This window comes from Garra rufa, chromosome 19 (genome assembly GCF_049309525.1).
Source record: "Garra rufa chromosome 19, GarRuf1.0, whole genome shotgun sequence".
Classification (NCBI taxonomy): Eukaryota; Metazoa; Chordata; class Actinopteri; order Cypriniformes; family Cyprinidae; genus Garra; species Garra rufa.
The window spans coordinates 20,142,256-20,286,434 of NC_133379.1; the positions used below are offsets into that span (position 1 = coordinate 20,142,256).

At 38.1% G+C, this 144,179-nt stretch overlaps 5 protein-coding genes and 2 non-coding genes across 10 annotated transcripts; 4 read left to right on the plus strand and 3 right to left on the minus strand.

The window, feature by feature from the left end:
• The first annotated feature begins 18,548 nt into the window (after positions 1-18,548).
• On the plus strand, positions 18,549-21,985 carry cd248b (CD248 molecule, endosialin b). The gene has a single exon (XM_073824590.1). The coding sequence runs from the start codon at positions 18,657-18,659 to the stop codon at positions 20,661-20,663; it is 2,007 nt and encodes a 668-aa protein (XP_073680691.1). The 5' UTR covers positions 18,549-18,656; the 3' UTR covers positions 20,664-21,985.
• Positions 21,986-22,580: 595 nt separating this feature from the next.
• Positions 22,581-22,662, minus strand: trnas-gcu (transfer RNA serine (anticodon GCU)). Its single transcript has one exon. It is a non-coding gene; the product is annotated as a tRNA-Ser (tRNA).
• Positions 22,663-23,659: 997 nt separating this feature from the next.
• On the plus strand, positions 23,660-27,042 carry LOC141292702 (deoxycytidine kinase 2). Its single transcript, XM_073824740.1, has 7 exons — positions 23,660-23,850; positions 24,434-24,549; positions 24,637-24,830; positions 24,910-25,057; positions 25,150-25,265; positions 25,586-25,685; positions 25,769-27,042. The coding sequence occupies exons 1-7, from the start codon at positions 23,757-23,759 to the stop codon at positions 25,793-25,795; spliced, it is 795 nt and encodes a 264-aa protein (XP_073680841.1). The 5' UTR covers positions 23,660-23,756; the 3' UTR covers positions 25,796-27,042.
• Positions 27,043-29,135: 2,093 nt separating this feature from the next.
• On the plus strand, positions 29,136-93,214 carry ankhd1 (ankyrin repeat and KH domain containing 1). Of its 4 annotated transcripts, none has more exons than XM_073825221.1 (34): positions 29,136-29,573; positions 57,253-57,406; positions 67,977-68,133; positions 68,421-68,583; positions 70,115-70,262; positions 70,412-70,645; positions 72,576-72,670; positions 72,758-72,995; positions 76,296-76,487; positions 76,573-76,682; positions 76,773-76,860; positions 77,142-77,269; positions 77,385-77,528; positions 77,677-77,779; positions 78,585-79,442; positions 81,235-81,368; positions 81,488-81,599; positions 81,688-81,833; positions 81,921-82,063; positions 82,161-82,374; positions 82,930-83,105; positions 83,200-83,362; positions 83,488-83,583; positions 84,527-84,643; positions 84,735-84,900; positions 85,980-86,475; positions 86,669-86,824; positions 87,839-87,988; positions 88,095-89,740; positions 91,490-91,654; positions 91,763-92,017; positions 92,121-92,296; positions 92,379-92,543; positions 92,628-93,214. In XM_073825221.1, the coding sequence occupies exons 1-34, from the start codon at positions 29,298-29,300 to the stop codon at positions 92,685-92,687; spliced, it is 7,824 nt and encodes a 2,607-aa protein (XP_073681322.1). In that variant the 5' UTR covers positions 29,136-29,297; the 3' UTR covers positions 92,688-93,214. The 4 variants fall into 4 exon arrangements, with proteins under 4 accessions (XP_073681322.1, XP_073681323.1, XP_073681324.1 ...); XM_073825222.1 differs by having other exon boundaries at positions 68,436-68,583; XM_073825223.1 differs by having other exon boundaries at positions 68,010-68,133.
• A 3,390-nt stretch (positions 93,215-96,604) lies between these two features.
• Positions 96,605-101,129, plus strand: eif4ebp3 (eukaryotic translation initiation factor 4E binding protein 3). The gene is made up of 3 exons (XM_073825225.1): positions 96,605-96,821; positions 98,693-98,845; positions 100,613-101,129. The coding sequence occupies exons 1-3, from the start codon at positions 96,701-96,703 to the stop codon at positions 100,642-100,644; spliced, it is 306 nt and encodes a 101-aa protein (XP_073681326.1). The 5' UTR covers positions 96,605-96,700; the 3' UTR covers positions 100,645-101,129.
• Positions 101,130-115,286: 14,157 nt separating this feature from the next.
• Positions 115,287-115,368, minus strand: trnas-gcu (transfer RNA serine (anticodon GCU)). The gene has a single exon. It is a non-coding gene; the product is annotated as a tRNA-Ser (tRNA).
• Positions 115,369-115,409: 41 nt separating this feature from the next.
• On the minus strand, positions 115,410-116,322 carry tmsb (thymosin, beta). The gene is made up of 3 exons (XM_073824981.1): positions 116,219-116,322; positions 115,852-115,960; positions 115,410-115,610 (listed from the first exon to the last, which is right to left on the minus strand). Exons 2-3 carry the CDS (start codon positions 115,949-115,951, stop codon positions 115,573-115,575), a joined length of 138 nt encoding a protein of 45 aa, XP_073681082.1. The 5' UTR covers positions 115,952-115,960; positions 116,219-116,322; the 3' UTR covers positions 115,410-115,572.
• Positions 116,323-144,179: the final 27,857 nt, after the last annotated feature.

Consider the following 144,179-nt stretch of genomic DNA (forward strand, 5'->3'; position numbering starts at 1 on the left):
GGTCGCACGTGCTTATGCTTTGGTTTCATTTTTATTTATTTATTTATTTTTGCTACAACATGGGATTAATCAATGCTCATTGCTGATAAATGGTTTGTCTATTATCATAATTTATAGTTTTATGGAAACGTAGTTAACATTCAACCCGTTCTTTTTCATTAGTATTGTTTGTGATTTTAATTTTGTGAACGGGATTTCCGCTATTGGAATGTCTTAGGAGGATGCTTTTCACTTTTACTATCGAATTCATGATCTTGGTTTTGCTAACATATATAGGCTACACCTATCAATTTTAAGATTAAAACTAATTTTTAAAAGATGGATTTGTTATTTTTAATTAAACAGCATAACAACAATAAAATAAAACCAGCTTATATCATTTATTAACAAAAACTAATAAGACGAGGCATGGACTCCATCACATGCTGTGTTATATGCCGACTAAACAATTTATTACTGAAACACTGAGCAATCAAATCAATTAATAAAAAATAAATAAAAGAAAGCCTCCAAAGCGTAATGTGAGGTAAACGGCAAAGATAACAGGGTTTTCAAAATGAAAAAAAAAAAAAAAAAAGTAAAACTAAACTGGCTTTCGACCTGCGTGTGTTTTTTTTTTTCCCCTGAAAACTGACTGGCTCTGAAACGCTCGCTGTATACGCCTTATTCAGCCCGCCGCCATTTTGAATCGAAAACGAGGCTGTGAGGGATAGCAGTCCAGCAGCGCCCACTGTGGCATATTGTTGCGTACCGGGATGTAGATTGTTTAGTCATAAAAATAAAGAGAAAATATCATTTCACTAATTTCCACAGGAGAAAGAACTTCAGAAAATGTGTATTATTAAAGTTCGACAGGACATAGGACCTAACTTTCAGGTAACAATATTGCATTTAAGAAAATGACTGTGGAAACTAGCCGGTTGGCTAATTGCTAATTTATAACGTGAGCATGTTTATCTTCCTTTAAAAGTTTACGCAGAGCTAAAATGTTATGTTTTACTACAACAACTAAACTAAATAACTACATTTTGTATAGATTACAAAGAACACAAGAGTGTGCTCCTAACATTTTACTCAGGATTGTTTTTCAAAAACACTGACTGGAATTAGGAAGCTTAAGGAGGGTTCAGCTCCGTCTGTGTTTACCTGAACTCAAAGACCTCACGAAAAGAAAACCTTGCGATCGTAAATGAAAAAGATATTATTTTTAAATGACGTTTTAAAAATTAACATGTTTAATAGTTTGTGTTAAGAGCCTGCAGTTAGATCGTAAGCCTCTTTCAGACAACATGTTAAGTCATACAAAAAACAGTGGGTAGAAAGTTTATTTTTATGCAAAGCGATCAAAAGATAACATTTAGTAATTAGTTTGCCGTGTAGAGTTTGGGGTCAACCCCTTTTAAAATCGCAAAATGATATTCAGAACATTATTTTTTGTTTCTGTTTTGCTTTAGACAAGGAAAACGTCATGTTTATCGTAATTTCATAATAAAGGCGGGGAGACGCTTATGACCTAGCTGCAGGCTCTTAACACAAACCATTAAGCATTTTAATCTATATAACATCATTTGAAAAACTCTGTATAAGCGTTTAAAGGAAGATAAACATGCTCACATTAGAAATTAGCAGTCTTTCCACAGTCATTTTCTTAAATAAATGCAATATTGTTACCTGAAAGTTAGGTTATATGTCCTGTCGAACAATCCACGTTTTCTGGAGCTCTTTGTCCTGTGGAAAAATGTGAAATGACGTATTATTTTACGGTTATACAATCTACATCCCGATACGCAACAATACGCCACAGTGGGCGCTGCTGGACTGCTATCCCTCACAGCCTCGTTTTCGATTCAAAATGGCGGCTGGCTGAATAAGGCGTATAGAGCAGACGCTTTGGAGCAGCACAGCATGCACTCACACAAATGCGACCACGGCAAATTTTAACTCACACATTCTAAAAAAATTGTTGCATATGTCCAGAGCCACTTCAAGTTTTTGTAAAATTAAAACCGAAACATCCAAAAGTCTATAAGGAAGATGAACTGATAGCGTCGCGTGTGGACCTAATGTGTGTCATTAATCGATCTATGTATAACATGTAAAATGGGAACATGAAAGGAATATTCTAAAAGCAACTCATGTAAACAGCTTAATCGATAGACCTGGAATGTCTATTAGGAGATCTGATCATCCTTTTTGGAATATACTTTAAACTGACAATTGTGCACTGACTTAAAGAGAAAGTTCACCCAAAAATGTAATTTCTGTCATTAATTACTCACCCTCATGTCGTTCCAAATTTGTAAGACCTTCATTCATCTTCGGAACACAAATTAAGATATTTTTGAGGAAATCTGAGAGCTTTCTTATCCTGAATAGACAGCAACAAAACCGACACATTTAAGGCCTAAAAAATGTTAGGACATTATTAAAATAGTCCATGTGACATCAGTGGTTCAACCTTAATTTTATTCAACTACAAGAAGACTTTTGTGCCCAAAGAAAACAAAAATACTTCAACACAGAAGAGAAGAAATTGTTGTCACATGAACTATTTCAACGACTGCCTGATCTCATGACATAAACGTATCTTTGGGAAATTTTTCACAAGATGCGAAATACGTACCAATAAGTACATATCACTGCAGTTTTCCAACAGAAATGAACACTAAAGGCGGTAAAACAGTGAGCACTTGTAATCATTTTCATAAACAGTTATGATTACAGCTCCATATGTTACGTTTTCCGGAAGTAACAAGCTTGCTCGGTAGCTCAGCCGGCATGGAATTAGACTATGAATCTTTGGGTATGAATCCTGTGAAAAACATGACTCGAGCTGAAAGATGAGAGATCGAAAAAAGCTAAAACGGCATTCTTGCAATGGCATTTTTTCGTCACATTCACTTTTGTTCATATTATTGGGTAGGTTTAGGTGTAGCGCAGATAGTAAATTATTTGGTTAATTTGAGTAAATGTGAACACTGCCATCTGAACTCTGGTGCGCACCAAACAAGCAGACCAAGACCAAAGATGGGTCTCGCTCTGCTTCCAAACGAATTCTGGTGCAGTGTGAATGAAATATGAAAGTAACACGGACCAAATACTTCTAAACTAATCAAAAACAGGAAGTAATGACAAGATGCGATGCTATGCAGCATAATATCACAAAGGGAACAAGCGGTGTATCCAAAACAAAATGAGCAGAGGGCAAACATGGAGCAATGAGGAGGTAAAGTGCCTTTTATGAGCTCTTTGTGAGTTCACCCGCCCTCACCGAGCTGAAACAGTCCGACTCCAATCGCCATTGTGTGACTCAGGTGCAGGGGAAGACAAGAATGTGAATGAGCGATTGATGTGTTCTGTTGTTGGATGTAATAGTGAACATAACAGTAGTCATTTACTCCCGACATCTGAGCTGCTGAAGATCCAGAGGATAACTTTACTTTCATTTTTAAAAGGAAAGCGCAGATCCCAATCTATACGTTTATGTTCGTGTGAATCGTTCCTGATGCAGCTTCACCCACAGCAGAATAAGTATAAGGATTTTGGATGCATCTTTGCAAATGGCCTTACTTAATAATGTGTTTGTAGGCAAGTTTCACGGCTAAACACGCTAAACGTGGCTAAACGCGGCTAAAGTAAACATTACGGCTCATAATCCCACAGCAAAAAGGGGCGGGGTGATCAGAGCTCATTTGCATTTAAAGGGACCATGCAATAAAATTAGTTGATATTTTGCAGAGCTGATTTTGACAAGGTAAAAAGGTGTTTTTTTACACTACTATTGAGAATTTTTAACCACAAGTATATTATAGACTTTCCATTAAGACCCTAAAGAATCATATGAACTTGTGTAAAATAGACATCCGATGACCCCTTTTATAAATTGAATTAAAACTATAATTTACACTCAGTATGTAATTACTGCATACTGTTTTAATGTACTACAATACTGAGGTGCAGATAATTGTGTCTATTTGCAATAGGTATTATAAATATCAGAAAATCCAGCTGTTTCAATAAATAGACTCTATAGCTATTTGCACTTAGTGTAAATAGAACCCATTGTTATTTGCACTTAGTGTAAATAGCATATCGTTAAGAAAATATGCTATTTTCACTTTGTGTAAATAGCCTCTATCGCTATTTACACTTAGTGCAAATAGCCGCTGACTAAAAATAAAATCACATACAAGCAACAATAAGCGCATTTAGTTTGGCAGACGGCATTAGGTGTTTTCGACTTAAAGTTGAACGCACCTTTTCCTTTGGTTTGGAGTGTTTGGTGAGTTCCGTCATGAAATATATATGTGACCCTGGACCACAAAACCAGTCTTAAGTCGCTGGGGTATATTTGTAGCAATAGCCAAAAATACATTGCATGGGTCAAAATGATTGATTTTTCTTTTATGCCAAAAATCATTAGGAAATTAAGTAAAGATCATGTCCCATGAAGATTTTTTGTAAAATTCCTACTGTAAATATATCAAAATGTAATTTTTGATTAGTAATTTGCATTGTTAAAAACCTAATTTGGACAACTTTAAAGGTGATTTTCTCAGTATTTTGATTTTTTTGCATCCTCAGATTCCAGATATTCAAATAGATGTATCTCGGCCAAATAGTGTCCTGTCCTAACAAACCATACATCAATGGAAAGCTTATTTATTGAGCTTTCATATGATGTATACATCTCAGTTTTGTAAAAATTAACCTTATGACTGGTTTTGTGGTCCAGGGTCACATATGTCATTCAACCCGACCAATCAGGTCAAAAATGCCAGTGTGAATGCTAAGCAGACCAGGACCAAATGAACCAAATGAACCGAACTACAAGTGAACACACCTTTAAAACATCACGGAGCATTAGAGTTGTCATGTACAAAACCAACATCACATAAAACATACCACACGTACGTTAATCTGTTTAGAAGGGGAAAAAAGAACACCCTTTTAGCGCAACCCAGTGGACATTTCACATCAAATATGTCACGAAGTGTACATGGCGGTACGTAATTCTCATATTGTGAAAAAGTTCAAACATACATTTTCGTCATGGGATTAGGTTGTTTAACAATGTCCTATATTTCTGGGCCTTGAACGTGTCAGTTGAGTTGCTGTCTATGTAGAGTCAGAAAGCTCTTGGAATTCATCAAAAATATCTTAAGTTGTGTTTCAAAAAAGATAAATGAAGGTCTTATGACTTTGGAACGACATGGGTAAGTAATCAATAACAACATTTACATTTTTGGTCGAACTATTCCTTTTAAAGTAGACTTTTAGGATCCGACGGCAATACAGTTTGATGTATGGTAAAAGCACAACTTGTTTTAGTGCGGTTCCTTGACTTCCCATTCCTTCAATGTACAAGCAAACAAACAAGTGGACCATAGGGTAATTTATTGTAATTTAAAAGGGAAACACTTTTCCTCTTCAAAGACAACAAGGGGAGTTTTTGGTGTAATCACAGGATGGCCACGATTTCCCGTCTGTGAGCAGCAGATGTTATTGTTTTTGCAACAAATTCACACAGATCTCGATCATTTCTGCCTCAGCAGCATTTTGTTGTTTTGTTCTATCAAAGAGCCAAAATAAATTTCCCTGTGGTAAATTAAAAGGCACAGTCTATGAGCTTGTCGTCTTCTTCCTGCTTTTCCATATCATGTTACGTTGAATTCCACAAAACCCGCAACATTCCATTCATAGCTTTACGTTGAATGTTTAACGCAGACCATACATTTAACGATAACTGTTTTGCAACAAAAATGTTGCTAAACTTTACCCAGTCATTTTTCTGCAAGCTTTGAAACATGGATAACTGGAACATATTAAATGTTCTCTAAGATGTGGCTTTGTCCTCAAACCATCCGCTCGACAATGTTAAACGGGCTGAATAAAACAACAAAGGAGTCTGTGCATCCTTTTGCCATTGTATCCTGCAGACATGTGACTATACTGTTGTTCTTTTGAAAGGCTGGAGAGTAATTCAAGATTAAGATGGTCTGAGCCCTTGCAAAAAAATCTGAAAAGAAACAGGCTAGCTCAACAAGATGGAAAAACTATAACAGTAATTGAGTCGCCTTTTCTCAAGGTGAAAAGTCCTTGGGAATACATTCTGCTGAATTCGTTTGCCACGTGGTCCTGAGTAATAGTTTCAGGATGTCTAATGAATGATGAGCGGCTGCTGCCTTCTGCCTCCCGCTCGGAGGCCCCGTAAGGTCGGCCTCGCTTGAGAGCCTTGCCGCTTTGAGTCAATAAACAAACGATGGAACCCATTAAATCCGTGTGCGCATACTGAATGAACTCAACACCTTGTTTTTTGTACGTTAAGTTCATTATCATTGGATAACACACACTGCCTCAAGGTAACGTGTGTCTTAGGTATGTGTGAGGTAAAGATGCTAAAGGCCATAACCAAGCAAATTTTATTTTCTTTTATCCATTTTTCATGGCCATCTGTTTACGATTGATGTATACAAGTGCTTTTCAAATGGTGGGTCGCGACTTTGGTGGGTCAGGCAGACTGTGAGAATGATGCATTCATGCCATTTTAGAAATATAAAAAAGTAAGTTCTCAAACGCAATTAACAACTTTGTTGCTGTGCATAATTTGTATTTTTCTTTTTCTTACATGACTCACCAAAAATGTGTTGTAGAATGAGGCAGTGTTGCTTGCTTTCATAAGATGTGTTTCTATTACAGATTTGCGCAAATTTTATAAATGTCATATTTTATGAATGTCAATTTAAAACTGTAGCAAAATGTGTTTCCATTAACCAAAGTTATGTGACTAAATGTATTTTTTTTCTCTTGTGATAAGTCCTGGAGATGGATGCTGGTATGTTTATGTATGTTGCAGCCACCGCATTATAGCCATTCATTTTAATCGTAGGAGATGTATGCATCTATCTTTACAGAAGCATCGTGGAGACCCGCTTCTGGGATGCTTCTGAAACTGAAACGAGCCGCGGCGCACCTGGTATAAACACAAGAGTGGCCACGATCAGCTCTGCAGACTTGTACAGTGTAAATAATGGGTTATCCAAGCTTTAATGGCAAGGAAAACCCCTTATTCAAGCATTGTGTAGTCAATGCTTGTGTAAGCGGCCACATATGAGGTGTTTTTTGAGGTTGAGAATAATCATGTGACTTTTACATACACAGGTGACCTGTAAATGTGAAAAAGCCATTTCCATTGCAGTTTTGCGATATATTCCTTTTTTCGAATTGCCTAAAAAACTGAAAAACTTTTTATTGTGATATATTGGAGTTTTTGTGAAATTGATGTGTTTTCATTAGCCGTATTTTCAACACCAGGTTTCTAGGCCAATTTCAATTCGCGCAATTTGAAGGGTAATGGAAACGCAGCTATAGACTCTGCAGCATGTAAAAACTGGTGTAATCCAGATCACTAATGGTGTGTGCACACCAAAAGTGAAGCAAGTATTCGCAACCAGTGTTGGGGAAAGTTACTTTTAAATGTAGTGCATTATAATATTGGTTTACTCCATAAAAAAGTAACTAATTACGTTTATGGAAAGCAACTTGTTATGTTACTTTTGTGTTACTTTCGCATTACTTATTTAAATCTGGGCAGGGCTTGCTTGTTTGTTTTTAATATAAAAAGTTCTATTTTTAGCAAATGTAAAAACCCTTTCACACCAAAAAGTGAAATGAATAAGCCTCAGGCTGAATGAAAAGTAAATTCACGTCTATACAGTAGAACGCAGGAGAAGTTCAACACACACAAAAATTAAAAAACAATGAAGCACAAATGTTAGTTTATCTAAAGTCATTTTTGCTTATTAGTATGGTTGATCTGGATCATCAAAAGTAAGCAGCAAAAACATTGGTTAATAAAATGCGATTAAATACATAACGGATATCTGTGTTATTTAACATATTAAATTATTGAAGTTTTGTGTCATATTCTGACTTCACATTTCACTGTTTTAATTCATTTTGATAAATACTAAGTCAGGTTGTTTTTGCAAATGAGATGAATTAATGCATGTTCACATTTAGTCTACACTGTAAAAAGTTTTACCAGTTTCAACTCAAAAACGTAAGTTCAGCTGCTCTAAAATTTTAAGTTAAATCAACTTAAAACTACTAGTCATTTCAACTCATGACAATAAAATTAGTTCAAATGACTTGTACTTTTAAGTTGATTTAACTTATGAGTTGAAATTACTTGTACTTTAAAGTTGATTTAACTTATGAGTTTAAATGACTTGTACTTTTAAGTTGATTTAACTTATGAGTTGAAATTACTTGTACTTTTAAGTTGATTTAACTTATGAGTTGAAATTACTTGTACTTTAAAGTTGATTTAACTTAAAATTTTAATGCAGCTGCTAAACTTTAGTTTTCTTACTAGTTACTTGACAAAGTAATCTGATTACATAACTCGCGTTACTTATAATGCGTTAATCCAATGCTGTATCGCTCTAGATTATTCTCGGGATATTTTTCTTGTCACTTGTGCGTAAATAAAAAACATTGTGTAATGCTCTCCTCTTGGCTAATCGGCTTTTTATCCTTTTGAACTTTTTCAACTTATGTGGAAGACACGATTGAGGTGTATATCATGCGTTTGCAGCAATCGTGTAACCCAATTTACGTCATTTGCTGAAAATGTATTTGTGTGAATAGTTAAATTAACTTTTGGTGTGCAAACAACATAACTCTTATGAATTGGTTATTTTATTGAATCATTCAAAAGGATTTGCAAACTTAAGAATTACCAGTTTAAATCCTTCAAAGGAATGCTTTACACTCTTGAGAGGGTGTTGTTGCAGTGATGCCATAGAAGAACCATTTTTGGTTCCCCAAAGAACCTTTCAGTGAACAGAAGAACCATTTTGAAGAACATTTTAAAAATCTAAAGAACCTTAGATCAGTGCATAGCTACATGGCTGTTATTACTTGCTGTGCTATTAAAAAATATTCTCTCTTTGTTTTGCACACACAGTCATGTCTTTGTTCATGCCCTCACTTTTAGCTTCCCATACACATTATGGAAATGTAGGCTAGTAATTATCCAATATAATACTATGACAAGTAAAATACATACAAAAAATATATTTTTCTTCAAAATTTGTTATAAAACATTTGTGGTGGGTCTTGAGATTTATTGTACCTCTCTGTGTGGTTCCTAGCATGAAAAAGAGTTCCTGCTGCTTAAACAGTAAAGTGTGCCGCTAACAACACCAAGGTCATGGGTTCGATTTCCAGGGAATGTGTGAACTAATAATATGGGAATGCAGTGTCACTTTGGATAAAAGCATCTGCCTGATGTAAAGAGTTAGGGTTATACTGTTTACAGTAGCAACAGGGGGTTCCAGATTGTTCTCATTAACCCTTACACTTCACTTGATGTCCTTTACTGCTCTCCCTGCATGGTCCAAGTATGTGTAGACAGATATATATGTTATTGCATAATAGGTGTGAGGGGAAAAAATAACAAGGGATTTTAGTAAAAGGCTGCTACTGAATACTAAGGGACTGTTTGATGGCAGTGAATCAAGAATTTTTCAACCAGTAGAGGATTCCAAAAGGAGTCTGCTTTAAGTCTTGCAGTAGCAGAAGTAACATGTGATTTCAACAATGTAACCAGACACTAAGCCTGCCAAGCATTCTTATCCCGAAGGGACCAGTGAGATACTTTAAGGACATTAAAGATCATAGACTACCAGCAGACACCAAACACTCAAGTTTTTCTTTAAATCTTGGCCTTTACAAACTATTTTTGGGCTGTCTAGACCGGTTTGTGATATTCAGAGCGACGTCTGCAATTTGATTCTTTTCAAGAAGCATCACCGCTGAAGACTCTACAACAAAGACCTCAGCCACAGCAGGGAAGAAAAGCTCTGAGGAATATGAAGGTTTCTCAATCTAAGCAAGCAAATCCACAGAGAGAATGAGCAGATGCTATCTAGATCAGGGCCAGCATATGCTACGTACATCAGTTAGAAGAGAAGCTGAGGTAATAAAGAAACTAGGAGAAGTCATTGCAGACTTTCATACCTGGCTTGAAGAGCAGAGTAAGATGGTTTTATAGATCAAAGCCTCCTACAGTCACAAACTACAAGTGAAAAACCAGAAAGGTGATGGAGGATGCCAGGATAAATGGCTAGTTTTTGTTTAAGCTAAGTCTACAGAATAAAAACTGAGAAAAGAGGATGGGAGAAGAAAAGCTAGTTGATGCAGTAGGAAAAAATGAGTAGCTTAGTAGTGAAAACAGATTTATTTGGTTTATTCTCCACAGTAGGTTGCATATGTGTGTTTTATCGTCATTTGATCAAAGAAGCAACTATGATTCATTTCGAACCAATAAAGGAAAAGTGTATACGTAGCGCTTCGAAGTTGGCTACAACCTTCGACTTGGAACAAGCAGCTGATGACAGAATGAAATATAGGCTCGGCCTGTGTACTGAATTAGAAAAAGAATTACATAAGAACCCGTAAGCTTCCAGTTTTTCCGAACCTCTCTCCACCAACAGACACGCGTTGTATATTCTTGCAAGCAATCCAAACGACTAATTTGAATCGACGGAAATACAGAAAGAGCAAATCCCAAACCACCCAAGAGTCACTGTAGCAATATTTTCCTTTTTATGTGCACTGTTGGAAATTAAACAAGCAAGAAGTCAGGGGCATGAACAGGTTAAAGGTCATCCAGGGTTAGAGAGGTGAGCAAAAAGTCCTGCTAAATCAAACCTATATTGCAGACATCTGCAGTGGCCTTCTGATCTCGCAACACAGGGTGTTGAGAAAATGGCAGATAGGATGTTAAAAGCAATGAGTAAACAGCGTTTCCCAGCATTCCTCATCAGGATATTCCCCTAGGGACCATCACTTAAGTGCATACATCGGGCAGGGTCCTTCATGCTCGGCTGGAGGCAAACATACAAACAACATCCTTTGTTAGTCATATAGAATTTGAAGCTTTGACACAGTGGGTTGTAGAGTTGTGCTTTCAATTATCATGTTGACTAAGTGGTAACTTTTTTGACAAAACCATTACAGTTTAGGGGCTATTTGCATCAGCTGCGCGTAAATTACCTTACAGCTTAGTCTCGTTTTGACAATAAAAGGGCGCCAACTTACACACTTTTAGATATTTAATTGTAAACATAAGTCTATTTATCCACCTAATTCTTCAACGCATAAGTAAGCCTATGGATGAGACTTCTGGTTCATTATACGCTACGAGAAGAATAACAATGTGCGGGACTGGTAAAACAGTTTGCACTACAAACCAGAGTGTTCATAATTAAGATAATACATTAAAATAACATGGTAAGAGACACCAATTTGCAATATTAAGCAGTAAAACACACTGTTTTGTACAGTTAAAAAGAACTGGATGTGGATGAGACCAGAAGCCAGGCCCATAAAATGTACAACTGGCCACGCCCATTTTTATGGGAAGAATAAAGTGGATAAACTAAATATTTATGGAAGCCTTTGTTAATAATAATTGTATTCTGGATGTATTTGTGTCATATAAATAACATTTTATTTTCTGACAATATTTCTGCTCTTTTTGACCGTTTGAAATGAAGATTTACCGACGGAGTGAGTCTAACTCTCTAGCAAGACTGTTTCGTGAATCTTTGCTCACACAAACCAACCAGTTCGCAAGAGTCATTTGTTTGCGAATCAGACATCACACTTCCTGTTGTGTTTGTTGGTGGATGCTTTAAGATGATATCTAACCGTTCCACATATGGACAAAGAAGATTCAGTCTGGAGTTTTACAAGGTCAGTAAAAATAGCAGAATGACTCATATCCTGTCATCTGGTAGATGCAGTGGTTCTGAAATGGTGGATGACTGTCAAATCTTGTTTACTTTCAACATTCAAATATAGACGTGAATAAAATAAATAAAATAGAGATTTATGAACAGTTGTCTTTCTCGTACGTGTGTGGCGCGCGCTATTCTTATGTAAACAAACAAGTGTCGCGTTCATACCAGTTTCACGAGATATTGCGTGACTACGACTTAAAATTTGAGTATTTTTGTCAAATGAGTTAGGTTCAATAATTTAGAAGTGATGCACACGAGTATATAAAATACCCTTAAAGGGATAGTTCACTCAAGAATGTTTATCTGCTTACCCCTAGGGCATCCAAGATGTAGGTGACTTTGTTTCTTAAGCAGAACACAAACAAAGATTTTTAACTCAAACCGTTGCAGTCTGTCAGTCATATAATGGCAGTGAATGGGCGCCAAACTTTTGAAAGTAAAAAGAACATGCACAGACAAATCCAAATTACACCCTGCGGCTCGTGAAGATACACTGATGTCCTAAGACAGGAAACGATCGTTTTTTGCGAGAAACTGAACAATATTTATATCATTATTTACCTTTGATACACAGCAATGTCCAACTGTCCTAAACGCGTGCTCAGCATCCGGTGCGTTACCTGTGTACACACTCTGGCGTAGTATACGCAAACGCTGGAAGGGAAAAAACGATCGCTGCAGACCCTCCACAATTTTACTAAGTTTAAGGGTGTGTTGATATCCAGCCGAAGAGCAAGCAACCATAACTTCAAGCGATCAGGGTCAGAAGTTGGGAATCGGTGAAAAATCAACAGTCCCGGATTAGTTCGCACAAGCAAACGGAATCTTTTATCTATAAATCGGTTTGAACAATCAGGATAAGCACAAGTAATTACCATTTTGAATAGCCACTTTACCCACAATCTCTGTGCACTGTGTAAACAATGAGTGTCGTATACACGTGACAGATCACTTCCGGAGTTTGTGTATGCTCACGCTCAGGACAGTTGGACATTGCTGTGTATCAAAAATGATATAAATACTGTAATAATAATAATAATGTAATCTTTTCTTTTTTAATGGTTGCAACAATCAGGACAAGCACAAGTAATTACCATTTTGAGTAGCCGTCATACCCACAATCTCCCTTGTGTACACAATGAGTGACGTATACACGCGACAGATCACTTCTGCGCGTGCATCTACGTATAATGCCAAAGCACATTGACGCATCACGCTCTGGCTGATGTGAACGCGCTCTGGACGGTAGGACATTGCGGTGGTATCAGAGGTAAAACATTGTTCAGTTTCTTGCACAGACCGATAACAGGCGTCTTAAGACCTCTTAAGACCTCAATGTATCATCACGAGCTGCAGGGTTTAATTTGGTTTTGTATTTTAATTTGGTTTTGTAATTTAATTTGTCTGTGTATTGTCTAGGTTTTTTGACTCTCAAAGCCATGGAGCCCATTGACTGCAATTATATGACTGACAGACTGCAACGGTTTGAGTTAAAAATCTTCGTTTGTGTTCTACTAAAGAAACAAAATCACATACATCTTGGATGCCCTGGGGGGTAAGCAGATAAACATCAAATTTTCATTTTTTGGTGAACTATCCCTTTCAGGGAATTTTATTAGCTTTTTGGAGCTTAACAGATACAAGCACATGTCATACTGGTTTGAAGAAACGTTGGAGTAATGACAGGATTTTTATTTTAGGTCATTTATAGAGTGTTTTCACGTTAGGTCATCAATCCAGAAGCTGGCCATTGTGGTGGCACTGAACGTAAACAATGCCGTTGAACCAAATTAAACTTGTGCATGGGCTTGGCGAAAAAATTAAGAAACTAAAGTAATTCACTATGCCAGGATAAGAAATGAAGGAAGGTCGTCAGGTCATCAGTCCGCGACAAAGTAGTCCGATTGTATGGATATTTACTACCTATTACAGGGTTCAACAATATTGACTGCCCTATGTGTGGATTGCTGAATGCCTGTGCAACTTCTACATTCACTGCACTGCATTCATGTTACAAAATGTCTTTTATTTTCAATTTATTAATTTATTTAGTCTGTTAAAGGCTGTTAAAAGAGGTGCTAAGATGCTAAGATTGGACATAATGAGGAGAAAATACTGTAGCAGGCAGATCAATCTCACTGTTCATGTTGCACAAAATATTGGAAGAAACTCCTAAATAATGAATTGGGGGAAGGAGTTTATATGAATGTATCTCTGAGGGGAACTTTCTGTTCTCAGAAAAGTTTACATGGCATTTTCTTTTCATCTAGCATCTGTATAATGCATTATAAACTTTAAGCAGTGGTAATAACTGTAACGCAGCTTTGTGTACACTGTACAGCAATAACCAAGGAAACACTATAGCTATAACTTTATTTTATCAAAATATTACATCCCTGCTTACTAATTCCTTCTCTATATGATTTAGCAGCTTCTAGTAGAACAACGTCTTCGGTAGTACATTAACCATGCAACCCATGCTGCTGTTTACATGTGAGTATCACCGCAATTGCCACGCATCCGGGTAACTGACCAAAAACCTGACGTAAGTGCAAAAAAAGTCAGAATTGTGAGTTTATATCACACAATTCTAACTTTATATCTTATAATTCTGAGAAAGTCAGAAAGTCAGAATTGCGAGATATAAACTTGCAACTGCGAGAAAAAAGTAAAAATTGCGAGATACAAACTCGCAATTGTGAGAAAAGTCAGAATTGCGTGTTTTAACTGACAGTACTGACTTTATTTCTCACAACGTTCATGAATATTTGTTTTTTGTTCTGTCAGAAAAAATATAAAGCTAAAAAAGTGTCTATCACCAAACTAATGTAAGAACAACCTTGTTAATGTTAATTGTGTTCCAAACATTTGGCCAAGAGGCTTATATTGATAAAAGGCATATAATGTTAAGATCAAGAGAGAAAACATAAAATGTGCAAAATAGCTTCTAATGAGGTTGCATCCTCTTGATAAAATCTCCAGTCTGCAGATCAAGGTCATGAACTGACCCTTCGTAACACTCACAAACATTAATTATTTGTTTAGAAATACTAGTTAGGGGAGAGGGCCAATCTGATATAAGTGTTTCCTTTGTGGACTGACCAAATAGCATAGCTAGTCTGTCTGAAAGCTGTGCACACAATGAAATGAATAGGCAGTTGAACTACTGAGGCTGTTATATCACTTTATTATGGGGCATATCGAAGATTACTATCATATTCTACAAACAAAACCTTAAGTACAAAAAGCTTCTGAATTGATTGTGATTGATTGTGTGAACTTCTGTGTGACCTTCAAGCAGTACAGATTTGACTGCTGAAAAGAAGTGGACTTGGCAATACAGTCAGTCTGTTTTACTGACACTCATTCCTCAAAGTGGTGGAAAAAATGGTTCAGCTGAAATTGTTTCTATGCGCTTGTCACAGAAAAGTTCCATGCTATGAAACACAAGAACAGTTGTGGTGCTTTAAGCGTCTAGTCTTTCTGATCTCTACTCAGAAAGCCTTATCTTGCACAAGCAAAGATGCAAATCTCAGCTATTATTTGTGGAATAGCAGGCAGATGTGTCCTCAGACAAAGAGTGTGTTTCAACATCTGGAGAATTGAGGAGAAAAAAAAAACAGCCTATGTAGATTAGTGTGTCTGAAGGGTTTTTGCAGAATTAATTTGTGGTTCTTTCTTTTGTCTCTTCCGTGTCAATATTTATGAGATTATTCTGTTATTTCATCCATATATTAAGGGGTATTTGGGAATTTTACTTTGGTTAAGTATGTTCGAGTTGGAAACTCCACACCAGGACAGACTTGTTTAAATTGGAATAGGTAAGTGAATTTTTTTGGGATGGATTTCAGAAAGGTTTATTATATGGTTTAGAGAAATAAATGTAAGAGTTTGTAAGGACAAAGAGCGAGTGGGGTTATTCCAAGTTGAGTACAGTAACTGAAACTGAGATTAGCTAAGGCTGTTGATGAACTGACTTCTCTGCTGAAGATCAGACATAATACCTGAAATTCATGTGCTCAAAAATAAAGAACATCTAGACAATCGGATATCTAAACTTCATGAAGGTCTGAATTCAAATTGGAGAACATTAGGTTGTGGTCTTGGACAAACACTTCTCCCCTGTCTTGAAGGGAGAGGCCTTGAACCTTGGTGGTTTAGTGGCTCCATGTAATTGAGAAGAAGGGTCTGACCACTGTGAGGAAACCTCTACATTTTCTCAAGTTTTTATAAACATCACCTTTAAACCTTGAATCAGTCCAACAGCAGTTAGAGCTCAGTTTGCATTTCTGCTTTTACTATATGTTTTTGTTCTATCTAGAAGAACAAAATTTTGATCTATTGAGAAGAAGAAGACCCCATGCACTATTATTTTATTCTTTCATGTTTTGTTGTGATTATGTCTGTGTCTTGAGATCCCAACTTTAATAGTTGAATTCTTTTGGTCTGTAGATAACAAAACCCATTTCTAAGCACTATTTATATTGCATGGCTATAGAATGTTTGACACGAATGGTGAGTGGCATGCAAGTCAAGCTGGCAAGAAAATTATGTTAAGTATTGATCAAGATAAGACAAAAAATAATGATGCATGGTTTCTTAAGGGGCTTTTGCACTGGAGGAACCTTTTCATAGTTCCTAAAACTATTGGCAGAAGTACTATTTGCACTGCAGGAACTAGGAACGGCTTTAGTTCTAGGAACTCTAGGAATCTAGAGTTTGGGGAATGAAATAGCTACTAAATTAGCTCCTTCTTCAGAGTAGGGTTTAAAACAGTTAGGAGCTTATAGAGTGTTTTCATGATGAGTCATCAATCAGCCATATTGGCGGCAGTGAACGTGACCAATGCCACTGAATTGAAGAAACTTACATATTTTGCTGATTATTGGTGCTGAAAATAATCAGTTGTTGTCAAGTTGTCTCCAACTGTCAAAAACATTTGGAGTACTATAGACTGCCAAACGCTACAACAAATCAAAGAGAAGAGTGCAAAAAACTGATGCCGTTTGTGAACAAAAGGCCTTTGTGGTCAGCCAAATTGAGCCAGGATTTCCAGGGCAAGAATCTTGAAAACATTTGTGTTTGTTCTTATCATTTCCGGTCAGGTAGGTGAAATATTAGGCTAATATCTTAATACTGCTCACTGCTCAGATGTATCTTTACCACTTATGACTTCTTTATGACTTAGCAGAACAACGTATTCAGTGCTACATTAACCGTGCAATCCATGCTGTTGTTTACATCTGAGTATTGCCAATATGGTCGCACATCGGGGTAACTGAGCAAATTGTGACAGAAGTGCAAACCCTCTATTGGCCAAATTTATACGAAACACCGGCTACCCGGCATGTTTGAAAAGCCATGTAAAAAATATTTACTCTATGAACATGGAAAACAGCGATAATAACGGCATTTAGCTACCTGTTTTCTGCAGCATTGTTTTTTCAGCTTCAATATGTAACACTGCAAGTTGTCATAGTAGATTTAGTCACATTTTCATGCTCTTTTAATCACAAAACCCGCGTCACACAACAAAAAACATTCTGATCATGTTGTCCTCCATTCACCAGTTGTTGACGTTTGTAAATGCCACACACAAAGACGTCACTGTTTGCAACCAGATAAATGGAACGATAGGAAAATTGTTTCTCTAGGAATCAAGCGCAAGTTGTCTTTTGGCGTTAAAACAGTACTGTCAGGATTTACTAAAGACACGCAGTGAATAATTAGTGCTGAAAAGGTGTGGACAAAGTTATTTTGGACCTGACCTTATTAAATATGCATTTGTGGGAGTTTCCCTTTCAGACGCAACATTTATGGGAGGAGAGTGAATTTGAGTAAGAGAATGAATCTAGCAATCATCCAAACGCAGGCAGTTATATGCGCTGCTCTTGGTAGATTGCGCTGGTCATTATGGAAATGATTTGGCTGTGTCTGTGTTCTTTAATGTGCACATTGTTGGTAAATCACAATCTGAATTTTCCCCTCCCACTGTGCTTTTATGAAATTGCTCTCTAACGCTAATTTGCCCTGTTTAGAACTATGTGGTGTGAAAGCCTCTATAGAGTTTGTTTTATTGCACTAAAATTCCATTTTCACATTTTTAAGTCAGTCAATAAAAGTCATATTATGCTAAAAAGACATTTTTTTAACATCTGTTATTAAACCATCTCCATGATCACCACATAAATAACTATCTTAGATGACAATATGACATACAAAACTTGAATATTCTCTATTGTTTTCTGTTGTGTAAAGGTGTGTAAAGGAATTTAAAAGCATCTATACAGTGATGAGACAGAGTAGGCTATGCAAATTTAAACCATTGCATCACTTCAAAACAAATTTTTAAAAAATCTGTAAAATTAATTTAAAGTGTAAAAGGAACTGTCTGAGCAGCTGTGCAAAAATGAACCATACAAGAATGGAAAAATGTGAAATCTGATCAGGATGACCCAGCATTAATTTTTCAGGTTGGATGGATGGATGAATTTGTGATAAAGTTTATTGTAGTGATTGGATGAGTGAGTAACGGATGGGGGGGCTGGGGGCGGACTTGTTGGCAGGGTCACAAACTATTTCCTTAAACAGACTTATGAAAACCATACGGCACAAGGGAAAACCACAGGCCGAATCTCCCCCCACCACTCAGCGCACTCATTACCCGCCCCCCTCTTCCAATAACAAACGTCTGTACCCTCCTTCTCTGTCTCTCTGCTGCAGACAGACTGCAGACAAAAGTCATCTCTTTGAGCAGAGAGACCAGAAATTTGAAAGAGCTCATAGGTAAATCTAAACATTCAATTAGCTCAGAAAAAAAAAACCCTGAAGACGGCAGAAATTATGGGAAACAGGACTGTTAGAAAATTCAGTGCTGCATATCCCTGTCTTTTTATTGGTCTTCTATATTTGTATTGGTCTAAGGGAGTCATAGGACAAAGCTTGCAGGAGCAGGACGGCGTGTGCAATGCTGAGGGATGCTACTCTATTCATCTCCAGCGCAAGACTTTCAGGGAGTCCTGGAGGAGCTGCAAGGAGAAAGGGGGGAACCTGGCTACCATTAAAGGACCAGAAGAAGCTTCCATGATCCATGACCTCCTATCGTCAGGGGACAGACGTGGCTCCCGGCCCAGAATCAGGCTGTGGATTGGCCTTCAGCGTCAGCCTCGGCAGTGCTCGGTCACGCGCCCTTTGAGGGGCTTTACCTGGATCACTGGGGATCAGGAAACGCAGTATACAAACTGGCAACGCGAGGACGTACCCAATGCTTGTGCTGCTCATCGTTGTGTGGTCATTACCTACAACACGGCTGACAAAAGTGGCAACGACAAGAACAACTTCAAATGGCTCGATGGATCTTGCGCAGTGGTCGTGGAAGGTTTCCTCTGCCGCTACACCTACCAAGGGATGTGCCCAGCTCTTCAAAAAGAAGGAGGGGGTCCTGCACTCTACACCACCCCATTTGAACTGGCAAGTACTATTCTTACTCACATCCCTTTCGGCTCTGTGGCAACTCTTCCTTGTCCCGACAAGGACAAGGAAGACCAGTCAGTCCTGTGCATGCTGAGAGAGGACGGAAGTGTCGGCTGGTCGAAGGATGCACCACTCTGCACTGACACTCCGACGGACTGGTGTGAACAGGACAATGGTGGCTGCGAGCACTACTGTGTGAACTCAGATACCCAGTACTTTTGTGAGTGCTCTGACAATTATGTTCTGGCAGAAGACGGAAAGACCTGCCAGCTCTTGGATCCCTGCCTCAGTGCCAACTGCGAGTTTGAGTGTGAGTCCACTCCTCAGGGACACCGCTGCAAGTGCCCTGAGGGGTACCTCCTGTCTGGTGATGGTCAGAGTTGTCTTGATATAGATGAGTGCTTGCAGAAACCTTGCCCGCAGGAATGCATCAATGCACCTGGTACTTTCGAGTGTAGGTGCAATGAGGGCTACCTTCCATCTGAATTTGGAGAATGCGTGGACGTAGATGAATGCATGGAAGGAAAATGCGTTCATATTTGTGATAACTTGCCTGGTTCCTACACTTGCCGCTGTCACGAGGGATTCTCTCCACTCGAAGAAGATCCGGAGCAATGCGAAGATATCGATGAGTGTAAAACTCCAGACACTTGCGATCAGCTGTGCAGAAATTACGAAGGTGGATTTGAGTGCTTTTGTGAGGAAGGTTATACGTTGCAGGAGGACAACTACTACTGTCGGCCAGTCGAAGAGGATGACCATTTGATGGTTGAATCAGCTGATGCAGCACTGAATGATCCCGCCTTGCCAGAACTGATGACAGATGCCAACCTTCTGGAGTCACCAAGCACAGAGTGGCATCCGACTTACCTGAGCTGGTTTACGGAGAAGACACAGGAAGGAGATGTGACCACACAGGAACCTGAGCATGCATCTTCTAATTCACTGGTGGATACTACAAATTCAGCTGATTCATATCAAGAGGATGCACATGAGGAGGAAATATCAGTAGCAGCTGGTGATACAGCAGATGTAAGGACATCAGGAGGCAAAGGACCCTCAGAGGCTTCAACATCTGTGCCGAAGACAAAATTGGATTTTGTCATGCTCACTCCTCCAACACTGCAAATACCAGAAGATAGGTTGGCATCAGGAACAGAACAGCGTCCAGGTGACAGGAAGAAACATGATAAAAGCTGGCTGCTTGTGGCATTGCTGGTACCACTATGTGTTTTTATTGTGGTCATGTTAGCATTAGGCATTGTTTATTGCACAAGTTGTGCTGTAGAGCCTCGGAGCAAAAGCGTCACAGACTGTTACCGCTGGACCACCACCTCCAAGCCTGAAAAATCAAGCACAGCAAAATCTCGAGCTTGAGTAATGTACAATTAACATGACTCTTTAAAAAAAAAAATCAGCAATGACCCTGGACTTCGTCAAGCTGTTTTGGTGTGATCACACTGATGTCACTTTGGTATTCTGAGAGTTCCTGTGGGATACAGGGGCAAAATAGTCCCTTGGTGCACCATTTAACATTCAGACATTCTTTTTAGACAATGGAGAGAACATCAAGAATTATTTTCTAATGGAAGCAGAACATTTTGTGGAAAGTGGGACATAGCAAACTTGATTTTAGCATGCATCCCTTTTTCATTTAATACAATGGATGAGAATTTCTATGAAGTCTACAAGTAGAAATAAAAAAATATATCTTAAATGTCAAAAGCTTAAATTTATTTGTTCAACTCACACAGTTTATGCTACAGCACCCCCAACAGTGAGGTATGTAACTACAACTGTTCACCTAGAGACTTCAGGCTGTTTTAATGATACACATTAGATATGAAACAGATCTAAGTGCACCAGTTTAACTAACACTTATTATTACTTTATTTTATTCAGGAAAAGTTTAACTAATGGTGACTACACTCTTAAAATTAAAGGTTCCATGAAGAACCTTGGACATCCGTGGAACCTTTCAAATGCAGAAAAGGTTCTTTATAGTGGAAAAATATTCTTTAGATTTTTAAAATGTTCTTCAAAATGGTTCTTTTAAGAACCGTGTACTGAAAGGTTCTTTGGGGAACCAAATGTCTCTTCTATGGCATCACTGCAAAAACACCCCTTTAGAGACTTTATTTTTAGGAGTGTGTAACATTGTGGCATTTGGATAAGACCTATATGAGATGCCCATGTTGCTTTTGTTTTAGTATTTTCACCATTATTTCCACCATTCCCCAGAAAAACAGATCAGTAATGGTCATGAGCTTACAGAAACAGTTCAGGCACAAAACACTTTTGGCTTCAGTGAAAGTAAATGAAAATAAATAAAATAATAAAAGTAAACCAACAAGATTTTCATTGTTATTATTATTCCATAATACTACATAACACATTAACAACCATTTGTTTCTGCAAGCAGTTTATGTTTTTCACTGCATCCCACTAAATAATAGTAATTTTCAAATAAATGTCACTTGCTGTCACCAATAAACTTTGATCAACGTTTTTTTTTTCAGCATTCCAGTTCAAATTCGCGTCTGCTTCGAGTGATACCAGTGAGGAGAATTACAGCTGGCTTAGCCATTTTGTGTTGTACTGGCACAGTCCCACCAGTAGTTGTCACTGTCTGATATTTGAGTTATTGTATATGTCTTTTAAAAACTAACGTGATTTTAATAAAAGCCGAACTTGCACTACGTTATAGTAGTTTATTCCTAATCACGTGTTTTTTCTCTGTGACCAGCGATTTATAGCCACGAAAGATTGTTTTTCACTTCACACTTTGAACTATTGTAAAAGTGCTATGAGCCATTTTGGAGTCTAGTAGATCAACAAAATCATGAAAAATTAAGTTTGTTTACTGCATTAAGGTCGTTGACGTCATATGTGGAGTATAATCATTATCATATAATGACTGACATGACCAGCTCAAATATTTGTCTGAATGTATTTAAAACATATGTTTTTAGCAGTTACACAACGCTTTTCTGTCTACGTGTGGTCTATGGCAAGCTGATCCATCAAGGACTTGTTTTAGGTTGAGTGGCAGCAAAGACATCAGGCATCCTTAAAACTTGTTTTAAAAGAAAAATAACAAACGAATATTGTAAACTAACTAAAATGACTCAGTTTGCATTTTAAAAACTGGACTTTTGTAGTAAATCACAACGAGTTAACAGTATTCAACATTTTTTTTTCTCATTTTCTTCTCTTTCTAAATGTAGCCGTAAAACTGAACTAAAGGTTCACGGTTCCTTTTAAACAATGAAAAAAACGGAAAAACATGTTTTCCGACGAGGATGGGATTCGAACCCACGCGTGCAGAGCACAATGGATTAGCAGTCCATCGCCTTAACCACTCGGCCACCTCGTCATATAAATAAAACTCTCTTACTCATATCTATAAAAACAAAGTGTTTAAGAAATATTAATCATTCCATTTAACGGAATGTAAGCAATAAACCCTTAACTTACTAAATAGTTGTTAAAACACCTTTATCTCCCTGACATTATGCTAAATCGGTATCACACAACTGTTAGTGCTACTGACTCAATTTACCTGACATATAGAGAGCAAGTATACAGCTTCATTTTGTACGTGATAGATAAAGACCTAACAGTACTTATCTCTTGTTTTACATGCACGAAAAATGTGCGGGAAAACACTTTTGCTTGATATTTGTGTTGCCGTAGTCACCTGCTGCCCTCTGCTGGTCAGCCAGACTAACATTACTGGCTACATTGATTTATATAATAGGCGCAGCACATTTATATAATAGTATATAGAGGTATATAATCGTGACAATTGCTAAATGGCTGTCGTTACTTGTTTTTATAAAGTTCTGTACGTAAATATGCATTTCTGACTACTCCTTAACTGTTTTTTTGCAAAGGTTTAACTTAACTTACAGTCTTATCGTGACACTTGTTTGCTCCCAGCAACTCAAAAAAGCTTCATCGTGTAACATTCTGTAATAATGTTTTTTTTTAACTTTTAGTCATGTGTAGCTGAATAATGTAATAGTAATGATATTAATAATTACTTTGTAGATTAGATTTACTTCGGTATAGTCCATCTAACTTACAGTTTAAATCTTTTCGTCCGCATCTACAACCACTTACCAGCTGAATCTTGGAGATTTACATAATTTAAAGGTCTGAAAGGTTAATGAATGTTGTCTTGCATCATGTTTACAAGATAAAAGAACGGAAACGTCTCAGAACAGACCCATAGTAAACTCAGCGCGCTGTAAGCGTCAACCAATGAAACAGAGGCTTTCGTGGGCTTGGCCAATCACACGATGAATTCACTGGAGCCCCTCCCCCCGACCATGTGAAGACTTGCCGCGAATTTCAACCAGTTCAAACTGTTTAGGCGCGCGCGGAAGCATTAAGCTGGTCTTACAGACTTTAAAAATTATATTTAATACAGTTGCTTGTTTATATATTTAAGTATTTTGTACAATAATGGCTACTCCTCCCAAGAGATTTTGTTCGAGCCCTGATGCGGACCTCAGTTTTGAAAAACGGGCATTGAAGATTTCAGTAGAGGGAAACATTGGTAAGTTGGATTCATTTTGGTTTAAAACTAAATAATATACAGAAAACAAAACGCACTTAATATATTACGTAAGTGTTGTTAACAGTTTAGTTTTTATGAACAGTCTATGAAAGTACTATGCTTGAAAGCTTTCTGGTATTGTTAAATACATTAGTGCTGTTGGCGCCAAATACTAGGTCTATTTTGTACAGCAGGCATCGATTATTCTTATGATTAGACTTAATTTTTTTTAAATAGTTCGTTTTCCTTCCATATTTTAATAATACAACTGTAAAAAATATTTTTAAACGTCCTGAAACGTTATTAACAACATTGGAACGGTTGACAAGTAAATTATGATGTTTTATGATTTAAAATACTATTAATAATAGTAATAATAAACATTTAGTACCATAATGATTGAATACAAAGTTTGACTGCTACAACATTTGGTTTAATTATGTCAGGTATTAATTTAAAGCCAAATTAATACCTGCCATAAACATCAAGGATAAGTTTTTATCTTTGATAATGATGCGGAACAAAACTTATGATTGTTTGTATTGATGTTTTGTATTTTAAAACATTTATATATGTGCAACAGCGGCAGGAAAGTCGACATTTGTGCGCATGTTGGAACGTGCGTCAGAAGAGTGGGAAGTCATACCAGAGCCCATTGGAAAATGGTGCAATGTACAAACCACAGAGAATGAGTATGAGGTACAGTTTGTCTGTATACAAGATATTTTATTAAGGAAGTGTCTTCAACTCAGATTTTTAATAACATCTCTCTTTCTATCTCTGTAGGAGCTCAGCACGTCCCAGAAGAGTGGAGGCAACCTTCTGCAGATGTTATACGACAAGCCCAGTCGCTGGTCATACACTTTCCAGAGCTACGCCTGCCTGAGTCGCGTCCGTTCACAGCTTCAGCCTCCTTCTTCCAAACTTCAGCAGGCAGAGCATCCAGTCCAGTTCTTGGAGCGCTCGGTCTACAGTGATCGGTACGTACAATAAACACATTGTCTGAATAATTTAGAAAATTTTGAAAAGGCATGAAACATTATGTTTTTGATTCTTCAGATATGTGTTTGCCTCCAACCTCTTTGAGTCTGGAGATCTAAATGAGACTGAGTGGGCCATCTATCAAGACTGGCATTCGTGGCTCCTCACTCAATTTGAGTCTCAGATTGAACTTGATGCCATGATCTATCTTCGTGCTGATCCTGAGGTACCACACAGCTCCTGCTTCATCTGTAGTAATATAAAAATGATGTAAATGTGACAATTGTATGATTTATTGATTAAACGCATGATTCACAGAGGTGTATGCAGCGTCTTCAGTTCAGAGGACGAGAGGAAGAACAAGGAATTCCTCTGGACTACCTGGAGAAGCTGCATTATAAGCATGAGTGTTGGCTGTACAACCAAACCACAAAGTTAGTGATCAACTTATTGGCCCGGTTTCACAGACAGGGTTTAGGTTAAGCCAGGATTAGGCCATTGTTCAATTAGGACATTTATGTAGTTTTTAGAAATATTCCTCAGGTAAAAACATTACTGTTGTGCATCTTGAGACAAAACAAAAAATCTGACATATTTTAAGATCAGTCAGTGCAAGTTTCTTTCAGCTGAAACAGCTCAGACTTACATTTTAGTCTAGGACTAGGCTTAAGCCTTGTCTGTGAAACCAGGGGTTAATGTATTAATACTTGTATTTAAGCTGTTTGAGTATCTAAATAAGTATGTTGTCAAACAGGTTGGATTTTGAATATCTTAAAGACCTTCCAATACTGGTCCTGGATGTTAATGAGGATTTTAAAAATGACAGAATTAAGCAAGAAGGTGTAATTGATAAGGTATGTATATATTATTCTGTGAGGAAATGGCATAATTAGGAGTTCTTTACATTGTAAATAATTTGTTCTTTTTTTCTTTTCAGGTAAAGGAGTTTTTGAGCACTCTGTAGCCTACAAATGGACACTGGTTTGTTTCAATCATTTAAACTGGTGTTTTATCACTAGTACTCTGGATTTATGCTTGTGGTTACATGGATGAATTGGTGGTTTTAGTTTTTTTTTTTTTAGCAGATTTTATTTTTAGTTTTTTGTACATATGTATTTTGGTTGTATATTAAAACATCATTTTTACAAAACATATTGTTTTAAACTCTGATGTGATGGACAAACAAGTCAAAAGTTTTTGAACTGTAAGATTTTTGATGCGTGTTTTTTTGTTAAGGAATTCTCTTCTGCTCACCAAGCCTGCATTTGTTTGCAAATACAGCAAAGCAGTAATATTGTGAAATATGTTTACTATTTTAAACAACTGCTTTCTATTCGGATGTAATTTATTCCTGTGATTAAAGCAACATTTTCAGCATAATTACTCCAGTCTTTAGTGTCACATGATCGTTCAGAAATCATTCTAATATGGTGAGTTGCTGTTCAAGAAACATTTATTATTATTATCAATATTTAAAACAGCTGAGTACATTTTTTTTTAAGGTTCTTTGATGAATAGAAAGATCCAAAGATCAGCATTTATCTGAAATAAAAAGCTTCTGTAACATACACTATACCTTTCAAAAGCTTGGAGTCTGTATATTTTTTTTAGGGGGAAAGAAATTATAGAAAGTAATATTTTAATTCAGCAAGGATGCTTTAAATTGATAAAAAGTGATGATAAAGACAGTTATGTTTATGTTAACTTTCTATTCATCAAAGAAACCTGAAAAAATTCAATTCTGCCATTTTTAACAAAACAACTGTAATAAATGATTTTTAAACAATCTTAGACTGATTTCTAAAGGACTGTATGACTAGAGTAATGATGGATAAATACACATACATGTATATGTGTATATATATACACAAATACAGCTTTAGAATCACAGAAATAAATTACATTTTAAAATATATTCAAATAGAAAACAGTATTTAACAATATTTCAGCTTTTGCTGTATTTTGGATCAAATAAACGCAAGTTTGGTGAGCAGAAGAGACTTCTTTAACAAAAATCTTATTGTTCAAAATCTGGTAGTGCATACAGTAACATACAGGATATTAATATTTATGTGCCGTTTATGTGTTAGATCTGACAACTATTCTGTAAGTGAAAAGTTGACAGTTACATGATTCCCACAGCCATGGGAAAGCTGGGAATTACAGTGTTTGCTAAATGAAATGAATAAAATCCTAAAAAATTAAAAACATTCATTTTGTTATTCTCTGCTCCTAAATATTTTATCTGTTAGAAATTGTTCTTTGTGAGTGCTTAGAATCTCTTACAAGCAACTGGAAATGTCATGTAAATGATTTGGTCAAATGTGTGGGAAGCAAATGTACTGAAAGATGTACAGTTTGAACAAAGAGAAAAACAAAATGGTTTCATAACCATTAATTTCTCCAGCTTTAGACTGAATTCTCTCCACTTTGCTTTATGACTAGTTGCCCAAACTCTTGCTCCTGTAATACAGGCTGTCAGAACACTGACTCACTCACCAATGAGAACCCGCTGGCTCATTCGATGTTTTTGAGTTCATCCTTGTAATTAAGCTTTCATGGTCAATGTAGGCAACCCATTTAAGACCAGTTTTCAGGTTAATTTTATTTATGTTAAGACTATTTTAACCTTTAAACCTTGGAATTGGCCATTTTAAACAAATGGCTTGAACACAGTTTAAATGTCAGCCGACAATGACACTGAAAAACAATAATGAAAAAAATAGAAATGCAATTGTACATGAATGCATATTCATTTTTAATACCATAATAATTGTATATACATATATGTTTATCTGAGAAATTTTGAAATGATCTGAAAGCTGAATACGCTTTCAATTGATGCATGGTTTGTTAGGATATGACAATATTTGGTATTGGAAATCTGGAATCTAAGGGTGCAAAATAATCAAAATATTAAGAAAATCGCCTTTAAAGTTGTCCAAATTAAGTTCTTAAGTTCTTCAATGCATATTACTAATAAGAAATTAAGTTTTGATATATTTACGGTAGGAAATATTTACAAAATATCTTCATGGAACACGATCTTTAATGATTTTTGGCCTAAAAGAAAGAAAAATGTATCATTTTGACCCATACAATGAATTTTTGGCTATTGCTACAAATACACATGTGCTACTTAAGACTGTTTTTTTTTGGTCCACCTGAACAAAATAACAAACTTTGGTAATGACTTTATAAATTCATAAAACCAATATTTGCAGTGCAAACAGGTGAAACAAACTTGCAATTTTAATAATATCACCTGAATAACCTTTCATATGTAAAAAGTAATTCAATTTTATTATTTACAATATTCAAATGTAACATTTATTGAAGTAGTACTTTAAATACCAAAGCTGAGCCTGAATGCTTTTTTGAGCTTTTAATTAACTTATGAGCATTGAATTTGGATATTAATGCAAAATAAAGTTTAAATAATCTTCCCTGTTAGTTTTTAGTTTCACCTGATGAACAGCTTTCAGTGAACTCTCACAATAGCATAAATGTTTTCAGTCATAAATAATTTTTATATGTAGCAAAATAACTTCTAAACCAGTATATAAAAGGGTAGGTATATTTATGCAGAAGAATATGAAAAAAGTATATCAAGTATATGCAAAATAACATTTTCCCGGAAAGGAGGTACAATATTGTCACTAGATACTCTGTATTTTGATCTCTACTCCACATATAGTTTGCACAATATTAGATACTCATCAAAATAAACTACAAGTCCCATAACTAAATCATTCACAGAAATCCGGGTATTGCTTCACCCAGGTCGGTCGCGCCCTCCTCTAAACTGACTGTTATTGACACAGTTGTCCTAACATGTTAAATAATAAGAGTTGCCTAATGTCGGACGCAGATATGACGGACTTTAACTATCAACACATGAGATGTTATATTCTTAAAAGAATAAGACAGGCTTTGACCGACTATTCTATGCATTTAGCATTGCATTAGAGTAAACATGACACATCCAAAATTCACACAACTTCCTAAATATGATTCTGACAACAAATTAACCTCCACTTTCTCGATAAAGACAAAAATAGGCGTATCGAGAGGGCGGGAATTTGTGACAAGCGTGCCCACGTCCAATCGTCTTTACTAAATGATGTTTCCTGGCGTTAAATCTTAAAGCCCTCTCGTAAACCAACCTTGACGTCGCGTGCTTTCGCTCGAGTAGCGTGCGTTGCGGCCAATCAGGTTCCAGTACTTAACTCTCGCGCCCAATAGCCTTCGCATATTTTGAACTGAGGCGGGACAATACACAAATGGTACGAAGTAGGCTAGGTTGTTAGAAAGTTAATGGCTTGGGGGAAAGAGATTCTCTTCTCGCTTCAGGAGAGTTTGAGGATTTTTCTGAAGTAAAACGTAATTATTTTATAACATTATAACCCCAAAGAAAGTGAAGAGACGACATTACCTTCACAAACAGACGTATTATTTAGGAAAGTATGCAGGATGCAGTAGCCGGGACGGCAATGCTGACGGACGGCTTCGAGGACGAGATTGACTCGGTGACTCCGCGTTCCCCTGCGCTAGGGATGGGGGTTGGAGCTACACCAGGAGCCGGACTCGGGGGCCTCGGGATCGGCGTCGGTGGCAAGAAAGTCCGCTTGTTCGGCGAGGCTGGCGGGCCCACCACAGACAGACTTGATTTCAAACTCACAGCGGCCGCGGTGCTATCGTCAGGCCCAGGATCCGGCAGCGACGAGGATGAGGTGTCTGAGGTGAGAGCGAGTCAGCCAGCAAGAAAGTGTGTGAGTGTGTGTTAGCTTACATGCTAACTCCAGCTAGCCTTAATAGGCTTCATTCCCAACCAAAACCCTGGAATTAATCACCTCATCTAAAGAGGCCGACGTATCACGTATCGTTCTTGGCAACATTTATACAACAACACTCTTGCGCGGAGCGCCGTCAGCAGCCATTTCAGCTGCGTTTCTCGCGACCCACGTTGCCAGTTGCGTTTCTAAATAGCTCAAATTCTGGCGAGTTAGCTTAGCTTAGCACGGGCTCAGAGACGTAGGCTGCGATTTGGGCCTAAAGAGAACATCAGGGGGCAACGCCGTCGTCTGCTAGTTAGCCATCCCGAAATCATTTTACCGCGTTCAGCCACTTGCCACCCCAGCTGACGCCCTTTAAAGTTAACTCGCCACTCGCTGCGTCTTCGTGACAGTCATTTTGAAGGATCTAGAAATGTCGCTAGCCGGGAGGCTAAGTGGATCTTGGTACGTAACTAAATATTAGCTGGAAATATTAGCTGTTTAGCAAAGCTTATCTGCGTGACGGTACCTCAACAGGCCCTTACACTGTGTTGGTAAACTTAAGCTCTGACTTGGATCTTGACATATGTGGCGTTTGTGAATGTAGATGAAAGACGTTACAACGTTTACATTAACCTGAGTGTCAGCACTAGCACCCAGGCTTAAGTAAATATATCCCCACTGCAGCTTCTGAAATTTCAGGGACGCAAATGTTAAAACAACATGCGTTAAGTTTAGTTTTTTTTCTTCCTCCGTGTCAGAGGAGCAATCATTTGCCATTATGATAATGAAGTGTGGCGCTGGGTTTCAGGGCGACTTGTCATTCGGGTTTGTCGTCATACATCAAGATGCACCTGTTGGGTCCTGTAGATGTTTAATTCTCGATCCCCAGAAGGAAGTTTTTCTAAAACTGCAGCTACTTATAGAATCAAGTGTACACTTCTGTTTTATCCAAGATTTTGCGTTTGTCAAACAGGATTTACCTTTGTTGACACATGACAGGCGTTTTCCAGACACGAAATGCATGATGAAAAATTAATGCACGTTTGTAGGGGTGGGTGATTTGACCAAAAGCAGTCATAAAATGAGTAATCTTGCTTCATGATAACGTTATATCACAATCTAGTTGTTTTTGTGTATAATAAGGTTACTGTGGATTATTAGTATTTTAGGTGGTATAAAATTATTCTTAATTCCAATTTTGATATCACAGCAGAAGCAATTGTGACCCTGGACCAAAAAAAAAATCTTTTTTATTTGGCTGAGATGCAACTCTTTGAAAATTTAGAATCTGAGGGTGCAAAAAAATCTACATATTGACAAAATCGTTTTTTTCCAGATGAAGTTCTTAGCAATGCATATTACTAATCAGAAAGCAAGTTTTGATCTATTTACGGTAGGACATTTACGAAATATTTTCTTTGAACATGATCTTTGCTTAATGTCCTAATGTTTTTTGTCATAAAAGAAAGGTTGATAATTTTGACCCATAAGTGTGTCTGCTAAAAATATACCCATTCTACTTAAGACTGGTTATGTGTCCAGGGTCACAAATATTAGCCTAACATAAGTAAAACATTCTCAAACTGAAAACAAGTAGTCTGTAATACTAAAAAAATTTATGAGCAATAGACAAATTGACAAATACAATAGATCAAAAAACACAAATGATTAAGTGTTTGATGTTAAAGTTGCTTTTTAGCATGCAGATACCAAATTAAGTTCCCTTTTTTAAATGCATGTTATTGTGAACAATTCGTCCATGCATAAGTTTTTTTATTTTATGTTTTGACCTCATAATGTTTAATTAAAATGTCATAACTAGATCTTCCAGTGAAAACTGCAGGCCTTTCTCTGGTAACACATGCAGGACTTTTCAAATCATTAAGTCCACTTAAACCCAGACCTTGCAAGATTTTGTTAATCTGCGTCAACTTTTAAACGCAGTGGCGACATTTCAAAGTATATTTAACAACGGATTCACAGAATCCAGTCCCATCCTACATCCTTTTTAATTTTTGATCAATTGAACTCAAACTTAGTCAAACCAAAATTCAGACGCCTTTCAAATTTCTCTCATTATTACAGTTTATTTGTTATAGTTTAAAAAAAAAAAAGGTTAAACTGTGTCAGAACAAATTCATCTTGATGATCACAAATGAATGAATCAAACTAAAATTTATTCAGACACCTTCAACATTTCTCATTTCAGTTTATTTGCTATAGATTAGAAAATGGCAATACAATATGACGAACTCAAGAGTTAAACTGTGTCAGAACAAATTCATCTTGACCACAAATGAGTCACAGTACAAAAATACATTCAGACACCTTTAAAATTTCTCACATTATCAGTTTATTTGATTTAGTTTAGAAAATGGTAATACAATATGATAAGTTAAACTGTGTCAGAACAAATTCATCCTCATTATTTCAGATAGCTTTGACAGAATGATTTAACAAAACATGGTCAGGTTAAAGTGTCAAGACAAATTTTTGGTCCCAAATTTTACTGGTAGTCCACTGTATAAAGAATTTTTGGGTTTAAGATGTCACAGTTCATTTTCTTCTTCATTTTGCTCTCCTCACTTACATTAATGAACTATAGTGTTCTGCACCAACTAGTATTAAAATAATAAACTGTAACTGGTACCTGAATAATCTTAGTTTGACTGTAAATTACAAAATGAATAATCTTAATTGTGACCTTAAATTTACAAGTCCTTCATGGCGACACATTATCTAAAAACTGTGATTTCTACCAAATTTCTGTGGGTTTGTTGTGTGCACCGGTATATCATTCACCTCTACATTTATGCTCCACTACCGAGCATGCAGTTTAGTTTTAAGAAAATATAATTTTGTTAATTGCAGATAAACCATAAGCCTTTTTTAAAGTAAATGACTGAAATCAAATTGAGTTCTCGGGGGCCGACATGCTTGCAAACATACGCTGTTGTATTTCAGAGCTGCATGTGATTCCCCCCCCCCCCCCTGTCTGGAGTACAGGGGTGTGTCTGTTGCCTTTTATAACTTGTAATGGGTGCCCCCCCTTGTGTTGTTGGTATTTGTTTGGAATTCAGGGGGAGGGGTATTAAAGTCGGTGGAGGTAGATGGAGATGATGACAGGCTCAGGTAGGACCTGCATTCCCACAAATTCCAGCATTCTGCATCGACTTCCTGTTAGGTCACCATGCGTCATGAGTCAGTCTGCCCTATGAACTTAAATTAGACTAAATGCGATTAGAAATGTAATTATGTTTATGAAAAACAAGTTTAGTCATTCAAGCAAGAGTATAGCTGAATCAGGATACTGGACGCTGGGTCATGTGATACGTTTTTACATCCATGAAATTACAGCGTGATTTAACGCATTTTTAGTTATATTTAAATTCTCTGCATTCTCTTTGCTTGTTTTAGTCGTGGATGGAATTCTGCAGTCATAAATTTGCATAGCCAGGTTCGGCTAATTTGTGTGTTGCTTTAAATTGTGACATTCTGGCTTGTTCTCCCAATATAGGGCTCTGTTGCAAGCTATATGCATGGTTCTGGAAATACTGGGAATGTCATGGAATTTCAAAAAGATTAGTCAGCTTCTTGGAAGCCTCTATATGTCTTACATGTACAGGGACAGAAGTGATATTCTGGGTTAATTCAGAGACTCTGTTAAATCAATATCAGTGTCAGACAAATGTCAGATGAAAAGAGCAGCATGCTTGTAGAAGACAATTGGCCTTTTCTGCCCTCATGTCAAAATGCTTTTTCTTATGAGAATGGAAAAAAACGCATTTGGCGTTAAAGTTTGTTACATCATTTACTAAATCTTTTCGTCCCAACGTCCTTTATACTGCAGAATTATTGCCTTATGTTAACTTGTAACATAAAAGGATATTTCTTGCATGCCTTTGGTGTGTATGGTGTTTTTCCATCACATATATTTAATGACCAACACACAGTTCACATGACTGTGGCCTATGACACAGCATGTGTTTCCTAATTAATTGCATATTGCTGTCTGGAGAGGGAGTCAACTACACAGTCGCTACATGTTAACTCCCTGTCTTTGGGGAAAACTGTAGATACAATCATAGCAACAAACTTCGCCTGAGGCTGGCCTATGTGGCCCAAAATATTATCATACGATATTTTGTATCATATTAATTTACCGTTAATATGGGAAAAGAATGCTTTCAATGTGTTTGTTAGACCTTGATAATGAATCGACGTGTAACTTGTTTGTTCACAATTAAACTCCACATAGAAAGATACCTTTTAATTTAGGGCTTCATGAAATCCATTTTATTTTTCCCTGAATGTTGTATTTTCCAGGTCTTTGAGTTTCAGTGTGTATTTAACCATTTTTCCTTAAATGAAGTAGTAAAAAACTTGTGAAGTGACTGTCGGAGCAACTCTAGAGATGAAGTTTATGGTCCTGATATATTGAGATGGCAGACACTGAAAAACACTGAGCTTTACATGTGTTTGAGTTTGTGTTGTAGATGGTACTGAACCACTCATTCACACAGACACAAAACATGCATAATTATTAGCGACACGCACTTATTGGCTGTTTTTGCAATGTATATTTGTCATAATTTCTTCAAGTTGAACTGTACTTTTAATTAAGCATGTTGTTCATCTTTGAGATTCAGTGTGTATTTAACAGTTTTTCTGCAAATGAAAAGGAGAAAAGCTTGTGAAGTGACTGTCAGAGTAGCTCTGGAGATGAAGTTTATGTTCTCATGTATTGAGACAGCAGACATTGAAAACACTGTGTGCAGTACGTGTGTTTGAGTTTGTGTAGTAGACAGAACTGTGCCACTTATTCACACAGACACACAGAACACATGGAATTATTAGCGCCATGCACTGACTGGCTGTTTTTGCATTTATTTGTGTTGCTAGTTGAATTTAAATCAAGTAAAAATGTCCAGAGCATGTCATCGATGTCAACAGCCTGTTGTCGCTTAGCCCTACCTGCCAACCCCTCTACCTCTTTAGTTTAGATCTTGTCTAGTGCAACATAGGTTCCCTGTGGCTGTTTAATCATAAGACTGCTTGTATATGGATTTTTTGTCTTATTTTGAGTGTATTTAAGTGCAAGGGTTAGTTTCTCCTGCTATAGGCAAATAAAATGATAAAAGGTTTAAATGCAAAGTATCAGTTAAATTGGTTATGTAAGTTTTTAAGTTTGAGGCTGTAGATGTTGTAACCATGTAACTTCTCTTTAGGACATAAGTATAAGCATCACATGTGTTCAGAGCTGGTTGTGTGCGTAATATCGTGATTAACTGGTATTTTGTGGTTTCGTCTACATATGCAGTTCTGTTTAATAATGATTCTTTATAAACTTCTTGAGTTGTTTCAGCCCTGCTGCATCGTTGTACATTACAGACTACCTGTATCAGCCCCAGCACCACTCACTATTGCCAGCTCTTTTGATGCATCACCCTCATGTTGTTCCAACCCTTTGACTTTGTCTTCTGTAGATCTCAAAATAATCGAATGGTGACCAGGGGCCATCAAGCTTCAAAAATTGCATAAACCTTAAAAACATTTAAAAGTACCATAACCGTAGTCCATGTGACTGACATGCTATATGTCCAGTCTTCGTATGATAACTGACTGAAATATCATCTCCGTCAGCTCAAAATATAAACTGGATTATATTTGAAGTCAAAAGTTTACATACACCTTGCAGAATCTGCAAAATGTTACATTTTTAGTAAAATAAGAGGGATCATACAAAGCGCATGTTATTAAGTACTGACCTGAATAAGTTATTTCACATAAGACATTTACATATAGTCCACATGTTATAAATAATAAAATATTAATAAAATGACCCTGTTCAAAAGTTTACATATGCTTGATTCTTAATACCGTGTTACTAGTGATGCTCCGATTGATCGGCCACCGATCATGATCGGCCGATATTGACTAAAAATAGCTTGATCGTCGATCAAGTGCCGATCAAAAAAGCCTATCACTTGACGTAAATTACTCGCTCGACTTTCACACGTGCACGCACGGCGCACAGGTAAACAACAGCAGAGCGGAGCTTACCAGTGCAACATGAGTTCTCCCGTTTGGAAGTTTTTCAAAGTGTCCGATAAAGACTTGTTGGCGATATGCTCAATTGTCATATCGTCCTATTGTCAGCCTGTCAGATCCTTATTCTTTTTGTAAGGGTAGTCTTGTTATTGGCATGTGACAGAGTACAGAGCGCTGACTGTAGACTACCGGAGAAGTTCAAGTTTTCTTTCGGTTTCATTCTCTGCTATCTTCAGTGAGTGGTGAATGTGCGTGCTTGAATGTAAATGAATGTATCTTTCTATACCCGTCATATTGCAATGTTACCGCTGTGTTTCTGATTGTTGTCATCAGTTCATGTTGTAGTTCAGTTCATATAGAATGAGGAGAAATGGTGTCCGTGTAATTCACCTGCGTATGTTTAGCGCCATTTTATCGCATCGCAATTCTAATTAACGCATATAGATGTTACTGAGGTGAATGTTTGTTTCCTATATACAGACGGATTGGTGAATGTTTGTTTCCTATATACAGACGGTTTCTGATATATCGTATTTAATTCAGCCTAAACCACATTTTACTTCCTTTATCCTAATGACTGTGCAATGCTGGATAATATAATCCTTACATCATCTTAAAAAGCAGCAACAAATAAGCAAAGAGCATTTATATTATCAAAGAACTTCATCACTAACTAGTGTAGCCTAGTCTACTGCGAGGTGCACTTTAAAAAACACTCCCGTTATAATCAGTTTATTTATCTATACTGTATGATGAATAAATCTCTTACCCATGCGGCGCGTTAAGGCGACATGGCCACTCTATGCATGTGTTTATATCGAGACAAGTTTCTGAAGCATTCTAGAACCGACTCTCTGCACTGCATCGCTAAAGTTAGGCGCCTTTTTGACGGATAATAATAATTATCGTCTTGCTATCATCAAAGGCATCAGCAACTGGCGATATCTCTAACTATCGTCGATACACGATACTATTGTCTATCGGCACAACCCTAACTTGGTGGTTCTTCAAGATCTTGACTGTAGCCTATTTCTACAGTTTTTTTTTTTTTTTTCAACAGTTAATTTAGAGTTAGTTTCATTTCTACAAATGGTGCAAACTCTGCTAGATTATAGATAAAAGATTCCCATTCCCCTGCCATTCTGTGATCGGCAGTGATCGGCAGATCATGATCTTGGTGATTGGTAATCTGTGATCGGCCCCAAAAATGCTGATCGGAGCATCTCTAGTTGTTACCTGAATGATCCACAGCTGTGTGTGTTTTGTTGTTGTTTAGTGTGAGTTGTTCATGAGTCCCTTGTTTGTCCTGAACGGTTAAACTGCCTGCTGTTCTTCAGGAAAATCCTTCAGGTCCCACAAATTTTTTATTTTTATTTATTTTTTTAAATTTTGTTTTACATTTTTGTTAGGGCTGCTCGATTTTGGCAAAAATCATAATCACGATTATTTTGGTCAATATTGTAATCACGATTATTTAAACGATTATGACAGGCTCCAAAACTTTACATAGTGATTAATTTAAAGATAGCAATACAGCGAGAAAAAGATACAAATAAAAAAACAGTGCTTTAAAAATACTGAATACTTTTATGCAAGTCTAACAATACTACAGAAATTGAATTTGAATGTAAAATAAAACAATGTCTTCACTCTAATAGTTAAACATGCTTTGTTTCTTATTAAAACTAAAACGTCCTTCATTCAAGAGCAGTGAGTGATGTTTCTCGTATAAAACGTATTTTTACATTTTATTCATATTAGGCACAGAGACGCCAAAAGGAATATTATGTGTTGCCGCTTTAACCACACGGACCCATTATACTGTTACGCACTGATTTTCATTTTCAACTGTTTGTTCATTTAAGACATAACTGACAAGAGTTTACATGAATAATCACCAAGCCCCTCATTTTGAAATATTTTTGCGTGTATTTGACCGTTTAGGTGCGCACCTTGAGCTAAAAGATAACTTTCATGTCCGTGTTCCGCTCTGTCTCTGAGCGCATTAACAAAGGACAGCGCAAGTTTTCTTACGTGCTATTAAAAACACAACATCAAAGAAACATTAATAAATCAAGCACGTCCCATTTTATGAAAGCCACCTTACATGATTTAGCTGATTTGCATGTGAAATTTGGCTTTTATGGAGGAGCGAAAGTGCACCACTGGTAAAAGGGCAGAATGGGGCGCAATAATCGTTTAATCTCGATTACTGCATTTTCATGGTCGTTTGAAGCAGAAATCGAAACCAAATTTCGATTAATTGCACAGCCCTAATTTTTGTGTATTTGAACCCTTTCTGACATTGACTATATGATATTGAGATGCATCTTTTCACGCTAAGGACAAATGAGGGACTCAAATGCATATTTTACAGAAGGTTCAAATGCTCGGTAATGCTTCAGAAAGAAACACAATGCAATAAGAGCTATTAATTCGCAGATCAGGGCAAATTTAACTTAGGTTGTCTTCTAAGAAACATGTAAGTATTCTTTGTAGCTTCTGAAGGGCACTACTAAATGAAAACTATTGATATTTAGACAAAATAAGAAAAATGTACATCTTTATTCTATTCAAAAGTTTACAAATTACAAAATCACAAATGACAAAAACAAACACTTTATAAAATTTTAAAATACCATAGCAGTAGTACCTGTGACCAGGGACCGAAATTAAGTTTTTGACACACCGGCCAAGTTGGCCGGTGGATTAAAAAAATCAACCAGCCAAGCTTATTTTTTACCTGCCAAAATTCTGAACGATTTAACACAGATATATCCAAAGCATGTTATTCTGTATATTATGTGTGCTCCGGACAGAGAGGAGTGACAATTAAGAAAAACAACTTTTTGGTCATTTTAGGTTTTTTATTATAACTTGGAAATGTTTTTAACGAACTATCTGATCTAGTCAGACTACTTGTTTTCTTTGTCCATGAAATCTGGCCTCCTGCTTCTGACGCAGTCTTTGTGCCACAGCAGGGTTCAACGCTAAGGAATTTTTCTACTGGCCTGATTGGGCCAGTGGTTCAGATTTTTACTGGCCCCACCAAAAAGAAAAAAAAAAGTTAATATTTATTAGAGATGCACCGATCGATCGGCATCCGATCGCAATCGACCGATAGGGGCACTATCGGTTTTGAACGGAGTTCTCAAAATAGATCAGAGCAGGCCGATCAGATGACGTTTACAACAACAAACAGCCACCAGAGCATGCATTCCCACTTCTCAGACTAGGGTCTCCTAATGGGCGTGGCTGTCTCTACAACGCATTAACACTGAAGATGACGTCGCCGGTATGGGTTTTTTACAACGTGTCCGAGAAGGACAACAAATTTGCCGTTTGCAAGGTGTATGCAAAGGAGATACCCCGAGGAGGAGTGCTACAAAAGAATTAACACAACGAACATGATACAACATTTGAAAGTTTCTCACCTTAAGGAGTATACCGAGTTTACAAATTCAGCTTCTAATAAGGCAGAGAAAGAAAAAGAGCGTGCATGTATATGTACAGGGTGCGATTTGCCGGGTGGATTTCCTCCCCTCTGGTCTATGCATCCCTGCCTCTGCTGAATTATTTTTATCCATGGTGGGGATAAAACGTCCCGCGAAGCCGCTCCTATGTCCCGATCTAAATCAAATGATTCGCCATACGCGCTTTGAAGTTTAACGTTCTGAATCAAATGATTCGCGATCCGATTGAAGCGCTTCGAAACAGTGAATCTTTTTGCGACGCAGTGGTTTACTGATTCGGAGTTTCCAAAAAGCTCCATTGATACTTTGTTCACCTTCTCTATAAAATGTATTCGTTGTTTGAAATTAAATCATTACCATTAATAGGCCTAACTTACAATGTTTTTATTAAATTGTGATCACATAATACTTGCGTCGTATTAAAAACATTTCATGACCTGACACTCATTATCTGGTTCTTGCCTAAAAAGACGGGTATATAATGCGCGTTGTTAACAGATTACACTTAACAGTTTGGTCAACCTCTCCCTATGGAGAGAGAAAAAAAAGTTTTCAAAAGCATCCCCCCATTTAGGACTTACACAACGGGTACAAAGCAGCGATCGTATTTATCTCTGCCATGGTTGATCGCGCCTTCTTGTTATTCGCGCTAGTGCCGGGAAAAACTACAGCGAGTGACGCGATGCGTATATTCGCTTGGCTTTCGGTGTGAACGCACCACTAGACTGTATTTGCACACGGCAAATGTAAACTTTAGTGACAAGGCAGCACTGGCCCGATCGGGGGAGCATCACAGAGATCCGCGAGACTGATACTGATTAACATTATTGGTGAAAAGATTTACTCGCCATGTGGCGGATGGCGCTTTAAATTTAACTCGCCAGAAAGAGAATTTGCTCGCATTTGGCGAGTGGCGAGTGTTAATTTCGGACCCTGCCTGTGACTCATGTGCTATATTTCCACTCTTCATATGATACCTGACTGAAATTTTCGTAATATCTTCTCATTCAGCTTTCAAATATCAACTGTGGATTTATATTCAGGTGTATAGTCATATTTAAATATATGCCTATTTATATTTCCCACTGCATGATCAGTTATGAGACTCAAAAGAACTGGTCTGTTCTTTGATGTTCAACTTTTTGATGTGCTGTATTTATATGAAGATTATTAGTGAATAACTGCATGATTTTATTAATCCTAAGGCCCAAAGCTTCTGATTATACAACACACGTCTTATAGTCTACTTCATGATTTTAATCCTTTTGTATTTGGGGCTTGTCAGCGACTGGTCATCATTCATTTTAATTATGTGGGAAAAAAAGTTCAAAATTCTTCCAAACAGTTTTTGAAACAACATGGTTCATTAAAAATTGACCAAATTTTGAGGGTGAACTTTTTCACTTTTAATAGACCAATACAAACTATTTATCATGTTCGGTGTTTATCTGAACTGTATGTCCATACTTAATGTTATACTTTAGCTTTTCACCCCTATATGTGACCTAAAAACACAAGCAAATATGCTGTTTGTGTGTGAACTTACTGACCCTGGTCATATGTACTGCAGTACATGAGCTGTGTAATTGCAAAACTTGCTGTTTTGGACTTTACACACTATGTTATTGTTGCCAGATCATCTGTGTGCATGGCTAAAGTTTCACCTCCAGAACGCTGCAAAGTATAGACCGCTATCATTTTTGTGTTTTCCCGGCAGGAGATGTTGCATAAAAGCACTGTTTTTTTTTTTAAGGACATAGGAATTTGAGCCAGCATAGTTGATTTCACCAAGTCATCCTATTGATTTGATGTACGTTTAGGGTTACCAGCTCTGCCACCAGACATGTCGTTGTATGTAATAAAAAAATTGTCCCTCCTCCTCCCTCACTTCTTGCCTCTTGCTAGAAGTGTAGCGCTTGCAGTCTGTGTCTCAGCGCAGAGATGAGGTAATGAGAGTCACTTGTTTGGACGTAGCCTCTCGTCTCGCCCTCGCTTCTCTCTTTCGCTCTCTCTCTCTCTCTCGCTCGCTCACTCACACACACCCTGAGACAGATTCTTCCCAGAGACCGGAGCACAACAATTCCAGCCACACCAGAGCTTTGCACATTCAAATGCTCCTGTATGCTTTTAATTACTCTTACTGCAGATGGGCTCTGCTTGACCACGCCCGGCCTCGCTGCTTTACTCACCCTGCTTTTTGGGTCAGCTCTTTTTGGCAGCCCTTCATATTTATCTCTTCTGAATTTGTTTGACCCCTCCCAGTTTCTCTGTCTTGTAACTTAAGTACGCGGAGAGGGTAATCCCTTGACATAATTATAAGAACAACCAGAATAGTGTGTTTTGCTGTGTTTCTGGTGCTGGCCTCCTAGTTTTTGGCAGGAATTGAGGTCTCATAAATTGTATAGATTTTGTATAAATTGAGAACCGGTTCTTTCCAGTTTTTTTTTTTTTTCTTTCTTTTCCACAAATGTGTCTCATGCGTGCGTTCTTCTGCCGATGTGGGTGGAATATGATACTAAAGTGTGCAGAAAAGCTATTACTTCTTGAGCACTTTCATCATACCGTATACATATGTAAAAGTTTGATTTAACTTATAGATATTGTGCCAGAAATATATTACTATTGTTTAGTAGAATGTACATACTACTGCTACTACTAAAATGATTAAAACTTATTTTTTAAAGGCGCCATAGAATGGTCAACTGTGTTTACCTTGGCATAGTTGAATAATAACAGTTCAGTACATGAACATGACATACCATGAGTCTCAAACACTATCGTTTCCTCCTCCTTATATAAATCTGGTGTTTGCAATTGACCACTGAAAAATAGGTCAATTCCAACATAACACCGACTGTTACGCAACAGCCCCGGGATCCTTAAGTTATGCCCCCAACATTTGCATCGCCCAATCATCTGTAACGTCAGTGCATCAGTAAAATAAGGCAAGCCACTGAAGGGACATTGCAGTACAAAAGATTTCACTTACCACATAAACAGATTGATGACTGCGCTGATGATGGTGAATGATGGAGAAATAATTGCGTTGATGGCGAATGATTTACAAATCCCAAAAACTACATATTAAAAGCGGCTAGAGCTCCTAATTAAATATATATTTTTATCGATGTGCCAGCTATAGAGATGAGCAGCTCTGTGAAACAGCCAATCAGAGCAGAGCTCATTAATATTCATGAAGCTTCCAAATAAGGCAATAACAGAGCATTTAATTCTAGGGACAAATCATAGGGTTGTAAATGGAGCTGTAAAACCGTTTCTGGAGATTTTTTGCCCTTTCCTATGCCATATACCTTCTATGTAGATATCAGAGAAAAATGTAAAATATTGTATAAATGCATTCTATGGCAACTTTAAGGAATACTCACACAGCATGTTTTATGCTTTCATTTGATTAACCAAAAAAAAAAAATTTAAATGCACAACACAGAATTTCTGAGGGGAAAAAAACATTTCAAATAGCTATTTTAAGAATAAATTTAAATACATTTAAGTTGTGTTATGCATTCAAACAATTAGACATGCTAAAAACAAAGAATTTGGTTACAATAAAACATATGGTGAGAAAAAAATGAATAGGGCCCTAAACTTGTCATTTTTGTTATACTTTTATGAATTGAAATGAAATTTATATAAGTTCCATGATTTTAATTAATCACACATGCTTTTTGATTATTTTATTTAGCCATTAAAAAAAAGTGTAAAGAAAAATTAAAACAAAAATGAAATCCAGAAAAATTGTACTGGTTTCATAGGGCCCTATTATATGCATTTAGAAAAACAGCATATATTTAAATAACAGTACTTTCTTTATGGTCACAAAATAAATAAATGATTTAACGGTTAGTTCACCCAAAAATGAAAATTCTGTCTTTAATTACTCACCCCCATGTCGTTTCAAACCCGTAAGGCCTTCATTCATCATCACAACACAAATTGAGATATGTTTAATGATATCCGTGAGCGTTTTGACCCTGCATACACAGCAATGCATCTGACACATTCAAGACCTAGAAAGATAGTAAAGTAAGGGCATCATTAAAATCGTGACAACCATAATTTTTTGAAGCTATAAGAGTGCTTTTTGTGCCCAAAGAAAACACACATAACTTTATTTAACAATTCTTCTCTCCGTCAGTCTTCATGATCATACCAGGATGTTCTACGTCAGAACGCCAGCTCCTGCATCAGCAGCACCACACGCATGCATCGTTATACTCTCGTGAATGCGTTCAGAGACTTGACATGGAAGAGAAGAAATTGTTGAATAAAGTCATTGTTTTCTTTGAGTGCAAAAAGTATTCTCATAGCTGCATAAATTTACGGTTGAACCAATGTCACATGGAATATTTGAGCAATCTCCTTACCATCTTGCTAGGCCTTGAATGTGTCAGTTGTGTTGCTGTCTATGCAGGGTCAGAAAGCTCTTGAATTTCATCAAAAATATCTTCATTTGTGTAATAAAGGTAGACAAAGGTCTTACTGGCTTGAGGGTGAGTAATTAATGACAGAACTTTCACTTTTGGGTGAACTATCACTTTAATTTCTTAAAAAAAACACACAATAAATTAGTTTTTTTGCCAAGTATTATATATATAATTTTTCTTATTCTAACAGTTTTGTTTAAAGTGTACAGGAGTGCAGTTCCTCCTGCGGTGTGTAGGTGTGTTTTGGTAGTCTACAACTTTATCAACAGTTTGTACTGGCAATAGCAAACACATTTTAGCTTAACAGAATTTGATTTGAAAGAGTCATGTATACCATATGCCTCCTACTGTTTAAATGTAGCAAATGCTTACAACTGGATTATTTCAGTGTTTTTGTCTATTTGCATTTAAATATTAAAGTATCCTTTTAGACACATCAGGCATTGTTTGAGCACCCTCAGATGTCACTCTGGCTTTGAAGGGTTCTGTAGTTTACCACAGGAACAAATAAAAAATCATACAAGGTTACTCTGAGCTGTTTATATATATATATGCATGCATGCATGCATGCATACACGTGTGCGTGTGTATGTATTAGGGGTGTGCAAAGCAGCCGGTATTTGTATTTGTTGAGGGGGGAGAAGTATTTGTATTCGAGTAAAATTCAAAATAGGCATAAAAATAATGAGTGACGCTAGAAAACGCCAAGCGCTCTGCAGCTTGCACTCTCTTGGCGTCTGCCGTTGCTAAGCAACCGGCGCTCTCCATGAAGACAAGGAAGTTTTAGCAAAGGATAAATGGATTTCCAAAACTAAAAATTGCTTGAAGTAGCTCTGCTACTAAAAACTGTTATCCCTGTAACAGCTATGATCGGCTGTTTCTCCATCTTGGCTAAGCTTTTAATGTTTTTCGTGAAAGGAAGAAGCTGTTTCGTTGGATCCTGTCACATGACCCGCGGTGCACTCGCAGAACACTGAAAAGTTGACATGTCTTTATCTGGATGCGGCGCGTCGCGACCATTATGAGCGTGCATACCGTGCGTCTACATTTGAAATAACGAACTTGAGCGTGCAAAAGATGCTACATGTGAACGGCCCCTAATGTAATAATCTTATGATCAAACTCCGCTTCCCGAAAGTTATAAACTGCCTCCGGAACCCAGTTTAGGTACAAAAATCTATTCAACAAAAATAGTGATGCAGTGAGTGAAGTCTTTTTTTCTCTGTTGCTGTGTGTAGCAGCCTGTGTCAGTCACCTCTTTTACCCCATCCCCCGACTCCTGAATGTCACTCACTCATGCGGGCATACACTGACTGCGGTCTCATGAGGAAACGCAGCTTTTTGATATAAAGTTTTACTTGTTCCCGAATACAAATATTTTAAGTATGTGTTCGAAATAAGTATTTGTAAAAAACACGCTATTTGTGCCTATATATATATATATATATTCTGAAATGAATGAGAATGATGTATGAAAGTTTCACATCGAAGCAAAAGACATAAGGAAATTGTATAATATGGAGTATTTATTGATCCCTCTTATCACATCAGTGTTTAAATTATTAATATTAGCGCAGTGAACTTTATCTAGCCTCATATGAACAATGGCCAAAGTTCATGCAGCATGATATGAGCTCTACATGGACCTCAATGCAGACAAATAAGATAAAAAAAGATAAATTCTAAAAAACTATTTAGCACATAAAAGTATTATGACAACTTGTATTAAAGTTTGGGCTCATTAAGATTTGTTTTATTTATTTTTATTAACAAATTTAAACTTGTATTCAGCAAGGATGCATTAAAATGATTCAAATGTGACAGAAAGTGAAGTGACAAAGTGAAGTCTTTATAGTTTTTTTATAATTGATTAATCTTGCAAATAAATGCTGTTCTTTTGAACTTTAAAATGTAAAGAATTCTAAAAAAAAAAATCATGGTTTGCACAAAAATATTAAGCAACATTTTTTTTTACATTTCTTGATCACCAAATCAGCATGATTTTTGAAAGGTAATCTGCTTCAGTTTGTAATGATATTTCAATATTACTATCCCTGCTGTTTTTTTGTTAAATAAATGCAGGTATGTGGCTAGATTTACCTAACATAGTCATAAATCCTATAAAAACGCCGATGGGAGTGGAGTGATTATTTCAGTAATGACTAACACAATCTATCAAGCGAATTAGTGTAGGGTCGCAAACAAGCACAGATGATAAACCTGGAATGATTCATTAAAATGTTCTCCTCCCAAAAATGTTGCATCTACAATGTATATGCAATAAAGTCAGAAGCTAAAATTTCTGTCTACACCTTTTCATTTGTAATTCTTTGATGCTTGTCTTGTAAATCCTGACAGTATTTTTTTTTAACATCAAAAGAGGGTTTGCGCTGACGCAAGATGTTCATTAAATCTGTCTCTTAATGAGCTCAGTAAAGAGACTTCTTTCTACCTACCCAAAAACTTTTGAACGTCTATGTGTAGATGATCTCGGTCTGTGACCGTCATGGGATCTGAGTTCAATTTAGCTGAGTTGGACCTGGCTGAACTTTTGGTGTCCCTCATATTACCAGTATAAGATTTAAAGGTTCACTGCTAAGAGATGCTTTGACACAAGTCTGTAGTTGACTCTTTCTTACTGGTGGTTAGGGATGGGTACCGAAACCCGGTACTTTATCGGTCCCGGTGCCAAATTATAAAAGACCGAAGTATCGATAAGCTCTGACGTTAACGGTTCTGCTGTCGGTACTGGAGAAATCATCCGTCTCCTCAGGTATGAATGCTATGTTAAAATAAGGACATAAATATCACATAAGGTCTCTCTAAATCAGTAGTATAATGTTAATAATTTAATAAACGCACATTCCGATACATATAGGCTAAATATTTAGAATATTTTTTATGCAGTAGCCTAAATAAATATTAAACATTAAAAATGCCTTTACAAATAGATAAATAATGATAAACTATGCTAAGAAATTATAGAGCAGAGCTTACCTAAAAATTAATTTGTAGTTAAATCATTGTATGTTCATTTACAAGAAAATTGTTTATTTGTTTTATAATCATTGGTTTTGTTTGTGTAACAGATATAGATAATTATTTTACATTAAAAAAAATAAAGTGTTATTTCTGTTCTCAATTTGTTTCAGTTTTTTAATTAAAAACACAACAAAGAGTACCGATAAGAGTACCGTTAGAGTACCGAATTGATAAGTGGTATCGATAGAAGTAGTAATACAGTTACCTTAACGATGCCCATCCCTACTGGTGGTAAAATCTTGTAGCATAGTAATCTAGTAATCGCAAATAACTGGAACAGCTGAAAATTCAGTATACCTGTGCTTTCAGAAAACGCTTCTCATGGTTTTGGAGATCATCATGCTGGTCTAGTCTTCCCAGGCTGTTAGCCATGCTAACAAGCAGCCCAGTTCCGCCCAATAGCCCACAGTGCTGGACGCCCTGCCTTGTGGGTGTTAAAGAAGGTGTGTGGAGGTCAAGGGCACAGGGAGAGGGAGAGGAGGAGGGGGAACCAGCTGATCAGCTCATCTTAATGCTTACAGTAATTCCTCAAAGGCTCAGGGCCTAAATAGCATGCAGCTCTTTCTCCCAGCTGTGTTTGAGAGGGGGGTGGGCCTAATGGCTGATGTGAACTTTGCGACTAGTGTCCTCATTTGTGTTAATTACCTGTTCATGTTCAAGGGGGACACACCATGTGCTGCTGTTCTTATTGTTATACTGGCTTATGTAATATACACTGGAAAGTTTAACTCTTTAGATCACCCAAAAATAAAAATGATGTTATTAATAACTCACCCTCATGTCGTTCCAAACCTTCGTTCATTTTCAGAACACAAATTAAGATGTTCTTGATGAAATCCGAGAGCTTTCTATCCCTGCATAGACATCAGCACAACTGACACGTTCAAGGCCCAAAAAGCCAGTAAGGACATCATAACAATAGTCCATGTGACATCAGTTCAACTGTAATTTTATGAAGCTACGAGAATATTATTTGTGCAACTTTATTCAACAATTGTACTTACAGGTGTGAGTCTCAATGTCCTGTTAACACAGCAACTTACAGTGGCGTCTTGAATACTGTCTGTATGAACGTGGGAGTCTGCCCTGTACTCCTTACCAGTAATCATAGTGACAGTGGCCAAAGTAATATAAAAGATGGCGACACTGATATCACTTTGACACAATGACATGCATTTCATTTGGTTATATAGTGTGATTAAGTGTGTTCAGGCTCAGGCTCAGCATCGTGATGTCGATGGGCGATGACATCGTCTATCGACCCAACCCTAGTAAGAACTTTTTAATGGACAAGTGTTTAAGGAATCCCATGTTGAACTTGTCAAGTTTAGAGAAGCAGTCCTCTGTAAAATGATGAGCAGAATCATTCAGAATCGACTCATTCTTTTGAGAGACGGTATCTTTGCACTTTTTTGATAAACAACTTTGCAGACTGTTTTGAAGGATAGCTACGTTACAAACTGCAAAAAGATATTTTAAGAAAACCAATATGACCTGCTCTTTAAACCAAAGCTGAGCTGTCTCATACTCTCTTACTCACAAGCGCTTGTCAATGTGAGCGTCTGTTGATGTTGCAGTCTCCGCTATTTAGTAGTTGTTGGTCGGTCTCTTGTTTCATTTTCAACTGTGAAACAATTGCCTGGGACAGTGTTTCCACCTTGTGAAACAACTGATTACTGCAAAATAACTCGTATGCTATCTCTCACGTACGCGTAAAAACTGAAGTATACTTTGGGTATTTTTAAGTTTTTGCATCAAAACTGAAGTTTGTAACTTTTTTTTGTGTGTGAGCTCTGCAGTCAGTCCAGCCTCAGTGACGTGCCACATCAAACCACACATGCAGAAAGCGGGCACTGTTTACACTGGACACATTATTTTCTTCAAAGACAGCTGGAAACAGCAAAAGAATGAAATGTGATGTTTGAGGTCTTGAAACATGCAATTCAAAGCTGAACTACTTTTAACTTGACCCATCATTTGAAAAAAAATAAAAAATCCAGCTTAACAGGACTCTAAGCTTTTCTTTTCAGGAGCACCTTCTAATCAATAATCAAAAATTTGCCTTTCCATTATGAGGTGATATTTGACTCCCTTGAAGTGATTTACAGGGGAATTTAGTTTTTACCTTTGTGATGGCATTTTTGGCAAGATTTTTAAAATGTCTAATTAAAACAACAGAATAAGAAAAAGTAGAACAAGAAAAAGTTACCAATCGAATGAAATGAATATTAACAAAATTAATTTGTACTACAGAGTAGGGCTGGGCAATTTGGCTTAGAATCAAAATCTCGATTAATTGAACATTTTAACCCGATTACGATTAATGAACGATTATTTTATTTATTAATAAAATTATATTTAATTATATTTATATAATATTTATTTTTTTTGCCCTCATAGTTCACTGACAAGTTTTGTACAGTAAATATGTTCACATATTACAAGCGAGAGATTTTTGGATGAAGGGTGCATTACTTGATTTTAAAATAATTGAAGGAAACACACTATCTACGATCTATGATTATTAATTGAACATCAGTGTTGAACAACTGAAATTAAAGCAAGCATTGCTTAAAACGAAAAGTCACATTTTTCTTAAATTAGTGAAAATAAATAACTTGCACTATTGGAAACAAAATAAATAATTTTCAATGTTTTTCATATTAAAAGTAGAAAATAAGCAGTATCTCCTCTAAATAAAATTACCCTTGTATATCCTGTAAATACTTTTTTCTGTATAAATACTGTTTAAGCTCTCCATCGACATGTCGGCGGAATAACGGAACGGTGTTTTTTAAAGGGAAAGTAATTGAAATAATCTTCCTGGAAAAATTTTAACGATTATAGGTTCTGAATGTCGATTTCGATTATTTTTCGATTAATCGACCAGCCCTACTACAGAGATGGCACAGAGGAACACAAAAGTGGCTTGTAGGTGTATTTTCATATTTAATAAGGCTCAGAGGTGGCGTGAGTGCAATCGAAATCCTAAATTCATGTTGAGATTAATGTTTTAAGTGATTAATATTTCTGTATTAAAAATTAAGTTATATAAATTAAAGCTGCAAGCAGCGATGAAAGGGCCCTCGCACCCGGGCTCACCGCCGACTGGTGGCTTTAGGAAAACAGCTAACGGTGGGCAGTATGCTTTTAAAACAGTAAATATAGAAGAAATATGTCAAAGTCATTTAAATGTGCCAAACTTCCTTCTGCCAGCTGGTGGCGCTATGCCTATAACTGATTATTGGCATGTAGATGTGTTCAGGCCAGCACTTTTATCAAACATATGAAGTTTGGTGCAGATTGATTTTGGTATGTTTGAGTTAGTGAAAGATGTGATATATCCTGCTGCCAACAGGTGGTGCTATGATAATATCTGAATATTGGCCTTTAGGTGTCTTCAGGCCAGGACTCTTATAGGGCTGCAACTAACGATTATTTTAATAATCGATTAATCTGTCGATTATTTTTTCGATTAATCGATGAATCGGATTAAAAAAACAAGGGATTTACAACCCTTTATTCAAAAACAGAACTAAAATCTTTAGAAAGTGCACGAACATGTTGCTCCTTGAACTGTTATAATAATAATAATAATAATAATAATAATAATAATAATAATAAAAATGGACTAACACAAAAAACATACACATGTATGCTTTACATCTGCCAAATATATAGACTAAATAAACTAAAATTACTATCCGTCAAGACAGCGGCTTGCTGTGGTGTACATGCTGCATTTCCCATTAAGAAGCCTCTCAAATTAAATTCCTCAGTGCGCATTAAAAAAGTCATGTGACTTTGCACGCTGGAACGGGATAACTTGACTAACTTTCTGCTACATTCATTCTGCCATGGCGGTGTTTAGTGTCCTGCCATCAGCAGCGACCAGCTGGAAGAGTTCCGCATTCAAATGCACGCAAAACTGGCCTCAAAGCCCCAGCAAAAGTAATTACCATGAATGTGTCAAGGCAAAAATTAAGAAAATATTCGAATTACTTATTAATAAACTAGTATTTTCTGATTCAGTGTTGCAAAGATGAAATTGACGATCCTGCCATCTGCTCATTAATGCCTAATGCATCTTTATGGATTAGCTAATGAAAGAGTTTTGTTTTCGATTTTAATTATTTCGTTTTATAGTAAAATAATAATTTAAAGCTTTCTATAGATATTGTGTTTGTGAGGCAATTACCTGGGTTTCGGTTAATTATTGTGAAGCGCTCCTGGTTAAACCAAAGATATCAAGCGTATTCTGTTTGTTTTCTTTAAGAGCACATTTTGTTGATACTGTTAGTGCACACAAACTAAGGTAGACCCTTTACAGTTCCGGCCCGGGTGGTAAATTACTCTTACCTTTATGAGCAAAAAGCGCGCTTCTCTCCGCACAAACTTTGGATTTATATTGATTGAATGAATGATTAAACTAATATTGTGATATGTTTTAAGTTTTTTATATCAATGGATTTTAATTTAAATCGCGATGAATTAAGCAGGCTTTTGATCTGTCTGCTGCTGTTTGCTAGGTATAACTTTAAAAAACAAAAACTTGAATTTAACAAACAAAAAGTGTTCCAAATATATCTCTAAATTAACTTTATAAACTAAAGGAACAAAAATAAATGTAATCACTTTGCTATTAAAATCAGCAGCTGTGTAATGAGGAAGAGAAAGAGGAAAAAAAGACAGTCGGACTGGAAATTCAGTCGGCCAAAAATTGATGAGCTGTCGGACATTTTTACAAGGAATGTTTGTTTAATAACCTATATAATATTCTTAGGCTACTTTCTTAATTAAATATATTATTTCTTTGATTTATTTTAGCGTTTTTAGGCTGCTTGTTAGCTGACTGAAGTGTAGGCTATATATAAAAAAACAACGTGCCACCGTCACAGCCCTATTCAAAACTGAGACGATTTCACCTCAGCAGAGCTCCTCTTTCACCTTACGGTTGTGGTATGTTTTCGACACATTATACAGACAGACAGTGTTACAAAAACTATAGAAGTAGTTTTCTCCATCTCCACTATCCAACGACCCGTACACCAGCTGTTTTGCGATCGAGCATTGGCTGCTGTGAAAGTACGCTAGCCAAAGTAGGCTTAAATATCAAACATGTTTGATATAAATCGGGGCAGCATAGGCCTATATATATAATGTAGAAACGGTGCTTTATGCTCAAATGTTCCAGTTTTGCGCATAAGTTAAATTCGCATTTTTGGATGGAAACACAGCTTATGAGGTGCCGAACTCTGCTGGCATCAGTGCGGGAGAGAGACCGAATGTGTCCACTCCGCTCTGCGCTCAATTTTTTTTAAATATATATAATAACAACCAAATGTCTCTGCGTCGCGCGACACAACGAATCGATTATGAAATTCGTTGCCAACGCTTTTAGTAATCGATTTTTATCGATTTTATCGATTCGTTGTTGCAGCCCTAGACTCTTACAATCCTGTGAAGTTTGAGGCAGATCGGACATTTAATGGCTGAGTTATAACAATGGGAAATTAAATCAATATTCCTTTATAAATGCACATTCATTCATAAACGAAACAACACTGTGTTTGAATGGAGATGTGCAGCGGCTCAGTTGTGACTTGTTTCACGAAACGCGAAATAGAAAAAAATCAGGCAATAGTGGTATAGTCAAGACTTAAGTCACTTAGTATTAACTTTTGGTTTATATAACTGTTGTATTAAATCAATCTCATTTACAAACTCCCTTAACCCTTGAGCGACCATATGGACATTTTTGTCCATTTCAGTTTTGTTTTTTGTTATAAGGGTGCCTGTTTTAATGCCAACTGCATAAATATTGGCTCAGGTGTGTATTTTTATTGAAATTGTAATATTTCACCCTCATTTCCTTCAAAAAATAAATTTTAGCCTCCGTACAAAAAATACTCACACTCAGGACCTTAAGGACAAAAATGTCCACATTGAAACCCATTAAAGCTGCAATTTTTTAACCCAGGGCCATTTGACTATAAAATGATGCAATATTTGCTAATAGGCATTTATTCTATTAGCAAGGCTTCAAATTAGAGATGCACAATTAATCGTTTAAAGATCGCGATCTCGATTCGACCCCCTTCACGATCTTAATCCAGCATTTATACGATTCAGCCAATTATATTTTATTTATATTTTACAAAACTTTTGCTAGCCTAATTACTGCACAGACTGCTGTGAGCTGATGCAGTGACAGGTTCGCCGTTCTCTCCAACATTACATAACCATTTAAACTTCATCTTCAGCGCACATTCTGTCAGATGCAATTCATTGCACCTCTGTCTCAATATACTGTACAACGCGGCATTCATTCACATCAAATGATAACTCAGCGGCAGAGATCCACTCACAGCGGCGTAATTTCCACTGGGGACACGCTTTTCAAAATCCCGTTGGTGTCCACCCACTTTCAAATGGTTGTGTTAAAGTAATTTCTGTACTTAAATGCACGCTCAGCACCGCCGAGAGTTTCGCGGGATCGTTAAAACGAAACCAAAAGTAAAACCCGGACACACTTTCAAAAGCAATTTTAATACCCTGCATTTAGAGAGCGACTCCCCAATGCGCCCAAATTAAGCTACATAAAATATCTAGGCTTTTATTAGTATGTGGGCTATAATAAGTTGTGTAGATAGCTCTGTATCATGCTTGGAATTCGGTCTCTATTAGCACTTTGAATATTGAAAGAGTAGTACTTTGATCGTGCCAGATTTATGGACCAGCAGAGCAATGGAACCATATATGAGCATGACGATCCATTAACCCCTTAACTGTTACTCCCATTTTTGAACAGAGATGTGAAAATGAAGAATTGAATCTTAAATCTTTATAACATTTAGTAATATGATTTTGATGTACATTTTCCATGTTAATTCAATGTCTGATTTTAAAATGGCATTCCAAAGGATGAATTTTGAAATTAAGTTTTCATCTGATATATCATTTCTTATTATTTCTAATGTGTAATATTGAAAAAAAGGCAACAAGAAAGTCTGTTTGTGAAAAAGGTCAGAACTCCTGTTATGAAGAAGATTTTTGAGGTGCACTCTTGTCATAAATTATTTTCCTACATAATTTGTAACACAAAAATGTCAAATCTATTTAGGAGACTTAGACCTTTCCAACGATATATAGTTTGTCATGATTAGATTAGGATTTATTTGTAAAATGGTGAAGTAAACTTGGGCATCCCACAGAGTGGACAGAGACGGCCATAAATGTTGATAGGCTAGTGTTTCTAGCTAAGAATCATTAAATCGCTTTACTCTGACATAATACCTTTGTATGTTTCTTTTTTAATGTTTAATTTTTTTTGTTTACGTTATTACATTATTTTTCATTAGATTTCTTTAAATTTAAAGCAAAGTTTATTTTGTCTTATTTCACTGCTATTTTACTGTTGTTTGATAACCTAATGTTCAGGGGTAAATCTTTAAAATAAAAAAGTTCTCCAGAATCGTGATCTTTATTCTGAGCAAAAAAAAAATCGTGATTCTCATTTTATTCAGAATCGTGCAGCTCTACTTCAAATTTAAAAATTTTACCTTTTTTTACTAGATTGTGCCATTTTTTCAAATTTGGCATATGAAAGAAATACTCGCTTTTTTATGTTTTCTGCTTATGCATATTATAGTCTATTATAGAGTCAATTGCAAAAATAATGCAGCTATAATTGTGTGGGTATGTTGGTAAGGATGTCAGAGTGTGGTTTGCATTAGGGCTGCAACGATTCGTCGACGTTGTCGACAAAAATCGATAATAGAAATAGTCGACAATGAATTTCATTGTCGATGTTGTCGCCAGACAACCGAGTGAGGCATCTTTCTGCCGAGAGTCGCACATACGCAGCTTCTATGCTGAGCGATAACATACAGAAATGGCGGCGTCCAACGCAGCAGCTGCGCGTACCAAAACACGCCCGTTTCACACATACTCCGTCTGCAGTGCGTTTTTTTTTTTCCACACCCATGTTAACGGATTAGAACGTTCACAATGTACGGACTGCAAACGCGTTCTGTGTGAAAGCAAAACGAGTCTGTGCTTCTTCTGCACCGCATACGTAACGCACACGGACTGTAGACGCACTGCAGACTGAGTATGTATGAAACAGGAGTAAAGTTTGGGAGCATTTTAGCCTGCTACGGCGAATTAAAATATTACCTGCATGGTTTGTAAAGCAGTCCTTGCGCATCACGGCAGCACCTCTGTGATGCACGAACATTTAAAGCGAAAGCACGTCGGACAGTTGAATGAAAGGGAGTTTGGCTGGCCTCGGTAAGATTTAAATAACATGGAAGCCAATACGTTTTGTTTTGGATATACATTTTTGTTTACTGTTTTATTGCTGCTGATGGTTTACAGGAAGAAAATGTTTACTTGATTTTAATTTATTTTTTCTTATAAAACAAATGTGCCTGTCCATTAAAAAAATTATAGAGTTTCTTAATTTATGCATTTATGTCTGTACTGACCGAGCACTGTGCCTAATTGGTTTTAGACAGGGCATTTTTATTTACTTTTAGTATGAATTGGCCTATCAGCAGCAAAATATGCATTTTTTATTGAAGTACCCCCTTCTTTCTTGTGTTTACTATAATTTTCCACATAATTAAAGCAATCTCATGCTAAATTTGAGAAAAATTGAATAATTATCCGATTAGTCGACTAATCGTTTCAATAGTCGGTGACTAGTCGACTATTAAAATAGTCGTTAGTTGCAGCCCTAGTTTGCATGTGTTTTTAATGGGTGTAATTAGTTTGAAAGAAATGATATTGTACTGGCAATCAAAAATCTCACTCCATGTATACGAGTCTCACCCTTGGCAGGGTCATAGGGCCATGTCAAAATTATGAATAAGGTCAAAGAAGGTTAATGAGCTTTGAGGATTTTTCTTTTTCACCCAAACACACATTTTAATCCTTGATTGCACTTTTTCATTTGTTATTGTTTTTGTACAGAGATAAAAGGTGTGCTTGAATTTGATGTAGAAGCTCAGAAGCCCCTAAACACATTGTTTTTGTTTTCATCTAAAAAAAATGCTGATTGTTTAGTCGGGTAGATTTTGTACAAAGTTTGAGTGTTTGCACAGCCAAACAGGTGTTCGCAAAGCCTATACATATTTGGTGCTTGAGGGCTTGATCATTTTATTGCTTGCAAGATGAAGAGACGTTACTCAGCAGAGGAAGCTCTGGAGCCAGTGTTGCCCACTGACAGTGAGCATTATGTAAAGAAACCAGCTTTTAAAGCATTACAATTCTGAAAATGAATAAATGTTTGGTAATTATGAATAGAAGAGATGCTGATAAAAAAAACAACAGTCAGTGAAAGTAGAAAAAAATATTAATATATAACATTTCTATGACAGTTTTTTGACATGGCCTTTTTTGTCCATTATGGGCGTAAGTGTTAGTTTAAAAAAAAAAAATCTGACACTACATAAAAAATATAAATGCCTCAAAATGAATGTTGTTGTTCTTCACTGACACACCCAAGAAGCTAATAAGCAAAGAAAAAAAATCTGCTTATTTAGTATATGGAAATTAACTACTATTTTTCATTTTTTCATAAAAAAACACTTGTGGCATTATGTAAACAAACCAGCATTTAAAGGGTTAAAATTCTGAAAATTAATGAATGTTTGGTATCTATGGATAGAACAGATGCTGGTTAAAAAATTGACATCAGTGAAAGTGGAAAAAAAAATATTAATGATATTTTTATGGCAGTTTTTGGACATTTTGCACCTATCTGTAACTTTTTTTTTTTTGAACACACGAGGGTTAAAAATCATTAAAAATCTGTTATTTAGTTCATCGCAATCTCACAAAGTTCCATTATAATCAACAAAGCTCTCAACACCGCACAATTAATCTATTATACACACTCTCTAAATTTTGTTTATCAAAGGATTCATGAGATATGTCCGTGATACATTACTCAACGCTGCAAAAACACGTAGAAACCTTTGAAGCTCCCCTTAGCGCAAACACAAATGCTGATTGGGGCAGTTGCACATTGTGCTCCTAAATATTTTTCCATAGTCGCACGCAGTAGTTTTGCATACACCGAAATTAAAAATATCACATGCAGTACAATAACACATCTATCTTGGACAGATGTCTATTTAGTGCTTGGTTGTTTACTTAGAATTTGAGCCTCCGTTTGAAGTCTTTTCTCAGCAAATGTTGACTATGCCAATTAATCAGATTTAAATGCATATGATGTCGTTCATTCAACTGGTTTTTGTTTCAGTAAGAATATGACTGCACTTTGTATCCACTGGTCAGTGCAGGATCATTGTGAGGCTCTTGTGTCAGCACTTCCTGATGTATGGTGTTGTCACACACTGGCGTCGCTGTGTTCACTGGAGCAAACCATATTAATTTTTCACAAGTCAGGCCGTAGTCTGCAGATCCTAACAGACATAAGTATATCCCAGTTTGTTTAAGATAAACTCGTCTGTCTTTTAAAACCCTATTGCAGTCTCCAGACTTATTGAAGTTGCGATTAAGTTCTTTTTAATATAGAAAAAAATGCAAGGCCACTTCCCTTGCTGTTTTTCTTGTTTGTAAATAACATGAGCACAGTTGCTGACATTGTCTTTTTTCATGCAGGTGGAATCATTCATACTAGACCAGGAGGATCTGGATAACCCTGTACTAAAGACAGCTTCAGAGCTGCTCCTATCCAGCGCAGCAGACGGAACCGACCTCAGAACAGTAGACCCAGAAACACAGGCCCGGCTCGAGGCATTACTAGAAGCAGCAGGTACATCCTCCGGCCGACCCTGATGTGATCGCATTAAGCCTAATGATTTATCCTGTCTCTGCATGCATGTGCTCACAACTTCTGTTTATGTTTATTCAGTGTCTCCACAGTGCTGAGCATGAGTTGTGCTTTTGGTTTTTGTTTTAGGCTTTAGAGCAAACCGCTACAGAAATCCTTGAGTTGCTTGTTGGAGTTTGTTGCCACATAATCCCCTCAGAATCATAAATATTTATAATTTTTCTAAAAGAAGCTGTTTATGCTCAAGGCTGCATTTATTTGTTCAAAAAACAGAAATGCTCTGAAATCTTACAATTTAAAATAAGTTTTCTGCTTTAATTTAACTTTATATATGTTAAAATGTAATTTATTGATGGCAAAGCCGTTATTATTCCAGGGTTAAGTGTCACATGATTCTTCAGAAATCATTGTATTTTGCTGTTTGATTTTTTTTATTTTTTATTTTTTTGTAAAAGTTTGAATCTTGCAATTCAATTTTTTTAGAATTGTGAGTTACAAAGTACAATTTTGAGGGTTAAAATGAGATTAGGGTTTGGAATCGAAAATCGATTCTGATTCTGGAATCGGATACTTAAGCTAAAGAATCGGATACTCGTTATAAAATTAAAATTTCGATTCCTCGTTTCGATTCCTGGGTGCATTTTTTTTTTTTTTTTCATCTAGTGATCTGCCAGGACCTTGCGTGGTAATGTAAACACCTGTAGACAAGATGGATCGCGGTAAGCGTTTAAAAGTGTGTCTACGCTTTGTAAAAACCGAAGACAAATCTACCGCTGCACGCAAACTTTATCTTAGAGACCTGCAAGGGACGGATTTTAGTCCTGCGCCCGCCCGCTCCAGAAGGAATATGTTATTTCGTCCCGCAAAAGCCCACATAAAAGTCACTTATACCCCCGCGGGAAGACAGGTATCTACTTCATCTCTTGGCTGCATGAAACAAACCCTCCCAGTAATGTAAATGCAAAGATGACCAGAATAATAGTAACGAACTTGCGCGCGCCTAATGTATTCATTCTTGTATATCGGAGTCGTACATTAGGCACACATAGTACGTTGTTGATTCACAAACTATTCATTCTTTCGGGACTCTGATCCAAAGTATTTTTGCGTGAAATTTCAAAATATTTGCATAGTTTTCAAAATGAATGTCCTGTGAGGTTTTTTATAATGAATGCTCACCCATAGAGGTGGATCTTGTAAGGGTCAGTGGTGTTTATGCTAGGGGTGTAAATATTAATCGATTCGTATCGATTAGGGATGTTAACCGATGACCGTTTGACCGGTGGTTGACCGTATCAACGTTAACCGGTCAAAGTTGTCGGTAGTCGGTTAAAAAAAAAAAAAGTGCCGGTGCGTCTTTTACGCATTCTGAAGGTGCCTGTTTTATCCATTGGTTTTATCATGTTGCAGTCTATTAGGCCAGGGATTCCCAAACTTTTCAGCTCACGACCCCCAAAATAACCGTGCCAGTGACTCGTGACCCCCACTATCCTCGGAAGTGTTTAAAATATACAAACTTTGCGCGCAACGGCGCACATGGGCCAATAGGCCTATCCAAACATCTGCATGTCAACACAAAAGAACACAACGGTCTAACAACTAGGGCTGGTCCGAATACCATTTTTTGAGCTTCGAAGCTTCGGTGGGAGGGGCTGAACATATTCTTCTCTCTAATAAAGGCAGGAATCTCTGTATGTCTTTCTGTTTGCATTTTTATTATGTCGAGAACAGTTCATCCAAACGATTTTTGCTGCGGACCCGAGGGAGTGCAGTGTTGCATTTTGGTGCAATATGGACACACCACACGTTCAGAATTAATAAATTGTAATAGAACATTGCTGGATGCGACGCGCCTCACGCAGGCAGAGCTTATACGCTTCATGAACGGACACCGCGCTAGTGATACAAAACACACAGGTCTGTTAAGTGCAATACTTTTAATAAGGTAGCCTAAAAAATTTTAACAAACAAATCACTCCCAAATCAGAAATTAGCGCAGTAATTACTGGCACCGTGAAGGGTAGGCTATTTAAATAAAAGAAGAACGAAAAAAATGGTGCGGTGTTTATATATAAATAAATTATTCATATCTAAATTATTTATAAATAAATATATATATATACACATTATATATAACGTTTGTGTATATAAGCCTATATAAAATACACAGCCTATGTATATTATGTTGAAACCCAAAATAAATGAGGCCCAAACATTATTAACAAACGTGCGTGTTTATTTGACCACTTCCGTCAGTGAACAATCAGCCTACAAAACGCTAAAATAAATCAAATAAATAATACATTTAAATATGAATCTAGCCTAAATAAGAATGTTAAATCGGCTATTTAAGAAACATTCGTTGCAAACATTACTAAAACCTTGCCCGGACCTTCTCCGACAGCTCATCAGAATTACTGGCCCGAGTCCGACTGGAACCGGTCTGTTTTCTCTTTCTCTTCCCCACTGCACAGCTGCTGTTTTTAATAGCAAAGTGATTACATTTATTTTCGTTTATTTAGGTTATAAAGTTAATTTAGACATATATTTGGAACACTTTTTATTCGTTAAATTTAAGTTTTTGTTTTTTAAAGTAACGACCAAGTCATCACGATTTCAATTAAAACCCTTAGATATAAGCACGCTTTGCAGAACATGGAAGCGCCAGCCAGCGCTATGTGAAACTTCATTTTTGCTCATAAAGGTAAGACTAATATATCATCCGAAACTGTAAAAAAAAAATAATTTAAATAATTCAAATCGAAAACAAAACTCTTCCAATAGCTATAGGCCTAATGCATATGCATTTAGGTATTAAAGCCGCGTCAATGAGCAAATGGCATCAGGATCGACAACTTCATCTTTGTGTCAAATACTAGTTTTTTAATAAATAATTCAAATATATCCCTACTTTTTCCCCGACACATTCATGGAAATTATTTTTGCTGGGGCTTTGCGGTCAGCTTTAGCCTATGCGTGCATTTAAAGCAGAGGCGCAGTTGTCATTACAACAGTCACAGCCCTAGTTTTGCTTAAACCATTTAAGTGGGCCCGACTGTACTTTATAGTGTCTCTCAAATATTACTCAATTTCTCTCTCTCTCTCTCTTTTTTTTTTTTTTTTTTTTTTTTTTTTTTGCTGTTTCTGTGTTAGTGGCGCAGCAGTCTGATCTTCTTCATTCATATTTAAGCGCAAATGAGAACCGTTTTGCGGGGGATGCAAGGTGTATGGGAAAAAAACCGAATATTGAATCTTAAAATTTAAAATCGAATGCCAACCCACCGAACGAATATTCGATTTGAATATTCTGGTCCAGTCCTACTAAACCAATTTTTTAAATAGTAATTTACTCGTTTGTTTAATTTCAACAAAAATAATATCCTAGGGGATTTTTAAAAAGTGACGTGAGTGGCTGTGTGTGTGTGTGTGTGTGTGTGTGTGTGTGTGCGGGAGGCAGAGCGGCAGAGAGATGCGACAGAGTTGCGAAATTGCAGGCGCGGCTCGAAATGGCTGTTATTTCAAATAGCGTACCATATTTTAAACTAATCGGTTAACCGGTTTCAACCGGCTAATGAGGCTCGGTGGTCGGTCAAGAAATTTTTTAGTTTTCGCCATCCCTAGTATCGATGCATCGATTATGCAGCCGCCGATTCAATGCATCGATTCGTCCGCAAGAGTATCGATTAATGTGTTTATTTTGCCGCCTGTTTGTACACTTGTCTATTTTTAGAATCCATTCCGACCTTTCTTTTACTGTCTATGGCTCCGACGTAAGCGTACTACCTACTCCTAAGCTGCGGGTGGCGCTAAACTCATTGTCTTCTACTTCTCACGCGTTATTTTCGTTTCACAGTCCATCTATGATGTTGTTCATGTTCACACACCTCACGTTGTTGTCTGACTTTCAAGAGCGATGATTTTGAACTGATTTTGTGGAGTAGTATTCTATTTGCAGTTCATCTACTGCAAAGGATGTGTGACCATTACCTCTTAAGATGCAAATTGTATTTTCAAAATGTAACCAATTTTGTATAAATTAAACTTTTTAAAACAGTGAATAGGCTAATTGGCCATAGTAGACCTGCACTATAAGCATTAGCCTTTTTTTTTTTTTTTTTTTTCTTATTACAATTTATCTGATTGCACTTTGTAGATGCAGTAACTTATATTTGCTGTTCTATTTGCAGTGCATTGAGCACAACTGCTTTAGTGTAACATACACATTATGTGAATAGAATACTGTTTCTGTATTCTCAATAAAAGGCAAATTATTTACTATTTTTGTTGATTTATTTGAAACTTAATAGATATCATGTAAAAATATCTAGTATTGAATCGAATCGGATCGAATCGCATCGTATCACAGGGAATTCTGAAGTATCGGAAATAATCGAATCGTTGGCTTAAGAAATCGGTATCGTATCGAATCGTCTTGAAGGCTCCGATTTACACCCCTAGTTGCAAGCTAGCACTGAAAATAAACATGTTTGATATATTAATGTTTGACTTTTGTGTTTGTTGTTTTTTTATTTTTACTAAATTGGAATCGAAAAGAATCGGAATCGATAAGTGGAATCTGAATTGAAATCGATAAAATTCAAACGATACCCAACCCTAAAGGAGATATGTTCTCACAATTGTGTTTTTGTTTCTCAGAATTGTGACTTAATTTCTCACAATTGTGAGTTTAAAAAGTCACAATTACATTTAGTTTTTATTAAAGTTATTATTTATTAAATGAGCTTTCAAAGAAAACATAAGGCCCTATTTTTTATTATTATTATACATTTTTATTTTTTTTAGAATTGTGAGAAATAATTTTTGCAATTGCATAATATAAACATCAGGAAAAAAAGTCATAATTTGTGTATCACATCTGAGATATAAACTTTCAAATTAGTCCAAATTTGAGGATTAAAAAGGGGTTTAAAAAGTCACAATTACCTTTTATTTTTTTAAATAAATTGTGTAAACTGGCTTCCATAGAAAACAGGGCCATATGAAATCCATTTTATTTATTTAATTGTGAGATATAAACTTGCAGTTGTGAGTTATGAAGTCCAATTTTGAGGGTATGTTTTCAGAATTACAACTTCATTTCTCACAATTGTGAATTTAAGAAGTTACAGTTACCTTTAATGTTTAATAAATGGTGTTTTTTTTTTTTTTTTTTTTTTTTTTTTTTTTTATCTTTCCTAAATTTCATTTAAATTTTTTCCAAATTCCTTTTTTCTGTTTAAATTTTTCTGGATTCTGTTTTTTTTCATTATTCATTAGAATTTTTCTAGACTAATATTAAACAGCTATTTATTAAAGGTTTAACGAAAATTAAATTTAAGGCCCTATGAAATGTTTTATTTTTTTCTCAAATTCAGTTTTATTTTTACCAAATTCTGTTTTCCACTAATTTTCTGGATTCTTTAAATGTGAATAGTCAAAAGCCTCTCTCATTAATACATTTTTATTTAATATATATTTTTCTTATTTTATTTTTCTTTTTTACTGCAATACTGTCTATTTACATTTTTTTCCTCCTAAATAAATTCTGGCAAATATTCCTTTAAAAATAAGCAGTAGTAGTTGTAGTACTATAATTACATTAAGTAATTCTTCTGTCACGATTTCTTCAAGTTAAACCAAACTTTTATTTTAATGGGTTGCTGTGAAGATCTTTAGGTTTCTGTTTGTATATGAGGAGAGTTTTACTAAAAAAGCAGTAAAATGCTCATGAAGTGACTAGTCCATATCATGTGTTGATTTAAGTGGACTGACCTACTTTTGATGTATCCATTCAAAATTTGGTAATTTCTGTAACTTTCCACGTTATACGTAAATTCCGTTTTTATGACTGGATTCCGTACTCTTTTTCCACATCGTTAGTTAATTTTTCCACACAGTCCTTTTCTAACATACATTTCGTTACTGTCACGTCTAATCAATTTAATGTGTTCTTGCTAAATTAAAGAAAATGTTCCTAACATTAAACATTTTGAATGAAGTATACATGTATAAATAGTAATATGTGACCCTGGACCACAAAACCAGTCGTAAGGTTAAATTTTACAAAACGGAGATAAATAAGCTCAATAAATAAGCTTTCTATTGATGTGTGGTTTGTTAGGATAGGACAATATCTGGCCGAGATACATCTATTTGAAAATCTGGAATCTGAGGATGCAAAAAAATCTAAATATTGAGAAAATCACCTTTAAAGTTCTCCAAATTAAGTTCTTAATGCATATTACTAATCAAATTAAATTTTGAAATATTTATAGTAGGAATTTTACAAAAAAATCTTCTTGGAACATGATCTTTACTTAATTTCCTAATGATTTTTGGCATAAAAGAAAAATCAATAATTTTGACCCATACAATGTATTTTTGGCTATTGCTACAAATATACCCCAGCGACTTAAGACTGGTTTTGTGGTCCAGGGTCACATATAATCATTTTTAAAAGAGAGCATTGAGATGAATACCCAATTAATTGAAGAAATAATTAATTTTTAAAATATCTGCAAGTTGTAGCCCTAACAAAAAAGCAGTCCTACAGAGTGAAGTGTTAATCTGTTTCTCTTACATGTGACATTTATTATGAACAGAAACAAAGTGCTGTATCTGGGTCTTTCGGCTAAAGGGTTCACGATTACTGCTTGTGCTGCTCAATCGGTGGTAGATCTATATATATATAGATCTACCACCGATTGAGCAGCACAAGCAGTTCAAGTTCACACGCAGAAATATCTGTATACAGAGAGTTAGCGCTTAATATAGCCCTGCAAATCCTTAAAACCTGTTTATTTTTACATGCTTTACATCCTGTGGCGTTTCTAGCCCTTATGGCCCAGCGTGAGCTTTCGTTGCATACGAGTGCTGACATGTTAATGATCAACAGCAATGCATAAAGGGTCCTGCGAGGGCTAAGGGTCAGTGTCACACTGTTTGTGTGCAGAGCATTTCATAATTTGTTTTATAAACTGGTGGCTGGCACCACGTTTTGCCATGTTCTGTTGACCTAGTCTGCGCGTTATGCCATTGTGTGTGCTTGTTCGGGATGAGTTGGTTTGGGTGAGGCCCAGCATGTTAGGCCTGATTCTCTACACCGGCCTGCCCTGCCCCATGAGCGGATAGTTATCTCGCAGAGGAACCAAAGGGGAGATTAGTGGCAACAATGGATTTCCATACAGCAGCAGCAGCCTCACTCATGACTCAGCACTGGCCTTTAGTACACTTGTGTACTGCCTGTATGTGTGTCTTCATCTGTGTCCGTGAGCATCTCTATTGCGCTTTCCATCTGTGCAGAGTTTGTGGACGTATGTCTGTCTTTGTGTCTGTATGCTGTCGTATTATGCGCTTCACGCACTTGATTGTGCGTTCATTATGCTGTTCATAAGTTATCTACTGTTTACACACGCTTTGACGTGTTTTCATTCCACCTGCACCGCACTATTGTGACTGAACACCTCCGTGCCACGTGGTTTACCTGCTACCACGAGCATTATCTGCCTTGCGTCATCCTAAGCTTTCATAGGAAAGCAAATACTGCTCTTCCTGGTTGAGGTTAGGAGCAGATTTTTAATTATCACTTGAATTACCACTGAACAGTTTACCTCGAGGCCATTTGCTTTAAGATTGCGGGACTGTCTGTGTTCAAATTCTGCAGTCTTCATGAAAATCCAAGGTGGAATTGAAAACACAACCTGCAAATCAAATTTGAGGTTTGGGAATGGTGCATAGCACACAAACATTTTAAAGACATAAGCGGCCCTTGTTTGAGGGAGATTAGAGGTCGACCGGTTTATGCTGAAAATAGCTTTTGAAACCATCAGCAAAAAATAAGACGCATTATTTTGTTTTATACAAACACTCTATGGTAGTTAATAAAAACAGCTATGTCTAGAACTGTTATCTATTTTTCTATTCTTTAAAGCATTTTAAGTGAGCATGCTAAAACCAATACAGCAAATGTGCGCATATGTGGACAAATTCTCACTTGCAAAAAAAAAATTGCAATGTTGATGTACATACTGTTTCAACGGTTTGGGCTCTGTAAGATTTTATATTGTGCATAAAAAAAAAAACATTAAACATTAATATTGTGAAATGTTTTTATAATTTAAATGAAACTCTTTTCTATTTCATTGTTTTAAAATAGTTTATTCCTGTGATGGCAAAGCTGAATTTTCAGCATCCATTACTACACTATTCAGTGTCACATGATCCTTCAGAAATTGTTCTTATGTTTAAAGAGAGAGTTCACCCAAAAATGAAAATTGCCCCCTGATTTACTCTCCTTCAAGCCATCCTAGGTGTATGACTTTCTTCTTTCAGACAAATACAATTGGAGTTACATTAAAAAAAAAAATTCCTGGCTCCTCCAAGCTTTATAATGGCAGTGAATGGCTGTTGAGATTTTGAAGCAAAATAAAGTGCATCCGTCCATCAAAAAAAGTACTCCACATGGCTCCGAGAGGTTAATAAAGGCCTCCTGAAGTGAATCAATGCATTTTTGTAAGAAAAATATTGATATTTATACTTTATAAACCGCAATTTCTAGCTTTCGCTAACTTTCATACACACATGAAAGTGGCATTCCAGCGGATTACGTAGGATGTAGGCCTAGTGTAAGCTCTGGTGAGAATATGCTAGTCTTGTGAGAACCAAGTTTTGTTCACAGCCTCCTGTTGGCTTATATCAAACTCCTCTGACATTTTGCCTACGTCCTTCATCCGCTAGAACAGCACTTTCTCGTAAATATGCGTACGACAGTTAGCAGAAGCTAGAGATTACAGTTTGTAAAGTTTTAAATATGGATTTTTTTATTTTTTCACAAATGCATAGGTTCGCTTCAGGAAGCCCTTATTTAAGAAGTTGTTCATTTCTAGAGCACAGATTTACAGATAATTTACTCACCCCCTTGTCATCCAAGATGGTTCATGTCTTTCTTTCTTTAGTCAAAGAAATTGTGAGGCAAACATTTCAGGATTTTTCTCCATATAGTGGACTTCAATGGTGGCCACGAATTTGAACTTCCAAAATGCTGTTTAAATGCAGTGATCGTCCTACATCGCTGTAGATGTACCGACCCAGCGTTTGCAAAGAAAGTCAAATGCCCTTTACAAAAAAAAGATAAAACTGTGATGTAGGACTGTTTTGAAGTTGGAGGAGAAAATGAGATGGGAGTTTTTCGACATAACCCATCTGTCATGAACTGTAATACACAGAGTTTACACAAAGCTGGACAAGATGAGAGTTTTGAGGTTAAAATGTATATAAATTGTAAATCTTTTAGAAATTAACCAATCGTTATGCTAGATAATGCCCTTCTGCCTCACCTGGGATCGCTTAGAGCCCTTCGAAGCTGCATTTAAACTGCCTTTTGGAAGTTCAAACTCACAGGCACCATTAGAAGTCCACTATATGGAGAAAATTCATGATTTTTCCCCTAAAAAAAAAAAACAATTTCTTTACGACTGAAGAAAGAAAGACAAGAACATATTGAATGACAAGGGTGAGTAAATTTTTTAAATTCTTGTTCTGGAAGTGAACTTCTCCTTTAACCCCCCAGAGCCAAGTGGAGTACTTTTTATGATGGTGGATGCACTTTATAGGACTTCTATTAGAATATTCAATATTACCACCCATTCACTGCCGTTATAAAGCTTGAAAGAGCCACGACATTTTTAATACAACTCTGAAAAGTCATATACTCCTAGGATGGCTTGAGGGTGGGTAAATCATGGGGTAGTTTTGATTTTTGGATTAACTATCCCTTTAAAAAAAATGCTACTTATCAATGTTAAAAAGCAGCTGTGCTGCTTAACATTTCGTGTGGAAACTGATACAATTTTTACAGAATCTGTGAAAAAATCTTACTGACCCCGAAAGGTTTTGAATGGTATTGTATTTTTTCATGAGGTATTTGCCATAACCCTGCCCTAGTTTATATAAACTTGCTGGTCTCCTCCTGTTTTCTCACAGCTCTCTGACACGCAGACTATTGATACAAGACCACACTTACTCACACAGACACTTTTATGCAATCTTTCCTGCTCTGACAGGCACATGTGAGCCTACTTAAACCACCCAAGTCTAATTTTATTGGGAATTTGCAAAGTTACTTTTATAACAAATTATAATTGGAAAATCATGTTTTGCGCACGTTTCCATGTTATAGGGATTTTTTGCATTCTTGGACTTCTGTAGCCTACACGTTTATAAAAAAAAAAAAATTACCCACCTTAGTTATTAGAATAATGATTAAGTGCAATATCGGTCAACCTCTAGTAGCAATTGTCATTTAATAAGCCTTTTTTCCTTCATTGATCACATCAGCATAATTTCTTTAAGCGTTTATAGTGTGTTATGCCATTCTGAAACTCTATAGGAGCTTTGAAATTTTAAGTTAAAACATTACTAAAACTGCATGGTGTGAAATGGCTAACTAGCCGTTGTATTTCCTGTGTGTGAGTGTGTTGGGCCTGTACTAACCATGGATGCATTTGTTCTTGCTGGATGGCGTGTGGTGCTGGTGTGGGGCTGGATGCTACAGGCATTGGTAAACTCTCCACTGCCGATGGCAAAGCCTTTGCAGATCCAGAGGTGTTACGCCGTTTGACGTCGTCTGTGAGTTGCGCTCTGGACGAAGCTGCCGCCGCCCTCACCCGCATGAGGGCTGAAAACACACTCAACGCCAGCCAGGCCGACAAGTAGGCATCTTTTCTCACACACACAGACACACGTGATTTCACCTCTTGTGTCCACACATCATGATGCAACATTCATGTTCAACCAGCAAGAATTACTTCATTGTTAAGGCTTATAGCTAAGCACTATTAAATGTGTTTTTATGATCACTGAATGTTTAAAGCACACTTGACATTTTGAAACCTTTGTAATTAGACAAGCAGCTGTGTAAGTCTTCTTGCTCCTGCACGAGCCTTCAGTTAGAGTAGTTAGCTTAGCTTCGCCTGCACAGTCGCAGTAATTGTAGTAGTCTGGTTATTTTTAGCCGTAGCCTGGCTGAGGCCTGCTCGGACGGCGACGTGAATGCAGTGCGGAAGCTGCTAGACGAGGGACGCAGCGTCAACGAACACACAGAGGAGGGCGAGAGCCTGCTGTGTCTGGCCTGCTCAGCTGGATACTATGAGCTCGCACAGGTACTGTGTACAGACTCAAACACACTTCTAATCCTGAAGCTGATGACCATGACAACTCTGTCACATGTATAAATAATAAATAAAAGTAAATTAAATAATTGAAGTTTAAATAAATAATTGAGATAAGAAGGTTATGCGTGTAATTTCTGCACCTAAAGCAGCACTTAACTGAATTAGGGGGGGGGGGGAATGAAATGCATTTGGAACTATTTTCTTTGTGCCTTTCTCATATAAAAAGTAGAAATTTACAGATGTGTGATTGTTTATATCATTGCAAAATGTAAATGTGACCCTGGGCCACAAAATCAGTCAAGTGGCGTTGATATATTTGTAGCAGTAGCCAAAAATACTTTTTATTGGTTTAAAATGATCTATTTTTCTTTTATGCCAAAAATCATTAGGATATTAAGTAAAGATCATGTTCCATTGAGATATTTTGTCAATTTCCTGCCACAGATATATCAAAACGTAATTTTTGATTGGTAATATGCATTGATGAGAATGCCATTTGGACAAATTTTTTGGGATTTTTGCACCCTCAGATTGCAGATTTTCAAATAGTTGTATCTCAGCCAAATATAGTTCTATCTTAACAAGTCATACAGCAATTGAAAGCTTATTTATTAATTTATTCAGATTATTTATACATCTTAATAAAAAAAAAAAGGCCATTATGATTGGTTGTGGTCCTGGGTCACATATGGTTAAAAGTGCTATACAAAAATGACTTGACTAGTATGTTATCAAGTGACTACTATATTATCACCTAGTACAGTTTCATGTTTAAAGAGATAGTTAATTACTCACCCTCATGTCATTCCAAACCCGTAAGACCTTTGTTTATCTTCGGAACACAAATTAAGATTATTTTTGATCAAATCTGAGCTTTCCGTCCCTGCGTAAGCAGCAACTCAACTTGTATATTCAATAACATCAGTGGTTCAACCTTAATTTTAGAAGCTAAGAGAATACTTGTGGCCAAGAAAACAAAAATAACGACTTTATTCAACAATTTCTTCTCTTCTGTGCGTCTTCTACGCATTTGTCATGGTACTCTAGTGAACACATGTCGAAGACTCACAGGGAAGTGAAGAAATTGTTAGATAAAATTAATATTTTTGTTTTCTTTGCACACAAAAAGTAACCCAAAAAGGCTTTGTTTCATCAAAAATATCTTAACTTGTTAATCGAAGATGAACAATGGTTTTACAGGTTTGGAACGACATGAGGGTGAATAATTAATGACAGAATTTCTCATTTTTGGGTGAACTACCTCTTTAAGTAAGGTCATACAGATTGAAAAGACACTTGTTTGTCGATTTGTGTAAGGATCTAACTTCTTGATTCAACATCAGTATCTAAAGTATACTTAATTCCAGACCGATTCTCCCATTTTAATTGCTGTTGCTTATGGTGCTGCTAGTGGTGAAGAAATTACATGCTTTACCTTTAATTTTCAGTTTTAGTATACGCATGCACCATGGTTGTTTGGAAAAAAAAACATCTGTTGATATAATTTAACTGGTTGTAGGTCTTGCTGGCCATGCATGCTAACGTGGAGGACCGAGGGATCAAAGGAGACATCACGCCACTCATGGCTGCCGCAAGCGGTGGTTACGTCGACATCGTCAAACTGCTCCTAGTGCACGGAGCTGACGTTAACGCACAGTCCTCGACAGGTACAACACCATTTTATTGTAATAAATAAAATGAAAACAACATCTTGAAATGAAAGTGACCTTAAATGGACCAAAAAGACTAAAGTACATTTTCACTCTTTTGCTTGGAAACACACCTTGCTCATCCATTGTCTTTCTCTTTCTTGCAGGTAACACAGCCTTGACGTATGCGTGTGCAGGAGGCTTCCTGGATGTAGTAAAGGTCTTGCTAAAAGAGGGTGCTAACATTGAAGATCACAACGAGAACGGTCACACTCCGCTGATGGAGGCTGCCAGTGCAGGCCACGTGGAGGTCGCTCGTGTGCTCCTGGAGTACGGCGCTGGAATCAACACACACTCCAATGAGTTTAAGGAGAGCGCGCTCACACTCGCCTGCTATAAAGGTGTGTCCCGTTATCAAAGTACCATATTCCGTTCATCACGTAAATTGAATATTCTGATTATAACCAGATTAAGATAAATTCAGATTACTTGAAATCGATTAAGATGGTAGGCATATGGCTGTTTTAATTTGAATATTGGGTCTTGTAAAAAGCTTTTTCGAAATATCCACTGTAACTGAATATTCATGAATATTCCAATAGCTTTAGAGCATGTTATTAAAGGAACACTCCACTTTTTTTGGAAATAGGCTCATTCTCCAACTCGAGTTAATAAGTTGAGTTTTACCGTTTTGAAATCCATTCAGCCGTTCTCCTGTTCTGGCGATATCACTTTTAGCGTAGCTTAGCATAGATCATTGAATCCTATTAGACCAATAGCATCGCGTTCAAAAATAACCAAAGAGTTTCGATATTTGTCCTATTTAAAACTTGACTCTTCTGTAGTTATATCGTGTACTAAGACCGGCGGAAAATGTAAAGAAGCAATTTTCTAGGCCGATAAGATTAGGAACTACACTCCCATTCTGGTGTAATAGTCAAGGAAGTTTGCTACGCAGCAGGTGCAGAAATATCACGCAGCGCCTAAAATTAGTTCCCAGCTAGGTAACTTCCAACGAGGAACGCTCCCTGTGCATGCAGTTGGTCACGTTGTGCTGCCTGATATTACTGCGCCTACTTCGGCCATGTTACGGCAGCAAACTTACTTGACTATTACGCCGGAATGGGAGTGTAGTTCCTAATCTTATCGGCCTAGAAAATCGCATCTTTACGTTTTCCGCCGGTCTTAGTACACAATATAACTACAGAAGAGTCAAGTTTTAAATAGGACAAATATTGAAACTCGTTGGTCATTTTTGAACTCGATATTATTGGTCTAATAGGATTCAATGATCTATGCTAAAAGTGATATCGCCAGAACAGAACGGTAAAATTCAACTTATTAACTCGGGGGAGCTGGAGAATTAGCGTATTTCCAAAAAAGTGCAGTGTTCCTTTAATGTCCTTTCATGTTAAAGGAGAAGTCCGGTGTGATATTGACCTAAAGTGTATTGAATCATGATACCGAGTGTGAACTTACCCTTCATATCTCATCTCGGTTTGTGTCCTGCAGTCCGAAATCTGGGGTCAGTTAGCCGACGCTAACAACAGGTTGTCAATGAGAGTGAATAGGGCATCGGAGTAGCCATGTAAATAAATCACTGTTTTATGCCATTTATGAGGTACAAAGTAGCTCCACACTTCATTGGTAGACTTCCAAGGGCCCTGACATTTAAAACGAGACATTGAGAACTCAGAAAAAGCACCGGTAGTTTATTTACAAGAAGATTTATACAGACAGTACCTGGAAGAAATTTCCCGGCCGCCGCCATCTTGAATTTAGTCACGATAAGTCGAGTGTCGAGCAGGAAGGAAACTACAACCTGATAAGTCACTCGACTTATCGTGACTAAATTCAAGATGGCGGCGGCCGGTGATTTTACTAAGGGGAATGTCTGTATAAATCTTCTTGTAAATAAGCTACCGGTGCTTTTTCTGAGTTCTCAATGTCTCGTTTTAAATGTCAAGGCCCTTGGAAGTCTACCAATGAAGTGTGGAGCTGCTTTGTGCCTCGTAAATGGCATAAAACAGTGATTTATTTACATGGCTACTCCGATGCCCTATTCACTCTCATTGACAACCTGTTGTTAGCGTCGGCTAACTGACCCCAGATTTCGGACTGCAGGACACAAACCGAGATGAGATATGAAGGGTAAGTTCACACTCGGTATCATGATTCAACACACTTTAGGTCAATATCACACCGGACTTCTCATTTAAATACCTAACTGAAATATAGACTTTGGTCATTGAAACTCTATGCTCAGCTGTATATTATAAAATCAGTTTTTGCAATTAATCAGGATGATATTAACTATATCCTGTTCTTTAGGGCACTTGGACATGGTCAGGTTTCTCTTAGAAGCAGGAGCCGACCAGGAGCACAAGACAGATGAGATGCACACTGCACTCATGGAGGCCTGCATGGTAATGCTATCTCTTATCTACAAAGTAGGTACTTCCTCTGTTTGTGGCAGTCTTTTGAGACATTAATCTTGTGGTTGTTTTGTGTAGGATGGGCATGTGGAGGTGGCACGGCTGCTATTGGATAGCGGGGCGCAGGTAAACATGCCTGCTGACTCATTTGAGTCGCCTCTGACGCTGGCTGCCTGCGGGGGGCACGTGGAACTGGCGGCGCTTCTGATCGAGAGGGGGGCCAACCTGGAGGAGGTGAACGATGAGGGCTACACTCCACTGATGGAGGCAGCTCGTGAGGGGCATGAAGAGATGGTAGCACTGCTCCTGGCACAAGGTACTGGGGTCACCTCAGTTTTGTAGACTTCACCCATAGGACTCATGTACACCTGGTTTTAAAGGGATAGTACAACTATGCCCATAAAATGACAATTCTGTCTTTAATTACTTGCCCTCATGTCGTTCCAAACCTGTAAGACCTTTGTTCATCTTTGGAACACAAACTAAGATATTTTTGAAGAAATCCGAGAGCTTTCTGACCCTGCATAGACAGCAATGCAACTGACACATTCAAGGCCTAGAAGGTTAGTAAGGACCTTGTTAAAATAGTCCATGTGGCATCTGTGGTTCAACAGTAATGATGTAAAGCAACAAGAATACTTTTTGTGCGCAAAGAAAACTAAAATATCTTAAAGGAATAACGGAATTTATTCTACACTTACGTCAATCTAGATCAACATTCATCACAAGTGGGACCGGAGTGGGAGTCACTTCAAAGATTTTACATACCCAAAGTTATCAAGACCGTTACAAACACAACACACAGGGCAAACTGAAATGTTCTGAAGTGTGGTTACATTTCTAGGGCCATATGGTTTCTGCGAAAACGTGGACTGGATTGCAGAGTCCATTCATAAAAACATAATTTAGCGGGGATAGCGACGGAATTCGTAAATTTTTAGATGTATCAAAAGTAGGTCTGTCACTTAATTCGAATCGCAATATGGACTAGTGTGAATATTAAAACGCAAAAATACAGGTTAAATATGTATCCTGTGTGTTCTGCTTGCCTCTGTATGTAAGAATTGTTTTCTACACAAATACTGAAGCGCACGTGGAGCTTGCTGTGATTTTTCGGCCTCCGCTTCTCATTATTTGACGATGTGAACACAAACTTAATCTCTCGAGCTGCTGTGAGAGTCACTTCATGAGAATTTTATCGTTTAATTTGAGAAAACTAGCATCATATACTGTATACAGACAAACTTTACAGCAACATGTAACAGAAATATATTAGTCTTGTATTGCTTTTGTACAGTATAATGTCTTTATTCCATTTTCTGTCAAATTTAAATAAAACAATCAATATTACAACCAGATTAACCACTTAATTGTAGAAACAAAATACAATTAATATTGAAACGTTTTAAAGGAATATTCACACAATTTATCTTCCATGTAGTGTTGGGCGATATGCTCAATTTTCATATCGCCCTATCGTCAGCCTGAGAGATCGCCGATACACGATACTATCGTGCTAATTTAATTAATTATCTATGGACTAAATTCCTTATTCGTTTTGTAAAGGTAGACGTTCTTTTGGCATATGATTAAGTTGTGCGTGTACAGAGCTCTCACTGTAGATCTGCCGGAGTTGTTCAAGTTACTTTCGGTTTCATTCTCTGCAATCGTCAGTGAGTGAGTTGTAAATGTGCGTGCCAGAATGTAAATGAATGAATCTTTCTTTACCCGTCATATTGCTATAATGTTACCGCTGTATGTCTGACCGTTATCATGAGGGTGATGTTGTAGTTCAGTTCATATTGAATGCGGAGAAGTGATGCGCGTGTAATTCGCGTGCGTATGTTTAGCGCCATCTGATCGCATCGTAATTCTAATTAACGCCTATAGACGTTACTGAGATGAATGTTTATGTTTACTATATACAGACTGATTATGATACATCGTAATTAATTCATCCTGAACCAGGTTTTACTACCTCTGTTATCCTAATGACTGCAATGCAAATATAATATAACACTCCCTTTAGAATCAGTGAATCTACCACCGTACTGTATGATGAAAATCTCCCATTCTCACTGCACGAGGTGCGTTAAGGCGCTGTGGCCTCTATGCGTGTGTTTATACCGCGGCAAGTTTCTGAAGCATCCTAGAACAGACTCTCTGTGCTGCATTGCTAAAGTTAAGTTCTTTGTTGATGGATAATAATAATAATCGTCTAACTATCGTCAAAGGCATCAGCAACAGGCGATATCTCTGACTATCGTCGATACACGATACTATCGTCTATCGGCACAACCCTACTTCCATGTATTAATTTTAACAGTTAACCCATGTTTGTTTGCAAAAAAAAATTTTTTATTTAAAATAAATGTTTAATGCCTTTATTTGATTATCAGAAAAATTAAAACAAGAATTTCTGGAAGGAAAAAAAAGAAAGAAAAGGATTGTAGGGCCTTATGAATCAAATTGTTGAAATTAAGTTTTGGACTTAACTTATAAATGTTTTTATTACACAGAGAGTAAAGTACCGAAACAAGGTTTTGTTGGGTTCAGGTTGCCTGCACATAATTTAACTAGCTTCTGTACTGGATCGCACAAAAAATAAATGCATAATTGCTTACTTTATTTCCTCTGTGTTTACTTTTGTATGACAGTGTGCTGCGCAAGTGTTGCCAAGTCCACAGTTTTCCCGTGGAATTGGGCTGCTTTTTCCACTGTTGACCTCACTAACATGATATTAAGCTCCCGGAATGTGATTGGGCTGGTTTTAGACTAGTTTTTAGAAGAAATTGGGCAGACTTTATTGTGAAAACCTGGCAACCCTGTTCGTATTGTTCTTTTGCACATGCGGGTCAATTCAAAACCATGATCTGTTCACTGGAAATCTGATATTGCCCACATTTTTAAATAAATATGTGAAATGGGCAAAAATCTGAATTTAGCACTAAGCCTTAGTGTATATTCTGGTTCAGATAAGTAAGGCTGGGCCCAAAACTGCAATTCTTCCTCTCTTGTTTAAATCTTCAGACATGTTTAAAAAGACTGTTTTATATAAAGTGTGTGTCTTCCTTATATACATGTGTGCTTATAAACATGGCACAGCACATCTGGGTCCTGTCAGAATGCTGACACCTGTGTCAGCAGCACTAGAAATGGTTAAATAAAGTCGTTATTTTGTTTTCTTTGCACACAGAAGCTATTCTTGTAGCTTAATAAAATGACGATTGAATGTCACATGGACTATTTTAACAATGTCCTTACTACCTTTTGGGCCTTCAGTGTGTCAGTTGCGTTGCTGTCTATGCAGGGTCAGAAAGTTCTCGGATTTCCTCAAATATCTTAATTTGTGTTAGGAAGATGAATGAAGGTCTTACTGGTTTGGAACAAAATAAGAGTGAGTTATTAATGGCAGAATTTAAATTTTTGGGAGAACTTCTTTAATACCAGGTTGTAAACAGGACCTGAGTCAGTAATGCAAAACCACAATCTATTTAGATGAGAGAGAATGAATTAAATGTTTTTATCACTGCAAGCTTTGTATTTCTGCTTTCAAACTGTCTTCAACATGTAAGTTCATTTCAACTGAATGATTGTTTTTATTGGTTGTTTTTAGGTGCAAATATTAACGCTCAGACAGAGGAGACGCAGGAGACGGCGTTGACTCTGGCATGTTGCGGAGGCTTCCTAGAGGTGGCTGATTTCCTCATCAAAGCTGGTGCGGACATCGAGTTGGGTTGCTCCACTCCACTCATGGAGGCTGCACAGGAGGGGCATCTGGAGCTGGTCAAATACTTATTGGCTGCTGGTGAGGCCTTATGCTGGATGTAGTCCTTGAAAATTTTCTTTCTTGAAACTACAGCATGTTCACACACTACTCTCTATCTTTTCAGGGGCTAACGTTCACGCCACAACAGCCACGGGTGACACAGCTCTGACATACGCCTGTGAGAACGGACACACAGATGTGGCCGACGTGCTGCTGCAAACAGGGGCTGACCTGGTTTGTGGATATCCTTGTTTAAGATTTATCGTAGTTTTATTTCTTTGTGTTTTAAACATTTAAGGCCTTACTGGTGTCTTTGTTTTACAGGAACATGAATCAGAAGGGGGCAGGACTCCACTGATGAAAGCAGCCAGAGCAGGACACCTGTGTACTGTGCAGTTTCTCATCAGCAAAGGCAAGTTATTATATCCAAAAAAAACATGAAATCAACAATAAATGCTAATAAGACCACTTAATTAGGTCTTTGCCATCAGCATTGTGAACGTTTATCAGCGACGACACTTTGCAGTAGAAAAAAAAAAACATTTGAAGCACTATAGAGAATAATTAGTACTATTAATTACTGTTTCTACATTTGCATCAAATGATGAGGAACAACTATGAATTACATTTTGTTTGTTTCTGCCCTATTTGTTGTTTTGAATGTGAAATTAATTTTTACATTTATGTCTGAAGGTGCTAATGTGAATAGAGCCACAGCCAACAATGATCACACAGTGGTTTCTCTGGCTTGTGCGGGGGGCCACTTGGCTGTGGTGGAGCTGCTGTTGGCCCATGGTGCTGACCCCACCCACAGACTGAAGGTGAGGGTTTCAGCCTCCCTGAGAATTACACTCTCCAGATGCTAGCGGGTGTTATGTGGTCACACAAACTCTGGTCGGTCCTCTGTGCTAATTAGAATTTCTCTTCTGCTCACAGGATGGCTCCACGATGCTGATTGAAGCTGCTAAAGGTGGTCACACTAATGTGGTGTCCTACTTGCTAGACTACCCAAACAACATTCTGTCAGTCCCTGCCCCAGACCTGTCCCAGCTCACGCCCCCCTCTCATGACACTTCTCAGGTGAGCGAAAACGTACACAGTCTCACAACCTAATGCTTTGAAATATGAAAATATCAATTTTTGGAGAACCAAGTGTATGTAACATGAATAGTTTATATAATTCTTTGTGCTTTTATTTAATTCAGTGTTTATTTTGTTTGACATACAGGCCCCTCGAGTCCCATTCCAAGCCCTGGCTATGGTGGTGCCCCCCCAGGAGCCAGACAGAGTGCCCTCCACCATCCCCACACCCCCACCCGTTACAAGCAAAGGTTAGTTTGTCTAGTAAAGTTACTCAAATCTGCTAGATGTGTTTCTTAAGATAACTATAGCCTTGTTAAGATTTTTGTACATATCCTACGAGAATCCAGTTATATTTAGCAATTCCTGAAATCACAATTCTGAAAATATGTTTTAGTCTGACTGCTCTGATTGGGTTTCAAATCGGATACATAAATCAGATTTGGACTGACAGTGTGAACATAGCATTTATGAATTGATATTGGATCATCAATTCTCTGCTTTAATTTTGCAAATGAAGAGTTCACTTAGGCTTCCCAACCTGACATTTACATACCATTTCTGTGATCGTATCACAATAAAATCATGCTTGGCCACATTAAAAGCCAACTTGCTCGATGCATTCTAAATGCATTGTGATAGGATAATAGCATTTAAAGATGGATAGACAGATTTTGAATATTTAATGTAGGTATAAATTACATTCATATAGGTAAGTAATATGCGTACTTATTTAGGCTGCAAATTATCATATGCATCACTGAGTCATTGCAGTGATTGTGTTGCTGTTTTTTCTGTTTATTCTGTTCTTACAATATAAAAAAGTCCCCCAAAAATACAGACACTGCACTCACACTTGAGACGCATTGGAACGAAGGTGTAATTGCAGTCTAGCTAAAATATCCAGGAAAAAATCTGAAATTCTATCCGCCCTACTTTGATAATTAAAATACCTTGGGCAGCAGAGAAACATTCAGTTGTTTGTGAATGACTAGACACTGTTGATGAGTTGTGTTGGGTTCTTGGGTTTGAGCATGTGTTTGGTTTTTCTTTTAGGTGCGTCCAAGCAGAGGCTGAGCTCTCTTCAGAGCAACTCCGTGGCCTCGGGTGGCCTAGACACCGACCTGCTGCCGCCCTTCCACCCGTACCAGCCTCTGGAATGCATCGTTGAGGAGACGGAGGGCAAGCTGAACGAGCTGGGCCAGCGCATCAGTGCCATTGAGAAGGCTCAGCTGCAGTCGCTCGAGCTCATCCAGGGTGAGCCGCTCACCAAAGACAAGATCGAGGAGCTGAAGAAGAGTCGCGAGGAGCAGGTGCAGAAGAAGAAGAAGATCTTGAAGGAGCTGCAGAAGGTGGAGCGGCAGTTGCAGCTGAAAACGCAGCAGCAGTTCACCAAAGAATACATGGAGACCAAGGGGCTCAAGGAGGAGCTGGGCCAGGCGGCAGGGGTGGAGACGCCCGGCACCCCCCTGCCCCTGCAGGCCACACAGCTGGGCTCTGACAACGAATGCGAGGTTAATCGCAAAGAGGAGGACCACAGGCCCACCGATGAGGAGGATGAAGATGAGGAGGAGGATGAAGACAACTTCGACTGTGCCAAGCTGCCACAGGTGGACACCATTCTGTCCAGAGAGGCAACGCAGCCGCCGCCACCTCCGCCTCCTCAGAACCAGGTCCTCCAGACGCCTCCTCTGCAGACCAGCTTCGTTCCCATCCAGCCTCTCGCCCCGCAGCAGTCCACGGACTTCAGTAACGCAGAGTACCCGGGTAGCAGCAGCCCAGACCTGCAGAGAGTTTTGCTGGGCCAGCAGCTGACGGGGTTGGGGCCAGGGCTTCTCGCACAGGCACCCGACGGACTCATGGTCGCCACGCCTGCACAGACGCTCACTGATACGCTTGATGACATCATGGCGGGTGAGCTCACTGCAACTGCGGTCATCATTGTTTCCATTCAGGATGTCAACCAATGATAAGAAATGGAATAGCTGCATTACCATTAGCAATTAGATCATTCTTTTGGCTTTTAGCACACAATATACTAATATGTATGTCTGATTAACAATGCTAGCCTGCTCTCAGAATTTGTATATACCTGCACATTTAAACAAATATACAGTCTTTCTCTTCTGATGAAAAATAGTGATGACTTGATCTTGCACAAATGGGTGTGTATACCCATGTGTATAAATACACAGCCAATCAAACGCTTTCTAGAATAGGAATATCCTCCCCTTTTTATCATTTGCTTAAGCAGAAATAAGTACTAAAATTACAAAAAAATAAGAATAGAGTAGTGCTGTTAAATCGATTAATCGTGGTTAACTGCATCCCAAATAAAAGTTTGTGTTTGCATAATATGCTTTTATTTTGGATGGGATTACTCTATTTGACAGCACTCAATTTTAGTTTTAGTAATTTTAGTACTTAGATGTAGAAAAGTGCTGTCAAATCGATTAATCAGGATTATTTGCATCCAAAATAAAAGTTAGTATTTACGATTAATTGATTTGGACAGTACTATATTTTTATTTCAAATTTTAGTTAGTAATTTTAGTACTTGGAGGTAAAGTATTGCTGTCAAATCGATTAATCACATCCAAAATAAGGAGTTTGTTTACGTAATGTGTGTATACATATAAATATACTATTACATGCACACATAATGTTAATAAAACGTTTATTTTGTATGTGATTTAATTGCAATTAATAGATTTGACAGCATTACTTTTTTCTTATTTCAATTTTAGTTATAGTAATTTTAGTACTTGGATGTAGAGTAATGCTGTCAAATCGATTAATCACATCCAAAATAAAGGTTTTTTACAAGTGTGTATACATATAAATATACACAGTACACATGTATATTATATAAATGCAAACCTTTATTTCAGAGGCGTTTAATCATGATTAATCAATTTGACAGCACTACTCTATTCTTATTTCTATACTTATTTTTAGTAATTTTAGTACTTAGATGTAGAGTAGTGCTGTCAAATCAATTAATCGCATCCAAAATAAAAGTTTGTGTTATGCACAGTACATGTTATGTGACCACAGACTTTTATTTTGAATGAGATTAATCGATTTGACAGCACCACTCTATTTTTATTTTTATTTGTTTTAGTCATTTTAGTACTTCGATATAGAGTATTGCTGCCAAACCGAATAATTGCGATAAATCACATCCAAAATAAAAGTTTGTTTACACGTAATGTGTGCATACATATAAATATACACAGCACACACATATATTATGTAAACACAAATTTGTATTCATGATGCAATTAGTCGCGATTAATCAATTTGACAGCACTATTCTTAAATTTTAGTTTTAGTAATTTTAGTACTTAGTTGTAGAGTATTGCTGTCAAATAAATTAATCGCATCTAGAATAAAAGTTTGTTTACATAATGCGTGCATACATTTTAATATACACAGTACACCCACATATATATATATTGTGTAAAAACAAACCTTTATTTTGGATGCGATTAAGCACGATTAATAACATTTAATCGATTTGACAGCACTAAAATAAAGCGAAATAAAATATTTTAAAAACGAATAAAAAAGACCAACATACAAAATTGCTAAATTTAAAATAAAAAAACTAAAAATAAAAAAATAAAAGCTAATTCAAAATATGAATAAATACTATTACAGTAAGTAATATTAAAATAACTCTGGTCTGACTCTTTCTTCACAGCTGTGAACAGCAGAGTGCCTGGGGTAAACACTACAACTTCGCCCTCCCCTCAGCCCTCCGCACAGACGCCCATCAACACAGTCTCCCCACCCTCCATGCTCCCTCTGTACCCCTCAGTGGACATTGACGCACATGTAAGGCCATCTTCTCAGCATGCAGCAAAACGACTGCTGTAGAATAAATGTATGCATAAGATTTACCATATTTGTTTTTAAGCAAATTATTTAACTATCTTCAACTATCTTCCCCACAGACTGAGAGCAATCATGATACGGCGCTGACTCTGGCCTGCGCAGGTGGCCATGAAGAGCTTGTCTCAGTGCTCATTGCACGTGGGGCCAACATCGAGCACCGGGACAAGAAGGGTAAGAGGCTCCTTCATTTGTCCCTTGAACTCGTATCTATATAGTAAATTTACAGAGATGTTAACTGTTGTTCTGTGTCTGCGCACAGGGTTCACTCCCCTAATCCTAGCTGCCACTGCGGGCCATGTGGGTGTGGTGGAGATCCTACTGGACAAGGGAGGGGACATTGAAGCTCAGTCTGAGAGGACCAAAGACACCCCTCTGTCCCTCGCCTGCTCAGGTGGCAGACAAGAGGTACCGTAACAGTTTTAAATCTTCAGCAGAACTCTCCAAAATGCCCCAAAGACTTGGTAGTACATGACTTTATCTGTATCTTTACAGGTGGTGGAGCTGTTGTTGCTCCGTGGGGCTAATAAGGAGCACCGTAACGTTTCTGACTACACCCCACTCAGCCTAGCGGCCTCAGGGGGCTACGTCAACATCATCAAGATCCTTCTGAATGCTGGTGCTGAAATCAACTCTAGGTCAGAACATCTGCTCCCATTGATTTGATCAAATGTCTTAAGACCCATATTAACACGCTATTCATTTTAACACTCTAAACTTTTATTTTTCTTTCAGAACTGGCAGTAAGCTGGGCATTTCTCCACTCATGTTGGCAGCCATGAATGGCCACGTGCCTGCGGTGAAGCTGCTGTTAGACATGGGCTCAGACATCAATGCACAGATCGAGACCAATCGTAACACAGCACTGACCTTGGCCTGCTTCCAAGGGCGAGCAGAGGTTGTCAGCTTGCTTCTGGACCGGAAGGCCAACGTGGAACACCGCGCCAAGGTCTGTGATCACCTTTCCATGTGGTGTTACTTGGGCAGTGTGGTCCTTGTGTATAGTTCACTCTAGAATTAAAATGTCCTTATTTACTCACCCCCGTGCCATCCAAGATGTGCATGTCTTTCTGTTTTCACTTAAAAAAGAAATCAAGGTTTTTGAGGAAAACATTTTTGGATTTTTCTCCATATAGTGGAATTCAATGGGAACCAATGGTTTGAAGGTCCAAATTGCAGTTTTAATGCAGGTAAGAAGGGCTCTACACGATCCCAGCCGTGGAATAAGGGTCTTATCTAGTGAAACAATCTGTCATAATTCTGTGCTGCAAGAAAATAAAAAATCGTGTAGAGCCCTATGAAGCTCCATTGAACCTGCAATTTGGACCTTCAAACCATTGATCCCCATTGAAGTCCACTATATGGAGCAAAAACCTGGAATGTTTTCCTCTGAAACCTTGATTTCTTTTCAACTGAAGAAAGAAAGACATGAACCTCCATGTCATCCATATGTTCATTACCTTAATATGAAACTATATGTTAATGGGACCTTTCTTTCCACTAGACTGGCCTTACCCCTCTCATGGAGGCTGCGTCTGGTGGTTATGCTGAAGTGGGTCGTGTGCTGTTGGATAAAGGGGCAGATGTCAATGCCCCTCCAGTTCCCTCTTCTCGTGACACTGCCCTCACCATTGCTGCAGACAAGGGTCACTACAAATTCTGCGAGCTTCTCATCAGCAGGTGCATCTTTGTTACACTGGTAGTCTATAGTACTAGTTGGTCTTCTTTCCAGAATGTAGCATCTCATGCTGTTGTTTCTGCTCTGTTGATGTAGAGGGGCTCACATTGACGTGCGAAATAAGAAGGGGAACACCCCTTTGTGGCTTGCTGCTAACGGTGGCCACTTTGATGTGGTGCAGCTGTTGGTGCAGGCTGGAGCCGATGTGGACGCAGCAGACAACCGCAAAATAACCCCCCTCATGGCAGCGTTCCGCAAGGTGAGCGATTTGTCATGCTGTCCATAGGATTGATGAGCATCTTGGTTTAAGATTAAATGTCACTGGTGCTGCCCTTTTGTAGAAAAATAATGGATGACGATAATCTGATATATATTCTTTTTCAGGGCCATGTAAAAGTGGTGCAGTACCTGGTGAAGGAAGTCAACCAGTTCCCATCTGACATCGAGTGCATGAGATATATCGCAACTATTGCAGATAAGGTATAAAAGGCCAAAACACAGTCTTAGTTGAAGTTAAAAGTTTACACACATCTTGCAGATTTTGCATAATGTAATTATTTTGCCAAAATAAGAGGGATCATACAAAATGCATGTTGTTTTTTTTATTTAGTACTGACCTGAATAAGATATTTCACATAAAATATGTTTACAAGTCCACAAGAGAAAGTAATAGTTGAATTAATAAAAAATTACCATGTTCAAAAGTTAACATACACTTGATTCGTAACACTGTGTTACCTGAATGATCCACAGCTGTTTTTATTTTAGTGATAGTTTATCATCAGTCCCTTGTTTGTCCTGAAAAGTTGAACTTTGCCTGCTGTTCTTCAAAAAAATCTATCAGGTCCCACACATTCTTTTGGTTTTTCAGCATTTTTGTGTATTTGAACCCTTTCCAACATGACATTATGATTTTGAGATCCATCTTTTTACACTGAGAACAACTGAGGGACTCACTGATGCTTCTGAAGGAAAAATGATTGCATTAAGAGCCGGGGGCTCTGTAAACTTTTGAATGGAATAAGGATGTGTAAAAAAAAAAAAAAAATTTAGCCTAAATATCATCAAATTTTTTCATTTAGTACTGCCCTTCAGAAGCAACAGAAAATACATACTTGAGTTTCCCCAAAAGACAAAACAAGTTAAATTTACCCTGATTTTCGAATTCAAGAAGCCAACTATTATTTTCTCTTGTGGACTATATGTAAACATCTCTTATGTGAAATATCTTATTTAGGTCAGTACTAAATAAAAAAAATACCATGCATTTTGTATGATCTCTATTATTTTTGGTAAAATAATTAACATTTTGCAGGTTTTGCAAGGTGAATGTTAACGTTTGACTTCAACTGTATCTGTAGAGGACTATTTACATGATTTGATAAGTCTTTAATTCTTAAATGTTCACATTGTCACTCTGTAGGAGCTGCTGAAAAAGTGTCATCAGTGCATGGAGACCATTGTCAAAGCCAAAGATCAGCAGGCGGCTGAGGCAAACAAGAACGCCAGCATTCTACTTAAGGAACTTGATCTGGAGAAGGTTTGTATCTTGTGATCTTTGACCAGTTAGCCTAACTATTGAGCTATCTAAAGGATTTTTATATAAGTTCTTCTCAAATTCTATCATATAGTCTCGTGAAGAAAGCAAGAAGCAGGCTCTGGCTGCGAAGCGAGAGAAGAGAAAGGAGAAGCGCAAGAAAAAGAAGGAAGAGCAGAAGAGGAAGCTGGAGGAAGAAGAGGCTAAAGTCAAAGAGGTGTTCTGTGAGATGCAGGATCAGAAGGAGGACTCTACCGAAGGTGAGAAGCACCTTGTCTGTTTATACCCAGTTATAGAAAATGCAGCTTCAGCTGCAGTTATTTTTCTTTTTTTAATGAAAGAAATTGCTTTTTGTAGTGATGCACTGAAATCTCAACAATAAAATATTCAGCCAAAATGTGTTTAGGAACTGAAATCATTGACCAAATTGGTGAGGGTTAATTAGCACTTCTCCAATGATACATTTGGACTGTGACAGCATCTATTTCATGTCTACAACGTGGTGTTAACATGTCAACTGCATGAATACTAGGACTGACTCGACAATATTGATTTCTCGATTTTAATCAATCTTCATTTTGATGAGATTCATTATTTTTTATCTGAATGCTATTTTCTTTTAACTGATTTGTTACTTTTGATATGGAACACAATTGACAAAATATTAAAAGTCAGACTCTCTTGAAAATTCAAACAAATGTCATTCTGGCACTCTTTAATATGGCATGACGGATCGCTTTAGCAACCTCAGTTCAAGCGTACCACAGAAAAAGGCCTATGAAACAGCTTGTGAATGCGCAACGTTACATTTACCTCAGAAATCCTTCATACATTAAATGTCCATAGCTTGTTAGTTCGCTAGAAAAAAAAATTCTAGAGAGGAACATTTTGCTAAATATATCTGCTATATTACATTTATCATTATATTTTTTTAATGAAAAAGTTTAAATTACAGACAAATTGGAGTAGAAACAATTATATCATTAATAAGTTGATGGAAAAACTGCCTTATGTTCAGTTTTAATATTTATAAACAGTTATTTAATTGAGTATTTTGGTTTATTTATTTTTTTATTTTTGGCTAAATGTGACATTCCAGAACAGTTGCATCTCAGCCAAATATTGTCCTATCCTAACAAATTATACATCAATGGAAAGCTTTTTATTCAGCTTTCAGATTATGTATAAATTTCAAATTTCAAAAAACTGACCCTTATGACTGGTTTTGTGGTCCAGGGTCACAAATGAACTTTTTTTTTTTTTTTTTAATCTCTTTCTGTAAATGATCTCTGTTCTGGTGCCTGATGCATCATTAACCTTTTGTCTTTTTTTCTTGCAGAAGTGGAGGTTCCCATTGAGCCCCCAAGTGCTACCACCACCACAACCATCGGTATCTCCGCCACCTCCACGACCTTCACTAACACGTTCGGCAAAAAGCGCGCCAATGTGGCCACCACACCAAGCACCAATCGCAAAAACAAAAAGAACAAGACCAAGGATTCACCTAGCGAGCCGATAATCCTTCAGGACCCACAGGTGGCGCTGGCACAGCAGAAAGCTGACAAAAATAAGATCCATGGAGAACCTCGAGGGGGTGGGGCACCGGGTGGCACCAGCGACTCGAATCTAGACAGCACCGACTGCAACAGTGAGAGCAGCAACGGCAGTAAGAGTCAGGAGCTCCCCGACCTGCCTTCATCGTCGTCCTCTTCTGCCCCTTCGATCCTTGCAGGCACTAACCAGCCACATGTCGCAAGTGAGAAGAGACAGGGGCTATCGCTGCCGGGCTCTCGTGAGGATAAGGTCACGGTGTCCATCTCCAAACCACAGCAGAAGTAAGAGTTAATGTACTCCTGCTTGCTGCTACTGCATTGTTAATTCAAGATGGAAGTTACCTGAGCATTTGACAGATCTTACCCACTAGTTTATTTTCTTGAACCTTAGTAGTTTTCCTTGTGATTTGACAAGATACTGCAAAAATTGTTTGTAGGAAGATGATTAAACCTTTTCTATTTACGTTGTTAACAGATCTCATGAGATCAACAGTGACTTGACCCCCTGTTCCCTGCCCCCCTCGTTCAAGACCATTTCACTGCCAGTCACCTCGCCCAACAGTAAGATGAATCTCACTAGCCCAAAGAGAGGCCAGAAGAGAGAAGAGGGGTGGAAAGAGGTGGTTCGGAGGTGAGGGGCACTTTTTTAATGTTAAAATCTAAAAATAACAGGATAAAAAAAAAAACTAAATTATTAAAACACTAGTATTTTCACCAGCTAAAAATAGTTTTAAGTCAGTCATTTCTATCTCTTGCTGTAGTGTTTCAGTAGAAAGTATCAGTTTACATTTCCAAACATTCATTTTGCCATTAATTGTAATAATCCAGTGAGATTTTTGTTTGCACAAGGAGTCTGACAACATCCAGTCTGTCTAGAATGACATGAAGAAACAGAACTGTTTCTAAAACAGACTAAATCCAGAAGAACTGTGGCAACGTCTCCAAGATGCTTCAAGAAACCTACTTGCAAAGCTACAATACTGTTAAACGTTTTAGGCACTTGTGTAAAGATGCTGTAAAATGAGGATGCAGTCAAAATACGGTCATAAATAGATTTTCTTTATGAATTAACTTCTATTAACTAAATTGAATCAACATTTGGTGTGACCATCCTTTGTTTAAAGCAGCTTTTGCACTAGGTGCACTTGCGCATGGTTTTTCAGGTCTCTTGAAGCATCTTGGAGACATTGCCACAGTTCTTCTGGATGTAGTCTGTCTCAGTTTGTTCTATTTATTCTTGTCATTCCAGAAAAACTGGATGATTATGAGATCAGATCTCTGTATGGAGCACTGGCTGTTGTCAGACAGTAAATATTGGCTAAATTAATGTTTGTTGATATTTCCAACTGACACACTACAGTAAAAGATATCAGTAAAGATAAAAGCAATATCTTAGAAATGAGAGAGAAATGACTTAAAAACATTTTTAGCTGTTGAAAATACTAGTTTCCTAATATATTTGGCCAGCACTGTACAGTGAAGCAAGGATGTAAACCATAACTAGGGATCTGAACATCTTAGAAATTTATGGATAAGCTCTTTAGACTTAGCAACGTGCTTAAAACCTCAGTAACAGAATTGAAAGATCCTGTTAAACACTGGAGTATTGTGTCACATGAGTTTCGCTTTGTCATTTCTCCCTTAGATCCAAGAAGCTCTCTGTCCCTGCCTCTGTGGTATCTCGGATTATGGGTAGAGGTGGCTGCAACATTACGGCCATCCAAGACGTTACAGGTGCACACATCGACGTGGACAAACAAAAGGACAAGAATGGAGAGAGAATGATTACAATCAGGTAAAAAATTAGGCAGAACCTTTTTTTTTTTTTTTTTTTTTTTTTAGGATGCTAGCAGTTTTCCTTGCTGGAATTTCTTGCATATGTTTGCTTTCTCTGTTTGCAGAGGTGGCACTGAGTCGACACGGCATGCAGTCCAGCTGATCAACGCGCTGATCCAGGACCCAGCCAAAGAGCTAGAGGACCTGATCCCTCGTAACCACATCCGGCCGCCTGGCGCCAACACCAAAATCAGCTCCACCTACACAACCTCCACTGGGGCCACAAGCACTACCGCAGCCAGTTCAAAAGGCCTGCCATCTGTAGTGCCCTCCTCCACTGTGTCCTTCCAGTCCTCCACTAACTTCACAGCTCAGCAGGCTGGCAAGTTGGGAAAAAGTATGGCACCGGGCGTCAGGCCTCCCTTCGTTTCTTTGCCACCGCTTGCTTACGCTCATCCTCAGCTGGCCCTTCTCGCAGCCCAGACTATGAACCAGATCCGCCACCCTCGGTTACCCATGGCGCAGTTTGGTGGCACTTTCTCATCCTCTCCCAACACTTGGGGTCCTTTCCCTGTTCGTCCTGTGAGCCCTGGCAGCGCTAACAGCTCACCCAAACACAGCGGTAATTCTCTGCCACGTCCCGCCAGCTCTGCTCTGGTCCACACTGAGCATCCCGCTGCTCCCATGTCCAGCACCTCGACTCCTTCTGCCTCCACCACTTCTCCCACCAGTACCGCACCTGCAAGCACCCCTACGCCTTCCTCTGTCAGGAAGCAGCTTTTCTCGACAGAGCCCAAGTCTGGGGCAGGAGTTACTGTGGCCTCTACCGGCAACAGCGCTCCCTCTGCGCAAGTCGCACCGTCTCCCATCAGCTGCGCTCCCACGACCCCTACAACTCCTCCACCTCCATCCGCGCCCATTGCTCCACCTCCACAGCATCCCCCTCCCTCCAAGCCAGAGCCGGCCGGTCTTAGCACCCCTGCTAAAGAGAAGCCCGTCGCAGAGCTCGCCGCAACTCCCGCAGGAGCTCCATCTGATGGGCCCAGCCCCTCTGCCCCCTTGCACTTCCCCTCGTCTCCCTCTGCCCCCTCGATGCTGCCTGTACAGCCCGAGAGCCGGCAACCACTTCCGTCACACTTTCCCTCCAGCACAGAACCCTCATCACAGCCAGGCTCATCTCACCCCATCACACGCCTGCCCCCTCCGACCTCCAGCAGCACAGTCACTAATACCAGCAGCGCCTTACCTCATTACGCCGCCCCCAACGCCCCCGGTGTGTCCCCACGCATGCAGCCACCGACACCCTACTACCCCATGGCTCCAGGGGCTCTTCCGGAGCAGCAGTCTGTGTTTGTACCTCCGGGAGCCTCACAGGAAAGCCTCAAACAACAGCAACAGCCTCCACCTCAGCCCAATCTGGCTCCGGCAGGCATGCCCCCACCCTCTCATCCAATGTCCTCCACCATGGGCATGATAAACGGCTCTCAAATGCACCTGCACAGTGGAAAGGCGCAACTGCCCCCCAACTTTGGCCCTGCGGCTATCTTTAATCACTTTAGCAGCATCTTCGACAGCAACCAGGTGGGGAACAACCAGGTTTGGGGTGCCTGCCATCTACCTGCACGTACCCCTCCGGAGCAGACCTACAGCGCTCCGCCTAACGCCTACATAAGTGGAATGGGGCAGATCGATAGTGTCATACCTCCTCCCGACGGCTCAAAAGCTCCTGGATATCGCTGTTCCTCACAGCGAATTGTCTCCAGTCCTATTGGTAAGTGCTGTTTTTCCATCAAGGGCCTCCATTCTTGCTCCTGAAGGGCCATCTTCCTTTAGAGTTTTGCATCATCCTGCTTTAAAGGAGTAGTTTACTTCCAGAACAAAAATTTACAGATGTCATCCAAGATGTTCATGTTTTTCTTTTTTCAGTCATAAAGAAATCGTTTTTTGAGGAAAACATTTCATGAATACTCTCCATATAGTGGACTTCTATGGTGTCAGCAGGTTTGAACTTACAAAATGCAGTTTCATTGCAGCTTCAAAGGGCTCTAAACAACCCCAGCCGAGGAATAAGAGTCTTATCTAGCGAAATGATCTGTCATTTTCTAAAAAAAACCTCAAAAGCTGGTCTTTTCTAGCTGTGCGTGCACTCTGCTTGTGCATGGCAAAGCTAGACAAGACGAGCATTTGAGGTTTAAAAGTATATACATTTTTTATTTATTTCTTTTTTTAAGAAATTGACAGATCGTTTCACTAGGTGAGACCCTTATTCCTTGATTGGGGTCATGTAGAGCCCTTTGAAGCTGCATTGAAACGGCATTTTGGAAGTTCAAACTCGCGGGCACCATAGAAGTCGACTATATGGGGATAAATCCTAAAGTGTTTTCCTCCAAAAACATGACTGAAGAAATGTCTTTATGACTGAAGAAAGAAATACATTAACATCTTGGATGACAATGGGGTGGGTACATCATCTGTAAATTTTAGCTCTGGAAATGAACTACTCCTTTAACACACTTGTCTTGAAATTTCTCATGCCGAAGACATATGAACAAACCTGGCACTTCAGGAGCAGGTTTAGGATTAGTCCACTTCCAAATAAAAATTTCCTGATAATTTACTCACCCCCATTTTCATTCAAGATGATCTTGTCTTTCTGTCTTAAGTCACAAAGAAATCAAAAAAAAAATTGAGGAAAACATTCCAGGATTTTTCTCCATATAGTGGACTTCAATGGTGCTTAATGGATTGAAGGTTAAAAATGCAGTTTCAATACAGCTTCAAAGGGATCTACATGATCCCAGCCGAGGAATTGAACCAGAGTACACATGCACATCACAGAGTTAGCACAAAACAAGCATTTGAGGTTAAAAAGTATATATTTTTTTATACAATAACTGATCGTTATGCTAGATAAGACCTTTATTCCACAGCTGGGATTGTGTAGAGCCCTTTGAAGCTGTATTTTTAACCTTCAGTCTTGAGCACCATTGAAGTCCACTATAGACGTTTTCCTGAACACGGAAGTAAGTCCGACTCTTAACTGAAAGAATGCTTTGCATTTCCGGTCTGCATTGTTTCTAGTCAAATTAGGGTATATTCCGAGCTAATAAACTAATGTCGCAATGACCGTCATTTGTCAGTGCCTCACTTTAATGAGTGTGTAGATGACACGAAGCAGCGGACGTTAGCTACATTAAAAACAGATGGACGCTGTTTGAATGGGTTCCTATGGAAACCGGAACAGAAAAGCATTCAATCTGACATTAGAATTCGTAATGGCGGCGCTCATCGTTTACTCAGGAAAAAGGTCTATATGGAGAAAAATCCTGGAATGTTTTCCTCAAAAACGTCATTTCTTTGCGACTGAAGAAAGAAAGACATTAACTTTGAACGACATGGAGGAAGTTTTCAGGAAATGTTTATTCTGTAGGTGGACTAATCCTTTAAATACCATGCACTATTGCTGATGTCCTTGCTTCTTTGTTTTGTGATTGGGGTTAATCCTTTTATCTTCACTCAGGTATACACCCCATGGACAACTCTATGTCCTCGTCCGCTGCGCTCCCCAGCTTTACCACAAGCATATCTGCCAGCCCTGTGTTCCTACCAGGTCCTGCTCCAGTGGGCACACCCTCCTTCAGCCGCCAGCACTTCTCTCCCCATCCCTGGAGTGCCTCCACCTCTTGTACGTGCATAAACAAGTCTTTGTGAGACAGATGGACCATGGAACACATTACGTTTTCGAAGACCATATTGCTTGTGTTCTTTCTGACGGTTTCTTCCTTGATTTCAGGCGAGTCTCCAGTGCCCTCTGTGTCTTCCGGGGCATCCTCACCTCTTTGCACGTCTACGGTGACTCCCGCTCTGATCCAGGCAAAACCAAGTAGCTCCAACCAGCAGGACCGCAAAGTGCCCCCTCCAATTGGAACAGAGCGCCTGGCCCGCATCCGGCAAACTGGCTCTGTCAACCACACCATGCTGCCCACCAGCTACACCCCACCGGTTGGACAAGGTGGCATCTGGTCTTTTGGAGTGGGCAGTGCCTCCGGTGAGTCCCAGTTATTTGCATATGCAGTGACCAGTAACACATTGCACTAAATGTAAAGGGTTGCGTTTAGAAGTTATTAAATATCGGTCTTTGGTCTTCACAGAGACAATGTCAGGCTGGTCTCAGCCCCTAATGGGAGGGCCAGTGATGCACCAGCAGATGCAGGAGCAGTCGGCCTTCTCTCAGCACCAGGCTATGGAACGAGATGATACTGGGATTGTGGCTCCTTCTAACACTTTCCACCAACCTCTCCCCACCAACTTCATGGATTTTCCAAAGGTACGTACTGTACAGTGACACCTTGTTGGTGGTTCAAAATGAAGAATTCTACTCACAAATGTTTGTTTTGTGGACTGTACAGGGGCTGCCGATGTCAATGTACGGTGGCGCGATGATCCCTCCTCACCCACAGATGGCAGAGGGTCCTGGAGGCCCTGTATACAATGGTCTTCACGCTTCTGACCCTGCCTGGAATCCCATCCTAAAGGTTGTTCCCAACACTGCTGAGAATTCAGACCCACAGCAGGTAATTGCTCTTAGTAGACGCCAACTGAAAGTTGGCACCTTTTGCTATCTAACTCTGTTTAACTCTTTAAATTCGTTGTTGCAGGTGTGGCCAGGCACTTGGGCCCCGCATGTGGGAAACGTGCATCTGAATCATGTCAACTAAACAGTGAGCGAGAGAGGCCTAGGAGCAGTAACAAGAAACACGTTAAAAAGAACAAGATAATTACCTAATTACTGAGACGTGGTATTAACCTAGATGTGTCCCCCAAAAAATGTTAAACATGTTCTGAAATTTGAGAGATGGACACCCTTGATGTGCCTAACTAAAAAGAGAGAATCCAGTGTGGGATTTAACGTGTTTACCACTGTCTATGAACAAATCGATTGCCTGTTCAACAGGATACATTCTGAGTAGTATAGCCATTTTGACATTTAAGCCCCACGTAAAAGTGTTCTTGGTCGGCAGGGCTCAATAGGACAGTGCGCTATTTATACTTGGCCAAGACCTAGATGATTGCGTAAAGAATGAAATCAGACCTTTTAGAGTGGTAAATACCTGTATAATTGTTTACATACTGAAAAAGGGTTAAAAATGAGAGTAAATTTCATGTCGTATAGTGGCTCTACTTTATGTAGCCTGTATTAATGTGAAATATTTACCTTAATATTCAATAAAAAGTTGGAAATGTATCTTGTGTGTGTTTTATTTTGATCAGTTCATTTTTTTTAAGTGGGTAACGACTCACAATCCAAGTTTTCTGTTAGAAGTATGACTAATCTGTCTGCAATTATATAAGGTAAAGCAAAGAAACTAGTACTTGATGTTAACTTCAAAGAAAGACAAATATTCTAGGGTGTAACTTTTCACTTTTTAAAATGCCTGTGTTCTGAAAATCTGGTGACCTACCAGGAATTTAAATTGATATCTTAGGACAAACTGTTGGAGTATAGAAATCATCATAATATACTGCAAATATGAGGAGGCATATGTAGATTTGGATACGTCATCCTGAGAGGTAATTTTTTTTTTTTTTTTTTTTTTGTGCAGCACGAGGTGTTTTCATATCTTATCGTAGAGTTCATATCATGTGCCCAACTGAATCACTCTGAAAACCTTGTGCTTTTCGAAGAGTTTACATTCCATGAAATGGCTCTAAACACTTGCTCCCTATAGAGGGCCTCAGCACTATGTGTCTATGGCAAGTAGCTTTAACATTTAATCTGTAAACCCATACTAGTATCGATTTTCATGATATTAGTACTTGTAATTAAATGGAAAAGATGGCAGTATCTAAAAAAACAAGTGCTTAATCATTAGATACGGGTACTTATTAGATACTAGTACTTATTTGTTAGGTACTAGTACGTATTTTCAGATACTAATACTTTTACATTAGATACTGGTACTTACTATTAGACATTAGTACTTATTTGTTAGATACTAGTATCTATTAAATGGATACCAGTTCCTATTCATTAGATACAAGTAATTATTATCAGATACCATTCATTTTAAATTAAATACTGGTACTTATTAGATAATCGTTGTTAAATACTAGTACCTATTAAATGGATACCAGTACTTGTTCATTAGATACTAGCACTTATTTCAACTGTGACTAGTACTTATTCCATTCGTACTAGTAACAAATTACATTTTTTTTTTTTTTTGCCATTGACTTCTTTGGGGATCTGTCATTGAGATATCAGCTATATATTTAGACTAGTATATATTTAAATTGTGACTTGTACAACATTTTGTAATATACTAGCATTTATTCATTACATACTAGTACTTATTTTTTAGATACTAGTACTTAATCATTAGATACTCATGCTTATTTGATAATCCTACCTAATATAAACTAGTTATTACATGCTAGTATTTATTCAATAGATACTAGTACATATTTATTAGATGCTAGTACTTGGAAACAAAGAAAAGGGTTACTAGAAACATTTTTATTTTAATTCTACTAGTAACGTTTTTAATTGAACTCTAACTACAATGCATTATTATATTGTGTTACTCCCTAAAAAACTAATTAGGTTACCTGGTTACTTTTTATGGGAAGTAATGCACGTTAACATTTACTGTAATTTTTAGATAAGAGCAGGGCTTGCTTGTTTGTTTTTAATATATAAAGTTCGATTTTTAGCAAATGTAAAAGCCCCTTCACACCAAAAAGTAAAATGAATTGGCCTCAGACTGAAGGAAATGTAAATTCACATGTGTATAGTAGAATGTAGAAGTTGTTTCAACATTCTTAAGCAATAAAAAAACAAAACAAAGAAGCACAAATGTTAGTTTATCTAAAGTAATTTTTGCTTATCAGTATGGAATAACTGGATCATCAAAGGTCAGCAGCAAAGACATTGGTTAATAAAATGGGATTACATAAAAGTTAAGTGTTAACATGTTTAATCATATTTTTAGGTTCGCATCACATTCAAAGTTTGCATTTATTTTGATGAATACTGAATCTCTTTTTTCAAGGTGAATTAATGCATGTTCACATTTAGTCTAGAACTGCAGTAACATGTTTACACAGCACACAATGCCTCTGTACTTCCGATTTCTCTCAACATGGGGAGAGGAGACTTAATAAATGGGAAAACAAAGTAACTGTCATTACTTACCTGAAAAACTATCTCCGATATTTTCTTGTAAATGAAAAAGTAATACTTTACTAGTTAAGGTTACTTGAAAAAATACTGCTTTATATAAGACACTAGTACCTAAAGAATAAGCATTAGTAGCTAAAGAATAAGTACTAGTGCTTAACTAAAAAATAACGCTGCATTCCAGGCAGGTTTTTGAGCTAGTAAATCACGACTTTAAATCACAACTCACGACTTTGTAGCGTTCCAGGCAAGTCACCCCAAACCGCCTGAGTGTATGTATTATTATTACATTGTTTGCAATGTTATATTGTCCTAAAGTTTATTTTTTCCACTGTACCACTTGCATAAACACCACACCCTTAGGTGCTGACATATTGGTTTCGCGGGCTATATCACGTCAGAACTCGGAACTGGGAGTACATCGATTTTATGCCGCATTCCAGGCAGGTTTTTGAGCTCGTAAATCACAGCTTCAAACCACGACTCACGACTTTGTAGCGTTCCAGGCAAGTCACGCCAAACTGTCCAAGCACATTTATTGTTTTTTATATTATTAATAATTTGATTGCAATGTTATATTGCCCTAAACTCAATTTTTCCACCGTGTGCCATTTGCATAAACACCGCACCCCTAGAGGCTGATATTGTTGTTTTGCGGGCTATATGTTACTTCAGAACTCGGAACTGGGAGTACATCGATCTAGTACGAGTTCCAGGGTGGGAATTCACGTTTGACTGCCTTTCCGGTGCACTTTCACGGGTAGAAGGTTGGAAAAACACGGCTAACGGGTTGCCTGGAATGCGGCATTATGCTGCCTTCATGTGCTATTGTAATTATGGTAAATACCAAAATCCGACATCAAAATTGCACATGAACACCCACTCACGTTGTAATTTCCACTGGAAAGCTCGAATTTTTTTATGCCGAGCTGCCGAGATGGGATAAACTTTGACCTTTCAACATTGCGGACAGCAACGAAATACTGAATGGTAAGCATTGCATGATGTTAAAAGTTCTCTGCTGTTTAGTTGGTTAGTTAATTGGTTAGTTAGTAGCCCCCAAAATGCTGGGGCATAAAGAATTTTAATAATGCCGCTATTCAAACGTAGTGTTGTCTTTAAAAATACCGTTAAGAGAAGATGCTAGATCATCGTGGCTTGCCTCCAGTAGGGTGCTGTGCGGTACAGTGTTCTGAAGGAGGCAATTAGTACCGAGTTGGGAAGTCATGGGTTTGACTGCTGTTCGGGTGCACTTTCAGGGGTAGAAGGTTGGAAAAACACGAGTAACGGGTTGCCTGGAAGGTAAGTACTAGCAGCTTGAAAATAGAGACTAGTACGGGTTATAGATGAAATGTTAAAACGGCTTGCCATACCGCGTCAGTGGTGGAATCGTCTTTCCGATTGGCCAGCTTTCAACATTTGCGGCACGTGAGAAATCTCCACCCTCAAGCTTTTCAACATGTGGAGCGCACAGACTCGCAGCACTACAGCAGATCGGCCAAAACCTTAGCGTGTCTTCATCCAACTCTCGAGCTTAGATTCAAGTTCATCATGTCTACCAGCTGCGAAACTTCGTCGACCTGCCCAATTCCAAGCCGCTCCAAGTGGTCTCCACTCCCTGACATCTACAGCCAAACTCCTGGAGGAACTGTGTTTTCAACAACTCCCGGTGGTAAGATGACCTAACGTTAGTGTAGGATTTATTTTGGAACTAGTGCTTTTGTATTGTGTGCGAGTTTCTCCACATGGTCCTCGAGCGCACTGTTTTTGTATGACGTGAGCTGATCTTTGGCACTGAGCAGTCAGTCAGAACGCAATAAGATGTTTACAAGCGGCGCGTTGCCTTTTAAACAATTCCGTGATTTATTGTCGGTGGCAGTTGGATTTAAAGGTGTGCTTGTTTTTAATCATGCTTACATTTGGCCTTGTGAACTTGTACAAAATTAATTTAAACCACCTTTACATTTTGTGTAGTCTGCTAATGAAGTCCGAAAGTGAACGCACGTTAAATTTGATGTTCCTTCTAAAAGCGTTTACGTTTTAGTGTCATTTTCACAACATCTCACATTATGTATGGTAAGACTAATTAAATACGCATAGCAAATGCATTCAAATATTTTCACTTTCATCTTTTCACACTGTTAAATTAGAAACACACCTACAGTTTAAGTCAAAAGTTTACATACACTGCAGAATCTACTAAATTTTATTTAGTACTGACCTGAATTAATTGTTCATGAGTCCCTTGTTTGTCCTGAATAGTTAAACTGCCTGCTGTTCTTCAGAAAAATCCTTTAGGTCCCACAAATTCTTTGGTTTTTCAGCATTTTTGTGTATTTGAACCCTTTCCAACAAGGACTGTATGATTTTGAGATCCACCATTTGTTCTTGACACTGAGGACAACTGAGGGACTCATATGCAGCTATTACATACAGAAGGATCAAAATGGATCTAAACAGAAGTATTAAATGGAAAAAAAAGGCAAAATAAGAAAAATGTACACATCCTTCCGTTCAAAAGTTTTCACCCCTGGCTCTTAATGCGTTGTGTTTTCTTCTGAAGCATCGGTAAGTGTTTGAACCTTCTGTAATGGTTGCATTTAAGTCCCTCAGTTGTCCTCCGTGTCAAAAGCACAAAAGGTTGATCTCAAAATCATACAGTCATGGTTGAAAAAGGTTCAAATACACAGAAATGCTGAAAAGCCAAAGAATCTGTGGGACGTGAAGGACTTTCCAGAAGGCAGTTTAACTGTTCAGGACAAACAAGGGACATTTTTATAAATTCAACTATTATTTTCTTTTGTGGACTTTATGTAAACGTCTTTTATGTGAGATGTCTTAGTCAGTACTAAATAAAAAAAACATGCAATTTGTATGATTCCTCTTATTTTGGTAAAATAATTAACATTTTGCAGATTCTGCAGGTCAGGGTGTTTGTAAACTTTTGTCTCGCCTCCATTGTGTCAATGTTGATCATGTGGTTATTAACGGTCACAAGACATCTAACTTCAGTTTTTGAAACCATGCCAGCGGTTGTTGTATCAAGCAACCTTTAGTTGCAGCACATTTATCCACAAAAACTGATCCTGCTTTGAAATTATCTCACATGTACATGCATTTGAATGAATATTGAATTATAAAGAGTCACATCTAAGAACTCATTTTGTAAACTTGCTTATTTAAATTCACCTCAGTCACTCCAATCAAACCTACACTGGGTCTTTATGCAGTAATGGGTCATGTTGCTCAATTTTCTTACATCTTGGGTTACTACAGGACATCTACACAGGGGGAACCTTGTTTTTATGAATGTTTTTGGCTGCATGCGTTTAGAAAGCACCCTAGTCAGCTCTATTCGCCCTGTTTCCATGACTCCAACATGACTTAAACTACACTACATGCTTTCACTTGGGTGACAACATGTTTTTCTGTATTCTTACACAGAGAAGGAAGAAAGTTCCTTGAAGCGAAAAATGCTGTGAACTTGTGCCAACTTTTTGTGAGGCTGAACCTCTTAAACTAATATTGATATTTTCCCTGCAGGAACTCGGATCATCTATGATCGAAAGTTTCTCTTGGAATGTCGAAACTCGCCCATCGCACGCACCCCACCCTGCTGCCTCCCGCACATACCAGGGGTCACCAGACCCTCGCTGCAAGCAGCAGAGCAGGAGGATGACAGCAAAGATCTCACTGGTATGTGACAGCTCGTATCATTTCCATCTTTATTTTGCTGTTCTGTATTAAAGAATCCCATCTGACATCTCTCACGTGTCCCATAATGTATACCGTTTTCAATTTCCAAATCAACAGACTCAAGCAAAAGCTGAAGAACAGGTTTAGGCTTGTTCATAATTGATTGTGTCCTTTCTGTCTGCTGAAAGTTGGCAAATAGACTATTTAATGGAATACAGCATGTGAGAGAAAGTCTTGCATGACTGTCAATAGCAAATAAAAGTGGTTGAGAGAATCTCTTTTTGAAAAACAGTACTCTTTGATTTCACCATGAATTTTATTTTTATTTTAGTATTTAAATTATTAGGTTATTTTATATTATTATTATTATTATTATTATTATTAATAATAATTATATTTGTTTTATTTTATTTTTTATAAAACATAATGAATTAGTAATTTACTTGGTCCTCTCTATAATAGCATAACTTTTTTTTGGGTTGCACCATATGACTTTTTTTGTGTTTTAATAAACATTCATTAAACATTATGGCAAACTACTAACATTTAATTAGTTTTATTGTTAAATTTAATTATTAATCATTGTGATATCAGGACAGGTGTATCACCATTTTTTGTTTTTTTTTACTTTATTACCCCTTTTAAAAAAAAGCATAAAAACATGTTACTCAGAAGTTAAAAACATACTTGTCATAGAAGAGTTGTATTCAAGTATATATATATAAGTATTAAAATACAATTAAAGTGTTTCTAAGTGGAGAATTTATGCTGATACACTACCAGTCAAAAGGTTTTGAACAGTAAGATTTTTCATGTTTTTTTTTTTTAAGTATCTTCTGCTCACCAAGCCTGCATTTATCTGATCCAAAGTACAGCAAAAACAGTAACATTTTGTATTTGTTTTCTGTTTCAATATATTTTAAAATGTAATTAATTCCTGTGATTTCAATGCTGAATTTTTAGCATCTTTACTCCAGTCACATGATCCTTCAGAAATCATTCTAATATTCTGGTTTGCTGCTCAAAAAACTATTATTATTATTATTATTTTGTTGAAAACGGGTAGATCTTTTTCAGTTTTTTTATCAATAAAAAGTTCAGATGAACAGCATTTGTCTGAAATAGAAATCTTTTGTAACATGATTAATGTCTTTATCATAATTTTTGATCAATTTAAAGCATCCTTGCTAAATATGTTCTTCTAAACTTTTTGTTCATCAAAAAAAATCATGTTTTTTTTTTTTTTTTGAGCAGCAAATCAGAATATTAGAATGATTTCTGGAGGATCATGTGACTGAAGTAATGATACTGAAAAGCTAGCTTTGATCACAGGAATAAATTTGATTTTAAAATAGAAGCAGGATTGGTGAGCAAAAGAGACTTGCTTAAAAAACATAAAAAAATCTTACTGTTCAAACTTTTGACTGGTAGTGTAGTTATACTGAGTGATTAAAAAGTAAAGTTAACTGCTCTAGGCTGCCACCTCTGTGTATTTTCTCTTTTTTTGCCTCCATTCTAAGCACAAGGTCACATTTTGGTGTGACTGAAGTCACTTCATGAGAAAAGCAAACAAAAATGCATCTGACCTACTCACTGTTGGCAAGTCTGATTTCCTTATCAGGGGAATATCCACGTGTGAAAAGAGTGACGCTGTTCAAAGATTTTTTTTTTTTTTTTTTTGTATTTTTTGTTTTTGGAAGCGATCACAGTGACACAACACTTTAAACCCTCTAACCCCTCTGTCTCTCTTTTTTTTTTTCTCCGCAGTTGATGACAACCAGTTTGTGCTGGATATGTGATGGATGTCTGCAGCTTGTGAAAAAAAAAAAATAATGGACTGACTCAGCCTGTTCTACCAGTGCTCACGATCTGAAGGGATGACCACACCAATGGTGGATTCCTTCATTTTTGCCTCCATGCTTTACTTTTACTTTACCTAAATAATGAAATGCTCAGAGCGAGTGTTTCTGTTGTGGGGAGGAGCGTTTTGAGTTTGGTGGATGTTATGGTCAAAATGCAGCTTCTGCTGTTTGATTCGGTGCCTTCAGTACTTTTCTTTATTTACGACCATTCTGAAGGCGACTGTATGTAATCTACGTTTTTACTATCTGGGGATAGTTCAAATGGAGCTATTTCAGTTTTGTAAGGGGACTATGACCCTATAAAGGGCATTTAAGTCATACATGCCAGAAATAAACAGTTGGGATGATGATTTGTGTACTGTTTGCTGTTCGTTCTCTGGATTTAATATGACATTTTGAAATAAAACTAAATCAAAACAGTATATATTTTTTTGACTCGTCTCTTCTTCAAAGGCATAGTTCACCTACAAATAAAAAAATCTGTCGTTATTACACACTCTCATGTCAAACCCGTAAGACGTCATTCATCTTGGAACACAGATTAAGATATTTTTGATGAAATCCAAGAGCTTTCTGACCCTGCGTGGACAGCAACACAACTGACAAGTTCAAGGCCCAGAAAGGTAGTAAGGACATCGATAAAATAGTCCATGTGACATCAGTGGTTCAACCATAATTTAATGAAGCTACGAGAATAGTTTTTGTGTGCTAAGAAAACAAAAATAACAACTTTATTTAGTGATTAATTGTTTCTGCCACATACCAGCACGCTATTTATGTTTTCTTGGCACACAAAAAGTATTGTCTTGGCTTGATAATGAACCACTGATGTCACATGGACTATTTGATATCCTTACTACATTTCTAAGCCTTGAAATTACATTACAGGTTATTGGATGTATACTTTACTATTAGTTTTTCTACATCAAAACTGTTTAATTGATGTTTAATTCAATTCAAAAGTTTCCATTTTGAAACTTGCTAGCAATTTCTGACTGAACATTGTTTTCTGCATCATTTTTGTAGATTGAATACATTTGGATTTAAATTATTTAAAGAAATATTTCCAGTTTAATACAAATCACCATCATAGTGTTGATGACACAAAAATAATACAGTAAGACACAGTGATGGAGTACTCGAGTCCTGGACTCGGACTCGAGTCCGACTCGAGTCACTATTCTTTGGACTCGAGTCCGACTCGAGAATCCACTCTCTGGACTTGTGACTCGACTTGGACTCGCGGATTGATGACTCGTACTTGGACTCGGACTCGAGGATATATACAATCGGACTTGAGCATTCATCACTTTGTTTTTGACTAAATATGTTATTTAAAAATTATATAAGGTGTTACACTTTTCCTGTTTCGTGCCCAAGACCGGCCGCGATCTCCCTTCACATACACTGCTACCTCTCGCTCTCTTTGCTTGACAACACACTCACTGACGTCACTCACTTTTACGCTCGTGCAATGCATGATGCATGATTCGCGGGCTAAATGTTCACATTTGTAAAATGCAGAAAGACGTGCCCCGGATCGTGAAGTTCGCCTACGCGAATTTTGCTTCTAATGCTGGAAAGAGCAGCGCTATGTTGTGTGTGTAATCGCACAATTGAGGAAAAGACCGGGACATCCTCAAACTTGAACAGACACCTGTCACGGATGCACCCAGAAACATAAGCAAAATGCTTTCCATTGCCTAACGTTAGCTTTTTTCAAAAAAATATTATTGACTAATGCATATATGATAACAAACAGAAGAAGCTAGGGTTAATGTATGTCTGGTTCAGATTACAGCATTTTTTTTGTCTGTTGATAACTTAACGTTACTAGTCACTGTGCCAGATCAGATTTTTGCGATATTTGTCTGTTGCGATAGTCACTGTGTCAGATTAAACATTTTTTTGCAATTTTGACTCTTAAAATCCTGTGGTGTCGACAAGAAACATGTGAGACGTTACACGTTGCTTTCTGACCAGTCGCTTGCCGTCACACACACACACACACACACACACACACACACACACACACACACACGTTGGGTTTACATGTTTTATGGGGACATTCCATAGGCGTAATGGTTTTTATACTGTACAAACCGTATTTTCTATCGCCCTACACCTACCCTACACCTAAACCTAGCCCTCACAGGAGATTGTGCACACTTTTACTTCCTCAAGAAAACTCATTGTGCATGATTTATAAGCCTGTTTCCTCATGGGGACCTAAGAAATGTCCCCACTAGGTCAAAAGCAACTGGTATTCCTATCCTTGTGGGGACATTTGGTCCCCACAACGTGATGAATACCAGGTACACACACACACATACACACACACACACACACACACACACACACACACACACACACACACACACACACACACACACACGTGTTAAATAATTCGGTCACACACACAATCTCTCTCTCTCTCTCTCTCTGCATATCGCATTGATTTTTACGTTTTAAGTATCTTTAAAATACAGTGTCCTGTAAAATGCAGGTTTCTTTTTTTCGCTGAGTGTATTTCTGTAATACAGTGTTAAAGGATTAGTTCACACAAAAATGGAAATTTCCTTATCATGTACTCCTCCCACTGCCATCCAGGATCTTTTTTTTTCTTCAGTGGAAAATAAATTGTTTTCTTAAAGAAAATAATTTCAGGATGTTTTCTTAATGGACTTCAATGCCAACTCAGTTGGTTGTTCTTGTTTCCTCATCAGGGTGAGTAAATTATTAGGAAATTTTCATTTTGAGGTAAAATAATAATTTAATGTTACTTATATATTAGAAATATATAAAAAAAATATTTAAACTATTAAATAAATATAATCGTGCCACAACTGAAGAAATGTAGACTCGAATACGGGACTCGAGACTCGACTCGGACTCGAACTCTGGTAATGGTGACTCGACTTGGACTCGACTCGGACTCTTCTTTGGTGACTCGGACTTGGACTCGGACTCGAACACTGGGACTCGAGACTCGACTCGGACTCGACAGTTGGTGACTCGACTACAACACTGGTAAGACACGTACAATGAAAGTAATGGGTCCAATTTTTTGTTTGTGAAGTTCATATAATTTCGATGAGTATTTTAGGATTTTAAGCACTATTTTTTTAACACTAATTTACATTATTTTACAGTGCTGTTAATGTGCATACTGTTTACAACTTACTGTACTATTGCAATAAATTGGCTCTATTTTAAATGCCTCTGTAGTCCATTTTAGCATAATTTGAGATAATGGCACACATACAGTTTACATCCCTCTTTCAGAATCTGCAAAATGTTAATTATTTTACCAAAATAAGAGGGATCATACTCATACAAAGTGCATGTTATTGTTTATGTAGTACTGACCTTATAAGATATTTCACATAAAAGCTGTTTACATATAGTCCACAAGAGAAAATAATAGTTGAATTTATAAAAATGACCCCATTCAAAAGATAATATACACTTGATTTTCAATACTGTGTTGTTACCTAAATGATCCATAGCTTTTTCTTTTAATAAAAGTTGTTCATAAGACCCTTGTTTGTCCTGAACAGTTAAACTGCCCGCTGTTCTTCAGAAAAATCCTTCAGGTCCAACAAATTCTTAGGTTTTTCAGCATTTTTGTGTATTTGAACCCTTTCCAACAAGGACTGTATGATTTCATGATCTTTTCACACTGAGGACAACTGACTCAAATGCAACTATTACAGAAGGTTCAATTGCTCACTGATGCTTCAGAAGGAAAAACACATTAAGAGCTGGGGGTGAAAACTTTTGAAGAGAATGGAGAACGGTGTACATTTTTCTTATTTTGCCTAAATATCATGTTTTTTCATGTAGAACTACAGAAGATACCCAGAAGACAAAATAAGTACAATTCACTCTGATCTTCAAATTCAAAAAGTTTTCACACCCCGGCTCTTAATGCATCATTTATCCTTCTGAAGCATTAGTGAGCGTTTGAACCTTCTGTGTTGTCAGGTAACAACACAGTATTAAAGGTCCCATATCGTACACATTTCTGAAGGTTTATTTTATTTGTTGATGTCCTTAAGAATATATATTTGCGGTATAAGTGCCAAAATCCATCTCAATATATTTTTACAGCTCCTTTTTTAGGAGCTCTGTCAAAAACAGGTCGATTTTGGCCCATCTAATTAATATTCATGAGCCTCTCTTCTGATTGGCCTGTTGTTTTCTGAGTGACGCACAACCAGGCCAATCACAGGTAACTACGGTCATGTATGCTGTAAGCGTAAGCGAGCTCAGAGCAATAGAGAGAGCTGATACTCAACGGGATATTTCAGAATGATCATTAATGTTTTTTCTTTTACAAACACCGAATGCAGTAGGCTACATAACTGTTGCTTTAGTAAAGCCCCTTTCACAATGCGCGCTGATTCTGGAAAATTACGGGAACTGTGTGAACCAAAGCCAGAACCTAAAGGCAGTGTTGTAGTAATGATGCACGTTATCAAGCGACTCTTCACAACGAAAAATAACGTTACGTGCAAAGTGGAATGAAGCAGCGATCATCAGGCAGAGCCAGCTCCTCACTATCAGCGCTGAAGCACAGTTTGTTCAGGTTAGTTTCAGTTTAGTGAAACGTACGCGTCGCATTACATCTCACATCCAAACGTCAGGTCTTTATGGTTTGTGTGTAAAGCACGCACAGATTCCGGAAAACAACTGTGAATGAACCAAATTAAACAATTCCGGAACAAATCGTGGGACACATTATGCGTGTATTTACCGGAATCGCTGTGTGAAAGAGGGAAAGTTGACGTGCCGCTGGTCTCTTATATTAACGTTGTTCTGAAGCCTGTGCAATGATCGTAGCTTGACATCTATCGACTGAACAGGGTTTTCTCCACTTGTTTTCCTGTTGTTGTTGCTCAATGGAATGGATGCGTTGTTGTCTGGGGGTTTGACAAAAGGAGGGTGGGACGTTGGTTTGTGACTGAAGGCGGTGACTTGAGTCGATCAGACGTCACATCGTTACGGAAGTCACAGCTGCTAGTGAAAATGAACAGCTACTTTAAGCAGGCTGTGTGCAGTTTACTGTGGATTGACTGTTTTGAAACTCATATGGTAGTTAGATAGCCCCTAGACCTTAGTTATCATGAAAAAAGCCAGGAAATTTTGATTTTGACGATATGGGACCTTTAAGAATCAAGGACAAGGAATGAACGGGGTAATTTTTATAAAATGAACTATTATTTTCTCTTGTGGACTATATGTAAACATCTTGTATGGGAAATTTCTCATTCAGGTCAGTACTAAATAAACAATAACATGCATTTTGTATGATCCCTCTTATTTTGGTCAAATAATTAACATTTTGCAGATTCTGAAAGGGGGGGGTGTAAACTTTTGACCTCAACTGTATGATTGCCACAAAAATGTATGCCTTAAATGTTGTCGACTGAGATTAATTCGAATGATTTCTTTGTAATTTTCGTGGGCAGAGGGCGCATATTTAAAACAAAGAAAAGACGTATTTTGATTATTCCGTGATTGAGTGTGGAAATAATGGGAATTGTCGTTTTCAGTCCGAAAGGACCTCGGGAAGAAATCATGTTAATGGATGAGCTAATGTGCAGGGTGGGGCTGAAAACCACGAAAGCGAAAAGAGGCTGCTGGAGTGATTCAATGACAAGGAACAGGCCACTATTCAAACTGCCTATTTCTCTGGATTTAAACATTCTTGAAAACATTTGGGATAATGTAAGTACACAAGTCAACAAAATATATAACACTGTTCTAGTGGTTTTTGGATATTTGAATCGAAAAATCTTACATATTCTGCCTTTTAATTATCCTTTCTATTTGCATGATGAATATTGTAAATATCACTTCTTTACCCACTAGCCTAGATCCCAGTATTCTCATCAGATCAGTGTAGCAGCAACAACAACAGAGTGTGTCCTGTCTGATGTCACATGGTGCAAAGTACAAAACGGCAGCTCCTGAGAACCAGATCACTGTGGTCATGTAGGAAAGACTTTCGTTAAAACTCACTGGAACGTGATCAGTGAATTGGACACCTTCACGTCACTGAAATGTGGACAGGTCATCTGTAATATCAGGAGTGTTTTTGTTTGTGGTTAGGATAGCAGTTTTGCATTTAACCTAGTATATATACAGTATTTTTTAAAATGACATGATGCAGAATAATGCATGAAGGATCTTTAGCTGTAATGATGATGTGACGAAAGCCTTTCATTGCCCTCATGGGAGATATACACATGCATGCCAACCGATATCTGTTTTCTTTTGAAGTGCAACCCATCCAATCAGTATCAAAGTCTATAGTCTGAGATAATGTCATTTTAGTTTTTCCACCCTGAACACGTAGGCCCGGTTTGACAGACAGGGCTTAGACTAAACCAGGATAAGCAGATAGTTCAATTAGGATATTTAAGTAATTTTTATAAACATGCATAGAAAAAAACATTACTGGTGTGCATCTTGAGACAAAACAAAGACACCGATATATTTTAAGATCAGTCAGTGCAAGTTTCTTTCAGTTCAAACAGCTCAGATTTACATTTTAGTCTAGGACTAGGCTTAAACCTTGTCTGTGAAACCGGGCCAAAAAGTCTAAAGAATGCACATGATCACAGAGAGAGAGGGAATTTGGCCACACATGGACACCCTGACATGTTCTTAGAAGGCCACTTTGTCGATACTGAGAAATAATAAAGTGCTGCCAGGGGAATGCACATTGCACTTCTATTCTGTCCCTGAACGATGACCATTACTGATTCTGATAGTTTGTGTCTCATGAACTGCACATGTGCCATTACAAATGTGTCTGAGAATGATTCTTACATGATTGTTTTCCCTGTTAAACAGGTCACTGAGTCTATGACCAAAAAAATAAAAAAATAATAATAATGAAATAAAATACAAAAATCTTGATTCTTAATACTGTCTTCTTACCTGAATGATCCACAGCTGTTTTTTTTTTGTTTTTGTTTTTTGTTTAGTGATAGTTGCTCTTAAGTCCCTTGTTTGTCCTGAACAGTTAAACTGCCTGCCGTTCTTCAGGAAAATCGTTCAGGTCTTACAAACTTTTGGGTTTTTCAGCATTTTTGTGTATTTGAACCCTTTTAAACAAAGAGTGTATGATTTTGAGATCCATCTTTTTACACTGAGGACAACGACTATGCGACTATTACAGAAGGTTCAGGAGGAAACATGACGCATTTGAAGATCAGGGTAAATTTAATTTATTTTGTCTTCTGCGAAGTATCTTCTGTAGCTTCTGAAGGACAGTACTAAATAAAAAAAAGATATATAGTCTAAATAAGAAAAATGTAGGCTACACATCTTCATTCTGTTCAAAAGTTTTCACCCCCCCCCGCTCTTATTGCATTGTGTTAGTTGCATATGAGTCCTTCAGTTGTCTTCAGTGTAAAAAAAAAATGGATCTGGAAATCGGAAAATCCATTGCATTTTGAACAATTTTGAGTGCACATGTTTATTTATTTATAGTTTCTTTGTTTTTAGGAAGTTGTGACATTTTAGAACCTAAACTGACCAAGCTCAAATTATGTGGTATTTTGAGAGACTTATTTGCCTTGACACATACATTAGTGTCTGCAAATAGTTTCTCCTGCACATCTTTGGTAATTTTTGATTTGACAAACAAGTTTTACAAATGTCGGTTAGCGGTGAAGCAGTTTTATTATATATTTTTGTCTAGAAAAACTTTTAAAATATTATGGCAAGGTTTTATATCATCATATATTCATCATACCCAAAAAGACTTGAGGCTGTAAAGGTGCTTCAACTATGTACTGAGTTAAGCGTATGAATACTTATGCAATGTACTTATTTCAGTGTTTTGTTTTTAATAAATTTGTAAAAAAAAATTTGCTCCTGAGCTGAATTTCGAGTGTCCCAGAAAAAGAGCACTGTATAATATATATCTCCCTCGACATTTTTGAGTTTAGCATCAGAATACTGGTATTGATAATTCTTGATTTTGAAATCGTGCATGGCTCAGCTCCAATCTGAGTAATGTGAATTCACGTGATGTAATATAGAGCCAGTAATGTCAGACAGCCCTACTGATAGTGTCTTTAGTACACAAAACCACCTGTTGTTTTGTTTAACACTCTCTTTATCACATTCCTCTCGTTCTCAACCTTGGGACTTCTGGAAGTTCTTTGTGACTTGGTCTTACCGGCATCACGTAATATTTACACCAGCTGGTGCCAGCCTTATTTTCTCTCATCTTTTTTTTTTAAAGCTATTTTACAGTAATTTGCGTCAGATTGACAGATACTGAGTGTAATTGTCAGTTCATGACCATATAATTTAGAATGTTCATGTTTAATTGTTTTTAGCTAAATTGAATGCATCTAGCTTATCTTCTAACATGCTTTTGTTTATAAAGTAAAGCCTTGCTTATTGAAACAAATTGTAATGTTTCAGTTATGTACTGTAATAAGTCGGTGTGTTAAAAATAGGATTTACTCAGCATAACAATTAACATTCAGTGAACAAACCCAGACGTATTGCAATCTGTTCACACACTACTACTGAGACTATATTATAATATAACTTATATTTCATATAAATATAATGTTATGATCTCTTTTCTGAGGTAAATCACATTACATGACTATTCACAAGCTGTTTTTTTCTGACGTATACATGCTTTTAAATAATATTTAAAGAGATAGTTCACCCAAAAATTTAAATTCTGTCATTAATTACTCACCCTCATGTTGTTCCAAACCCATAAAACCTTTGTTCATCATTGGAACACAAATTAAGATATTTGTTAATGAAATCCGAGAGCTTTCTGACCCTCCATAGACAGCGAGGATAATAATAAAGTCGTTATTTTTGTTTGTTTTTTTGCACACAAAAAGTATTCTAGTACCTTTGTAATATTACAGTTGAACCACCGATGTAACATGGACTATTTTAATGATGTCCTTACTACCTTTTGTGCCTTGACCGTGGTAGGACCCTTGCTGTCTATGGAGGGTCAGAAAGCTCTCAGATTTCATCAAAAATATCTTAATTTGTGTTCCAAAGATGAACGAAGGTCCAACAGGTTTGCAATGACATGAGGGTGAGTAATAAATGACAGAATTATCATTTTTGGGTGAACTATCCCTTTAACGTTTTGAAGGCTATGTATTATTTGTAGCATGCCAGCCACCCAATAATTTGGAGAGAAAAAACTTTACTAATCGGTCGGACCAATAAAAACATTTGGAGTACTATAGACGTCCAAAATTTATAACAAGTCAAGGAGAAGAGTGCAAAAAGCTGTCTGAGGAACATAAGACGCTTGTGGTTGGACAAACTAACCCAGGATTTCCAGAGCAAGAATCTTGACAACATTTATGTTTGTTCTTATCATTTCCGGTCGGGTAGGTGAAAAATTAGGCTAATATCTTAATTAATACTGCTTGTACGTATCTTTACCACCTATTAACTTTAGTTTGTCAAAAGTATTGTGCCCTTTCCTGCTTACTAGATTTCTCTATATGATTTGGCAGCTTCCACACATTTTTTTCATGGTTTAGACAGGATAAATTAGCAGAACAATGTATTCAGCAGAGGTGGGTAGAGTACCCAAAATCTGTACTCAAGTAAAAGTACAAGTACTTATGGAAATATTTACTCAAGTATGAGTAAAAGTAACAATCTTAATAGTTACTTGAGTAAGAGTAAAAAAGTATCCGATGAAAAAAGTACTCAAGTAGCTAGTTACTAGTTACTTCTTGATATGAAGTGAACTAGCCCAACTAAAAAAAAAAACCTTTTTTTAAATATAGAAAATTAGATAGGAGTCTAATCAAAAAAAATTTAATACACAAATATAAACAAATATTAAGGAAGTAATTTTATTTCATTATATTTATTTAATTTAGTGTATCTGCAGAATTTTTAAATATTAATTTAAAGCAATTCATAACAATTTTTTAAGATCTGCAAAAGTAAAATAAACAGTAATGGGACTGGACAATTTAAAGTAGAATATTAAGCCATAAAATGGCATGATTTAAAATTCAGACAGTTTCACACAAAATCAAAATATGTTACACTATGGCATTTCTTCCTTTATAACATTAAAAGGGATAAATTGAGTATATAATTTATTATATTTATTTGAAACATAAATATTAATGTACTTGTTTAGATTTTTAGAAGGCACCTTAACTTTTTACATTTACAACTCTGTGTTTGCTGCATAAAAACATGGGTCGATAATTGCAATCATTTGATCATAAACAGCTGAAAAGAATGTTTTGAAATGAAAAATGTATTATCTGTCACGAGGGGGCGCTTTAGGAGCGCTGAAATATTACGGTTTCCATAGTAACAGCTGTATACACAGCAGTATTAACGCAGTTTTATCAGAAATTAAATGATAATTCCAACGACACGTTTCTGAGGACAGTAACGGAGGAACGCCATCAAATGTAGCGAAGTAAAAGTAAATTTTTTTCACTATAAATGTACTTGAGTAAGAGTAAAAGTACCTATATTTAAATATACTCTAAAAGTACTAGTTACCCCAAAAATTTACTCAAGTAAATGTAACGAAGTAAATGTAATTCGTTACTACCCACCTCTGGTATTCAGTAGTACATAAACCGTGCAAACCATGCTGTTGTTTACATCAGAGTATCGCTAGTATGGCTGCGCATCCCAATAAATGATTATTTTATATACATTAAGCTTATATTTTGAACATTTTTGTGGGTTTCAGTGGATAATAGAGGGATCCTAAATTTGAATTCCTAAATGCTTTTAAATGTGCTTTTCTTTGTGGGACTGCAGTTTGCACCAATTCTGTAGAATGGCCCATACATTCTTATAGCTAAGCTTAATATGAGCTCCCTATAACACCATGAGTGCAAGTGTTCTTGGTATTTATGTTGGTAGGCTATTTATGTCCTAATATGTCAGCAGTGACGGTGAGTCCATTAAATTGGAGACACACGTATTTATTTTTTATAAAATCGAGACGACTTGATATGACGTCATAAAGAGCCTTTAAAGCGATCTGGAAAGAAGTGTTCTAAATAGAATCGTAGTAAGTTCAAAGTTGAGGTTCAGCGGCTGATACCTGTTCTCCTCGTGAGATTGCGGACACGTTTTTCAGTTGTAACGCAGTGGTACTTTACCTGCTGACACGAGTTTGCACCAGCTTCACGTGCAGAGACCCCTTGTGGTATATAAAAGCACGTGAAGTGGATATACAGGTCCTTTTCAAAAAATTAGCATATTGTGATAAAGTTAATTATTTTCTGTAATGTACTGATAAACATTAGACTTTCATATATTTTAGATTCATTACACACATTTAAAAGTAGTTCTAGCCTTGTATTGTTTTGATATTGATGATTTTGGCATACAGCTCATGAAAACCCAAAATTCCTATCTCAAAAAATTAGCATATTTCATCCGACCAATAAAAGAAAAGTGTTTTTAATACAAAAAAAGTCAACCTTCAAATAATTATGTTCAGTTATGCACTCAATACTTGGTCGGGAATCCTTTTGCAGAAATGACTGCTTCAATGCGGCGTGGCATGGAGGCAATCAGCCTGTGGCACTGCTGAGGTGTTATGGAGGCCCAGGATGCTTCGATAGCGGCCTTAAGCTCATCCAGAGTGTTGGGTCTTGCGTCTCTCAACTTTCTCTTCACAATATCCCACAGATTCTCTATGGGGTTCAGGTCAGGAGAGTTGGCAGGCCAATTGAGCACAGTAATACCATGGTCAGTAAACCATTTACCAGTGGTTTTGGCACTGTGAGCAGGTGCCAGGTCGTGCTGAAAAATGAAATCTTCATCTCCATAAAGCTTTTCAGCAGATGGAAGCATGAAGTGCTCCAAAATCTCCTGATAGCTAGCTGCATTGACCCTGCCCTTGATAAAACACAGTGGTCCAAAGTACATTTTTCGGATGAAAGCAAATTTTGCATGTCATTCGGAAATCAAGGTGCCAGAGTCTGGAGGAAGACTGGGGAGAGGGAAATGCCAAAATGCCTGAAGTCCAGTGTCAAGTACCCACAGTCAGTGATGGTCTGGGGTGCCATGTCAGCTGCTGGTGTTGGTCCACTGTGTTTTATCAAGGGCAGGGTCAACGCAGCTAGGTATCAGGAGATTTTGGAGCACTTCATGCTTCCATCTGCTGAAAAGCTTTATGGAGATGAAGATTTCATTTTTCAGCACGACCTGGCACCTGCTCACAGTGCCAAAACCACTGGTAAATGGTTTACTGACCATGGTATTACTGTGCTCAGTTGGCCTGCCAACTCTCCTGACCTAAACCCCATAGAGAATCTCTGGGATATTGTGAAGAGAAAGTTGAGAGACGCAAGACCCAACACTCTGGATGAGCTTAAGGCCACTATCGAAGCATCCTGGTCCTCCATAACACCTCAGCAGTGCCACAGGCTGATTGCCTCCATGCCACGCCGCATTGAAGCAGTCATTTCTGCAAAAGGATTCCCGACCAAGTATTAAGTGCATAACTGAACATAATTATTTGAAGGTTGACTTTTTTTTGTATTAAAAACACTTTTCTTTTAGTGGTCGGATGAAATATGCAAATTTTTTGAGATAGGAATTTTGGGTTTTCATGAGCTGTATGCCAAAATCATCAATATTAAAACAATAAAAGGCTAGAACTACTTTCAAATGTGTGTAATGAATCTAAAATATATGAAAGGCTAATGTTTATCAGTACATTACAGAAAATAATTAACTTTATCACAATATGCAAATTTTTTTAAAAGGACCTGTAGTTGCCAGCATCAAAGACTTCAGTGCATGTTTACATAAACTTGAAACTAAGTCATTCATTATTTGTACTGCACCAGGCACCTAATAATAGAAATACGCGTTTTGTTCTGCCAATTCTGTCAGTTTTTTCACCAATTACAAACAATAAATGTAACCCTGGACTTGAGTCTTGAGTAGCAATGGTATATGTGTAGCAATAGCCAAAAAGACATGGGTCAAAATGATCGATTTTTCTTTTATGCCAAAAATCATTAGGATATTAAGCAAAGATCATGTTCCATGAATATATTTTGTAAATTTCCTACGGTAAATATATCAAACATTTTTGTTTAGTAATATGCATTGCTAAGAACTTCATTTGGACATCTTTAAAGGCGATTTTCTCAATATTTAGATTTTTTTTTTGCACCCTCAGATCTTCAAATAGCTAGTTGTATCTTAGCCAAATATTGTCTCATCCTAACAAACCATAAATCAACGGAAAGCTTATTTATTCAGCTTTCAGACGAATAAATGTTCAAGCAGCATGTGAATCAATCATCTTTTTCTCATTCTAATATTTACAGCATGAAATTTACAGCAATAAATATCAGAAGACATGTTTAAAAAAATCAGAACGATTTACTAAAACTAATGTCTCATGTTATCGATCAATTTGAAAATCGCCAAAACAGCTTGAAAATATCCTACAATAACCTCAGAAACGCAACAATATAACACTGTTTGATGATTTTCATAAATCAGTCGGTTAACCGCCACACTTTTTTGTTTTTTAGAATAGGTGGAATTTTCTCAATGATTAACTTCATTCACCTAATATAACACAACTGTAATCTCATAATGTTGACTTTCTATCCTAAAAATACAAATAAAACGCTGCCATATTTTCTAAATTACTTAATGCAAACACACTCTTGGCACACCCTCCTGAAAAACAAACAAACAGCTAAAACCAGCCTAGGCTGGTGTGCTGGTTTTAGCTGGTCAACCAGCATGGTTTTAGCTGCATAGCTGGTTAGCAGGCTGGTTTTAGAAGGGTTTTTGCCACTTTCCCAGGCTGGGAGACCACCAGCTAAAACCAGCATGACCAGGCTGGGAGACCAGCTAAAACCAGCTAAGACCAGCCAACCAGCCTAGGCTGGTATTAGCTGTTTTTTTCAGCAGGGCAGCGGCCCAAAAAGCCTCACTGCTCACATTTTAGTTGTAATTAATTTAATTTAGGCCTAATTGAACTCTTTCGGCAAATTCACTCAATGTCTGTTTAATTTAAGGCTTTGTGTATTCTCAATAGAAAATGGCTACTTTAGATAACGTTTGTCTTTTGATATAAGAGAATTTAAACGAAGAGGCTAAAAACGGTCCAGGTGTTGCTGAAGCTAGATGTGATACATTTGTTACAGTTTTTAACTCGCTAGCTACCAACCTTACACAGGCTGTTTTATAGTTAGAAATGAACAAGTTAGCATTTATGGCAGTGAGCATTATTCCTGTTCTGTAGTGCCATCTAGTGGTAAAATGAAGTGCCGTGTCAGGAGTTCCGAACGCTCTATTTTACTGATAAAATAATAAACAGTAAATATTCATTTGTTTTGTAGACGCGTTCTTACCAAGTATTTATAGACGTCCTTGCTGATATGTTTTGAGTGAACATCCACAGCAAATACAACGACATTTAAAACTTGGAAAGCACTTTAGAAATAACCAGTAGTTTCCTGTGAACGCATGTTCTTACCTCTCTTCGTGTTTTGAACGTTTGTCGTGTAAATGATAACCATAAAGCTAGTTTCCGACGAGGATGGGATTCGAACCCACGCGTGCAGAGCACAATGGATTAGCAGTCCATCGCCTTAACCACTCGGCCACCTCGTCATGCCGCGATTGCGTTTGAATAATCATCTAGTACCATTGGATGAAATACATTCGTATTTATTTAACTGCCATACAAACAAACAAAACTATAAAACAAATGACACATCAGTTACTGGTTCAATTCCTCTCAAAATCCCTCTTCTGGTTAATCTCAGTCGTTCACTCAGTCGTTCACTATCTGCTGTGTGTGACTGAAATCACCATTCAAGGCGTGGACTCTCCTTGCCTCTCCTGTTCAATAGCTGTGGAAAAAATGGTTTCACAGGCTTTGAGAACTTGTTGAGGACTTTTTTTTTAACAATATGGTCTTACAGATTAATTCCAAATCAAATTACAGTAAAGAACTGATGATTCTGGATAATCACACACACCCTAAGTGAAATATTTACTCAATGCAACACATTTTAATTGGGAAATTAAACAAAATTTTGATCATAACATAATCACACATTCATAGCCATTGTTTCAGCATCAGATACTTACTTTCTTTGGTTGGCAAGGGATTCTTTTCTTGGGTCTCTGTCTTCCTGAGTTTAGTTTTATCAAAGGATGTGATTTCCGTCATGTTGGGTTTGTCAGCCATGTTTTTGCACTATAGACAAAGCAAAATGCAAGTTTAATATGGAATTTTACTTACACAAACAGTCATTTGACTGTTGGCCATCCTGTCTATCTGAGATCTGGGAATGTCTCGCCTCTGTCTTTGTTCTGTGCCCTGCTTCTCAGAGTCATTTCTCTGCTTCTCACTTCAAATCTCTAGACATTTTAGACTGTCTTTTTGACAATAAGTAGATAGAACACAAAGCCATCTCTAAAAGCTTTCAGAATATTGGAGTGTAAAAAGTCTTACCGTGAGTGTATGGACACGAGAGCTGAATGAGAAAGTGTCGGTCTGTCTGTGTGGGTGGATGAAGCAGCAGGTTCTGCCTTATGTGTGTGTATGGTGATGAGGAGGGGGCTACAACGCCTGTCCCCAGGGTTATTTGATTAGCCACACCCCCTTTGTCTTTCTTTTTTTCCTTTTGTCATTGCATGAAATATTCATGATCTTGAAGTTAAGGGAGGAGCAGGTTTGAGCGTAAACCTGCTGACCTTGCATGGCAGAGGAGTGTACCAGATTTCATTCAGTTAGGAAAATGAGACTCAATTATGTGAACGATTCAGGGAGTGGAAGAAGATTCAACCTAAAAAAAGAGAAAAAATGTGAAATATTATTTCAATTTAAAATAACTGTTTTTTCTTTGAATATGTTTCAAAGTGTAATTTATTCCTGGGGTGCAAAGCTGAATTTTCTGCATCATTACTCCAGTCTTCAGTGTCACATGATCCTTCAGAAATCATTCTAATATCCTGATTTGGTGCTCAAGAAACATTACATTTTCTCATTATCTTTTGTATTTATTTTCTCATTGCTTCAGACAAAAGATTATTTGATTCTCTGTATGTGTGCAAACATAAGGTTCAGTGTGTACATACATGAACCAACTGCTTGAGACCACAGAATGGTGTGTGCCCCGGCTCAGCTGCTGCGTCCCATACACACAGAGTCATCCAACACCAGACACATGGTGCCTCAGAGCAGCTGTGCTTGAGCTGATACATATGGGGAGGATGTGACCAGAGATCTATAAGCACCACACAGCTGTCCCTCTCCAGGCATTGTCCCTGAGAGAGAGATCTTTGACCTTCAGAAGGTCCAGAGAAAACAAGTCTCTTTCAGCATCTTTATCTGCATTTTTGATATTTGGCAAGATATTTTTGATGAAAACCAAGAGCTTTCTGACCCTGCATAGACAACAACACAGCTGACACGTTTAAGGCACAGAAAGGTAGTAAGGACATTGTTAAAATAGTCCATGTGACATCAGTGGTTCAAGTTAATTTTATGAATCTATGAGATTGAGAATGAACAACTTTATTCAACAATTTCTGCATGCATCGTGGAAAAAAGTAATATTTTATCGATGTCCTCACTACTTTTCTAGGCCTTGAATGTGGTAGTTGCATTGCTGTCTATGCAGGGTCAGAAAGCTCTCGGATTTCATCAAAAATATGTAAATATATCTTAATATAGTGTGTTCCGTAGATGAGTGAAGCTCTTACGGTTTTGGAACGACATGAGGGTGATTCTCAATTTTTATTTTTAGGTGAACTAGCACTATAATATTATAAATAAATGCTCTTCTTTTGAATGATTTCCACACAATTTTATAAAGAAAACCCTGTTATTAACATTGACCATAATAAAAACCTTTATTAACAATATAGCTCCAATATTAATTTAGTATCAAATCAGGATATTAGAATGATTTCTGAAGGATCATGTGACACTAAAGACTGGAGTAATGGCTGCTGAAAATGCAGCTTTGCATCACAGGAATAAATTACATTTTAATATAAATTCAAATAGAAAACAGTTATTTCAGATTGTAATAATATTTAACAATATTACTGTATTTTCAAATAAATGCAGGCGACTTTGTTCAGCAACATTACAAAAACATTACTAATTTTTTAACCGTTAAAAATAACGTTTTCTATTTGAATATATTTGCAATAAAATGCAATTTATTCCTGTGATTTCACATCTTATTTTTTAGCATCATTACTCCAGTCACATGATCCTTCAGAAACCATTTTAATATTCTAATTTGCTGCTCAAAAAACATTTATTATTATTAGTTTTTTTGATAAATCTTTTGTAACATTATAAATGTCTTTAACATCACTTTTGATCAATTTAAAGCATCCTTGCTAAATAAAAAATCAAAAATTCTTTCCCCCAAAATATACATAAATAATATTAGTAATAATAAATGTTTCTTGAACAGCAAATCAGCATATTAGAATGATTTCTGAAGGATCATGTGAGATTGAATTAAATTTTTTTTTAGCTTTGATCACAGGAATAAATTACATTTTAAAGGTGCCATAGAATGCATTGATACAATATTTTAAATTGTTGTCTGATATCTACATAGAAGGTATATAGCATAGGAAAGGGCAAAAATTTTCCAGAAACGGTTCTACAGGTCCATTTACAACCCTAGGATTTGTCCCTAGAATGAAATGGTCTGTTATTGCCTTATTTGGAAGGTTCATGAATAATAATGATGAGCTCTGCTCTGATTGGCTGTTTCACAGAGCGGCTCATTTCAGTAGCTCACACATGGAGGAAAATATATATTTAATTACGGAGCTCGAGCCGCTATTAATATGCGGGTCATTGAAACTGCCGCTTTGAATGCACAATCATTTTACTTTCACTTTTGATTTGCGATTGCGGAGCTCTGTGTAGCGTTTTACTACAGCGGCAGAACTTACCACATATTGTACAAGTTTAGATGCTTGTTAGTGATGCTCAGGATCTGTAAATCATCCGCCATCATCCGCGCAGTCATCTCTCCTTTATTTATGTGGTAAGTGAAATCTTATGTACTGCAATGTAACAGACTACCACTAGCAAGAAGCTAACTGTGTCCCTTTAGTGTCTCGCCTTATTTTATTAGAACGCCTTATTAGTTTTCCTTGCCTTTCTGAGTACAGACACCAACCATCCCTGCACTTAACATCCCCTTCACAACCTGGAACATAACATTTATTGCCGTGATCTGCCATTTTCGCAGATGTCCTCGCTTTGTTTTTTCACAATAGCCTAGCTGCAGAATTTCTGATGATTTGGCGATGCAAATATTGGGGGTGTAACTATTAATGATCCCGAGACTATTACGTCATAATCGCTGTTATGTTAGGATTAGCCTATTTTTCAGTGGTCTTTTGCAAACACCAGATTTATATAAGAAGGAGGAAACGATGGTGTTTGAGACTCACGGTATGTCATGTCCATGTACAGAACTGTTATTATTTAACTATGCCAAGCTAAATACAGTCTTCCATTCTTTGGCACCTTTAAAATATATTCAAATAGATTATTTCATGTTAAAAATATTTCATCAAATATATTTTAGATCAAATATATACAGGCTTGGTAAGCAGAAAAGACTTCTTTAAAAACATAAACAAATCTTACTGTCAAAAAACTTATCACTGGTAGTGTATTTATTATAACTGTTCAAATCAATGATTCTTTCTAATCTAGATTGATTCACAAAATGCATTTTTCTATTCTCACCACCAGATGGACCCAGAGAAATACAAATGCAAGGATCTCCGTGTTAAACTGCACACGCACCACAGCGCATTTCCCCGAAATAATGCATTAAAACATGTGGACAGGATTTACGCTAAAGTCTTTTTCATTTTAAGTTAAATCTTTGTAGATACCATTGCCCTTTATGATTCAAAGCCCTTTCAGCTTCTGCTATTAAAAGACTAAATCTGAGAAAACTGTCTAGTTGAGCCATTGTGTGTGTGTTGTTGAGGGAGTATAATTTGTTTGTTGTTACTCAGCGTGTGCATCATCTGTACTGAGATCCTCTTCACCATCCCCATATCAAGGGTATCATTTACTGTTTATGAAACAGAACCAATTAGCTCAACATGCCTTTGGTTTTCAAATGACAGGTGTGGGTGAAGCCCTTGGGAACCGTCTATATGAAAACAGACAGTAGAGGGAGACGAGATATGGCATTAAGGGTGATGGACTGTAATCTATTGAGCACGGAATATGATTGTTTAGCTTTATTCACTGAAAATCTAAACTCCTCGTTTATCGTCCTGAAACAAGCGAAAATCCCGGCAATATAGGCTAATCTGCTTTGTGGACAGCTGGTCCAACGGCAAACTACTGAATAATAGCGACCCTGACTTTTAGTCACAATTAACGAGTTGAATGGAGACGAGAGTGTTTATTCATAACCTTTGAATAACCCCGCCAAAGCCCTAGGGCTGTGTTAAGAGATTTGTCCTCACATTTGCAGAAAAATCACCCCCTTTCCTCTCCTCCTTCCTCTCGCTCTCCTTCAAGCAGACTGCGCTCGACGTGCCGCAGCTGTGCTCAGCAGAGCAAAGCAATGTTCACCCTTTTTAAAGTCCACTTCCCACATGAACCTGCCTCACTCCTGCTGCACCTCTTCATTCTCACAACATCAAACATCCTCATTGAGAGGGTCGTCTGCAGCTCGCCTTAAAAGGTGATTTATAGCCTACTACCCCTTAAACTCCAAGAGCAACAACTTCACACACTGTAAGTCCGCGAATCACCTTTCATTGCCAGCGGCAGTCTATAAAAGAAGTGGCATGTGAAATAAGTCTTAATATAACTAACATAGAAACCACTTGTACCTGGAAAATGTTGGAAATATCCACCTCTTCAGCGCGGAAGTAACCCTACGGGTGACTGTGATACTTTCGGAATAACAACGTGCAAACGGTAAAATTGTTTACACTTCAAACCTGTGTGTTCATAATTAAGATAATACATTAAAATAATATGGTAAGACACCAATTTGCAATATCAAGCAGCAAAACCAGCTGTTTGTACAACTAAAAAATAGCTGGACGTGGATGAAACCGGAAGCCAGATCTATAAAATTTGCAAATGGCCGTGCCATTCCTACAAACAAAAAACATTTGTTCATCCGTTGACAGATGCCTCCCCTCTTAGGTCCACTTTTGTTGAGAAAGTCACTTCCTTGGGGTTGTTTGTAATTGAGATTGTTTCTAAGGCCCAAAATGTAAGTTTGTGAGTTCATTATGGAAGTTTTAAGTGTTTGGTTGTCATCACAGAGTAATAAAATGAAGATATACAGTCAAGCCCAAAATTATTCATACACCTGGCAAATTCTGACTTAAGTTACTTTTATTCAACCAGCAAGTTTTTTTTTATCAGAAATGACACAGACATCTCCCAGAAGATAATAAGATGATGTACAAGAGGCATCATTGTGGAAAAAATTATTACTCATCTTTTATTTACATTTGAACAAAAAGTGGCATGTCCAAAATTAATCATACCCTTCTCAATAATCAATAGAAAAGCCTTTATTAGCTATTACAGCAATCAAACGCTTCATATATTTGCTGACCAGCTTTTTGCATGTCTTCTCTGGTATTTTTGCCCATTCATCTTTAGCGATGAGCTCCAACTCTTTCAGATTGGAGGGTCTCCTTGCCATCACCCTGATCTTTAACTCCCTCCACAGATTCTCAATTGGATTTAAGTCAGGAGTCTGGCTGGGCTTCTGTTTTTCACCTGTTGAGTTGATTAAAACAGCTTTTCCCAATGAATCAGGGTAATTAGGATGCTTTAGAACAGCTTGGACTATTTGGAATGGTATAGAACTTTGGATTTTCCCATAGACTGTGACAGTTTGCAAAGGGTATGAATAATTTTGGACATGCCACTTTTTGTTCAAATGTAAATAAAAGCTGAGAAATATTTTTTTCCACAATGATGCCTCTTGTACATCGTCTTATTATTTTCTGGGAAAAGCCTGTCTCATTTCCGGTCAAAAAAAACTTGCTGGTTGAATAAAAGTAACTTCATGTCAGTATTTGCCAGGGGTATGAATAATTTCGGGCTTGACTGTATATATAAAAGACTTAAGTCGGGATAAAACAACCAGCAACAGACATCAATAATGAGTGCTGAACAGAAATCAACTTTCACACACAAAGCAGTGAAGCACTGAAGTGCTTATTTCAGCTATATATATAAAAAAACAATGGAATAGGTTTTCATGCTGGAAGGATAGATTGGTTTCCTGTAAAATTACTTTGAAACAATTTCATCACAGTAAGTGTTTCATGGACATCCAAATAACCCTATTTATTTGTGCAATTGTTGTCTTAAAGAAATATTCCAAGTTTAGTATAAGATGTTTTGGAAACCACATGTCCGTAACTATGCTATATAGTATATATAGACGGGAAAAACTGGAGCTTGCATTGGTTTCATAAGGATTACTTTATCAGAGAATATCTTAGACTTAACTTCATTTAAAAGTAAACATTTCAAGCTTTATCTTCATATATTTCTCATGTCTGTGAGTCACGTATTCGCAGAGATTCAGGTTGTTTTATTTACGTGTCTGTAAAGAGCGGTGATGGAGCCCGAGATGGGAGAGAGCGCACCCTGTTTATTTTATTTAATTTACAAAAGCACATTTTCTTGTTATTATGACTGTACACAATTAAAAGTAGACCCTTCGCAGTTTTAATATGTTCTTTTCACGGTCATCAAGAAAAAATTAGACAGACTGTACCGATGCAGTCTTCGACCCTAGGGGGTTTAACAGTGTTGCCGCGGGGTGTTTTTCATGTCCGTGGGTTAAAGCGACCCCAATAACGTGATTTTTAGCCCCTGGAAGGTGTCTCTCACATTGTCCCACAGCAACATTAAAAAAGTGTAGATTAGTGTACAATGTATTTAATTTAACATATTTAATATTGGGGGCATCCAAGTTATTTGACATATTTGAACATTTAAAAAAAAACACAACAGTTATTTTCCCTGGTAATAAGTTACTTTTATAATGATGTAACTATAGTAACTATAACCAATTACTTTTTTAAAGTAACATGCCCAACACTGCAAACAACCCAAACAGGAGAGTTAGATTAACGTCATTGGACTAGTGTATTGTCATCTTTCTGTGGTTGAGACAACATAACTCTCATGTTCATTCATGTTTATTTCATGCTATAACTAGTAGTAAATAGGAAGAGATGACTGGTTCACATGCCGCTTGAACTTGAGATGATTGGGTTCTCACGCAACACATCACTCAGTGAAAAATACACTGCAGAGAAAAGAGTCAAGACAGGACTAAGAAGACAAGACAAGTTACTTTTGTTATGAAACAAAGTCTCAGCTTTTAAATTTAGCCATTTTTAAAGAAATTCAAACAATAAATATAATTTTTGGCACTCTTTAATGTGACAGATCACTGAAACGCCTTAGTTCTAGCGGTTCAAACATGAATGATCTCTTCATGCTAGTTACAGCATGAAGTACACATGAATGAACATCAGATATGTTGTCTTAACCGTGGAAAGACGTCAATACACCATTTTCAAGTTTGATATTAATGACATTACTAAGTTAACTTTGCTGTCTGGTTTGTATGTCAAACAAGAGAAGCAAATTCAGCATTATGATTAGTCAGATCGCATATCAATCAAACTCAAGGCGAAAGGTGCTAAAAACCTGGTCAGTGGACAGTCAGCATAGTCCAACCCTTTTTCGAGTCGTACGTCATGAAGAGATGTCGTGAGAGGAGGTGTGGAGGTCAATGTTTTTGATTAAAAATTACAAGTGCAAATTAATAATAATAAAAAAAAGATGATAAATAATGATTAAAATACTACTTAGTTAAATGTATTACGAGAAACTTGGCCCCACAAAGAAAGTTAATGGGACCAATCAGTAAAAGACTCACAATTGCAATAGTACAGCAATATGTAAACAATATGCATTAGTTTTAGTGTGAAAAAATGCTGAAAACGAACCTGGAATGTTCCGTTAACTCTTGTTCTAGACTACTTTGTACTTTTCACTCAGCGTTAAACCTCTCCTGACCTTACAATGCTGAAACAGGCCATCAGAAACAGCCAACAGGTGTGATTCACAAAGCATTCTCCTGCTTAAACCAATCTAGGGCAGCACTGACGTGCGAGTCAGTCTGCGCCAAAAAGCTTCGTTTAAATCTCAAAAGAGCCAATAGAACATCCATCCTTGGAAACGGTGGAGAGCTTTCATAAGAGCCAGTTGTCATGGCAACTGTGTACTAATGGAAGTCATGACAAAGGGATTGCACACGCCGCCCAGGTCTGACAGAGTCACAGGCAAGTGGCTGTGAATGCGTGAGGACAAAAGCGGAGCGGAGATGCTGAAGAGGCTGGTTTTGTACAAGTCTTGTGTAACTGTGTCAAAGGCTGGACGTGTTTGTAACAGTATTGAACGCCCAGCTGTGTGCAGATGCGGTCTATAGTAACAGAAAGGAGACAAGCACAGAAAGGAGACAAGCAGTCTGAGGGAATGAGAGAGAGATCAGAGCCCTGGCATCGCTGGGTGTCTGAAGGTGCGTTGTTATGTAAACGTGCCATAGATGTGAAGGAGGTTTACATAAGTGCTGTATTGCAAAGCTCCATTACAACGCTGCATTGTGCCTGACATATCACACCATGTTCCCCCTGCTTATGAGACGCATCCTGTCTCTCTTCGTCTTCTGTCAGCTGGAGTATCGGTGGTGATTTGCCTGCAGTAACTCAGATGTCTCTTTCCCAACTGTGCCTGAAGAGTAAGGCAAAGGAGAAACCCTCCACATTTGTTGGGAAACGACTCGTGACTGGCTCAAAGGAGAAAAGAACTCGTCTGCAAATCTCTCCAGGGGTTCAATATGGCACTCTGGTCACTGGAATTTTCTTGCTCCCCAGAGCAGCGTTTTCAATCAGAACATGGGGTTATAAACACATACCTTGGTGAAAAAAGGTTACAAATTCCTCCACTGGTAAAATATGACTCTTAAAACTCAATCTCAAATGGAAGCTTAAAACACAAATGTGGAATGCTTTATAATCTTATAATTGTAATTTTTATATGAATATATACTTTGGTGTCCCATTATTTTTTTAATTAATCATAAAAGTAATATATGTAGATTTGAATGTAAACTTCACAACCAATTGTTGTGACAATTATTGTGTCTTACCATATTATTTGAATGTATTATCTTAATTATGAGGACATGGTATTAGCGTTTACTGCATGTTGTTATTCTTCTCGATATTTCCCTATAATGGCTAATGAACTGGAAGTCTCACCCATAGGCTTCTGCATTAAAGAAAAAGGTGGATATAGTATAAACATGGATATCACATGACCTATACTAGCATCAGTTGCGTTGCTTCACTGCCATTCATAAATCCTCTCCTGTGGCCTCCTGGGATAGTAAAGTATCCATCGAATGCTCACTTAAGAATCCAAGTGGAAGTAGTACACTGTAAAAAGTTTTCACCAGTTTCAGCTTAAAAACTTAAGTTTAGCTGCTGCCTTAAAATTTTAAGTTAAATCAACTTAAGTCATTTAACCTCACAAGTTATATCAACTCATTTTTGTTGTAATACGTTAAAATGACTTATTAAAATGACTCAGCTGATTTAACTTAAAAATAGGTTTTTAAGTTAAATCCGGTGAAAACTTTTTACAGTGTAGGTCACTTTTTGTTAACTGTTTTTGAAATGCAATGAATTCGGACATACTCTTTTAGCGTACTGTTTTTTAGGGCTGGATTTTGACACAACTTTCACAATTTGATTCGATTCTTATTCACAAACTTGTGATTCAATTCAATTTCTGATTTGATTTCAGTTCTATATCGATTGTTCTGGATATATATCAGGTAGAGGAGGATTAATATTAAAGGTTAAAATGGTTTAAAACTGATTTGTATAAAAACACTTATAGTTGACCAACAAGTTTATGCTCACCAAATATGTTTTTTTCTGAGGTAAATGTGACGTTTCGTGACATTATTTACAAGCTGTTATATTGTCCTTGCATGGTTAAAACACTTACATTACATGAGACAGACAAATGGATTTCAGTAAGCTGTACTCTTTCTTTTAACATACCTTCAGATGTTTATTCATGTTTACTTTGGGCTGGTATTAAAGGGAACCCTGGGTATTAAGCCTTTAATGGTTTAATATAATGTAAAAGATGTTTCTTACTGAAATATGTAGTAGAAGACCCATGAAAGATTAAAAAAATCCACATTGTTATATTCATATTTTGGACTATGGAGGGCAACATTGTTTTGGGACAAAATAATCAAAAATCGATGGTACAGAATTTGCTTTAAGCTTACGGTTGTATCCATCACCATCAGTAATCTCTTTCAGTAGCTGTGATCATCTTATCAGTATTTTATTTACCGTGTTGTGTTGCGGTAGAAATAGTGTTGCTCAGTGCCAGCAGCTCACTGAGTACAACTGTTCTACATAATCAAAATAATGGCGCCCTCCATAGTCCAAAATATGTAACTTACGATGTGGGTTTTTAAAATAACGTAAGCTTTTCATGTTTTTTTTTTTTTTACTACATATTTCAGTAGGAGACATCATTTATGTTATATTAAGCCATGCAAGTCTTAATACCCAGGGTTCCCCTTTAAAGTAGAGTAGATGATCAGTTCACGTGCGTTTCACACTGCCAACCCCATCTCATGGTAATTGTACATATTTTACGAGGTGGCTAATTCGTATAAATTGTACGACCTCACTCATTTGTAAGATTTTTGCAAAATAGTTCGTATTTCACAAGTTCCCCAATTCGTATGAATTTGTACGAATTACCTTACCCCTCAGCCCTAAACCTAGCAGACACTGAGGTCTAGACAAATCATACAAATCATATTTATTTATACGAATTAGCCACTTAGTAAAATACGTATGAATTGTTAGCAAGATAGCATTGGTGCTGCCACTTCTCTGGAACCGAGGTGCTACAGCGATTTGTCACTCCAAAATGGCATTTATTGTTTGAATACTGCATTAAAATTGATCGAATTTGAAGTCAGAGATTTTGTTTTATATCAAAAATAACAAAGCTCAAAGCTCATTGCGATTCATCGGATGGAGGTGCTCTTTCATTAACTGAAAACAAGCTTGACTAATCAATTCTTTGGTTTTAAGGATCAATATTATTTCGTAAAAATGAGAATCAATTAAAACCCGTGAAATTAATATTTTTTACCCAGCCTTACTGTTTTTCACATACTATATACTCCAACCGAACGGCGGCACATGGTGGTGGAGGAAGCAACCAGGTGTGCCAAGGCTGTCTCCCAAGCCCAGCAAGGCCGCTGGATGAAGTGGGATAACGTGGAGAGGAGAAAAATCACATGGAGTGAGATGTGGGGCATGGAGGCTAATAGGCTAAGTTTCATCATTAGAGCCACATACGATGTCCTGCCCTCCCCAACCAACCTACATCTCTGGCATGGAGAGGACCCAGCCTGTCCCCTGTGTGCAGTCCCAGCAACCCTCAAACACATCCTGGTGGGTTGCAAGACCAGCCTAACTCAAGGAAGGTACACCTGGCGCCACAACCAAGTGCTGAAGTGCTTAGCTGCCGAAGTTGAGAACAAGAGAGTAACCACCAACGCCATGCCTCTAAATGCCCAGACTACCATCCCACGGAGAACAACCTTCATGCGGGAAGGGGAGAAACAGCGGGAGAAACAGCGGACCAAGCCTTCACTTCCAGACTTTGGCCCACTGAACGCAGCCCGGGATTGGGAAATGCAGGTAGACCTCAGCCAGAGGCTCACCTTCCCACCCGAAATCGCAGCAACCAATCTGCGCCCAGACCTTGTCCTCTGGTCCAAGTCCTGCCAGCGTGTCTTCATCGTTGAAATGACTGTCCCATGGGAGGATGCCATCGATGAGGCATTTGAACGGAAGAGGCTGCGGTATGCCAACTTAGCAGCTGAAGCAGAGGGGCGGGGTTGGAACGTGAAGGTGTGGCCAGTGGAGGTGGGATGCAGAGGTTTTGTAGCCAGTTCTACCACAAGGCTCTTGAAGGAAGTAGGGATCAGAGGGCAGTCCCAACGGAGGGCAATCAAAGAACTTGCCACTGCAGCGGAACGGAGCAGTCACTGGCTGTGGCTGAAACGTAGGGACGCAACATGGGCTGCCAAATGATCACATGGTGCCACCACCGTGCGACACACACCCGGGTCTGATCAACTCGTGGTGGGCCAACCACGGCAGAGGGTGTCTTGTGATAAGTGGCCGAAACACCCAATGAGGTCGGGACACACAACTGAAGATGTGTCACACTGGTGGCACCACGCGATCTGTGCCAAATTTCACCCCATCCAAGATGACATCTCCATTCAATTGTTGTGCTGAAAGTTAGGGATCTTTAACAACCAGTCCTAGTAAGAATCCTGGTAGGGAAGTATTTGATTTTGGAAGCAGATACTAGAAACTACTAGGCAAGTGTCTTGGAGCTGGTTGGAGATAATGCTGAGTTCCATTTGTACTCTGAAGTGGGAACGTCCTCCAGTTGTAGTTCCAACTCAGAATCTCGGAAGAATCGCAACAACTCCATCTTAAGAATGCAATATGGATGCTCAGTGCATTTTTAGAAGAGAAACAATAATAGGTTGTTTACTAGGACTTATCTGTCTGTGCACACAGTATCCAACCTGTATTTGTGGACATGATACTATTGTGATACTATTATCTGTGCAAAATACTGCTTTTTAAGTGTTTTTAATAGACTGGTATTGCTAAAAATGCATGCATCCCTCTTAGTTTTCTGACTTTACTGGAACACGATTTACTTGAGTGTGACGTCATTCCAAGCTCCGACACCCAACTTCCAAGGTAAATCAAACACAGCATAAAATCTGCAGGATGTTGGCCTTTCAGGAACAGGTTTGGACACTCCTGCTGTTGAGATTATTGAATGTTTATTCCTAGAAAAGTACAAAGCCACACAAATCAGAGGTGTAAACTTTATAGAACACCTTGTTTCATGGGTCATTTGTTGAACAAAATGTTTTTAGGGCTCATTTTGTGCTCTATGTGAAAATGCCTTCAAGATGTGATGGATGTGGTGTTTGTTCTGACAGTGTATTTTGCGGTCAGCTATAAAGTTCTTTGGTTGCGCAAACTGCCTTTGGCTAATACACTTACACAGGCACATCTGTTCCAAGAAAATACCCATAGGGATTGTGTGTGGCAACATCAGAAACACAAGGTCCCAAGAGTTTTACCTTTGTTTCCCCAAGAGAGCCTTATAGTCTGTTGGCAAATATGTTCAGGGACTGAGGAAGAGAAAGAGGGAGAGACTCTGATATCCAATTCAAATCTTCCTGGAGTTCACATTACTTTACATTTCCTCAGAATAACAACACAAATATTGCCATTATATAAATCCTAGTTGGGTTTGGTTCGATTGGACTAGATGAACTTGCATGGAATAAATTAGTGTTGTACAGGATGTTTCTGCATCAGGAAGTTTCTTTCTGTGCCTTTCAATCCTGTTCATTTATAAGCCCGGCTAACTTGAATGGTGGCAGGAAAAAGGCCACCCTTCTTAAAGAAAGATAAAACAAAAGCATTCAAAAGCACAAATGTGTGACTCACAATAAAGACGCCCACTTCGTAAAGAATCTATGGCTGTTATTATCAAATCAAAATGACTCAGCGTCACAGCTCTCTGGGAGGCCCTACAGGGACAGTGATGAAGAAACATAACAGCCCATCGCTCAATACCTTTCAGCTGCGTTTTTGTGCGATATGCATAATCACCGGTTATAGCATCAGGGTCCTTCGAGAGAAGACAAAGGGAAACTGCGGAAATTGTGACTGCTAAAACAGATCTTTAACCCCCCGCTCAAAAATCTATCATCCCAAAGTGTCAGTTGTGAAAGTCTTGCCACTTACTGCTCTGTATTTTTCATCTGACTTCCACAATGAACTATAATCTTAGAAAGAAGGCAATTCTTTTGAAAAATGACAGGAAGAAGTGTGGGTGTGTGAAATATAGACCTCATATCATATTGTGAAATATGTTGACAGGTGTATGATAAAGCAGCTGTACATCCGTCAACTCAAAAGATGTGTGTGGTTGCAGGTGCCGTTCACCCAGAACGTGTCTTTGCATTTAAAAACCCAAGATGTATTGCTTAGAAATGGAAAACATTGCAGGGTCTTGACTTGAGGGTGTATATGCATACACCCTACTATACAAGTGCAGTATGTCTGAATTCACGGTATTTATAAAAAGTAGGCAAAAAGTACCAGGATGTCTACTAATCCCAGTGACATTTTGAAGGGTCCATCCAGTGAACACTTAGTTTGCTTTTACTATCCCATGAGGCAGCTCCAGTAGTAATGAAAAGATTGATCTTAAACTCTGTCATGAAAAATAGCTTGTGTAAACCTTTATTAAACTATTGACCAACACAAATTGGACAAGCAGTTTGGACAGGCGCCATCTTCTGGTGAGATGTGAGAATTCATTTTTTATGGGTATTCACTAGCTGTTGAATGTTTATCTGTTGTACACCCCTTTTTGCGATGAATTATGGGACTGAAAAAATACATGTGATAACATCTACTATGGTTTTGGACACCACTTCAAATAACTGTAGCCTCAAATAATGCCCTATTTAAGCAATTTCAGGCACAGCAAAGGTGTATATTTTTTTAATGGCTGGGAAGTAAAAACTTATCCAAAAGAATTATCTACCCAGAGAGTATTGGGTTTCAGACGTAAAATGCAATTAGGATTAGGCTTTAAAAGTAGTTATTTCATGCTATAAAATGGGAGTGTGGTGTCATGATTGTGAGCTTTGATACTGTGTCAAATTTGTAAACACAAAAATTTGGTATATCAAAAAGCTATTGATAACTTTTGCCAGAATGCTCTGAATATGATCTGAGCTGATTTTGTGGAATATGGACAAACTGTCTAGGACGAGTCTGAAAAACTAGATTTTTCAGAAACTTCTAAATTGTGAAAAATCTTTGGTATGTATTCGACTCGATATGAGCCATAGAATTAGAGAAAAAAGAATTTTGCTTTTAGACCTTATGGTTTAAAGTTATTAGCAGAAACATGAGTGCAAATTTGGCCTGTTGGTGGTGCTAAAGAGTTTGAGTTAGAGACTTAAAATCTGCTGTGGTAAATGATGACATTGTCCTCGATCCGTTTGCACAATTTCATAACTTTTCTGCAAGTGGTTCGATAAGATTCCCAAGATTCATAAAAAAATAAGGTTTGATATATCAAAAAGCTTTTGATATCTTTTCGTCAGAATGCTCTGACGCAATTTTCGTTAAAAGTGGACAACCCATCTAGGACGAGTAAATTTTTCTGAAAAAAATCAAAATTGTGAAAAATCCTGAATCATAGAAATTTAAATTTTGGTATGCATTCAACTTCTTTTGAGCCAAGGAATCAGAGGAAAAGGAATTTTGCTTTTAGACCTTAAGGTTCCAAAGATTTTAGCAGAAAAATTAGTGCAAATTTGGACTGTTGGTGGCACTAGAGAGTTTGCGTTAGAGACTCCAAATCTGCTGTGGTAAATGTGCCAAATTTTATAGCTTTTCTGCAAAGGGGCTTTATAAGATTCATAACAATACGCATATTGTTCATTCGACTCGGCATGAGCCAAGGATTCAGAGAAAAAAATAATTTTTATTATTAGCAAAAAGAAAGTGAAATTTTGAACGAGTGGTGGCGCTAGAGAGTTTGAGTTAGAGACTCCAAATTGGCTATGGCGACATTTCAGACTGTCCTCTATCAGTGTGCCAAATTTCACAACTTTCCTGCAAGTGGTTTTATGGGCTCCCATAGACTCAAGAGCGGAAGAATAATAATAAGAAGAAGAATTCTAACGATTTCAATAGGCGCCACCGCACCTTCGGTGCTTGGCCCCTAATAACCCCCGCCCTCTCCATGTAAATGAATGGGACATAAGGTGTTCGTTTTTCTAATGTTTTTGTTTTTAAGTAGTTATTTGATGCTATAAAATGGGGGTGTGGTGTCATGATCTTGGGTCTTGTGAGTTTGGGAGGGACTTTGATACTGTGTAAAATTTGTACGTACTTTTGATATATCAAAAAGCTTTTGATATCTTTTTGTCAGAATGCTCTGAAGATGATCTAAGCCAATGTTGGTGAAAAGTGGACAAACCATCTAGGACGAGTACATTTTTCGGAAAAATTCAAAATTGTAAAAAAAAAAAAAAAAAAAATCATAGAAATTTAAATTTTGGTATGCATTCGATTTCTTTTGAGCCAAGGAATCAGAAGAAAAGGAATTTTGCTTTTAGACTTTAAAGGGATAGTTCACCCAAAAATGAAAATTTGATGTTTATCTGCTTACCCCCAATGCATCCAAGATGTAGGTTACTTTGTTTCCTCAGAAAAACACAAACGAAGATTTTTAACGAAAACCGGTGCAGTCTGCCAGCCTTATCATGGATATGGATGGGCACCAAACCTTTAAAAGTAAACAAAAACATGCACAGACAAATCCAAATTACACCCTGCGGCTCGTGATGATACATTGATGTCCTAAGACATGAAATGATCGGTTTTTGTGAGAAACTGAACAGTATTTATATAATTTTTTACCTTTGATACACAGCCACGTCCATCTGTCATGTGCACGAGTTTGGCATCAGTCATGTCACATGAGCACGCGCTCTGTCGTAGAATACGCAAACGCCAGAAGCGATCTTTCGCATGTATACGACACTCATTGTTTACACAGAGCACAGAGATTGTGGGTATAGCGGCTATTCAAAATGATAATTACTTGCGCGTATCCTGATTGTTTAAACCGATTTATAGCTAAAAGATTACATTAGTTTGCGCAAACTCATCCGGGACTTTTCGCTGATTTCCCCTTCTGGCGTTTGCGTATTCTACACCAGAGCGCGTGCTCATGTGACGTGACTGATGCCAAACTCGTGCACATGACAGATGGACGTGGCTGTGTATCAAAGGTAAAAAATGATATAAATACTGTTCAGTTTCTCACAAAAACCGATCGTTTCGTGTCTTAAGACATCAATGTATCATCACGAGCCACAGGGTGTGATTTGGATTTGTCTGTGCATGTTTTTGTTTACTTTTAAAGGTTTGGTGCCCATCAATGTCCATGATAAGGCTGGCAGACTGCACCGGTTTTTGTTAAAAATCTTCGTTTGTGTTTTTCTGAGGAAACAAAGTAACCTACATCTTGGATGCATTGGGGGTAAGCAGATAAACATCAAATTTTCATTTTTGGGTGAACTATCCCTTTAAGGTTCAAAAGTTATTAGCAGAAAAATTTGGCCTGTTGGTGGCACTAGAGAGTTTGAGTTAGAGACTCCAAATCTGCTGTGGTAAATGAGGAGAATGATGAGTTTGGGCAGGACTTTGATACTGCGTCATATTCGTTAACCTGATTTACGAAAACGGTTTGGTATATCGGAAAGCTTTTAATAACTTTTTGCCACAACGTTTCGAAGATGATCTGAGCCAGATTTGATGAAAAGTGGACAAGCTGTTGACAAGTTTGAAAAAGTAGATTTTCAGAAAATTCTAAATTAGACTTGAGATGAGCCAAAGAATCAAAGGAAAAAGGGATATTTTTTTCTTTGAGACCTTACAGTTCAGAAGTTATTAGCAGACATATGAGTGCAAATTTGGCCTGCTGGCAGTGTAGAGAGTTTGAGTTAGAGACTCCAAATCTGCTGTGGTAAATGACAACACTGTCATCTGTATGCCAAATTTTACAACTTTTGCACAAGCAGTTCTATAAGATTTACAAGATTCATAACAATACGCTAAAGTGTTTTAAAAAAATACAGCATCAATTTTTAGGGCACTCTCTATGTAAAAGAATGGGACATAAGCCATAGTTGTTGTTTTGTGTGTGTGTGTGTGTGTGTGTGTGTGTGTGTGTGTGTGTGTGTGTGTGTGTGTGTGTGTGTGTGTGTGTGTGAATCTACCTTTTGACTTTTTTGTGATGTTTAGCATTTAAACTGAGGTGAGAAATGCATTAAATTAAACAATCACACAATTTGTAATACATTTTTAAACCTACATTTTTTTTTTCATCGTGCCTATATGATTTCAATCCAGGCGACCTGGTTTTTAAGTGCTGTGGTTTTCTGCTACTGCCCTGTTGGACAGATGTGAATGGAAGCAGATGAATTGGGTTTCTGAATTGCTTAGCCTCCCTCTGCCCTAAATCGCATGTACCCAATTACCGGAGCCACCAGAGCCTGACCTCCAGATTACGAGCAATTGGAGGGACATTTTGTTGTAATTTGGAATGAGGGAGGCCAATTTAGTGATATTTTCAGAAATCCGTCACACCCAGAGGTGCCACACTCTGTCTCCCCTTCGGGCGTATTATATAAGGTTTCCTTTCTTTAATATAGATGGAAGTGTTTGTGTTAGGTATGTTCATGACATGCAGTGGGGTCTAAAATGCATGTGTCCACTAGTCAAAATTCTTCTATTTTGCTTCTGTTTTCCCAAAAAGTATATTATCATCATAAAATGACACGAATTTCAGAATATCTATTTGTATTTTTGCTTTAATGTACAACTAGACTAGAACTAGACTTGATGGAGAACCATTGACAAGTTGGTAACCTGCCAGGGAGAATTGCTTAGTAATTCTGTTGTGGTGAGTGACAGAGAAATTAACTTCATATTAGAGACTGGAACATGGTAATCTATGGAGCTCACATAATCTGCTTATAGGGACTGAATCACATGAATTTACTAGATTTAGTTAAATACATTACTTTCTCTTCCATCTACCTTTTACTTTCTATCACTCTGTCTCATTATAAGTATAAATGACCTAATTTTGTTGAATGTTCTGATGAAGCCAATGTTTGCTGAACATTTTTTGGGGTTGTGTTGGTAGCCAAACTCCTTCTTTCTGCGTTTTTTGCCCTGCAGCTATGGCTACAGACAGAGCACACACTGAATAAAGATGCTCCCTCATGCCTGCAGATGGACTATGATGCACTTCTGAGGAGAGCATATGCTTTGCCTTTGCAGAAGTCTGTAGCTCCAGGACTGCAGCAACTCACAAGCAGGGATATTTTCAATGGGAATATATCAGTGGCTGTATACATAAAATGAAGTTAAAATAGCTGTTTTTGTCAAGCATTACCTTTTCATGTGACACATTTTATCTTTCACATGTGTTTTGCACAGTTCTTTACTACCAACATGTTTAATGGACAGGAGCGCTGTCACCCCAAGATAAATTGCACATATGTTTCCTGATTTAAACTAGAGAATCAAAAGTGAAGAAAGATCACACTGATTTATCTACAAAAAATGCATCCTGAAGGATTTACCCCTATTTACTCTAATTTGCACAAGCTGTGTGCTTGTGTTTTGTTATTTTTTATTCATGACTGACAACTCAAGTGTAATATGGACTATTCAATTATTAATTACTAAATATTTATGATATTATAGTATATTACATATACTAAAACATCATCTAAAGCAAGCCCAGAGACCTTATTTTCTGTTACTACAAGCATTTTTTAAAATTAAATCTAAAGTACAACAAAAAGAAAACTGTCACAACACTTTCAAAACCACAGTAATATGAACTAGATGAGTAAAGTTTGAGAAAGCCTAGCCTGAAAGTTTGAAGCAGTTATAAAAGCTTGAAGTTTAGCATTATTTAGCACATTGTTAGCATGTTTTTAGCATATAACCATGTTGTTAACATGTTGCTGGCATGATTATCATGTTGCTAGCATGCTTTAGCATATTGATAACATGATTTGACATGTTGCTAGCATGTTTTTAACATGAATATCATGTTGTTAGTGTGTTTTTAGCATGATTGGAATGTTAATAGCATGGTAAGCATGTTGTTAGTATGTTACTAGCATGATTAGCATGTTGTTAGCATTTGTTTAGCATGTTAGCACGTTTTTAGCATTATTAGCATGGTGTTAGCATGTTTCTAGCATGATAAGCATGTTGTTAGCATGTTGCTAGCATGATTTAACATTTAAATAATTGGACATGCTAACATGTTTTTACCATGAATATCATGTTGCTGGTTTGTTTTTAGCATGATTAGAATGTCAATAGCATGCTTAACATGTTGTTAGCATGTATTTAGCATGGTTAATGTTGTTAACATGTTTCTAGGATGATTGGCATGTTGTTAGCATGTTGCTAGAATGATTAGCATGTTGCTAGAATGTTTTCTAATATTATTAATGTTGTTGGCATGTTGTTAGCATGATTAACATTGTTAGAATGTTTTATGGCAATTAACATGTTAGCATGCTGCTAGAATGGATAGCATGTTGGTAGAATGATGGAGCACATTGATAACATGATTTAACATGTTGCTCGTATGTTTTTAGCATTAATAACATGTTGTTAACAGGTTTTTAGCATAATTAGCATGTTGCTAGAATGATTAGCATGTCGATAGCATGTTTTAGCATGATTAGCATTTTGTTATCATGTTGTTAGAATGTTTAACATGTTGATAACATGTTTTTTAATACATGATTAACATTGTTATCATGTTACTAGAATGATTAGCATGTTGATAGCATGTTTTAGGATTAATATCATTTTTATATCATGATTAATATCATAAACATGCTGTTAACATGTTGCTAGCATGATTAGCATATTTTTTAGAATGTTTTCGGGCAATTAACTTGCTAACATTTTAACATGATAAGCATGTTTTTAGCATGTTTAGAACATGAATAGCATGTTGCCAGCATATTTGTAATATGATTAGTATGTTAATAACACGATTAGCATGTTGTTAGCATGATTACCATGTTGCTAGACTGATTATCATGTTGCTAGCATGTTTTTAGCATCAGTATCATACTGTTAGCATGTTGCTAAAATGATTAGCATGTTGATAGCATGATTAACGTTGTTAGCATGTTTTAGCATTATTAGCATGTTGTTAACATGTTTTTAATAGCATGTTTCTAGTATAATTAGTATGTTACTAGCATTGTGTTAGCATGCTTTTTGCATGATTAACATGTTAGCATGTTTTTGTTAGTAGTTTTTAGCATGAATAGCATGTTGCTACCATGTTTCTAGTATGATTAGTATGTTAATAACACGATTAGCATGTTGTTAGCATGATTACCATGTTGCTAGCATGTTTTTAGCATCAGTATCATACTGTTAGCATGTTGCTAAAATGATTAGCATGTTGATAGCATGATTAACGTTGTTAGCATGTTTTAGCATTATTAGCATGTTGTTAACATGTTTTTAATAGCATGTTTCTAGTATAATTAGTATGTTACTAGCATTGTGTTAGCATGCTTTTTGCATGATTAACATGTTAGCATGTTTTTGTTAGTAGTTTTTAGCATGAATAGCATGTTGCTACCATGTTTCTAGTATGATTAGTATGTTACTAGCATGTTTTTGAATGATTAACATTGTTGGCATGTTTTTTTAGGATTATTAGCATGTCTCTAGCATGATTACCATATTGTTAGGATTATTAGCATGTTAACATGTTTTTAGGGCAATTAAACATGGTGTTAGCATGTTGCTAACATATTTTAGCATTATAAGCATGTTCTTAGCCTATTTATAGCTTTATTAATGTTGTTAACATGTTGCTAAGAAGTTTTTAATATGATCAGTATGTTGTTAGCATGTTTCTAACATGGTAAGCATGTTTTAAGGATGTTTGTAGTCTGATTAGCATGTAGTTATCATGTTGCTAACATGTTTAAGCATGATCAACGTGCTGACAGCATGTTTCTAGCATGATTAACATGTTAGAGGTGGAGGAGATACAGTCCATATTGTGACGCAGCCAAAGACTCATCCGGAGACGTTGGATCCATTTGCGACAATTTTATTGAAACACAACTGGTAAACAGGCAGGGGTCAACAACAGCAGACTGGTATAACGTAGGCAAACCGATCAGAGTAGTCAATGTCCGTGCACTAGGTCGGGGCAGGCGGCAGTCCAAAGGGTTAATCCGTAAAGCGAGCGAGGGGTCGAGAAAAGGCAGGCGGCAAGAGTTCACACAACGATAAACAGTCCGGTTGGCAACGAGATAACAGTCCGTGAAGAGAACGCTCAGGATTGCTAGCATGGCTTGACAAAACTTCGCAAATAACACGCCAAACCGGCGCGCTATAAAATGGCGGATAACAGGAAGTGACCCGGAGGACCCGGAACCGGAAGTCAGGGTCCCAGGTACGGGGATGCTGGGAAGTGTAGTGTTAGAACTCCGGTGATGGTTCCCGCTGGCGGTGGTCGGAGGGAGCCACAGAGACCGCCTCTGTGACAGAGCCCCCCCCCTGCGAGCGACTCCTGGCGCGAGGAGGAACCCGACGCCGAGGCCTACCCCTTCCGCGGGGAGCTGGTCGATCTGGGTGGGTTGAGTGAAATTCCGAGGTTAGGGAGGGATCGAGGATGTCCTCCGCCGGTACCCATGATCTTTCTTCGGGTCCGAAGCCCTCCCAGTCGACCAAGTACTGAAGGCGGCCGTTCCGGCGTCGGGAGTCCAGAAGGGTGTTGACACGGTAAGCCTCCTCGCCGTCGATGATCAGGGGGGGAGGTCCCTGCGGTGCGGTCTCGTCTAGGTTCTCCTCTCCTCCCGGGTCACCAGCGGGCTTAAACAGAGAAACGTGAAAGGTGGGTGAGATACGGTATTCGGGTGGGAGTTCAAGACGGAATGATACTGGAGTGATCTGTTTAATGATTCTGAAAGGACCCACGTACCTGGGACTGAGCTTTTTGCAGGGTAGGCGTAGGCGGAGGTCCCTTGTTGAGAGCCACACCCACTGGCCGGGTGCGTATGGGGGATTGGGTCGGCGCCGGCGATCGGCCTGTGTCTGGGTGCGTCGTACCGCTCTCTGCAGGTGGACATGCGCTTGGTTCCAGGTCTCCTCGCTGCGTTGGAACCAGGAGTTGACCGCAGGCAGGTCGGAAGGTTCCCCCGACCAAGGGAACAAGGGTGGCTGGAACCCTAAAATATATTGAAAATGAGTGAGGTTAGTAGCAGGTTTGCGTAGAGAGTTCTGGGCGTATTCGGCCCAGAAGAGGTAGCGGGTCCAGTCCTCTTGATGGTTCAGGCAGTAGGATCTTAGGAAGCGGGTCAACTCCTGGTTCAAGCGTTCGGCCTGGCCGTTGGATTGAGGATGGTAGCCGGATGTTAGACTGACGTTGACCCCCAGCAGGCTGAAGAAACTGGACCACAGACGCGAAGTGAATTGGGGGCCGCGGTCTGAAACAATGTCTTCAGGGAGTCCATAGAAACGGAAGACAGAGTTGCACAGTGTTTCAGCGGTTTCTAGGGCCGTGGGGAGCTTGGGAAGAGGGATGAAACGGCAGCCCTTTGAGAAACGATCGACCACAGTGAGGATGGTGGTAAAGCCCTTGGAAGGAGGGAGGTCGGTAACGAAGTCCAAGGCGATGTGGGACCACGGGCGTTGGGGCACGGGCAAGGGTTGTAGAAGACCGGCTGGCAGTTGGCGGGGCACCTTGGTCATATTGCAGACAGCACACTCCCGTATGAACTTGATTACATCGGAGCGGAGGTTGGGCCACCAGAAGCGGTTAAGGAGCAGGTGGAGGGAAGCCTCGATGCCCGGGTGTCCCGAGCTGGGAGTGGAGTGGACCTCTGAGAGGACTCGAGGGCGGAGAGCCTGGGGAACGTAGGTGAGATTGGTCGGGCAATCAGCAGGCGGAGGGTCCTGGGACTGACCCTCCGAGATCTCGGTCATGAGATCCCAGGTGACCGGGGCCACAATCATGGAGGTTGGGAGTATGGTCTCGGTGGGACATGAAGGGAGGTCGGGCTCATGGATGCGGGAAAGAGCATCTGCCTTGGTGTTCTGTGATCCTGGACGGTAGGTTACTTGAAACTGGAATCTGGTGAAGAAGAGCGCCCATCGGGCCTGGCGGTGATTCAGAACTTTGGCCGAGCGCAGGTATTCCAGGTTCTTATGGTCTGTAAGCACGGTGAAAGGATGTTGAGCGCCCTCTAGCCAATGGCGCCACTCCTCGAGGGCGAGCTTGACTGCCAGTAATTCTCGATTCCCCACATCGTAGTTCCTCTCCGCAGGGCTGAGCTTATGGGAGAAGAACGCACAAGGAAATGACTTGGGTGGATCTCCTTGTCGCTGAGAGAGGACGGCCCCGATACCGGTGCTGGAGGCATCTACCTCCACAAGGAAGGGTCTCTTGGGGTCTGGGTGGTGGAGGATGGGTGCAGTGGTGAACCTTTTACGAAGATCGTTGAAGGCCTGGGTTGCGAGGGGAGACCAGGAGAGACGGGTGCAGCCTTTCTTAACCATGGAGGTGAGTGGTGCGGCCACGGAGCTGAAGTGTCGAATGAAGCGACGGTAGAAGTTAGCGAACCCCAGGAAACGTTGTAGCTCCTTGAGGGTCGTAGGTCTGGGCCAGTTGCGAACCGCATTCACCTTTCCCTCATCCATGGCCACGCCCTGTGGACTGATGATGTAGCCTAGGAAGGCGATCTTGTTCTGGTGAAATTCGCACTTCTCCTCCTTAGCGTAGAGTTGATGCTGAATGAGGCGCTGGAGGACGGCCCGGACGTGTTGAATGTGATCGGAGTAGGTGTTGGAATAGATCAAGATGTCGTCGATGTAGACAATCACATAGCGGTTCAGCATATCACGGAAGACATCGTTGATAAAGGCCTGGAAATAGGACGGACTGTTGGCCAGGCCAAACGGCATCACCCGGTACTCGTAGTGCCCCGAGGTAGTCGAGAAGGCCGTCTTCCACTCGTCCCCCTCCCGGATGCGGACGAGATTATATGCGGAGCGGAGGTCCAGCTTAGTGAAAATCTTGGCGGTTCGTAGTTGCTCCAGGGCTGATGGAACGAGTGGGAGAGGATAGCGGTACTTAACAGTGATGTCGTTGAGGGCTCGATAATCAATACAAGGACGGAGCCCCCCATCCTTCTTCTTGACGAAGAAGAACCCCGCCGAGGCTGGTGAAGTAGATGGTCGGATGAAGCCCTTAGCCAGTTCCTCCTGGATGTAAGTGTTCATGGCGTCAGACTCAGGTTGAGACAGGGGAAAGACCCTTCCCCTGGGAGGGGTGGAACCAGGAAGGAGGTCAATGGCACAGTCTCCAGGGCGGTGAGGGGGCAACTGGGTGGACCCCGATCGACTGAAGGCTCTGAGGAGATCTTGATACTCAGCAGGGATGGATTCATTGGTGATAGTGTCCACTGGGGATTCTGCTGACGTGACTGCGGCCTGGAGGCAGTGCTCGTGACAGTAGGGAGACCAATGAGTGATTGTGCCCTGAGTCCATGAGATGGATGGTTCGTGACGGTTGAGCCAAGGGTAGCCCAGGATTACAGGGGATTGCGGTGAGGTGATCGTGAAGAACCGGATGTGCTCCCGATGTGCAGGTTCAACCACAAGAGTGAGGGTGTCGGTGACGAAGTCGATCCGTCCGGATCCTAATGGTCGTCCGTCGAGGGCGGCCACTGCCACAGGTGAAGCACAAGAAAGGACAGGGAGGTGATTAGCCTTGGCAAAGTCAGTATCAATAAAGTTACCGGCTGCGCCGGAGTCAATCAAGGCTATGGTAGAGACAGCTTTGTCCTCCATGATTATCGTTACTGGTATTTCACAGCGGTTAAGAGGTGAGGACTTCTTACTCACCGAGGAGGATGGTCGAGGGGGTCGTGTGGGACAGGTGGCCCGGAGGTGTCCAGCCAAACCGCAATAGAGGCAGAGCTTGCTTCGCAGACGTCGCTCCCTCTCCTCTGTCGACAGTTTTGTTGTCCCCAGCTGCATGGGTTCTGGAAGTGCCTCGGCTGTAGGTGGAGTGAGCGGTAGAGTGGGAAGCTGATGGTTAGGCCTGCGAGCCCGCAGAACGTTATCGACGCGGATGGAGAGGTCGATGTACTGGTTCAGGGTGAGTCCTTCGTCCCGGCAGGCCAACTCCACCTGGAGATCTGAATTAAGTCCCTTGCGATAGTGCAGTTTGAGTGGGCCGTCGTTCCAACCGCTCTGAGCCGCGAGCGTTCGGAAAGTGAGTGCGTAATCCGCCGCCGTTCGTTTGCCCTGGCGCAGAGCCACAATCTGTTCTCCCGCATCGCCACATTCAGAGCTGGGTTGAAAAACCTCCTTGAAACGTTGCAGGAATACAGCAAACGATGGAAATGTGGGCTGGTCCAAGTCCCAAACTGCCGTGGCCCAGTCCAAAGCCCTCCCAGAGAGGAGCGAACACACGAAGGCAATCTTACTCTCATCAGTAGGGTACAGATGTGGTTGCTGGCTAACAAATAACGAGCATTGTAGCAAGAAGCCCTTACTTTTAGCAGGTGTGCCGTCAAACTTCTCCGGGAAAGCCAGCCGCGGGCTAGCAGTGGCTACGGGTGGTCCTGGCGGGAGCGTTGGAGCGGGGGTAGCGATGGGAGGAGGAGGAACGTGAAAGCTACGCAGCATTTGAGCCAGCTGCTGAGTTACCTGGGTAAGCTGATCCAACTGGGTCTGGTGGACAGACAGAACCGAGGCCTGGGCAGTTAGCTCTGACGTGATGTGCTGCATTGTCGCTGGATCCGTGGGTGGCGAAGTTTTCTGTGACGCAGCCAAAGACTCATCCGGAGACGTTGGATCCATTTGCGACAATTTTATTGAAACACAACTGGTAAACAGGCAGGGGTCAACAACAGCAGACTGGTATAACGTAGGCAAACCGATCAGAGTAGTCAATGTCCGTGCACTAGGTCGGGGCAGGCGGCAGTCCAAAGGGTTAATCCGTAAAGCGAGCGAGGGGTCGAGAAAAGGCAGGCGGCAAGAGTTCACACAACGATAAACAGTCCGGTTGGCAACGAGATAACAGTCCGTGAAGAGAACGCTCAGGATTGCTAGCATGGCTTGACAAAACTTCGCAAATAACACGCCAAACCGGCGCGCTATAAAATGGCGGATAACAGGAAGTGACCCGGAGGACCCGGAACCGGAAGTCAGGGTCCCAGGTACGGGGATGCTGGGAAGTGTAGTGTTAGAACTCCGGTGATGGTTCCCGCTGGCGGTGGTCGGAGGGAGCCACAGAGACCGCCTCTGTGACACATATGTTGTTTTAGAAGAATAAGAACAACCAGCTGATTCATAAAAAATACTGAGCTAAACCAGCTAAAAACAAAGAAACAAAAAAGTTGTCTAGTCTTAGGTGTTTTAAGATGAAAGTAGCTGGTTTAAACTTGCTTGGTATTTTAGTAGGTCTCCCAGTCACCATCTATGACCAGCCAAAAAGTGTCCAAAACCACTTTAAAACCAACCTGGAAGACCAGCCGAAGCAGCCAAACAGCTTAGGCTGGTTTTAGCTGGGTTTTTTTTGTTAAGCTTTGCTATAGCAATAGACATCTTACATACACCACTCATTGTATGACTCATTGTATAAAAGTTTTCACCCCCTTGTACTTGTACTTATTCAAAAATTAGATTTAAGTAAATTTTTACCCCGAAATAACTTAAATAGTGCAATTTTAATGGTGGTGGATGAGGAGATACCCCTGACACTGTAAGCGCTTTGAGTGTCTAGAAAAGCGCTATATAAATGTAATGAATTATTATTATTATTATTATTTAAAAGCAGTTCTCTTTACAATTCTTATTTTATTTGGAACTCCTTAATTCATTGTCATCTGGGGATTATGCCTTATTTTTTCCTGCTTAGTAATAGCATTTTCATGATTATTTTAAACAGCCTACCTTCATTTTTAAAGCATAATATAAAACTTGTTACTGTGATTAATATAAAAACAGGAAGCTCTTCAAAGAGAGTGATATCCTCTCCACAGTTCTGTCAACCAAAAATATTTATCTAGCACCACCGCCTTCATATAAATATATTTTAAATTGTTTGCTATTAGGTGCGGTTAATCTGGTTGTGGCTTTTGCGCTGCTTTGTATTTGCGTGTACCACCATATATTATTTTCAGCTGAGATGAATGTGGGCCATTTGGCACCGTATTGATTTGGTGATTAAGGTAATGAAAATAAATGGCTCTGTTGGTGCACAAAAGACTATTTCTCAAAGATTTACTGAGAGTAGAAGCCATTTTGTTTAGACAATATTTGGATGAGTCATTAAAGTTGTAGGCACCAATTTCAGTGTCGAGTACAAGCTGCCATTCTTCTTTTTTTATTGCATTTTCATGGCTGGGTTAACTATAATAATCTTAAATCATAAGGTTTACAAAGAGAAGTCTAGACGTTTTTCATCAACATTCCCGCAGATCGATGACGAGAGGGTCAGCAGCAATTACATATTGTACTGCGAAAGGACAGCCGTTGAATTTGCCAATTACTCTGTGAGCAATTTCAGTGCAATG

Bases quoted from the DNA above. Each gene is read 5' to 3' on its own strand.
- cd248b (XM_073824590.1), top strand. From the start codon at position 18,657: ATGGGAAACAGGACTGTTAGAAAATTCAGTGCTGCATATCCCTGTCTT.
- LOC141292702 (XM_073824740.1), top strand. From the start codon at position 23,757: ATGGCTACTCCTCCCAAGAGATTTTGTTCGAGCCCTGATGCGGACCTC. The intron at 24,831-24,909 runs GTACGTACAATA...TTGATTCTTCAG, and splicing joins CGCTCGGTCTACAGTGATCG to ATATGTGTTTGCCTCCAACC. The intron at 25,686-25,768 runs GTATGTATATAT...TTTTCTTTTCAG, and splicing joins AAGAAGGTGTAATTGATAAG to GTAAAGGAGTTTTTGAGCAC.
- ankhd1 (XM_073825221.1), top strand. From the start codon at position 29,298: ATGCAGGATGCAGTAGCCGGGACGGCAATGCTGACGGACGGCTTCGAG. The intron at 68,134-68,420 runs GTAGGCATCTTT...TAATTGTAGTAG, and splicing joins AACGCCAGCCAGGCCGACAA to TCTGGTTATTTTTAGCCGTA. The intron at 70,263-70,411 runs GTACAACACCAT...TCTTTCTTGCAG, and splicing joins TAACGCACAGTCCTCGACAG to GTAACACAGCCTTGACGTAT.
- eif4ebp3 (XM_073825225.1), top strand. From the start codon at position 96,701: ATGTCTACCAGCTGCGAAACTTCGTCGACCTGCCCAATTCCAAGCCGC. The intron at 96,822-98,692 runs GTAAGATGACCT...TTTTCCCTGCAG, and splicing joins GTTTTCAACAACTCCCGGTG to GAACTCGGATCATCTATGAT. The intron at 98,846-100,612 runs GTATGTGACAGC...TTTTCTCCGCAG, and splicing joins TGACAGCAAAGATCTCACTG to TTGATGACAACCAGTTTGTG.
- tmsb (XM_073824981.1), bottom strand. From the start codon at position 115,951: ATGGCTGACAAACCCAACATGACGGAAATCACATCCTTTGATAAAACT. The intron at 115,611-115,851 runs GTAAGTATCTGA...TTTTTTCCACAG, and splicing joins TCCCTTGCCAACCAAAGAAA to CTATTGAACAGGAGAGGCAA.